General features: G+C 45.9%; 1 protein-coding gene across 1 annotated transcript; it reads right to left on the bottom strand.

Moving 5' to 3' along the window:
• Nucleotides 1-31,009: 31,009 nt before the first annotated feature.
• On the bottom strand, nucleotides 31,010-106,840 carry LOC147685060 (uncharacterized). Its single transcript, XM_086939753.1, has 4 exons — nucleotides 106,004-106,840; nucleotides 103,576-103,852; nucleotides 81,034-81,126; nucleotides 31,010-32,223 (listed from the first exon to the last, which is right to left on the bottom strand). Exons 1-4 carry the CDS (start codon nucleotides 106,838-106,840, stop codon nucleotides 31,217-31,219), a joined length of 2,214 nt encoding a protein of 737 aa, XP_086795879.1. The 3' UTR covers nucleotides 31,010-31,216.
• Between the last annotated feature and the right edge of the window lie 37,339 nt (nucleotides 106,841-144,179).

Below are 144,179 nucleotides of genomic sequence, written 5' to 3'. Positions count from 1 at the left end.
AAGAAAACCAAAGACATGCAGCACACAAAACGGTTCTCCTAGCCATGTACTAGAGTCCCAAACATCAATGACCAACATTGAAATAATTGAGGCCAGCTCCTCTCCCTATCCGCTGGGGACACAGCTATGAATCTAGTTAATATAAGGCCAATCACTGACCTCACCCTTCTAGTAGGTTTCTTCAACTTTAGCATTTGTCCCATGCAGTAGTGGCAGAGGTGACGGGCAAGTCTTCCACCTTGGCTGGTATAGGGTGGAAATGGAAGTTGGCAGAGAACCCCTAGGACCTTTAATTCTACATACGAGGGAGTCTACAAAAGTGCTCACAAGTGAAAACCCCTGCATAGACCAGGTCCTGATGGGGCAGGATACCATTAAGATCATATTAGATCTGAGGTCAGAGGTAGATTCTTTAAAAAGAGCTGTACAAGAGCTAACAGAGCAAATTAAAGCTTTAATTACTAAAGGTGCCTCTGATATACAATCATCCAAGCAAGCATCCACTAAACCACTGACTATGGTCAATAACTCCGACAGCCCAAATGTCCCTTCACCAGCTCTGGCTGTATATTCCACTTGTAGGATATTCTTTGACCCTCACTCTAGGAATCCCATATCCCACGCTAACATTTCTCCCCGTCCACCATTAGACCTTCGTCCAGCCAGTGTCTCTCCTCCCTTTCACTCCACTGATGAACACTCTCACTGGCATCTTAACGGTAGGTGAGCCAAACTCTGAGGGCCCACCAAGAGCTTCTACATGGTTAACGTACCAAAGGTGTCATCTTATAGTAGGGACGAAAAAGAGAACTTGCTAATTAATAAATGCATACATTGGATTCATCATGTGAGGGATTATCGTTCAGCAAATAGAGAGGATATCCTGGGGGCAAAAAGGATCATTTGAACCAACACCCAGATGGATTGCAATGAGCTGTCCTTAGCTGATGCAAACCTGGCCCATAATCTAATAGCACTAGAGGCCAGGACAAATTCATCAACTTATACTGGGGTATAGTTGAAATACAGACCATCTCTGCAACCTTTGCTGCTAGCCACCCACCATCTGGCACCCCAGCATGGCCTTGGTTCTAACCTTTATAAAAAAGATTGACTCGAACTCTAAACAACCTTGATTGGCTCTACAATGTAACCATGTAAATCTAATGATTTTCCAGCTAAGATTAGTCACCTTGTGACTGCAATATCACCTCCAGCCTCAATCCCTAGCCCTGTAGTGCCCCTGCAATCTATGTCCATGATTGATGGCTACAATGAGGGGGGTTCCCTCCAGCACCTCAGATAGAGACTCCTGTTGGTGACTTAGGAACAAACAGGTAGATGCATCAAGCATTTTTGCAAGCGCAAACGGTGCGAATCGCAAAATTTGTCCGTTTGCACCCGCAAAAATGGCATTTGAGATGCATCAAGGGTTCATGCACTCGCAATTTAAGAATTCGCAAATAATTGCGAGTTCTCAAATTGTGATTGCATTCCTTAAATGTAATGCATGAACCATTCCAAGATTCGCAATCTGGGGCCGCTATTTACCGCAAATTCAAACTACTTGGTAAATAGCAAAAACTTAGAAATATGGACTTTAGTGCATTTTTCTAAGTTGTATATTACACACACACATGTCCTTGGGACATGTGTGTGCACAACACCAGTGAACATTACCATTTCAGGGGTGCAATAGGGTGTCCTTTGGACACCCTGGCACCCTTGAAATTGCGGGACATTTGCGATTCGCTAATTGCTAATCGCAAATAAGGAATGAATGAGAAAGCCATTCCTTATTTGCGATTAGCAATTAGCAAATCGCAAATAAGGAACAGTAGGAATCGCAAATAACATTGCGATTCTTACATGCATCCCGTTTTGCGAGTCTTAATAGCGAATCCTTAAAATTCGCTATTAAGGACTCGCAAAACATAACTTTGATGCATCTGGGGGAAAGTTCCTCCCCCCAGAAAACTAAGTAGATTTGAAAAAGCTCACTACTATTTTGGAATGCGGCTGGGATGAATGCAAAAGTTACACTTGCAGACTGGTTACTATATGTATAAACGTATGATATTTGTATTTTCCAAGAAAAGTGATCCTTAACTCCCACTTTCATTCCTGGGTTTATTACTTTCTATTGACCTGCAATAAAGAACAAGTTAGGCCGTCCTGTGGGGGGTTTCCTGATTCTTATTAAAATAGAGATCCATTTCTCTGTCCTAGAGCTTAAGACCAATAGCTGAGACATATTAGTGGTCCAAATAAGGGGTGACAATGGGATTGAGGTGGACCTTTTAAATATCTATGCTAGAGGGACAAAAGCGGGCGTTACATTATCCACTCTCCCTGAACTAGAGAGCCTCCTTGACACGAGGGATACCAGGTCCACTCTAATACTTGCTGGTAATTTTAATGTCACTTTTGGACTTCTAGGGCAGGAGGATTTGTGTGAAAGCCAGGAGGAGGAGGAGCTGTGGCTCATCCCCCCTTTAAATCTTCCCCCATTGAAAAATGGTCCCAAATGGCATTGCAACTAAATGCACTAACTCTTGAATTTGGATTGAGGGCCACAAATACTCGTACCAATTTAGATAAGCAAATACCTTGAATCGGACCACAATTTTGAGTCGTAAAGACTATTTCTTACTAGACCTGAGACTATGGCCAAAAGTAATCAATATGGCTGTTGGGACCACTATATATAGCAACCACAACCCGCTCGAGCTTACTCTGATCTCATTATGGGCCAATCGCTCATATCCCCCAAACACCATTTTTATAACCAGGGAGATCCGTCCCTCCAACGACAACAGTCATCTTGAATGGGCACACATTGCCATGGATAAGGAGAAGCTAGAACTAATCAACACAGATCTGGAGTCTAGTACTAGTCAGATGCTTAGTCTGCTAGAACCCCAGGGGGACTTGTCTAAAATTGCCGACTGTCACACAAACTTTTTTAATCAGCTAGCCTCCTACTTTAAAATTTTACTTCAAACACTAGGAGGGGCCAAAATTGAGGGAAATTAGGAGCCTACGAGAGAGCCTTAACTTCAGCCAAGAAAGAGAGGGAAATTGGGCGCTGGGCGCTGCTCAGTGACGCTTGTCTCAAAAACAATATCCAATGTTTTTGGCTCACAATAACAGGGGGGGATGGTGAAAGGCCACCCACTCCTGACAATAATATTGCTATTGAAGCTTGGCACCCTGATTTTTCCTCATTATATATAGAAGAGCCTAATCAAGGTAGAGAAACCCCTAGAGATGATTATAGCAATATCCAGCCAGATGAGTTTTTACCCTAGTGGAAATAAGCTCCAGCATCAGTCTAAATGTTAGGGCCAAAGTCCCAAGTCCAGATACCTTTCCCGGCGATATATTCCTTAGCAATATAGAAAATTGGTCGACATATATCTTAGCCTTGGCTAACGGAATTGCCACTGGCTCCCCTATTCCAACTACCTGGAGGGAACCTGAGGTAATCCCGCTTTATAAGAAGGGCGATCGTTCACTGCCCTTGAACTATAGGCCCACTAGCCTGATGGACAGTGTTCAAAAGGTCTTTGCCCGTGCCCTTCTGAGGGAAATGCAAACTTGGATGGGTGACAATAACATAATGTCCCCCTTCCAGGCAGGCTTCAGACAGAAAATGAGCACTGTCTACCACATTTTCGGCGATCTACTTCTAGCATGGAAGACTGTGACCATATGTCAAGGCAACATATATGTATCTTTTATTGATTTAAGATCTGCTTTTGACCTGCTTCCCAGACATAAACGTTGGCAAATCCTGAAGGAAATGAGCCTCCCTGGCGAGATATTGGCATTGTTAGTATGCCTTCATGAGAATAACTATGCAAGGGTTTGATGGGGTAGCCAGGGCCAACTGACTGACCCGATTAGAGTCGACAGGGGAGTTCCACAGAATTGTGTACTGGCCTCCACTCTCTTCTCACTCTTCATTAATGGAGTTGTGCATTACCTCGCTGAGAGTCCAGTTGACGCGCCAACACTGGGGGGTCAAGGTAACAGCCTCACTTTTTTCTGACAACACCTTGCTAGTTTCCAAGAACCCAAGCAGTTTGCAACATCTTTTAAATTGCTTTGAGTCTTTTTGTGCACTCATATGACTTGAAATCAACACCACAAAGACCAAACTTTTAGTGTTGAATCCTCACAAATATTTTAAGGGAAAGCTATTCCTAGATGGGATTCCCCTTGAGAGAGTACACACCTTCAATTATCTGGGTGTTACCCTCTCGGATGAACTTACTTGGAAACACCACGTCAAGAAGCAGAATCTTCAACATGGGCATACCACAGGGGCCTTGATTAAAGAGCATAGGAACTCAGGAAGAAAATCAATGGCTGACCCTCTCTGCATATATGATCATAAAACGGTGGGAGCAGCTTTACATGGGGCGGAACTCTGGGGGGTTGAAAAATTAGATGCGCTACTTGCAACTGAAAACAAAATTTCGAAGATCAATATGTTCACTCCCCGGAGCGCCCCCTGCATCGGTTGCTACTGGATATTGGCAGAGCCTCTATTGTAGAACAGGCACAGATATGCTCCTTACTCTTTTGGCTTCGCTTGAAAACTACCCCCGAGCTACTACCCAACGCTGAGGCTCTGGATGAGGTTTAATTAAACAACAGGGAGTGGTGATGGACAGAGTTTCTGAATTAAGCAGAATACTCTCACCCAGTCAAGAGATCAGGGCTTAATCCAACACCGTTATTTAGCTCACTGCACCATCCCAGCTCAGAACCTGGCTATATGCAAATTAGTCTGTCCCTGGCCCAGTGCATCATGGGAACAGGGCAAACCAAACTACCAAGCCAATTCTTTCACTGGGAAGGAAACAAGCTTCCGGGGACCGGTTTCTGGCATTTCAGCCGCCTTCGGCCCGGCTTGCTTGAATCCTGATGGTGCAATGAGCAAGAGACTCACGTCTGTGTATACCCTTCCACGCTTATGGTGGACAAAATAATTAAACAACAGGGGGTGGTGATGGACAGAGTTTCTGAATTAAGCAGAATGATGAGGTTTATGCACTTGACCATCTTAAGAAAAATGGCTGGCTGATTAAGGTGAAGGCTATGATGGACTCTGTGGGACTGGAAGGTCTCTGGGACACCAACAACATAGAATCCCTACCCAGCAAAGCATTGATGAAGAAACAATACTGGGGATGGGTGACGCTGTCTGCCATTTCTCATCCATCCCTGGGTTGTTTGACTCCCAATTTATTGTATTTCAACCTAAAAGGAGTTTTTGAGCAGTATCTGGAGGTTATCACAAATCCACAACACTGGAAGCGGTAAATGTTTAGATTTGGATCCCTCCCTGTGCATTCCTTTACCGCCTCCTGGTGCCAGCCCTCTCCTGCTTCTCAGCTCTGTTCAAGCTGTGCTCTTGCTGTTGAGACAATTAGCAATATACTCTTTGTATGCCCAGGATGTAGTCATTTGAGTTCCAGGTGGATAGCCCCTGTGTGTAGAAAGTTTGGAACCCGTTGTTACAAAAACACCCTGCGCATTTTAAAGTCAGACTCAAGTACTCAAATAGTATGCGCAGTTGCTAAATTCCTGGGCGAACGGTGGATTTTCAGAAGGCACACAATGATCGCGTAGCAGATATAATTCCCTTAAAACTCTTTTTATGAATCCTATTATATACGCAGTTACTTATGTTCAGATGAGAGCCATTTTTAGATCTGTATCCGCATGGCGGGTCATGCTGTCCAACATCGACTGCATAGACATAGTTCCTATTGGTTTTCTTAGTTTTTAAACTGATTTAATAAACTGTTTTAATATCTTTTATTAATTTTATTCAAGTTGGCAACTGACGAATCAACTGTTTTAGCCACGTTCATGCTGTCATCGCCTCATTTGCTCCCTAGGTATTAGTACTTTGAGCGTCCCTCACACCATCACATAAGTTTATCATTCAAGTTAGACCTTATTTTTTTCTTTTATTCCTGATATTGGCTTTAACTAGTGAGGTAGAAAATATATGCATTGTATGCATTTTGCACTCTCTTGTTTTTATTCCTTCATACCTCTGCTACTCATTTATGATGTCTGATTTTCTTTATTATGCATTAATTGGCTATCCCATCTAGATACTATGGCCCTGTGGGACCTGCTGCACTGCTATTCATAAACGCTATCTATTTTGCCTTTGTAAAACTGGTATTGTTATCTTGCTTGTTTTATTCTGTTTATATGATCTGTATGCACTTGCCACTTTTATGATGTAATGACCGAAATTAAGTTACTGATTGATTGGAAGGGAAACAGGAGGTCAGGGAAGACAGATCATGAAAGAAAAAAAAAGTGCAAAAATGGCAGAAAAATACACTCAAAAATGTAAATACACACAGGGAAAATCAGAAAGTAATACAATAAATTAAGGAAAATGTGAGATTGAGAGAAATGGTGATCAGAAGGAGTGGATTGGATGTGATTTGTAAAGCAGGAGAAGAAACTAGCAGGTGCAAACTAAATCAAAATGGCAGTGATATTGCACACCATGTGGTGGTATTTTTTGCTGAGCTCAATTTTAGGGCAGAAAGCACTACTGGTGCTAAATCGAATAATTCAGTGGAAACTTGTGGAGTTTTTATGAAACTCCATGGAATTCTGCAGAGTGAATTTCCACAATTTCTGCCCAAGCGTCCATACAACACTATTGTCCTGCACAAGCAAGACAGATTACTCGCAACAGAGAAAGAGTAGGGAGCAAGCTGGGCTTAGCATTTTAAAGAAATCTTGAACAGACAAGTACCAATGAAGGAAAGTGGGTCTCCAAGAGGCAGTGAAAGACTTGCATGTGAATTGCATCAGACCACATAAAGAAGAAGTTATCACTGCCATCCAATCTCTAAAGAATGGAAAAGCTCTTGGCCAAGACAACCTTAATGCAGAAATGTTCAAGGCAGACCCTGAAACATAGGCCAATATCCTAGGACCACAGTTTACATAAATTAGGGAAGGGACATAAAGTACTAGATGACTGGAGCCAAGGAATCATAATCAAAATTCCAAAGAAGGGAATATTGAACAACTGATGTGGAATCATCATTCTACGAATTCAGAGTAAAATCCTGGTGGAAAATATTATACAATATATTTCTGATGCCATGCACCAGCAGTTAAGAAAAGAAAAGACTGGGGCTGCAAGGCCAGAGGCTGTATTGATCAGATCCTTACCCTGTGGATCACCAGAAAGCAGTGCAGAGTGGCTGCGACCAGTATACATAATGTTAATTAATTTCAAGAAAGCCTTTGTCGCATCATGACAGCCTCTGGTGCATGGATACCCTATGGAATACTGCAGCAGATGGTTCTCATCAAAAGCGTCTATGATAATTTTACTTGTAAGGTGGGAGATAGTGAGTATAGCTTTGAAGTCAAGAATGGGGTGAGACATGGATGCGTGATGTCAGCACTGGTCTTCAACCTAATCATTGACTAAGTGATGTGATGCACAACTGAAGACCTGCTGGAGCCATCAGATGGACCTTTTTCTCAACACCAGAGGACCCTAACTATACGAGTGACCTAGCCTTGCTTTCTCACGCACACCTGCATATGCATGAGAAGATATCACTCACTCCTTGACATTTAGGCACAGCAAGGAGGTCTGAAGATCAGCAAGAAGAAGTCAGAAGTCATTTCCCTCACAAGCCCAAACCATCCACCTTTCAAGGTGGATGGAAAGGACCTAGCCATAACTGAAGAATTAACCAGGCAGTGTTTTAGTTCAAAAATGATGTATTATCTAGATCATTATTGTTTTCTGTTATATATGTGCTAAGATATATGTATATACTCTGTCTGGGCCCTATAAGAATTTTGTTAAATGATTTAATGCCAACCTAAACGTCAACTCTGTAGACGTTTAGATCATCTTTTTTCGTTTGACTTATTTTTGTATATTGTTGTTTCCTGTGTTGCTAATAAAAAAAAAAAGGAGGGGCAGGCAGTGACATCAAGAACAGTCCAAACAAGACCAGGAATGCCTTTAGGATGTCGAACAGTGTTTTGAAGCCATCCAGTACAGCATCAACACCAAGCGGAGGCGTTACCTGAGCTGCATTCTGTCCACACCATGGATTAGAATGCTGGTGGAAGACGTAAAGGGGCATTACCAAAGTTTCAGTCATCAACACCAGTAACATAAGAAGAATCTTGCACATTTTTGGACTGCGAAATATCTCCAATCAGGAAATGAAAGAGAACAATGAAACCATTATTATGAGAAAAAGATGGAGATGGATAGGACACAGTATCATAGAAGAGCAAAATTTCATCACAAGAACAGCTCTCCACTAGTCCCTAGAAGGGAAACGGAAGACAGACAGGAAAAATTCAACCTAAATGCAAACTGTTTAAACAGGAATTGGTAGCCTGAACCACAGCTGGGGCACTGTACAGAAATTTCCAAACAACAAACAGAAGCAGAGGCCCTCTGATGTTCCTCTGATGTTGCTCTACAAGCGAGTCAGCATTCCGCGTAGTAAGAATTGTTGGACAGCACCTCCATGTCCTCCATTCTAAGGAGGTAATTCAGTGGATGTCAAATGGTCATCCATCATATTAAAAGGGTTATTAACTGAAGATTCTGGGTTCTATTTATATGTTTATATTTATTCATTTCACTAAAAAAATACAAGTTAAAGGAGAGATAAGGCAATAGCAGCTGCACTGCAAAGCCTCAATACATGAAAGTTCTAGCTTAATTTTAGCCCACCCACCCACCGGCCTCATTTAATCTGAATTCCAAGTCCAGGCTTATACCCTTCACTACATAGAAAGTACTGTGCTGCTGGCTGTTAAATCCCTTTTGCCCTTTTGCCCTTGAGTATATGGATCTGAATATGTTGTATATATTTGTGATATCGTACAACATGAATGGTAGTATTCTGTGTGTGAAATCATGTTCACAGGTGAAATAGGTGTTTGGTAGGAGCTTTGCTTAGTGTTAAATGAGCTTATGCAGCAGTGCTCCTTTGTGTTTTGTTTTGTTTGTCTGGGGCAAATTCAAGATTATTTTGGGACATTCATTGCTGCATCAAGACCTAGCTCCGCAGATTCATCTTTTAGACTTGAATTGTATCTTTGTTTTGGAAATGCTTCCTTCTGTACATTGAATCAGATGTTTGTAGTGTACTTTCAAATGAATCACATTTGTTCTCACTTGCTCTTTAGCTGGCAATGGAGACCTTAATGTGGGTCTTTCACAACCTTTCCAATTGAACTGTCAATCTTTTGGAAGCATTGACAACTGACTTTTGAACCAATCCATTCACCTTATACCATTGCCCATGAGGTTATAGTACAGACACCTCCAATGAGTATCTTGTAAGCTATTGGTAGCTATCCTGCTACAAGTAAGTAGATCTTCTGTATGCAACTCAACGTATTAAATTAAAATCATTTGCTTGATTGCATTATTTTTTGGATTCCAAAATTGAAAAGTGTGAACTTGGGGTGAAATGAGGTGTATATTTTAGAACCTACAACCTAATGTGTGAAGAAAAATAGTTGGGTTCCTAAAATATATTTAATGCTTACATTTAGTATAAACCGTAAGGAATTGGGGAGACCTATTACTTATATGTTTGCCTTTGTGACAGGGACATTGCAGCTTTGGCTGTCAAGTATTAATCATGTAGTGGCAGTCCAAATTGATGAAGCCTTTTTCACATTTCTGATGGCAACCATGCATGATGCACAGAGTTGATCACTGGGGATAATCTTGCGTGTAGTGTCCGCTAATATAATCTTATCTAACATGATCACTATTACCGCACTAAAAATATTAGCCGCTCCATAATATTTTCATTTAACATAAGTAGCTCTTGATGTTAGAGTGGTGTTGGAGGTGTCTCATATAGGACTAATAAAGAAAAGCTCTTAATAGCTCATTTTGTTTCAACATTCTGGTATGTCATCTTTCCACATTAATGAGTACATCTTTCCACCTGAAGTTGCCAATCATGTCTCCAGTTGTATTCCATTCCAAAATTGCTATATTTAATTCCACGTGTGGGGTTAGATAAAATGCTATTGACCAGATTTATCAAGGGATTGTGTTGCAAGGGCAATGCAATCCCTAAGTCAAATTTACCAAGCAATTCATGACCACCTTGCATGGTCCTACATTGCGTGGCAATTCTGGAGTAACTTAAGGCAGTGCATGCCTCTGACTTATGTTACTCTGCCCTGGGAAAGCATTCAATGGGTGGAGTGTGGTTGTTCTCACTCATCCATTAATTAATTTTGGCACATTCCTAAATTGACCAACATTGGTGAACCTGAGAATTTGTCAAAATGCTATGCCTTCTCTGGTGAAGTGCAACGATTAGATCTATCTTTATTTCTTCTCATAGTTTCCTCTTTCTAAGTCTACATATTTCCGCAACAGACTTAGAAAGAGATAAAATACACTCCAATCTGCCCCACTCCAAGCCAAAACAATCTGCCCCACTTCAATGTGCCCCACTGCAGTCCAGAATAATCTGCCCCACTCTATCTAAAGCACTATGCCCCACTCCAATCTAAACCAATCTGCCCACTCCAATCAAAAACAACCAGCCGACTCTAATGTGCCCCACTGTAATCCTTCCCACTCCAATCTGCCCCACTCCAATCCACATCACTCCAATCAAAACCAATCTGCCCCACTCAAACACATCCCATTCCAATCTGTCCCACTCCAATCTCCCACACACCAATCTGCCCTATTCAATTCTGACACTTACCAATCCACCCCACTCTAATCCAAAAACATCTGCCCAATCCAATCTGTCCCACTCCAATCGAAAACAACCTACCCCACTCCAATATGCCCCACTCTTATCTGCCCCACTACAATCCAAAACAATTTGCCCCACTCCAATGTGCCCCACTTCAATCCAAAATAATCTGTCCGACTCCAATCCACTCCACACCAGTCCACCCCACTCTAATCCTAAAACATCTGCCCAATCCAATCTGTCCCACTCCAATCCAAAACAATCTGCCCACTCCAATCCAAAACAACTTACCCCACTCCAATATGCCCCACTCTTATCTGCCCCACTACAATCCAAAACAATTTGCCCCACTCCAATATGCCCCACTTCAATCCAAAATAATCTGTCCCACGGCAATCCACCCCACACCAATCCACCCCACTCTTTTTTTCTTTTTTATTTGTTTATTTCGTCTGGTCAACATTTCAATACACACATACAGTGTAGCTTATTTGTTCACAAGTTACATGTCATGGCATATTTATAAAGCTGCATACATTAATAATTTCTGTCGTCGCGCGTGTCAAGAGCTGGTAGTTAACTCTTCGTTGCATCGCAGTGTGATGACAAACCCCCAGAATTATAGGTTTACAGCACAGCATTTGTCATTTGATATTACACTATGTTACACATGGAAATGATCTCTTAACCATACTCCCTTCACTTAGTGGCAAAGAAAAGGGTAACGTTATAATAGACCGCATGTTTTGTACATTTTCATCAATTAACATACATTAATCATTCTCCTGTGTTGTCAAAAGGTATTGTTTCAACGGTTCCCAAAAATCACGCGCCTCGATGGCAGCGGTAGCTCCTCCATGTACATCTCCATGGTTTCCCTACAATAGGACATGTCCATAAACCAGTCTTTGAATCTAGGGGGTCGTTTACTGCCCCATCAAAACTTTCCGCCGACTTGCTGGTGTCAACTTGTATATCCCAATAAGCACACAATAGTCATGTTCGGCACCAGTTCAGCTAGCATTGCAGCTATTCCCAATATTTGTGTATCGTTGGGCATGCCAACACCAAGTGTAGAATGTCTGCATTCATGGCGTCACACCAATGACACCTATCATGTAATCTAAGGCCATATCAGTGGAGCTGGGTCAGGGTATAATAAAATAGATATAGAAATTTAAAGTGTATGATCCGTAAATTACAGTTTGATATTAGCAATTGTAGTTGTGTGCAGCTATATTCCCAATCCCGCTTATCTATCTTGTCTCCTATCAGTGTTTCCCACCTAGTGAGTGATCTGTTGTCAGTCCCACTTTGTTCCAATGGTGACGCACTGTATAGGCGGGTAACTAATTTCTGGCGTGTTGGCACTATGAGTAGAGCTTGCAATGCGTGCAGTGTTGGTGGTTCCTCTGGGTAAGTGATATATAGTTCCCTAACCACCACTTGCAGCCGCTAGTGGGCAAACATCTACATTGGTGTGTTGTGTGTGCTTAATAACGGGTCGTCCTTTGTATGAATCTGCCATTTGGGAAGACATTCTTCATTGTGGTGATTTTCATATCTCCCAACTGCAACGTCATTTTTTTCTCCTGTGTTGCGGATAATTTTGGATGATTAGCAATGGGCAGTGCTGGGGCGTAGAAGGGCAACTTATTCGCCCTTCGCGCCAGCGCATGCCATGCGCTTGAAGTGCAGTGCACAGGCTGGATCGTGTCCCTGTGTATGTGGGGCCTCGGATCAGATACAAATGTGATCAGTGGAGTGGGTTGTGTGCTGTCCATTTCCACTGCTACGCATGGAATATACGCATGCAGTTGCGTCCATTAGTGGGCATGTTGCTCCTGTGCGCAATAGAAATATAGCTACAAATCTGGTTCTCCGAAGCCGCCCATATGATATGGCTTTGTCAGTACGGTCCAGCTGATCCTGGCCTGCTTACCTGCCCATGTTAGTCTCTGCATTGCCAATCGTAATTTTGTGAAGAATGCCTGCGTTAGCAAGATAGGGATATTGATAAATAGATATAAAAACTTGGGCAGAACAACCATCTTTTGTAGCGCAATCCTGTCGGACAGTGACAGAGGCATCTGTATCCATCTAGCTATTTGCTCGTCTAGTTTAGTCATTGCCCGTCCGTAATTTCCCCTTATGATTAGTTCTGGGTCCCTATGTATCCATTCCCCCAGATACTTCTCCAGGTCAGTTTGCCATTTTAGGGGGTAGTCTAGTGCCGGCCGGGTCGTGGCTAGCGTGAGAGGTATGATCACTGATTTGTCCCAATTTATTCGCAACCAAGCATATTGCTCAAAGCGAATATATTCTCTGATGAGGTTATTTAAATGTGCATTGGGGTGATGTGTAAAAAGTACCATGTCTTCGGCATATAATGAGATGCTAAGGGGCGCAGGTTAAACTGTAGAGCAACGTACTGGTGACACTGTCGGATCCTACAGGCGAGGGGCTCCAGAATCAGTGTAAACAATATTGGTGACAGCGGGCAGCCCTGTCTCGTCCTTCTGGCCACATCTATAGGGTCAGATAATTGTCTATTTAGCCTTATTCTAGCAGTCGGGCATGATACAAGATCTCTATCCATCTTAAAAACTGCCCCAGGAAAGCCCATCCTGCGTAATACCACGAACATAAACGTCCATTCCACCGAATCAAAAGCTTTTGCAGCGTCTAACAAAGCAGCCGCCGCTGGCAGCTCCGGATCTAGATGGTGGTACAGGGCACAGATGGTGCGTATGTATTGAGTAGTAGATCTGGTTGGCACAAATCCTGTTTGGTAAGATAATACTAGCTTCTCCTGTAGAAACTGTATCCTGGTAGCAAAAACCTTTGCTAAAAAAAAATCTCTTATATTTATTAATGACAAGGGGCGATATGAGTCACATTTGGACATGTCCTTGTCTGGTTTGGGGAGTGCCACTAAAAGTGCTTCCCTCAATGAGGTAGAGAGCCTACCCTCTTCATACGCCTCTTCATACATTTCAGCCAAGTGTGGTATCAGCAGGTCTTTGATTGTTTTAGAAACCCCCAGGTAGCCCGTCCAGAGTGTGAGTTAATCTTTAGTAATGTGGTGACTTAAAAATTTCTTTTAGGTGTCCGAGAGCCATGCAAGAGCTACTTCCTGAAGATAGTGGTTAATTTCTTCTGCTGTCGTGTTTGTTTGTTTGCCATAATGCTGTGAATAATAGCTCTTGAAACAGTTTGATATGGATGTTGTGTTGTATTGCATTTGGTCAGCATCATCCCTGATCTGCATTATGTATGATTTTTTAAGCGAAGGTCTAATCTTACTTGACAAAGCGCATCCCGGCCTACCGCATTCCCCGTAGTTTTGCGCTGTGTATCATCTTGATTTGTATTTTACCTCATCTGCAGTGTATTTCTGGTAGTCATCCATCCGCTCCCTGATTCTCCCCAGTAGAGTAGGATTGTGTGTTTGTGTATGTTCTGCTACTAGTGTGCCAATGTCCCTTTCTATCATATTTAATTGCTGTTGGCTATCCTTCAGGATCCCGGCATGCTTGCTAATACAGTGACCCCTGATTGTTACCTTGAAAGCCTCCCATAAGGTCCCAGCACTGTTCACCGATCCAGAGTTTAACTCAAAATAATCAACTATTGCCTGTCGGAGCTCACTTTGGAATACCTGGTCCAATCGGAACCCTGACTTAAAATGTTGGGGTATGTATGTGGGGATTTCCATCATGAGGCAAACCGGGGAGTGATCTGACAGTGTCTTAGTTAAGTGTTTGGCCATCCTCGTCCATGTACATGCCTCTGCCGTAAGCAGCCAGTAGTCTGTTCGGGACCATGTGTTGTGCGTCGTAGATGGGCATGTTCCCTCCCTACAGCCCTCATGTCTCATTCTCCATATATCAGTCATCCCCCATGTTGCCATACCGTCTTTTAGGGCCTTAGCTGTTTGTTTGGCATATCTTTCATTATCGGTCGATCTGTCAAGGGCTGGGTCCAGACATGTGTTGAAATCCTCACCCCATATTATCGGGAATTCCCTAAGTTTAGTCCATATCTCTGCATAAAAGCCAGGATTGTTTTGGACCATATGACGTGACTATCGTTAATACTGTGCCCCCCAAAATTTCCCAGCACTATGACATAATGGCCCTGGTCATCATTCATTGTGTGAATTAGTTTGAATGGGGTACTTCGTCTGATTAACAGTAAGACCCCTCTGGCATAGGTAGAGAATGAGGATGCCATGCGGTACGATGCCCATTGTGTGCCCAACCGCATTTCAGGTATAGAGGTGAGATGTGTTTCTTGTATTCATGCCACATCAATGCAGTGTCTGTCAAAGTATGCCAATACTTTATGGGGGGTTTGAAGCCCACGAACAATCCATGTTATAAATGTTAGTTTTTGAGTAGGCGGGCCATGTTCGCCTACCTCTACTTGGGTCTGCCATGTTCCCTGCATGCTACATGTGTAAAGCGATAATCGTGTGAATAGCTTCTTTTCATCGACCAGACATTTTCCACCTTCCCCTGCTCCCACCCACTCCGCCCTGCCCCTTGTGGTGGAGCCATTCCTACCTCAACGTTACATAAAGATACAAAAGGGAAATAATAAAAAAATTAAAATTAAAAAAACACCGTACAGTGAACTAGTGTTTTGAGCTCAGAAGGGCAAGGGCTGCCAGCCTGTTTCCTGTGGGCTGCCCCCACATGGGCAGATGCTCCGCAAAGCATATACATAAACAACTTTACATAGCCTATTGTATTGATTAAGTTGCACCAGGTGAGTCTCTGATAGCAGTACAATGTCTCTAAGAGTGGGTAAAATTCAAACCTATTCAATTTCAATTTGAAATTCTGCATTTTAGTGGAGTGCTTAGGGCGTATTGATATTCAAATTATCTGCGTTAGGCACATGTCCCTACAGGTCTCGCCTACTGTCTGTCAGCAAGCGCAGCGTCTCAGGGATTCCCCAGGATAACTTGTCATGCCTTTATCTGTAGTGGGTGTCTGGAAACCCAACATCGTCTGAGCACTGGAAATGAAACCTGCCTCTAGCAGCAGGCTCCATTGTTCATCTAATCCTGGCCACCAGGGCCGATCCATATCATTCAGGCGGGTGAGGGTGTCCATCAATCCTTGCAATGTCTTGTTACTCGACGTCTGATGTTGTAGACTGTTCTTCCTGGTCCCCTCGTGGGGATCTCCGTCGAGGTCTTGAGTGTCCTTTCTGTTGTACGAAGTTCAGCACATCTTTTGTTTTATTATATATTTTCACCTTCCCCTCGTCTGAGATCCTGAGCCTTGCCGGGCATAGCATTGCATATGGTATGTTTAGATCTCTCAGTTTTTGTTTTGGCGGACCAAACCTCTTTCTTAGCTCCTGCACAGACACAGTGAATTCGAGGTTTATTGATATGTCTATACCTTCATGATTCAACTTCCCCAACTCTCTGGCCTTCCGAAGCACTGCATCTCGGGCCCTGAAGGTAAATATCCACGCTATGATTGGCCTTGGTCTCGAGCCAGCCGGTAGTTTTGGTGCCAAGGATCTGTGCACTCTTTCCATGATAAATATCTCTAAGAAGGTTCCCCCCCCAGCATTGAGATGAGCAATTGTTCCACATACCGCTCCAATCGGCCTGTGTTTGTGGTCTCCGATATACCCGTCAGGTGGATGTTGTTTCTGCGGGATCTCGCTTCCAAATCTGCAGCTTTTGCTGACAGAGCTGCTATATGTTTGTCCATCTTCACCTGCTTCGCGTCCATCTGTACTTGAGCATCGTCGGCCTCCGAGATTCGGCCCTCGGCCATGTCAAGTCTTTCTGTGTGCTTGTCCAGGCGCTGCAACATCCTGTCAACCTGTTAAGTTAGAGAGTCAATTTTCCCATCTATATTGGTGAGAGCGGCCTTTATAGTGGTGAAAATGGCTTGCACTTCAAAATTTGTTACTCAGCCAGTGGCGCCCGATTCCTCCTGCTGTAGTGGCTGCTCTTCCGTTCCTCGGTCCGTTTGTTTTTTGGTGTTTTCAAAAGTTATTTTTTGCTGGGTCCTGTCCGTTTTGCCCATTTTCACTATCTCAGTCCGGCCTCCGCACCCTTTTCCTCAGGAATGTGCAATATCAGGTTTGGGTATGCCCTGCGCCACCGGGCCGACAGTTCTGAGTCGGTTATTTATTTAATGCGATTTTATATAGCACGAACATTACCCGATGGTGTCAAAGCGATTTACATAAGAACCAGTTTCGATACATAAGGACTTTGGATTACATGCGTTACTTAAAAGATACAAACAGAAAAAAATTGCAAATGTACAAGTTAAAAAGTCACACAAGGAAAATATATAAACTGAACAAAATTGCAAATGTAAAAGTAGTAAACTCACTCAAGGAAGGGATACCAATGGATTTACTTTAAGAGTCACATAGAAATGGTAGAGAGTACAAAGGTCTACTGCATATACTAGTGATTAGAGTTATCTCTATATACATATATATACAAATAGTAGATTTTCTCATGTCAAGACCCAAAAAAACAGGAGAGCAGAGTTCCATTAAGTGGGGTCGGAGGGGGCACGCAGTCACAGCACCGAGGGAAGGTGGGAGGGATACAAGGGTATGGAGAAAAGGCAAATCAGAAAGAGGAATAAACATTTATGGATCATCAAGGGGGAAACGAGGGGGAAACAAGGGAAAAGGGTAAAGGATGAGGGAATGGACAAGATGGCGGGTCAGGGTCCAGAGAAAAGCGGCCGAGAACAGGAGCAAAATGGCGGCCAGGACAAAAGAAAAAAAACGTCCATGAGAGTGACCCAGTGAGTATGAATTAGAGTGCCAGGAGAAGTCCGGGGGGAGTACATAGTTCAAAAATCAAAGTCAGGAAGGGGGAGGAGGCGTGTAGGCTCGGGTTATACCTCTGTATGTGGGATCTAGGGAACTGCGTTGCCAATGCGGTCCGCACTCGGGTTTTGTATGCAATGTTCTCTGGTCCAGGGTGTTTTAGAACTCTCCGTTTGCTGTTAAGTGTCCCAGTCTTTCCGCCATTCACACCACCCCCGGCTAAGACCGCTACTTACAGGACTCTGGTTGGTTGTAGGTATCCGGGCAGCCAGGCGTGATTTGACACCATTTAGTTCTCAACCAGAGGGCCTGAGGAGTCGGGCCTTCAATCACATGCGTATTAAAAAAGAAGCAGGTTTCTGAGGGCTAGCGTGAAAATCATGGCACTCTGTATGCTGTAGAACACCTAGGCCCAGGCTCTCCAGTCAGTCGGTGGTGGTAGACGCACCTCGCCTGCCCCGCTAATGCGGGCGAAGTTCCTTACGATCACAGCTCTGGGTGGGTTCCAGTGGAGGCTTCTTTTCTGTGAGGACCACGTTCCCCAGTTAGGCAAAAGCAAATGACGCTCTTCACTACACATCGCTGTATTGTGCAATATTACCGCTGTTATGGCACCTGTCGATTTCCAAATGAAAGCGCCTCTCTTCCGGCGGGGCTGCATTCCTTTCCGTCTATATTGGAAGTGCTTTCAGCCGCCCAGTGCCCCTCGTACTCCTCTATGCCGAAGGGCTGCACTCAGCGAGCAGCACCCAGGCCACCTCGCGTCTCGGGGACCCGCAGCCGGTGTCAGCAGTGATCCCTTCTCTGCTGCGTATCGAGGCGGTCTTATGCCTCCCTCAGCGGTGAACTCGGATTGGTGCCGGTCCCGCTTCCCGCCCGTCTCGAGTCTTACCTCTTCACCGCTGTATCGGCGCGCTCAGGTCGGGGCTTCAGATAGGTTGTCCTGGCCCCACCGGGTGGAGATCGCTACCCAGGCCGAGTTTCGTGCTGTGCATCATGGCTTTCTTTTGAACTGCAGGCTGCTGCTTCAGTTTCGGTTTCATGTTGCTGGGCCCAGGTATCTCGGACCACGTTGCAATCAGCAGAAAGTCTCTAGGATTGCCGACTTCAGGTGTGAGCAGGCATCTGGCGGTCCGCTGCTACAAAGCACACCTAGTAGAGTCGGTCAAGCCTTGATGTCTAGCATTTTAGAGGATTTATGTGGACATCAGAGAGGAGCTCGCCTAGAACGTGGCCATCTTGCTTCATGGCAAGCTCCACCCCCAATCCAACCCACTCTTATATAATCAATTTTACCCCAATCCAATCCACCCCATTACAATCCAATCCACCTTAATCCAGCCAAATCCAATCTACCCCACTCAAATCCACCCCACTACAATCCACCCACCTCCACCCCATTCCAATTCCCCTTCCCCAATCAAATCCATCTCAGTCTAATCCAATCCGCCCCACCCCAATACAGTTCATCCCACCCTAATCCAATCCACTCTACTCAATCCAATCAACATCAATCCAAACCACTCCACTCCACTCCACTCCACCCCACTGCAATTTAATCTACTCCACTCTAATCCACCTCATCCCATGCCAGTCTAATTCAACCCACTCAATTCTACCCACTCTATACCACCACACTCCAGTCCACCCTAATCCTGTCCAACCCACTCCAGTCCAATCAACGCCACTCCAATCCACCACACTTCAGTCCATCCCTCCCCAATCCAATCCAATCCATCCCACATCACCCCATTTCATCCCAGCCCACTCAATTGAATCCCCCCACCCCATGCCAAACTAATTCATCCCATTCTGTTCCACCCCACTCCCTTTTACCACACTTAATTATACCCTACTCCGCACACCCACTCCAGTCAAATACACCCACTCTAAAAAATCCCATCTACCCCAACCCATCCCACCCCATTTCAGGCCACCACACTCCGATCTAAGATACTCCATCTAGTCCACCCCACTCCAGTCCACCCCTTCCCAGTCCAGTCTAATCCATTCCCTCCACTCCACTCTAATTCACCCCACTCCAAACCACTGTTTTCAAAATGAATCCACCCCACCCCAATCAAATCCACAACACCCCCAACCATTCTATTCAACCCGCTCCAATCCACACTTATCCAATCCTACTCTCCCATGTCAATATACCCCTCTGGCCCGACTCCAATGCAATCCACACCAACTTGTCCACCTGCTCCAATTCACCTGCTTCAATGAACCCCACTCCATTCAATCAAACCCATGCTACTCCAATCCAACCCACTCCGATCTATTCAAATCTAATTCACCCCACAACCTCAATCCACTCCAACACACTCCACCAAATTCCAGCCCACTTCACTCTATACCACTTAACTCTATGACACTGCACTCTACAAAACTGCACTCTACAAAACTGCACTTTACGGTACTCTCTGCCACTTGAACATTGAACTCTACACCCCTGTAATACACTCTACTCCTCTTCTCTACTCTATGACACTCTAATTCCAACAAATCCAGTCTACACACTCTAATCTCCCCACTTCACTCTAGGACACTCCATGCCACTAACGTTTAGCCTTGCTGAACAGCAGCCAAACCGGTGAACAACATGACAAAACCACATTGCCAAAGCCTGTAGTTCTTTTATAAGCAAGATATATTGGCTTTTTCAAAGCTTGTTATTGAATACCGTTTACATGATTGAAATTTGCGAGGCTGTGATGATCATCTTTCATGCTGTAGATGATCAGTTTGGCACAGTAATCCAGCAGCCATTCATCATTAAAAAGATCTGTTCAGCAATCCATCAGCCTTCTCAGCACTTATTTAGGCCTGTCTGCTATCGTCGGTGTCCACTTTAAAGATTTACCTTCTTTATGTTTTTCTTTACTTCCACCCCTTTCTTTCCTTCTTATTCGTTCTTTTCTCAATCGTCTTCCATTCTCTTATTTGACTCCCACTTCCCCTTCTTTTGAATTATTTTTTCACTTTCTTCCATTTTCTCTCTAGCTACTCTGATCGGAGCATACTACAAAGTTTTGAGGGATGTTCTGCTAAGGGATGTCAATAGGTAGCTGCAAAAAAACAGTTCTAAAGAACTAGTTAATGGGGGCGTGGCCAAGATGGCGGGCTGAGCGGTCGCACTCGCTGTGAGCTCCGCCGGACCCGAGCCCTTAACCTCCTAATCTAGCACTGGTCTCCCCCCCGGACCTGTGCATTTGGCGAGATACAGGCGCTGGATATCGGTGTGAAGGCTGCGAAGGCGGAAATTGCCGGCATCGGACACGGAACGGACCCGGAGCCCCGGCTGGGTGCCGAGAGGGCCTTTGGTTCGAAGCGGAGGTGGAGCCGCGGGCTAGTCTAGGTGCCCGCCCGGACTGGTGATAGGGGAGGAACCGCCGCTGCCTCTCGTTGGACCCTGACCATCATTGTGGCATCCTAATCTGAGGCAAACTCCGAGGAGCAGAGCAGCTTGGTGTCCGGAGACGGAGCGTCCAATGGAGAAGCCACGGGGCTTGATGTTACGCAAGGCCGTGGCTTTGGCCTAGTCCCCCGGATGACGGAGGTGCCGGGAACCGAGTGGTGTTACATTTGCCCGGCGGCCCAGCGGAGTAGCCCTCTGGGTGCGGATCTGCATCACCACGCTTGCGATTACTGAAAGGAAGACTGGAGTCTCGATGCTGTGACCGAGGAGGATTCTACACGTGGCGCCGGAAATTGCGGCCTACCTCTCCGAGTATCCCGGAGGTACACTCCTGGGGAGGTTTGGCGGTGACCGGATTTCTGTAGTACGACCCCCCCCCCACGACAACCTCATCGGCTGCCACCGCTTCATCGCCTTTGAGAGACTAGGGTGGAAGGTGTATTCCCAGTACAAACTTGGAGGTACTGCTGTGACGCATTTGCACTATGCCCCGAGCAGTACTGTTTGAGGGGACTTTCTCGGCCCATTTGTAGCGGCCGTCTGCAAAGGAATCTATGACTCTGCCGGTGGTATAGGCGGTGGTGAGCAGGGGGACCCGGGTGGGAGGCCGGTCCCCGGGTAGACCGGATCGTGGTCGCCCCATTGCTTGATGCGGCCTGCAGGAGGGGCGGACTGAGGCCTACACGGAGATTAGCAGTGAGCACGTGACTGTTGCGGCCTACCGGAGGCTCCATTAGTGGCTCTGCACTGAACATTCCAGAAGACACCCCAGTAGCCTCGATGGCGAACAACAAGGGGTCCAAGAAAGGAGACCGCACTCCGCCGGACATGCTGGGCCGGAACGCCGCGAGGCAGGATAGGGGGCAACCGTCTCCGAGCCTTCCGGGCGGCTCCCAGGGAGCGAGTGGAGGGGAGCCCCCAGTCACAAGATCTTTCCTTGAGTCCTTTTTTGGCACCCTGCGGGACGACTTCCAGACCCTTAAACAGGAGGTAGCGGGTAAGGTCCGGGAGATTCGACGTGAGGTGGAAGGCCTGGGGGAGAGAGTGGCTGCGGTGGAGGGCGAAGGCCATGCCAGGGACGAGGAGATTACACAATTGCAGCAAGAGGTCATCCGGCTTCGAGAGCAGAATCTCGATCTTCAGTCCCATACCGAGGACCTTGAAAACCGCTCCCGGCGGAATAACATCCGAGCCCGGGGTGTTCCATCCTGTGAAGAGGGGGAAGATGTCACGGCATATCTGCGGGACCTATTCAGAGAAGTGCTGGGGGAATCGGATGACTTCCCTATCCGTATTGATAGAGCGCACACAGCGTAGGGCCTCGGCGCCCCCCCCCCGGATATCTTGGCCTTCCTACCGGACTATCCCGGAAAGGATACTCCGTGAAGCACGGAAGCGGTCATCTATGGACGTTAGGGGTCATCGTGTGGCGCTTTTCCAGGACCTTGCAGCATCCACTCTGCAAAAACGCAAGGCCTTTAAAATAGCGACGTATTTCCTTAGGGAGCACGGCACTCAGTACTCCTGGGGGCACCCTTTCCGTTCCATCTTTCGATGGAATGGGACCCTACATCGGCTGTGGTCCCTTCAAGATACGTGTGGGGTACTGGGTATCACTGCTACGGACGATGGAACATTCACTCCTCGCCAGCGCCGTATCACCAGGGATGGCTGGCAGACGATTCCGGGCCGGAGGTCGCCGGCCTCTTCAACGCAGCCGGGCTCGCCTGCTGCGGCCGCGGACCAAGACGACGCACCTCGAGCTGCGGTTACAGACGCTGCGCCAACTGATGTTGCGTTAACTGCCTGAATGAACTCCGGGGGGAGATTGACATCGCTATGTCCGTAACGCAGGTTTGAGGGTTCGGGGGGGCGGGGGGCTGGGGGAGTGCGTAGTGGCTGGACGTCCACTTTTTTTTTACTTTCCATAGGCCTGTCCGTCATGGACCGGACTTGGACACTAGTTTCTGATGGGGCGTTGGGGGATTCCGGTGGTGGAGTTGGGGTTGTTGGGACAGTTCCAGTTGTGGGTGGGGACTGGAGTTCGTTTGGGGGAAGGAGGGGGGGAAGCAGTTCTTGGGGGGTTCGGGATGGGGGTTGGGCACCGGGGAGGGATCCGGGTGTTGGCGGGAAGGGGGGGGGGGGGTCGTCCAGTGCACAACGGGGTTCCTTGTCGTTCAGATAATGTGTATGCTTTTTAATTTGCTTAGCTCTGCATGCCTCACTTACAGTTTTGATTTTCTGTTTGCATTGCTGCAGGGAGGGACGGAGAGGGGACGGGTTATCCAGTGCTTGTTGTTGAATATGGCTAGCTGGACATTGGCTGGGCCTCTGGTTCTGCTTGATCATTTCTACCCCACAAGTGATGGTGCTCTGTTCCCTATTGTGTCACCTTTTTCCACTAGTCAGCGCTTCCGCCCCTACTGTCCCGGTACTGTGGGGCCTCACTGCTCTTTCCTATTTCCCTTTGCATGCCTCCTGACACGTGCAAGGTGGTGACTCTGAATGTTCGGGGGCTGAATAACCCAGTCAAGAGGCGGGCTGTGCTCTCCCTTTTGGAGAACACCCAGGCGGACATCTGTCTCCTTCAGGAGACGCACCTCCTCTCACAAGACACACACAGACTCCGTTCACATAAGTTCCCTTCACAGTTTTTCTCCTCTTGCACCACTAAAACGGCGGGGGTGGTGATACTAGTGGCCAGGCACTTTCGGGGGGAGGTCCTCCACAAGTTTACTGAACAGAAAGGCAGGCTCCTTGCGTATTCGTTCAGGATTGGGGGCCTCCTGTTTACGATTGGCTCCTTATATAGCCCTAATGAAAGACAGGACCGCTTTTTGCAGACCGCGATCGAGGACATGACCTCCTCCCAGGACCGTTACATCATACTGGGAGGTGATTTTAACATGGTCTTTAACTCTGCTATAGATAGATCAGCGCAACGCTCCCCGCAGGTAGGGGAATTCTCTGCAGACCGTAAGGCCCAGCTAGATGAGGTTGACCTCCTAGATTTGTGGCGACACATGCACCCTACGAGTAGGGATTACTCATATTATTCCCATGCGCACAAGACGTACGCGAAGCTGGACCATCTTTTGGTCACCTCCCTTGTACTGGGCTAACGTCGGGGTCGGAGATGGGTGTGATCTCCCTTTCGGACCACGCCCCTGTGGAGGCTACGCTGTGTTTGCCGCCGGCCGCTTCTCGGCCCAGGATGTGGCGTCTACGCGATATGCTGCTACACAGGAAGGAGGTGGTGACCCATGTTGAGGAGGCGATCCGAGAATATCAGTCCCATAATGACAACACCGATACTAGCCGGGCTACGCAATGTGCGGCAATGAAGGCGGTGATTCGAGGGGAATTCTTGGCAATTTCTGCGGCTGATAACAAAGAACGGCAGGTTAAGAGGGATGAACTTACAGGTCGGGTTAGAGAATTGGAACAGATGCATCGTAGGACTGGGGCTCCCCAGATCTGGAGGCAACTCAAGGAAGCGAGGAAACTTCTAGCGGCCTTGGATCTTGATCGGGCGGAGTATGCGGCACTTAGGTTACATCACACCTTCTATACTGGAGGTGACCGCTGTGGCAAGTTGCTGGCCCACAAGCTTCGGGTGACGCGCCAGAATCAGCTAGTCAAAGAAATCTCGGACCCAGCAGGGAACGTGGAGACAGAGGATGCTCGGATTGCAGCCGTTTTCCGAGATTTTTATAGGGATCTTTATACTGGAGACCCCCCAGATGAGGCGGCTACGACTGCTTATCTAGATTCGGTTACGCTGCCTTCCCTGGCTCCCTCGCAGGCAGAGTATTTGGATAGAGACATCCGAATAGAAGAGGTGATCTCTGCTATTGCCAGACTTAAACATGGCAAGGCGCCTGGCCCAGATGGCTGCACGGCCCTTTATTATAAAACCTTCTGCACATCTCTGGCCCCGGTGCTCACACATCTTTTCAACTCCGTTGCTGACCCCGGAGCTATCCCACCTGACTTACTCCAGACTTCAGTCACAGTCATCCCTAAGCCCGGAAAAGATCCGAAATATTGTGGGTCCTACCGACCGATTTCTCTTTTGAACATCGATTTGAAGCTATACACGGGGATTTTGGCCGCGCGCCTTGCTCTTCACTTGCCCGGTCTCATTGACCCCGACCAGGCGGGGTTTGTCCCCGGGAGACAGACAGTGGACAATACGAAACGGATTGTCCACCTTTTGGAGAAAGCTTCCCGGATCCCGGGAGAACGCATGATGTTAGCGGTGGACGCCGAGAAGGCTTTTCATCGAGTCCACTGGCCCTTCCTAGAGCAAGTTTTGGTGAAAGCCGGGATAGGGGACAAGTTCAGATCCATGATTCTTAACTGTTACAAGCGATCTTCAGCGGTAGTTCTGGTCAATGGGTTTGCGTCTGCGACCTTTGACATTGAACGCGGTACCCGGCAGGGCTGCCCGCTCTCGCCGTTACTCTTTGCTCTATATATGGAGCCCTTCGCTCAATGGGTGCGTGATAATCCTGCGGTGACCGGAATCCGGATGGGGGGCTTCACACACGCTATTAGCCTCTATGCGGATGACGTCATCTTGTCCATTGATAATCCCCAGACGGCTCTGCCGGCATGTATAGCGGAATTGGACTCTTTCGGAGCGGTGGCGGGTTTAAAATGAATATGGGCAAGTCGGTGGCCTTGGATATCTCCCTCAGGCCGGCTACCAGAGCCTCCTTACAACTTAGGTTTCCTATGCTTTGGTCCTCGGGGGCGGTACCTTATCTGGGGATTCAGATTGCGCCCACTCTGCCAGCCATGGTTTCGGACAACTACCAGGCATTAGGAGCGAAGATTAGGGACGAATTAGGGCGGTGGAATCGAGGGACGCTCTCCTGGCTTGGCAGGATAGCTGCTGTCAAAATGACTATTTTGCCACAAGTACTTTATCTTTTCAAAGCCCTGCCGCTCCAACCACCGGTTGGGTGGATACCGCAACTACAGGCGGATGTTTCACGCTTTGTTTGGCAAGGCAAGAAGCCCAGAATGTGCAGAGCCCTCTCGCTGCTGGCCCCCGAGGCGGGCGGTCTGGGGATACCGGATTTCCGCAAATATTTTCAGGCTGCGCAGCTTCGTTATCTAGTGGAGTGGAGTAGGTGGGAGTCCGATAAACATTGGCTCTTCCAAGACCAAGCGGTGGCGGGGAGACCCCTGCAAGAGATTCCTTTCTTGCGCCGTCCTCATAGGCCTAAAAATCTCTACGCTTCTTTTATTACGAGAGTTCCCCTACGGGTTTGGGACGCTACTAACATCCTCTACGGTCTCACCACGTTCCCGTCCCCGCTCACGCCGCTAGTGGACAATCCAGATTTCACACCAGGGTTAGAGAGAGGGGCGTTCACGCATTGGCGACAGGCGGGGTGTCGAGCACTATGCCATTTGTACGGTCCGGAGGGAGTGGTCCCCTTCTCCCAATTCCATCAGGAGTTTTCGTTACCAGAGAGTGACAGATACCACTATATGCAGGCCCGCCACTGGGCCCTCCAGCCGCAAGTAAGGGAGTCGGCTGATAGGCTTTTCCTTCCCTACGAAAAATGGCTTTTATCCCGCACATCGGATGCTAAACTGATCACGGACCTTTATAAGCTGCTGCAACCACCTGCTACACACAGTTATCACCCTGGAGGGAGCGATGGGAAAGGGAATTGGGGAGGACCCTAAGCCCTAAGGAATGGGAACACATATCCTACAGAGCACGGCACTCGGCATACCACATGGGGCTCACTGACACTCTAACTAAGGTCTCCACCTACTGGTATTACACACCTGAACGAGTCCACAAATTTGATCATAATAAAGATGACACATGTTGGAGGGGGTCCGGGCACCGGGGGACTCTCACGCACATTTTGTGGGAATGTCCGCTGCTAGAGCCTTACTGGAAAGAGGTGCTGGATAATATTGACACACACTTTGACATCGAATTGCCACGCTTTCCTGCTTACACCTTGTTGGGGCTTCCGAACGGCTTGATGTACCCCCTCAGATCCAGTAAAGGCAGACAGATTGCGATAGCCCTAGGTTCTGCAGTCCAGAACATTTTAATACACTGGCACACGGCTACGATTCCGTCTATCACTGGTTGGCTTCATAGGCTGTGGCATGTGTTAGGGATGGAGAGGATGTCACTCACGGTAGCAGGGGATGTGAACCAATTCAGGGAGCTCTGGCAGCCATTTCATTCCCTATTGCTCACGGAATTTAGAGCACTCACCTGCCCTAGGTACCTCCGTCTTCTGCGGCTTCCGGGCCCAATGGAGCCTGCCTAACGCTCTGCTACTGGTCCCCCTTTTTCACATGAGGCATGGCCTGCTGTGTTTTCCTATTGCTCTAGGACGGTGCACTGGACGAGGGGTGGGAGGGGGGGAAGGGAGTTGGGGGGAGGTAATTGGGTAGTTGGGGTTTGGGGTGGGGTTGTGTGGGAACAGTCATTTCATATTGTGGCAGAACATGATGTATAATTCACGCGGGGCACGACCTGTTAGGATAATTTTGGCTGAAAATGCATTTGCACTTTGTGGGTCTTTTCCGCCCTACTGTCTTGCTCTCTTGAAGATATGTCTTGTCCCAATGTGTTATGTTGAATAAATACTTTAAACCTAAAGAACTAATTAATGAGAAATGTTCAGCCAGTTTAACCAGTTCAGAGTTTCTCACTCACCCTGCCTTAGATAGTTGTGCGATCAAGTAGTATCTGGTTTCAGTGAGCCAATGAAACCTATTAGAGCCTGCAAGCTATAGGTAACCCTGAGGCCTCCTCACTTGTAGTGTTTTTTAACCCCAAATCTCGCCCTCAGTTTTGCTTCCTGGGGTGCAATAGTGTCTTGTAGTTTAAAATGTACACCATGAACATACAACCCTGCCACTGGTGCCTCCAATATACCAATCTTGATGTTTTCTATGGTTAATGCAATAGATAAGATAATATATTCCTCCTATTAGCTACAAACAAGCAATCATTCACCGTCTCATTAAAACCTGTTCATGGACTCAGGGCTTCCCCTTCGGTCTCATATCATGATCCTCTTGTCATCTCCTTTCTGTTTCTCTTCCGACCTTTTCAATAACCTTCCCTTACCTTTTTTTTCTCACGTGTGAGCCCTCTTGTACTGTTAGACCTGTTTGTGGTCGTAGATGTCTTGACGTCTAGGTATCAGGTGCTCAATAAAGACTATAGATATTAGGTTAGTAGTATTCATTTGGTTCACCTGTATTTGCTTTACAAGACTGAACTGACCAAGTTAAAGTGGGCTTCTTCCAAAACTAACCACATCAACTGCGACTTGTCACAATAGTTGACGGCTTCTCCCTCACTCCTACCTGGCAGGTACTACCTCTGTTTTCCATCATTTACATGTATGACATCAACTTGTATATGTATGCTTATGACATGCTGCTTCATCTCTGCCAAAAAAGATCTGAAGCCCATTAAAAAGTAAGCATCATCATTACCAAAAGCCCAATGAAAATTGTCTGCACCTAAACTGCCTTTGCCTTAATGGTAAAAAAACACAAATCATGTCCTTTCCCTTTGCTTACCCATACCCATGTGGTACTCCTCTATCCATGCAAAATGTTCTGTGAACTTCACACAAGTAGGTGAAATGACCAGAGGGGTTCTCCAAATGTGTGGTACTATTCCACAGACTGTGGCCTAGATTTATCAAATATGCATGCAATGCAGCAAGGCACCTTGCTGCGATGCATGAAAGGGACAGTGCAGGAATGTGTTGTATTTAACATTATATGGCACATTCCTCTTCTCTACCAGCCTGGCACACAAACTGCTGCTTAGTGGCAATGTAGGCACCCTTGCACCATGGTGCAAATGTGCCTGCATTATAGGCTGCATTGTTTTTGGTGCAGAAAGGGACGCCTTCCTGCACAAAAACAACCCCCTGTTTTTCCCCTTTTACAGCACAAGCAGAAAGAGAAAAAACTAGGAGAAATAAAAATATTTCTCCAAGTTATGCCTCCCCTGGTGAGGCAAAGTTACATTTTGATGAACTCCCAGGTCTATCACTAATGGTGAACTTGGGAATGCACCAAATCCATAGGTGGATGCATGGGAACACCCACACTGCACTAATGGAATGCCTCCCTGAGGCAGAGTAAAGCAAGGCAGTGACTTGTGCTGCCTTCCCTAACTCAAGGTTTACTAAGCAAAGCAGGGGCATTCAAGGTGGCCTTGGTAAATCTGATCTAGTGATCATGCATTCATTTAGAAGTGTTTACATTGCAAGTTTTTATGTGTAGTTTGTATTATGTTACATAATTTTAATGAATTAACTGTAATATTTCTTCATAGTATTTAATGTATTGATTAAGTAGGTGCCCATTCTAAGTCTTCAAGTACTTATATCACACCAACAGTGGGGTGATGTGCACAAGTGTGGAGAAGTGAGGCTCAATGGTTAGAGCGGCAGACCCTGATGCAGAGGTCTAGCCCGGGACCAGGGTTCAATTCCCCGCCTTGGCGGGTCTTGGGCTCAAAGGTCCACGGACCTGATAATTCTTGCCTCGGTGCCTATTCCAATCATGGAGTCCCACTCTGCAACTCTGGGAAATAGCTTGCTTAATCTCCACAACGGCCTCCACAACGCTAAGGATGCCTGGCCTCCACCTTGGGGGTGCCCAGGAGTGGACGCCCCACAGGGAAAGCCAGGATGGGTTCCACAGCGGTATTCGTACAAGCGCCTTGAGACCCTTGCGGGTGAGTAGTGCGCTATACCAGTATCAATTTATTTATTAATTATTATAAGAGCTTTCTCAATGGTGTTGTCAAAGGTAATTGGTAATAACTGGTAAGTGGTTCTGAGTAAATGTCACTTCTTGATGGTCACTTGTAAAGGGGTGTCAACAAGCACTGGGGTTGCTTTTTGCGGCAAGGCCAGTATCTGCCACCTCTTGAAAGTTAAAGTGTCTTTAGAAAGACTAGTAAAACTCACCTTCCATTACAGCACAATTTAATATCTGTTTCTATTAACAGGATTACATCCAGGGACTGCACCCTACACAAAAATCTTTCTCCATGCAATATTCTTAGAACAGTGTGTGAAAAATTAAATTGACTTAAACTTTTTCTTTGCATATTTATTTTGAATGCCCCTCTCCTTCCATTCTACCTTCTGCATGCCTGTTGTGTATATAAACTTCTCTAAATTGCATACCTGTCTTAATCTCCTGCTTTGATTCTTTGAAACCATATCCCTGCAGCCTAACAATATCTATTTATTCCATCAATGTAAAACAAAGAAACTGGAGTAAATGCATGGAATAGTTTTGTTAGGAGCACAAGACTAATTCCAATAACCAGTGGCTAGACCACTAACTTTGGGCTTCCGAGTAACGTACTACTTGCCGTAAAGCACTCCAACGCCTTGTCAAGGGTAATAAGTGCTATATAAATTCAATTTCAATACAATTCAATACAGTGTGCAGTAGGATGCTCTTTTTTCCTGATATACTAATAAACCCAATATTTTCACAATTTATTTTACAAGCACTCTGTTCGTGATCTACAGCAGCCAATATATGCCATTCTGTATTACGCCTTTCCCAGGAGGCGCTCCGCTAGCTCACTGTCTTGATCTTGAGTCTCTTCTTGATACACATGCAGTTTGGACAGTCATGAGTTACACATACGTCCTAGTGAAGTTTGGAGCACTAGTCACTAGTTTTCAATTAAAAAAAAAGTCTGATAGAGAGCAAAATATTCTAAAATTAAGGTTTGCTTTTCATATTCTGCGTTCTCTAAAAACGTAGGGAATCAAAGACAAGCCAAAGTAAGCATTTTATACACATTGTAGGTGGTCCTTAAAGACGCCCAAATAGAGAACAGGCATGGGTATTTAAAGCTCCTCATCGAAACAACCACACAGACTAGTGATAGTTGGCAAGCCTGAGCGTTATTTTGTTAACGAATCATTAAAAACAGAAGGCAAGATTTCTTGAAATCATATATTTATATATTGGATGCAGTGATACTCATTAGGGACTTAGGGCGTTGATTTGATTACTGACACAATAACATGCAGTTTAGCTTGAATGAAACATTTTAGGCGTCAACTACTTAAATCGACTTATAATAAAACATACTAACACTATATTGACCATACCACAGTATTTTGCAATATTAACTCTATCTTAGTCTATCCCACAGATCAGCTTGAATTCTCTTCATGGAACTTTTGGTAGCAGCACGCCTGACATTTCTGATGTCTTGTCTACACTTTTCCTTTTCCTTTTCTAGAGCATGAATAAGTTGGTTACACAATCTATTTTTGATTTTCTCTAGTTTTGCCATTGTATCCTCATCTTTTTGATCTAAAATGTCTTTGTACTTCGAAGAGTTACACTTGATCACTTTTAGCATCCTATCAGTCTTTTCGTCCAACTTTTTCTGTAGCGTTTGTTTGTAGTCCTGCTCCAGTGTTTCCAGTTTCTTTTCAAACATGTCAATGTACTCTTTTATCAGCTCGGCCTCTCTCTCTTTCACTATCTTCTCTGCGTTGGCATACATCACATTGGTGTAGCATCGGCCATCATTCTGCTTCACCATGTTGTCAATCATCCTGATCAGATCATCTACTTGTTTTTGACTCGCTTCTCCTTCTAGCCTGTTGTTGAAGCCACAGTATCGGCCTCCACACATCCTGATCAGCTCCTTAAGATCTCTATTGCCCTCATTAACATACTGCTCCATTGTTCTATTATCACTCTCTATCCGATCCCTTCCGTTGAACAAGACTATCATGTATTCTGCCGCTTGCCTTCCAAATAAATCTTGAATCTTCTGGAAAGCCTTCTTTTCTTCTTCTGTGAAACGGCCGGTTTGTAGCACCAGCAGGATGGCGTGAGGTCCAGGCAAGGACTCTGTAATGCTGCGCCCAATCTCCCTGACAACGTTCTTGTCTGAGAGATCTGTGTCAAATAAACCTGGAGTATCTACAACCACAATGTTTCTGTTATTATATTTTCGTTCATGCCTTTCACATTTCTTGGTTTCTGAATTTGAAGAGTAGCTTGAAGCAAACTTTTTCTTGCCCAGGATTGTGTTCCCGGCTGCACTTTTGCCAGCTCCAGTTTTACCCAAAAGTATAATCCTGAGTTCCAATTTCGCGCTGTCATATTCTCCATCTATTTTACCTGTTGAAGACATGGAAAAATAAATATTTTTAATTTATTCGAATCAAACACAATTTTTCGTGTTTTTATTGCATTCTCTCTCTCTCTCTCTCTCTCTCTCTCTGTCTCATAGTTGTAGTGATGGAGCAGATTTCATCTGCAGTCAGGCATTGTTTATTTTTTTGTGCTTCAGACAGACTGCATTTAAATTGCCACGCACCTTTTGGTGCAAGTTAAAAACATGGCACATGAAAAATATGAAAGTGAGGCCTATTCACTCTGAAATGCTTTTGCTGAATTAACATGTGTTTTTGCAATGTAGAGAAAAGTGGCCTTTTAGCATTGAAGATTAATAGAATGTGTTTCTCTCTTCCCAGCTCATCCCATGCAACTAAAATTCACTATTTCTGTCTTAAAAGACTTTGACTTGTTGCATATTTTGATAAATATTTTCAGTTAAAAACACCTCTTTTTATAATGTGTGTGAATTAATAATGCACCGAACACTACACAGGGGACTAAATGCTTTTTGCATGAAAAGCTATCTAAAACACTAAAGCATGTTGCTGTGTGTGTTGTATTAACTGTGTGCGCTATATTAACTGTGTGTGCTTTTAAACTTTACACTAAAGCATAAAAATGCTATGTTGCACATTTATTTTGCATGTTGTCATAAATAATAGAAAAGCTGCTTTACACTAATAGCTTGGCTAGGTAAACATTTATAAGGGGTATTAGTATGGAGTTGGGAAACATAATGGGCTAATTTACATGAAATTAATATTCTATTCGTGTTTGTTTTATTTTTGGGCCTACCATTAAATGGCTGCCTGTGAAACCAGCAAGGCTATGGCTTACTTTGAAAGAGAAGAGAGCTTGCGCAGACACCAGCTTGACTCAAACCACGAGGGAGTCAAGGACATCTTGAACTGTACATTCTTGTGATTGTGCCAATGTACCAGTTTGATAAAGTATCCGTCCTGCTGCGCTATGGCAGGAAGGAAGGAAAACTATAGAAACATTTCCCTAGCAATTGTTGCAAACTTATAAAATGTTTTTATCATGTATGCTTCTTTTGTTAAAACTGGTAAAGTCAGGTTTTTAGAATGAGTCACGGTAGTGAGAACTCATGCCATCATGACTGACCAATCACATACAGGTTTTCCTGAAGATGAAACATTTTGTGTAGTCTGCCAAGGATTAGAGTATAAAAGCCTCTCTGGAGGGGCTTTGGCTTCTAGGCTCATTAGGGGGGTGTGTGAGCTCTTGAGAGAAGGAACAGATTAGACCAGACATTCTATGGGTTAGTTATGAGATTGTCACGGGATTCATCCTTGGGCGTCCGAGGAGAGTCAGGTGGGGGGTTCCCTGGTGATTTTTTTCCCGAATCTTGGCACGTCATATTTTGGCACTGCAGGCCACATTCCTTTGAGGTCTGGTGAAGGAGGGACTGTCTCGCTCCTTTTTGCTCTTTAGACACAGACAGATGCAGAAGAAGAGCAACAGAGAGAAAGGCTTTTTAGATTTAGATGCTAAACTTTAAGTTTATGCTTTGACTAATTAATTAGGTCTGAAAAGATTTATTTGTCTTATGCATTTATTTCTCTTTATGGGAGATTTTTGCAAACTATTTAATTATTGATTAGCTTTGCAAGACTATTTTTCTTAGAAACTCTTTAAGAATTTTGACTGATATTTTGAGCCACATTTTCTTTTCTACATGTGATGCTTATATCCAGACTATAATATGTTTTATATTAATGCTATTTTTCCTGTTTTCCAAATTCTGTAACCTGATTGATATTTTACTAATGAATAAAGGGTCAAAGAAAAACCTAACTTTTGACTAGAAAATAAAACCCTTTAAATACTCAACAACTCTCTTTATTGGCTTAAAATAATAATTGCATTTTTGACTGTTCATCTTTATTTAAAGTCTCCTGAAGGTAATACATGGTGTGAAGGGCCCAACACCTTTTGAGCGGTAAATTAGAGGTAGCATGAAGGTTTTGCATTGAGAAACTACCAGAAGAAATTACCGCTCCATCAGTAGAAGCCTGGATTGTTGAACTCTCCTGTGAAGACAATGATGCGGCCATGAACTCTAAACACTAGTGTAGGATCAGTGTTATCAAAATGTCGATATCCTAATCCACAACCTCTTTCTTTCTTCTGGCTCTAATCAGGATATAAGGGAATGTGAGAGGTAGATGGTGGTCGAGGAAAAACAGTGAGCCTTTCCCTTCCTCCTTCCAAGGGTCACAATGTCAGTGGTCAGCAGAAGTTGCACGAGCCATGAGAGGAGATGGGAATCCTCTTGAGATCATGTCTCCAGACATGGCAACATTTTCAAACTGAGAAATGGGAGATTTTGAAAAGAATCATGGAAGTGCATTTTCCCCACTGGTTATATTCAAGCAGAGGCCTTTTTAGATGAGAGATGCCTAAAATAAGGCAATTTTTGGCTTAGAAATCAAGAGTCTCCCACCTCAATCAGGTCTATTGGAATGTGTGTGTCTCTGACTGTGACATGCCAAATGAAGAGAGGTAACTTGGCATCTCCGAGGGAGATCCAGAAATTATGGAGGCTTCCCCTTCTCTTTACAGCTCCTGCTGTCTGTCTTTGTTAGTTTTTGCTGGAGCTATCAACATGGCTGTTACTGACAAACATGGAAACAACCAATAGTTCGAAGACCAGCCATGAATATTTTGAAACGTCCTGGGTCTTCTTCACAGCTTTTATTTCATTAGGACATGCTCTCCAGAGCCTTCTATATACCTGAAATTAATGTCCTGATTTGTTGCTAATGATGCTTGCTGCCAGCCTCGGCTAATCACACTGTAAATTTCTAGATTTCAAAAGCAGGAAGTTGTCAGAACCATGTTGGAATGCTATCACTGCTCCCTTGGACATGAAATTATATTTCCAGTTTTGGGTCGGCACCCTGCCCCTTAAAACATTCTCTCAAAAATGGATCTCAATTGGAGATTCTGTATTGCCAATTAGTACATTTCTACAGAGTCGATTGGTCTTGCCTGCCCAAGTTACATCATTCCCTTGTAAGAAATGGATTAAACCATTATGCAGTCAACTAAGGGCTTGTAGCAGTGGGGTTGCACTCAGAGTTTCTCAGTTCAGACCCAAAGCTCACTTATGCCTGTGCTATTGACCAATTTTTTGGGGTGGATTTGGGTAATTAGAGCCAGGGGAATAAGGGAGAACTAAATGAACTTAACTGTCTTTGATTACCTTGTTTGTATAATCGTGGAGTCCTATCTTTCTTATAAAGTTGTTCACTATGCAGCATTAGAATTGTAATATGTCATTGATGGAATTATATTCATATCATATAGTTATGCCATATAGGAATTGTAGAGATGTCAGTAGAATCTATGTTAGGATTCAAAGAGAGACTGAAGCAGTTGCTGACTTTACCTGCTTGTTGATGGATGGGATCCTCTAAGAAATAAACCTGACAAGAAGTTGTTACAAGTGTCTACTTTTATTTCTGGGAGTACTTCAATCATCTTTTCAAATGGCCATGATGAATGATATAGTCCAATTTTTGTCTATTCAAGAGCCGTTCCTTTAAAATCGATGTATTATGTAGTCGTCCTTCTCGTTTTTCTTGCAATTTACTTCGAGTCTACATTGGGGACTGAGAAGTTGAACTCTGGATTATTGTGTATGCTTTAGGAAGTTCCATTCCTCTATGGTGCGATGCTACGGTTCTCATACCTGAATGAATTCATATGTTGCCTACATATCTTATCTTGTTCATATTTTTATCTTTTAATTTTTTTTCTTTTGATTTCTAATTGCTTTTATGGCTAAAATGTCGAATAAAGCGTATTAGATCACTAATAGTATATTAAAAAGTAGGACATGTGTTTTTTTACATGTCCTGAAAGTACAAAACGATATTGGTTTTTTTCTCATAGAAAGGCTAGTAGCTCCTTTAGTTATTACAGAGTTACATACAGAAAGCTCATTTTTTCAATCTGTCTCATTATTGCCATGCTTCAAGTTATGAAACAAATTGTTGTATTGAACCTGACTTGACTAAAGGCGAATTGAATGTAAGTTTTGCACAAATGACAACTCCAGAAGTTTGCCACTATTGTCCAATGTATTTGAGGGACTGTTTACAGCTGCACACAAGTTTCTATACTTGAGACTACACCTGTGCTCCTTAGACAATTAAAAAGGGGACTGTGCCTGTGGTGCCCTACTTGAGAAAAAGTCATCCCTAAAAGAGTAACACTAACAATTAGTTCTCTTCCTATTGCAGCTTCAGGGCCACAAAAGCTGAAGAAGCCTGCTTTGGCAACTTGGTAGCCAAGAGTGCCAGACCAGAGCTGACTGCCAAAGTGCAGCCTGGGAGACCAAGTCCTGATCGTCAAATGTTGCACAGAGGAGTGGCCCCAGAAAGCCTACTTCACCTTATCGGCATCCTCAACATCCTTTAGCATCTTCAGCATGCTGCATCCTGTGCTTGAGGACCACTCCATAGAAGTCTATGGTGGTTAACCCACAGAACTCGGAAATGAAGTGGAGACCGCTTTGACTGCAAGTCTCATTGGCTCCTGTGACTAACCCCCTGCGGAAGTTCGCCACCATATCAGGCCAGAGTATTTCATTTACAACTTGAGAAAAAGTTTTCAAAGCACAAAAAACTGTAGTTGCCAATGATTGTTTGCCATTTGAATTAGAAGCAGTGAATAATTATTTACTTAATAATTTATATCTCAGGAACCCTCCTGTGGATATTGTTCATTTTGGTGTCTACATTTCATATAAATAAGTTCTGATTTTATAAACTGGTGTTGGATTTCCTTTGTGTCATGTTTTTTCATATTCAACTGTTTTGGTACTTCTAAATGCTTTGCACTTGTTTCTTTGACAAAGCCTGACAGCTCTTATCCACAGCTATCTAGGGTTGAGCTAAGGTTTTGTAAAGGAGCCTGGTGGAACCCAATATTGATTTGTAGGTTCATTACAAAGTGAGGTCGCACAACACACCATATAATATACCGCTGTGCTCAGGATATCATTTTGTACTTGCAGATTACATGCCTTTTAAGACATGGCAAAGCAGAATCTCTCTTTCTGATTCTGATAAAATGAGAACAATTGAGGAATATAACTAAAGCAATTGTTATTTAGAGTACAAACAGTGATGTAACTCACAGCTACTACTACCTCTAGTACTATTACTATCAGTACTTCAACTAGTGGTTCAGGTACTCTTTGAATATGAGTAACAATGCTGTTATTATTTGCAGTGAATATGATTGTTAGCCTTATTATGATATTAAATGCAATGGTCACTCATCTCCATCATTATTGTTCCTTTTGCCAATGAACCCGCACCTTATTAGAGATGTGGGGCAGTTGCACGAAAGAGTTTGAGATGCACACTGACAGTTTGGCACTAAGAAGTGGTCAACTGTCAGCGTGTCCCCTGAAGGCACCTCAAGGACAAAAGAGGTTCTAGAAAACCACAAGGAAAGGTTTATGCATGCATGTGGGTGCAGCCATAAACTGTAGCCACTTGCATGGGGATTCCAGCATGCCAGGTTTGTCACAAGCAAAGGTGGACCACCGGCTTGAAACAGTGGATTCACGTTTTACTAATGCTCTCTTCCAAATGCAGGCACAAGTGTGTGCTTGCAGTGGGGACACTGCATTTTCTGTAATAGTATGCACTGTTTCGATATGCATCAGGCATACCTTTGACCACTGCGCAAACATGAAACGTGTTCTCTATTTGTAATCAGGGGCTAGATGCTGTTTCATTCTTTTTTGCCAGCCTGTTAAAGTGGCCATTTTATTTACAGTTGTCAACCATATAGTTTAAAATTCAAACCTGATGCTATTTTGATAAGCCCAGTTCTCCTTTGGTTTCACTTCCTATGCCATTATTGGATTTTATTTTGTGGGGTGTCATGCCATGCAATCTTCATTGAGCCATGTTATGGGCTTTGATGGGTTATATTTGGGTATATTATGTTGTGCTAGTCAATGTACAAATACATGTAATGAATTGAATTAGATGGGGCTTGGCTGGCAACTCAACATGGCAGTTGTGCTGTGATTTGGACCCTGCCTATTGCTCACTCATCTAGATTAATCCCCGAGTGCTGGGTCATCCATTTGCCTCCATGCATCGACACTGCAGAATCCCAGAAACCCACCCAAGGCAAAAAAAGGAAGTGCCCCAACAAATGCGTGGAGAGCGTCAAAGTCGTAAAGGCCTCACCACCAGTTGCAGCAGGCAGTGGGCCATGGAGTGGGCCTTTGCTTAATGGGCCACTGGATTCAAGCTAGCCTGGCTGATGAGTGGTCAAGCCTCCAAAACCGATCCCAGGATACTTGTTTCTAGTCCAGGGAGGACCTGGCTTGGCAGTTCAGGCTGGTCTGTTCCCATGAGGAGCAGGATCAAGACTGAATTTTACTTGGCTGGGTCTGAACTGGGGTGGCATAGTGAGCAAAAGTAGGATGCATTAAACCCAGATCTATGACTGGGGATGAGCGGTTGAAAAGGTTCAGCACTCCATCCATCATCTTATTGTGTTTGGCATGTTTGCCCTAAGTGGCCATGGGTATGCCCATACCTGGGTACCTTGCTCGCTGGGCCACTGGATTAAAGCCAGCCTGGCTGCTGAGGGGTGAAACCCCAAAACCATTCCCAGGATGCTTCTTTATGGTCCAGGGAGGACCTGGCCAGGCAGTTTGGTCTGGTCTGTTCCCATGAGGAGCAGGGTCAAGACTAATTGGAGTGTCATAGTAAGCAAAATAATGATGGATCAAACTCAGATCTGTGGCTAGGAGTGAGCAGTTGAAAAGTTTTAGCACTCCATCCATTATACAATGTTTGTGGTGGGCCTAAGCAGCTCACAGAGAGCCCAGTGGATTCTTCACTAAACCAACATCTGGCCTGACTGGAAATGGCCAGTGCCTCTCCTGGTGAGCCTAATACCCTGGTGAGAAGCAGAGTGCCCTGAATGCTTTGGGGTACCGGGGCTCTTCAAGATGACAACACAGTGAGGGTGGGTTACGGCCCATTGTTTTGTCCCCTCCATCCTGCAGGGCTCACAAAGTGCTGGCGTGGCAGTGCCCAGTCTTCTATAGGCTCTGTGAAGGCAGCTGGTGCAATGGAGGGCCTAAATTCACTCAACTCTCCCTGCCTTCTGCTCTGGAGGTCTGCACTAACCTGCAAAGAGCCCAGATTTTGGAGCTTCTGGAATGGGATGCCCAGGGGGTATATCCCATGCTCTCCTGGGCAGGTAGACAGCCGCTTCTGGAAACTACTGTATTGGGCCTTTCAGAGAGAATTGTGATTCTCCACCAACCGTCACACCATAATTGCCTTCTCAAGCCTGGCCCCTGAGTCCCTGCTGATCCCTTTTTAGGGTATGCTGCCTGCATGCTTAACTGAACTAACAAAACAAGTGCCAGCACTGAAAACTAAATTGCCTAAATAATTTTTGTCACAGACTAGAAACGTCAATTTTTAGTCATGTAGTTGAATTAATCAGCATTTGGTTTTTATTTTTCAATTTTTGCAAAGGAATGTACAAGACTTTTTTATAAATATGTGCAGTCAACATAGACAAACGACGTCAGTAAACAAATACAAGTGCTCCACAACAAAGTTACATCCACCCTCTTTCACAATCACTCCCTCAATCACAACCAAATTCTCTTCCCACACTTTCAACATAAAGATGACAAAACATACATATATTTGTGCAGACAAAAACAATCATAAAAATTGTGATGGTGTCTACGTAAAACTTTTTATAGTAGTTCAACTTTGACAATCATATCTTGATAAATGGCTACGTGAAACCTTAATCACAAACAAAATAAGCCACTATATAATCATGACTTGTACACTTCTTGTTACAAGAATTTGATGAAATAAAGCTCACTTTACAACGTAGAATACACCAAAACAACAAGGCCCTTGTTGTTTTGGTGTATTCTAAGTGTACAAGTCATGACTATATAGTGGCTTATTTTGTTTGTGATTAAGGTTTCACGTAGCCATTTATCAAGATATGATTGTCAAAGTTGAACTACTATAAAAAGTTTTACGTAGACACCATCACAATTTTTATGATTGTTTTTGTCTGCACAAATATATGCATGTTTTGTCATCTTTATGTTGAAAGTGTGGGAAGAGAATTTGGTTGTGATTGAGGTAGAGATTGTGAAAGAGGGTGGATGTAACTTTGTTGTGGAGCACTTGTATTTGTTTACTGACGTCGTTTGTCTATGTTGACTGCACATATTTGTAAAAAAGTTTTGTACATTCCTTTGCAAAAATTGAAAAATAAAAACCAAATGCTGATTAATTCAACTACATGATTAAAAATTGACGTTTCTAGTCTGTGACAAAAATTATTTAGGAAATTTAGTTTTCAGTGCTGACACTTGTTTTGTTAGTTTGGTACATTGGACTCTGCCTCACTGAATAGAGTCAAAGCCCTTGGTTGTTTTGATATGCATGCTTAACTGGTCACAGGGCAGGGCCTGTGCAGTCACTGATACACCAGGGTAAAGAAACAGCAGATTGAACCCCATAAGCATAATTTATTTGCTGGGCCTGGTTCACACGGCTCATTCGGCCCCCACACCTGGCCTCATATGGGAAAGAGGGTCTGCAACCTCTTGCAGAACCTGGTGCACATTGACCCTCCTTGGAAGCCACCTATTCACTTCTGCTTTCCATCATCAGGGACCTCTGTTTCCTTTGTGGGTGCCCACTCTGCATTTGCCTGGCTCGGCTGTCCTTTCTCTTTGTTGTCCCCTGGTCCATGACCCCTTAGGTTCTGGCATCCACTGGCAGGTGCACGGTGCCTTGAGATAGTCCCTATTGTGAGTCTTGCCCCAATCCCCACTGAGACCATTGCAAACTTGACTGAATATTGAGTGCCACTGAAATTATGAAAACTTACTGGAATCTAAAGTTGACACTATTACTGTTGACAATAATCTCCTCTGTGATGACCAACCCAAGTTGACAGGTGGTGTCCAAATGGAGAATACGATCATAGAACTCCACATTGGACCTCCACTACTTGGTTCAGTCCCTTACAGATAGGATTCACCTCTTGAAGTGCAGAGCGATGTATGCCGAGGGGTGCTTGCAGCACAAAAAAGTCGGAATCACTGGTATGCTGGAAGCTGTAGAGGGCTCAAACTCTGGGAACTTCTTTGAGTCCTGGTTCCAAGAGTTTCACACCATTATCTACTTTCCTCCTTCTTGATTGAAAGAGCACACCAGATTCTAGGGTTCCATCATGCCTGCTGGAGGTCTGGAGCCTGCATTACTGAGACAAGGATGCAGGGGTGTGAGCGGCAGGTCAGGTGTGATACATTGAAAAAGACATCTGCTGAAAAATGCTGTTCCCTGACTTTACCATGGCACTGTAAATCCAGAATTTATTTCTGGGGGTTAAGAGGCACTTCAGAGAACACAGAGCCAAGTATTCATTATTCCCTGCTCATCTCAAGATTATCTATGGGCAGAATTTGAAATTGTATCTGACCCAGCAGTGGCCTGGAACTGGGTTGAAAATCAGGGTGTCCCCCTGAGGCCACCTATCCAGTCTGCAGGGTACTGGGTTTCGAGGTGAAGGAGCCTGCCACCTTTTTAGGGGAGCCCACAACATGAGTTGCCATGGAACCCACCCTCCTTCTTATGAACAGGTGGCCCTGCTGGTGGCAGCATACTTCCAAAAATCCCTTACCTCCATAATTTCATGCTCATTCACTTCCTTGATCATGAAGATCTATCACATACCCCATATTTTTCTTCTCCAGAGTCCCATCTGAGTGAGAACCCTCAATCTTCGGATGAACCTAGTTTAGTCACCCACAGTAGTTGTACCCGAAGCTGTCACTGACTTCTTTAAACTTTTGCTACCTGTCACTCTGTGTGGAATCAAGACAGAACACTTGGAAACATCATCCCTACTCTCAGTTTATGAGGGGCATCATGAGACAGTGTATTCTTCCTTTCACATCTCTGTTTATCACCTGTGTCACCAGAGTGGCTGGGTCACGGTAGCTCTCTAACTTCCATAATATGAAACATTGCATCCTCATATTGTCTCTGCAACTTCACCACTGCTCTAAGATGAGTGCAGGTCCTAATTGGTACTGTGCCAACACTCCCCCAAACAGAACATCCACGATGGCTATAGCTCTTCTGGTGGCTTGTCATTTACGGAGTGCTCCTTCTAGTTTATATTGTTCTGACACTGTTTTCTTTTGTTTGCTATTCTTATGTTTACCTCCTTACACCAGAGTCTCTATGTGATATTGAGGGGTGGCTGGGTGTGTTGAAATATCATAAAAGTGGATGCAAGGCAAGGCTCCTGACCTTTATTCTCCTTAAAGATTGCTCCTTACACTAATACTGTTGTGACATGAACATTTCGGGGCATGGTACACCTGACAAAAAGGACAAAATAGACTCCCTATTGCAATTCCTCAAAGTTCACATAGCACTTTTGTAGGAATCCCATATAGTAGGAGAGGTGGAGGATAGATTACAAAAGTGCTGGACTGGCCAGGTATTCAGCACAGAATACTCCTCTTTTGCCAGGGCCGTTTGATCTGCATATGAGCTGGGATCCTCTTAAGTGTCCATAGATCAATTCTCGGCCCTGAGGACGGGTTCAGATTCTTTGAAGGCAGATTAGTCCAGGTCCCTTTAGTTATAGGTAATATACCTGCACCCAAGGCCCTTAGCAAATTTTCCTCAGCAAATGGTCTGTGCACCCTGTGGCTGGGTAGATATCCTATGGTTGTTTGGGGTGATTTTAGTAGCACACTACATGTGCACCCACAGAGGTCCCATCCCACCCTTCCAGGGACACAGACAACATCTCACATCAAAGTATTGCAACAGTGTTGGCAACACTGGACTCTCTGTGATGTATGAAGGGTGCGTAACCAAGCCACTCATCTCTCATCTTTTTATTCTCCAATCCTTGATCTCTGTGTGAAGTTAAATAGCGTGATATTCTCCATGGATTTGTGCCCCCGCACATCACAAATGTAATAATTGAGGCAGTATATATTGGTTCATAGCCTGTTATGCCTGGGTCTTGAATAGGAGATGTTTGGACCGGCTTTTCTGGCCTGATGCCTCTCTGGGAAGATAGGTACCTTTGGGAAATCCTAGCTACACAATTGTCAGAATATTTCAAACAGAATACAGATACTGCATCATCAAGAGCTTTGGAATGGGAAAATATGAAGGTAGTAGTGTGCGACCACTGTACTAAAAGGGTGGTGGGCGAACTCAGACACATGCGCATTTCTCGCTAGAAATATGCATGAGCGGCGCCCCCGTATGCGCAGTTTTCACTGCGAACAAGATGAAGAGAGGAGGAGGCCAGACGGGGATGCCGCAGACGCCACAGATAAAGTAAGGTGCTTTAAAGTTATTTTTTAAAACTTCAGCAATTGTCAATAATAGGGCAGGCCAACTCCGCTCCGCTGCAAAGTGTGTGGGTTTTGCCTACTCTGCTTTCTTCGCAGAATGCAGAGTAGGCAAAACTCTGCACACTCCGCATGCAGAGCAGAGTTCTCCACCCACAGTTAGCAGTAGGCAACAGTCAAAATGTTACCTTCGGACTGAGAATCTTTTCTGGAGTTTTTTTCTGCAGAGGGCCACACAGAACTCCAGGTTCCGTGAGGGTTCACCAGCTTGACTTTCAGGGAGCTGCCAGTCAAACTCTGGCGGTCGGACCCCCAGAGCTCTTCCGCAGGACAACCCTGGAATCTGGGCCGAGTCTCTGTTGAAAGTGGCAAGCTTGGCTCTCACGGTCAGGTTGGTCAGCTCCTGGAACTTTTATCACAAAGTTTCCCAAACCATCCCAAACTTCTGGAGTGTCCAAAACACATATATCAAGGGCTTAGAATCTCCTCAATGGTCCTTGGCAGGTTTAGATGTCTCTTCTAACAATGCACTTGGTCAACCCATTAAAATGCCACTGGACACACTCCAGGAAGGGGACTCTGGCTGGTGAAGGGTCAGTGAAGCTCTGCTAATATTTAGCTGCAGGGCGTCCATCGTTACTTATTCTTGAAGCAAAGCAAAGTCCTCAGAGCTGTAGTGCCGGGAAGGGCAGCAGTCTTCACCAGGCAGGTCCTTGGGGGTGTACACCAGGATTCCTGCAGGATAATCCTCCTTCTTCTAGTAGTTGCTGGAAAAAGAACTGAGAGGCTCTGCACCTCTCATATATTTATCCAGTGATTTCTGGAGACACGCAGGGAAGCCCCCTTGTCCAATGAGGTGCAGGGCAACACCACAAAGCATGACAACTTCCTCCAAAGTGTGGATGAGTCTTGTCCCTGAAAGCACTATTTTCTCAAAATCCGTCATGGCTGAAATTTCATCAAAGCAGAGCTAACTAAACCAAACTCAGAGTATGGCTTATTTCCATAAACTCCCCCCACTCACATCTGTAAATTCCTTTCTTAAGCCTCCAATCTGGCAGGGAAAGGGGTGGTCCTAACTGACAAGCTTGCTTGGCCTGTTCCTTTGAAGCTGAAGCTTTATGGTCCAACCCCCTGCTCTGGCATTCCTTGGCTTACAGGTAAGAAAGTCTTATAACTTCTTTTTTGTACAAGTTAGGATAATTTCCACAAAAGTAATCTGTTGGATTTATCATTACCATTCTGTTAAATCTTTGAATTATATTTATTACTTTCCCAGCAATAGTTATTCATCCATAAAATATTGCCTTTGAAGCCAAGTATCTTCAATGGAGAAAATGATATGTGCAATTTCTTCCTCGCCAACATTTATAAAACCTCTTTTTTAAGCCCCCTGCTCATAACTACAGTACCCCCACACTGGAACATATAGGGAAGACCTGGAGTTGTTCAAATATGTAAAAACAATTTTGGTTATTGCTTCACAGTACCCACAACACCAAATTTGATTTTGTAGTGAATTTCTTTCACTGGGGAAAAATAAAATGGGCAGCTTTCACTCTTCAGGGTTTATAAAACATATTTTATAGGGACCCTGTTCATAGTTACATGACCCACAACCCCTTGAGCCTCTAGGGGAGACCTTTTGGGTATCCACAATGTACAAAACAAGGGTAATTGTTACTTTTAAAGGGGACTGAGAAAGTGTATTGAAGCGTAGAATCGGAAGTATGCATGGAAGAGTGGTAGCTGGGAACAACAGTGGCATTCGTGTTTGCGCCGTGCCGTGGATAGGCCCCGAAGACAAGCAGCTTGGTTAGCCAGCTATCTGTCCCGAGGCACCGGGGGTGGAGCAGCAGCAGAGTAATCATTATGGGCTCAAGTCAGTTTGCTCATTGTGCCTGCCTGGAACCTTCCACCATCTAATTTATGCTGTTAGTCAGCCTTCTGGAAGTCCATACGCCCCTGGCTGGCCGGCCATCCATCCGCAAGGTACTGGGAGGGGCCAGAGCGGCAGTGGAGAAGTCATCATGACCGAGGTCTGTGCATGCCTGGAGCACCACCTAGTTTCTGCTGCTAATCAGACCCCCCTGCAGCTCGCACTCCCCTGGCTGGTTGGGAAGAGTGGGGGGGGGGCTCGCTGCAACTGGCTTTGACCCTAAATAGATTTTGGGTGGGGCTGTGACACTGAGCTGGGAGTGAGAAAGGGGAGTAAGGAGCAGGGTAAAAACCTCCCTCTGCAGCGGCAGTTTGCAGCAGTTCACTCTATCACCTACATTCTCAGCCCACCGCCAGCCCCCAGGCTTCAGCCTTCAGCCTCAGCACCAATATTAGTACCAACAATGGCACCAGCAACTGCACTAATCAGGCATTACAAGCCATCATACATTGCAGACCACACACAGAGGCCTGGTTGACGGGCAGCAAACATTGAGTGGGGACGTTTATTTAGAATGCTGGCAAGGGGACTCGGTGTCCCAGAATACCCTGAAAGGAGGAAGGAGGAGGAGCCTGGGTGCACACCCACACCACTTGCTGAAAGCAGAGACCAGACGAGGGTGGCTGGGCCTTCCATCCTGGTCCCTCTCTTTCCACACTTGTTTAACAGCCATGGTATGCAGTGTCACTAGGAGGATCAAAAAGGACTGGGAAATCCGGTTACCCTGTTCAGCACGGAGCAGGTAGAGAAGGACGGTGTACCCTGTGCTATATTTTAACTGCTTATCTCCCACTGTTCTGTGACTGAGCGACCGGGTGACATTTTTGGGTTGAATTGGCAACACAGCATGTTGAGCCTTCCCATCCTGTTTCTTTGTGTGCTATCATCATAGCAGTCTCTGTTCTGGCTTTTCATGAGCTACCCCAGTCTCTAGCACGTACACTGTCTGTCTACAGCTGGAGAGTAAAGAGAAGACATCAATCCAGTCTGGGATTGCTATGGGGAAGAGTAAGGTGACTACGCTGCCTGTGAGGGACGCTACAGGCACAATAGACCATGGACTCTTTCCTACAAAGGGCGGCTGGAGTTCTTGATAAGTAGATATAGCTGGTGACTCGGTGCCTCTCCCGCTCCCCATCAACCATCTTCTTTCAAGTTCCCCTAGGATGCTGCTGATCCCTGAAACTGTTCCAGGACTGTTCAATAGATCTTTAACGCAAGAATAAAAGGATATGGCTAGCTGCGTGGTCGGTCATCATATACCACTCTCATCTACTATATTGGTCACCCACTCACACGGGGTTAAATTACCTACCACCCAGGAGCAAGCTATTCACCCCAACAACCAATCAGCTGCCATTATGTCAGCTCCACAAGGGAGGACAAGAGGAGGGGCAGCAGCCAGTATAGGCTTGCGCACAAAAAAGAAGGGCTTTTGTTGGGGGGAGGGGACAAAAGGCAGAGGGCTGAGGGGATGTTGTCAAAAGCACCGAATGAGCAAGTAATCTCAAAGGCAGACATGGTGGTCGTACTGGAATCCTTTCAGGGCTCTTTACAGGAATTATTGGACTGAAAATGTGATTAACTTTTTCAATGACTCACCTCAATGACCCTAAATAATGTATCACACCTAGGGAGGAGGCATTGAGGACCTCAACAGATGATCCACATGTAAAACATAGGAAGCAGCCACCGCCATCTTCAAAGCCTTTACTGGGGACAGCCACTAACTGCCCTCAGCATCTACAGCCCCTCCTCCTTCACAGAATCAACTAGGCTCAAGTTTAGGATCTGCGGAAAGGGCACCTACCTTGGAACAAATGTCTGACCGTGTTAAGGGTAGCTCTAATCAGAATTTAGTTAATTTACATTTCCCGTCAGAATCAACGCCGTATGTTGTGGTCTTGGAGAATGTGCCAGCTATTTCTCTACGTTTTAAGGATGACTTTTCTCAATTGAAGAATAAAGTAATTCATTGGTTGTCCGTGTAACACTGCTTTGGGTGCAAGGGTGGGAAAATATTTCAACATGGTGCATAGGGTCAACTGGGTCGGGAGGTCCAAAAAGGCCTACAAAGGAGACTTTGTTATCATCACCTTTAATAGACCACATGTTGCAGAAAGGATCTTAGCTTCATCTTCCAGCTGTAACTCCCTTGGCACCAAGTCGACCATCATGGCCCTTCCTCTCAGATTTTTTAAACCTGAGGCATCTGGTTGGAACAACATGATCAGTAACAGAGATGTCCTGCCTTGAAGGTAAATGTCTACCCTCCCTTCATCAATGCTTTCAAACATTTTAGCGCCCTGGAACAATAGTAACCACACTTTTTGAGCCCCTCAAGGTGGGCAGATGTTTGTACTGCCTCTCCTGGAGCTATCTAATAGCTTAGCACCTTTGAGCACCTTGGATGCTTGTGATTGACTGAGAGGGGTTGGTCCAGTGGAAATGGGGAAACCAAATATTCAACAGGACATTCCTCAGCAAGGCTGCAACATCATGGGTGGAAAGGATTGTAATTTCATCTCATGAAATGTTGCTGGATTGGCCAACAAGTTTCTTGACCCCTCATGGATCTGATTCATAAAAAAGGTTTCATTTGATTTGTCTGCAGAAAACATGGGCAATTACGAATAGTTTCCTGTTGGAGGGTTAGAAGTCCTTTTTTGTCCTGGCTACTCGAGTTCAGGAAGATCTAAGTGTGGGCTTGTGATCCATGTATCCCTAGCAATAGAGTGCCAAGTATCAATGCTGTTCATGATCAACCTCTGTTTACAGTTGTCGTTGCTGTGTAAGGGGTCCTGTAGGTTGGGTCTTTTGAATTTTAATAATGCATCCACTTGTCCCCAGGGTGAGGGTAATATATCTTTGAGGGGATCTTTTTTCAAGGAAACAGCTCAATGAAGATTTCAAAAATGTTATGATTGCCGGGGATTTTAACATCCACCAATGCAGAGACCCAAGGATAACTAGACTCATCGCTCTGGGTTGCACATGTGTGAAGGGAATTCACTTTATGCACACTGCACAAGTGATTCCTTTATTTACATACTACAGGAATGCTATTTATCCTCGTCTTTGTGTACATTAGAACCCTGCAGTAAGTGTCTTAATCTGTTGTTTGTTGGGTGGGGAAGAGTTTCATTTATTCATTGTATCCTTGTATCAATGCCTCTCCTTGAATGGATCTCAGGTTTTACCATTGAGACCAGCGTACATAGTGACCATAACCCCCTATGTGTTCAAATCAGCTGGAATATACTAGCACCCAGTTTGGGCATAGGGAGGAGTGGGGTACTAAAAACAACAGATGGAGGAAAAAGGGTAAAATGGGCCCAGATAATCCCGGAGTCATTCTACAAATCCTTAACCGCCCTGTGTGATAATTAGTTAGTATTGTGTACAGCCCCGTCAATGGTACCGGGCAACATTATAGAAGCTTTTAAGGTCATCGTCTCCACAATACAGACCTTCTCATAGCCCCTGCGCGGTGACCCTCTGTTTTAGTTACCAGATGGTTTGACTCTGATTGCTCCAGTGCTGCCAGGAAATTAAAGAAAGCACTAGGTAATAGCCCATGGAATATCTCGCTTTTGTCAGGACCTGTTGAAGGGTGTATGAAGCAGAACTGGCGGCCAGGCGCAAGGTAGGGCTGAAGGAGGAAACCTGTGAGGAGTAGATTGAGGCCAGCAGTTTGAAGAGCAGCAGCAAGTTTTGGATCATAATAAACAGCCCTTTTTTAAATGAGGATGCAAGTAATGCTGTGGGGGCCAACATTACGGAGGAGGAATGGGTGAAGCCTTTTGAGGTAATGTTTCAGTGTCCCCTCAACATAAATAGATCTCCCAGTTTAGTGGCAGAGAAATATGCCCTGACTTTCTCAGTAGAAGAGGTTAGGAAAGGTATTGGGGGCTGTCTAATAACAAAGCACCGGGTCCTGACGTTATTCCACCGGATCTTTATAAACCCAATTTGAATTTTCCGGTATCTGTCCTCACAGCTGTTCATAATTCTGTGTTAAAACTGCTCCTCTTTGCTCTTAGGCTATCTCCACTATAGTGCCAGTTTTCAAAGAGGGTAATCGAGATAGCACCCATTGGTATAGACCAATTTCTTTGTAGGACTTGGTGTTCAAGGTGGTGAGTCGTGTCCTCCTAGACAGGTTAACAGGCTGGGCCGAGGATAATGATATTCTAACCGATGTCTAGTATGTTTTTCATCCGGGACTGTCAACTGTTGCCCAGTGTCTTAATTTATATTTGATCCTTAACAAATACACGGTGGCCACTCTGGTACCATTTATCTGACCTTCATAGATCTGTCATCCGCTTTTGATCTCGTGAACAGAGCTAAGCTCAGGCAGGCTATGCTGGTTTTTTTAGAGGGCCTCCATAGCAACTCCAAGGCCGAGGTTCGATACTCATAAGACCCGCACCGCAAAGGGGAACGCGCACCGCAAAGGAGGCGACCATCTATCTTTACACCTTGACAACGGTAAAGCACATGGCCTCCTTTGGAAAGTTCATTCACCAGACACGATCCTTGCTGATGGTCCCGGAGGGCCTGCCCTTATAGTGACTTTGCAGACCCATGCCTCAATACAAACCTTACTCATCATAACCCCAGCCCCCAGAGCGGCACAAACTCCCTTGCTTTTAAATTTTGTAACTTTGTAACCTTGTATTCTGTTTTTAATGTAATGGTTTTAAGTAATCAAACAATAAAAAGAATTCATTCATTCATTCATTCATTCATTCATTACTCATAAGACCTCAAGGTCTCCTGTCAGTTCTCTATAAAAAGAAGAGTACGTCAAGGGTGTATCTTAGCCCCTTTTCTGCTTAACTCATACGTTAACAAAATGGAGAAGGTTTTATTGGAGACTGAGGTAGATTATCCTCAGGTTGGTCGACGTGGTCTGCTGGTTTTATTTTACACGGATGATGTGGTTCTCATGGCCCGCAACGCAAGAGTATTGCAGTTACTGCTTAACTCTTTCCTCATTTATCGCGAATTTGGACTTGTTAATAAATGATTACTAATCCGAAGTGATGCAGGTGGGACCTAGCACAAGATAGCATTGTATGTTTATGGTTGGATCTGCCCTGGTTCCCAACACACACACCTTTTCTTATCTTGGGGTCCTGATAGATGACAAGATGAAATGGGGGGCTACTAAAGTAGAGAAAGAGAGGAGATCTACTGTGTGCTAACATGGGCATTTATAACTTAATCTCAAGATTAGTCAAGAGACCGATTGTAGCACTCCTGCAAATATACCAGGCAAAATGTATTACTAAAGTCTCCCATGGCAGTGAAATCTGGAGCTATGTTGCCATGGTGAAACTACAAGTAGTTGAGAATAACTTCTTGAAATGTCATTTGTGCATTCCCCAGGGAACCTCAAACTTAGTGGCTCATGAAGAGCTGGGTGTGCCCTAGCTTTCCAATCTGTTGGCCATTCACCCGTTAATATTGTGGTTGAAGCTTTAGCTGAATCAAGGACCAACAGTAAGTAAACTGATCCTAAAGTTGATTATGGCTCTTGACTATGCCCATCACATCAAAGAGTTGCCATGGGAGGCTGGGAAGAGCTGACCTATTCTCCAACCCAGATTCAGTGAATAAGAAAGACCTGGGCTGGGTATGGGAGACCTTTTTAAGCCAGAGGACAACTGATAGGGAAGAGTGTGAGTTGAAGAAATCTAGTGTCCGCAGATATGTTATCTTGAAAACTGTGCAATCGACTGAGCCATATCTCCTAGGGCCTCTTAGTACTTAACAAAAGTTTTTTATTGTCAGGTTTTGGTTTGATCTCTTCCACCTCCTGTTGACACAGCCTTGTGGGTGTAGTAGAGGTCAGAGCCTAAGGTCCCATGTATGCAATGGTAAGTCTCCACAGGACATGCTTATTTTTTTTCTGTTTTGTAATTACTACAAGATTCCCTGGAAAAAAAATATTATTCAGATTTTGAAAAAATTGGAGTTTGGGCAGGTGCAACCAGATTTTATTGCTTTACAAATGTTATCTGGTAACACTGTAAGGTATTCCCTTAATTTTTTTAAATCAGCCATGAGGCTCAGAGCCTGGAATGATTAACTAATACTGGCTCACAATGTGATTGTACTGTGTATCAGTATGTATGGTTGGGGCCCATCCAACCCATTTGGGATCCCGGGCTTACTCCCCTCCTTTTTTAAAGATTTATTATATACCCACTTTTTTAATACACAATCTTTTTTACGTATCGTATATGAGTCTTTTAAGCAAGATTTGATAATCATGTCACTTTTCTGTATAATGCATTATTTTAGGCCTCCTTTTGTTTAACGTACTGTTTTAGATAATTTCATGGTTTTATAAAAAAAAAAAAAATTGTGAAAGTGAAGTGCCCATACCCCAAAGTTGAGTTTGCGGTGAATTCTACTTTTAAAAGCAGTGCTGCAACACAGGACTGCTTTTAAAGTGACCTCAGGCTCTCAGCAGTGCACACATGCAACTGCAAGAAAGGCTGCAGGCCTCTAAGCTGCCATACCCTGTTATATAATAGGGACTTATAGGTAATTTGTATCCCCTTCCCCCATTATCTATTAGGGATGTATAGGGTAGGTTGTGCCAATTATAAGTGTATCTCAATGTATGTGTTTAACATAGCACTGACCCTGGGGCCTGTCCAACTGTATTGCCAGATCTGGTTTGCATTCTCAGTCTGGCCCTGCATGTCACAGTTATATGAAAAGATTACTGTAGATATGGAAATTGGCACTCAGCACTGCACTTGCACTTTTGCCAGGACCAGGAGGAGTGGAGCGAGGGGACTCCATTCCCTAATAGGCCATCGCACACCAGTCTCATCATCAACTCGCCTGGAGGCGTATTTCAGCCTGCGGATTCTCCTGCAGTGTGGGGTGCACGCAGGCTTGCCCAGGCAAAGCCCGGGCAAAGAGCAGGCCCGTCTGCACCCATCAGAGCCCGAAGGAGGCTGTACTGGGCCCCACCTCGATAGGCATGAAAAGAATAAAAGAAGAATTCTCAGGACTCAATTGGGCGACTTCCAGTGATGGCTAAGAGAAAGACCATAAACGACCAAGGCGAGGGGACTACATCAACTGCCCTAGATGCCTTTCTATCTAGGACTGCAAATGTACTCTCATACGAGATCAAATTGACTGAACACCAGTTATCTCTGGAGGAGGGTAGGTGTGCTCCTGGGATACCCCAGGCTACTTCTCAGACACCTCCTGTTTCAACACTTGTATCTACGGCTAGGCAACCCCATGAGGCTTTGCCCCCTGTCCTAGCCCCTGTAGCTGTAACGTCTCATTGGTACAGTTGGATCAGTTCCCACAACCTGCTGCTAAGAGGAAAAGGTGGGTATAGTGCATTACCAACCTGTTACAAGAAGCTCCAAAGTGCCAAAACAGGGCCTACCATGGGATCTGAGAGGAAAAAAACTCATCCCCAGAGCTAAGAACTGCCATCAGCCAAAACTATGACTTTGACTGGAATAAGCTGGAAAATCTGGTCAAGGCTCTGCTTGGTTCATTCCTTGGTAGACTTGAGAAAATTGAGGAGAAACTGGATAACATTATATCTCCCATCATGAATTCCAAAACATCTATAGCCCCACCACCCCCTCGAAGGCCTGTTGGCCCCCCCAGTGGGCAATTGGAGCAGGCTGCAGTACCATATTTGCCCTCGCTCCAGTCTCTCCATGCCCAATGCCTTGCCTCATTTACTACCTTTATCCATCCAGAGGCAGTTTGTAAATCCTAGGGCAGCAAGATGCATTATCTCCCCTAGCATAGATCCTAATAGGGTCACAAGCAACAGAGGGGGTGGCAAGGACACGTTGAGGACAGCGGGTGAACTGCAGGCCGACTAGCACAGTCCCGGGACTCAAACTCGATACTGGACCTACCTCCCGCAGTGTCCCCTCTGGTTCTGGTTTTGACAAATGTTCCACTGGTTAGGGATGGCCAAAGGGAAGATACTGTGCAACAGATGGACACATCTTTCCACTGCCTGCACTCTCAAGCCACTATCGTTGATGGTTCTAGGGGCTTGGCCAGACACATCATTATGCTAAGGAGGGTGAGTTGTGTGGGCCCTTCTCCTAAAACAACCCAGGGGGATTGTGTGGTGGTAAATTTCAATAATAAACATGTCACTCGGTCCATATTACACTACTTTCAGACCAATCTCCTCTTTTTTCCCAGATTTCTGTATTACCGGTAGAGCATTTCTATAGCTTTCATTCAGTTCCACCAAAAAAGGCCATTGGTCTACCAACCAAGGGCGTAGCAGGCATCACCAAGTCAGGGCATTTAGAGAAAAATGGGTTGGTGTTAGCAAATAGATTTGAGCCCTTAACCCGGCTGGTAAATTCGGAATCCTCTGATTTACTGTCATGGGTAGCTACGACCCAGCTAAGGAAGTTAGCAAATACGGTATATACCCAGGACATAAAGCCTATTCAAACAGTCAAGACAGGAAGGCTGTAATAAATGGCTCCACACTCACTTTAAAAATACCCATATGGAATACTTCAGGTGTTTCCTCAAAGTTGAGCAATCCAGATTGGGGTGCCCACTGGCAAGATGCAGACCTTTTATGCTTTCAAGAAACATGGGCAACCAAGCCAATATTTTTAGACGGGTTTTTGTTCCAAACAGATGGGCTCCCATCAACCTCAGGTAGAGCAAGGAGGGGGCTACTGACTTGATGGTAAATACCTTCCCCCTCAAAATAAAAAGCTTTAGGCGCCCGAGTCCTTATATCCACATTCTTTTGATAGAAGGGAATAAGGAATGTGATTTGTTATTAGTAATTTTGGGGGTAATATGAAGGATGTGGTGGAGCTTTTAGATATTGAAATTCAGATTAGTATTAGCGCAACTCATGGAAAAGTCATGAACATCCTGTGGGTTGGAGATTTTAATACCCAGCTATGCAAGTTCAACAAAATAGGGTGTGTGGGCTTGAGGACACCTTGGGAGATCCCGTCCGCCATTTTACCCACTACGATTATGGCCATAGCCTAAATAAATTGTTAATTACTAGACACCTGTTAATTATCAATAAGGTAAACCTCACAACTGATAAGTTAGTTAAAATCCTTTTCAAGAAACGATTACGAATCAACACTTTATTTCGTAATAGTCTCAGCTTCACTTCAGCCTCATATTATGCAAGATGAAATTAAGCCATCCCCATTTAGCGATCATTAAATTCTCTTCACCTCATTGAAGACAGGTTTGATAAATGCTCTACCCTCCTAGAAAATCATGAAACCCATGTTGGGCAGGAAAAATAGTTTTCAAGTAAAGTGGAATCAAATAGATTAAAATAAATGTCCAGCTAATTTTAAACATCAGTATAGCACTAGTTATGAGATGCTTGGACCCTGAGAATTCTCCAGATCAAATCACCTCTGATTTTCGTATCTTTCTTGGTAAAGTAAAAAACGCAGTGACATGTCTAAAACATCCGACCTTCCCCGCCAATTCAATGGTTTGATCACTCTTGCACACAACCATTCAAATCTTTGCACAAAGCCCTGAATGCACGCCCGCAAAATAGTGCTATGATAGCATCTCTCTGGAAAAGTTATTCAAAAGCCAGGAAGTTAAGGGAGAGATCCAAGAGAGAAGAGCCGTGAAACAATTTAGAAAAAGCATTATTTAAGTCCAGAGGTGATTTCTGGAAAACAATTAACACTCCGTTTTTCAAAAATCACGATGCTCCCACATTAGATGTTCATGTGGGAGAAGACTGGGTGGCATATTTTGAGAGGGTCTTTGGTTCAGGAGAGAATGGTGCAGTAGAAGATCCACCTAGACCCCATCTGCCTGGAAAACATCTGGCATTCTCTCTGGAAGAAATACAAGCAGGTTGGGGTAAATGCTCAGGGGGGAAGGCACCAGGCCCAGATGGGGTCACAATCGATTTATTTCTAACACATCAGGACTTGTGAGCCCCCATCTCACGAATGTGCCAAACGCAATCGTAAAAGGATCCCCCCTTCCAACATGGTCGTCATGTATAATAATCCCGATCTTCAAAAAGGGAGATAAGAACAACCCCTGCAGGACACAACAGCAAAGTAATGGGGTGCTTATTGTTACACAGACTGGAAGAGTGGGCTAAAGAAAAAAACATACTGATGGAAGCGCAATACAGGTTCCAAGAAGGGAAAAGCACCATTGATCAGTGCCTTAACCTGAGCCTGACAATTGAAAAGTACATCAGAGCTAAGGGGGGGTCAAATCTGTTTGCCATTTATGGACCTTAGTACCGCATTTGAGTCTGTGTCCCACAGTAAATTTTGGGACCTAATGGATATCATGGGGATCGATGCTGCAATAATAACCTTTATCCACCAACTATATGCCAGTGCTAACGTATCAGTTCGGTTCTGTAAAAATGGAGAATGCACTTGCCCCTTTAAGATCAGCAGGGGAGTTAGACAAGGGTGTGTTCCCACCCCCTTCCTATTTTCTAATTATATCAATGGGGTTGGGAAAGCACTCAGGAAGTCTACCCCAGATATACCCATCTTTAGCGGACACAGCATTCCTATACTGGTATATGTGGACAACGCTGTCCTGATTGCCAGAAAAGGTTTGGCCCTCCAGCGTTTAATTAGAGATTACGTAGCCTTCATGGTCTCAGTGGATTTGCAGGTAAATGAGTCAAAATCCTTCATTCTTGTGCTGAGATCGTCGATGGAGAACAAAAACACCTTCCTTTCACTGCGGCATTCGAATTTTGGAAGAAGTAGACTCATTTCCCTACCTTGGGGTCATTTTTGACAAGTCTCTGTGCTGGGCAAAAATGGTCTATAGTAGGGCTCTAGTGATGAAGAGGAGTGTAGGGACAATCTCAACCTTTGCTAAAAGACTGGGACTAAAATCTTTTGAAACTATTAAAACAATTTACCAAGCTAAAACAGTGTCTGCCGCCTCTTATGGGGCAGGCATTTGGGTTATGGCAGCTCTCACCTCTCTTCAAAGCCTGGAAGATAGCTTTGTCAATGGTTTAGTCTCCCCCCCCAAGTCCTCTACAAACTATACATGTCATTTAGAGCTTAGAGTGCCCTACCTGACTAATAGCATTAAAATGGAGCCAGTCATGTTATGGCATTCGGTATGGGGTAGGGATACGGTGAGCCTTACACAACGGATCATAAAAGATTGCCTTAGACTAGATAACTGGCACAAAATAGCATGGCTACATTACGTGGAAAAGATCCTTACTGACATTGGGTACAAGATACTGTTTGAGGAGCCTAGTGCTTGCAAGAAAAATTATTTTTAAAAATGTTAATTATGTTTATTTTGCAAAGGATTCAAACTCAAAGTATCCATACAATAATGATAACCTGTTACATATTTTTTCATTTACATTTCATTTTTCTAGAGGAATGGTAGCTGTAAACAACACTTTATCAGCCAGATAATGGAAAATTAACTACATAATTAGCAGTGAAAAGGCAGACCATAAAGAAAATGTTTAGCCCCTAAATCCTGAATCATACCATGCCAAATAGCCTTAACATTGGAGTTAGAAAGTTTTTAAAGACTTTATAGAATTCAATCAGGATCTGATCATCCTCCGTAGCCTTCCCCGTCAGGAGAGACGCCAAAGCAGACCATATATCCTCTACCGATATCTCCTGTTGTAATTGGGCGGCCTCCTGGGCTGTTAATGATGCTGTTTGAGCTTTATCTAGATAGCCAGAGATCTCCCCTTGATCGACCACCTTTGAAGGAGCATATAAATCTTCATAAAAGCGACCAAATTGTTCCGAAATTGCCCCAGATCGCTTGTGAATCGCATTATCGGGCCCCTTAATCTCAGCAATCCTACTTTTAGCTTTTTATCAGCAATTATATAGGCTAGAACCCTCCTGACTTGGTCACTATATTCATATTACTCAGATCGGAGTTTATTCAAAATAACTGCAGCCTTTTACTTGATAACCCCTAATGCCTTTTCCTTTGCTTCTACTAATTTCATATAGATTGAACCTTGATCCTCATCCTGTCTTCTAACATCTTGAGCATGAGATAGTTCCAAGCCAGTTACGGTAACCAGGGCCACCTTAACAGCATCCTCTTCAGCTTTGTTCTTAGCTAGTATAAATTGCTGAGTAATACCTCTAGCGTAAGCCTTCATAGAATCCCAGCTCATATAAGAAGAGGCCGTACCGAGATTAAAACTAAAAAATTCAGCCAAGGGTTTCCCCATATATAGGATATATTCATCTTTAAATAGTGAATAGCGTGGAAAAGAAAAGGGACGGCTTATCTTAGCAGCCATTAATGCTTGGGCTGTTAATAGTATTGTGCTATTATCTGAAGTAATTTTGGGGCAAATCTCCATCTTTGTCATGTTCAAAACCACATTACTAACCTACGCCATATCCAATAAAATGTAAAATCCGTGGAATTTGGATAAAGAACTCTCCAAACATCTTATAAATCATGAAGCCTTGCCAATTCTAAAATTGAATTCTGCACTTTCGGCATCCTAGCAACTAATCATCGAGAGGTTGTATCTAACCTCTGAGCCATTATACAATTAAAATCTCCCTTAACTACTTATGTTTCCTGAAATTCAAGTAGATTAATCAGGAGCATATTGGAAACCGCAGGGTCATCTATATTAGGCCCATATATCACTACTAAAACGTATTTAATCCCGTAAACCACTAGTTGAGCAATAGTCCACCTTCCTATCGCATCGGCCATAACCCGTTCAATATTATACTGCAAAAATTTGCTAGCCAAGATAGCCACCCCTCTTATTGCCACTGTTTGAGATGAGCAAACAACAATGTTATACCCTAATTGGTTAAGCAGTGTCCGATCCTTAAATGCAATATGAGTTTCCGTTAGCAGGACAAAATGAGGGCGGTACATTTTTAACTCTTCCCGAACAAGTTGACAATTACGAGTAGCATTCAGTCCAGATACGTTCCAGCATAAGAATTTGCTCACTACCATTTTGTAACAACAAATTCAATATGTGCAGATTTCTTTAAAGCCCTTCAAAAAACACTCCTCGTAAGAAATAAAATGTCCTGCTTAAAACCCTTGCTTTTTCCCTGTGCCCAACAAACCCCTCCCCAAACCCACCCTTCTCAACCACCCTGTGTCTTAAGAAAGGAATCAGCCCCCTCATTACTGTCTAAAAGACAACATTTTATGATGAATAGCTGCAGAGTGTCCCAATAGAAAGAAAATAGTATGCAGAATAAACATTACCATCCCTAATCAATTATGCCAAAGAAAAAAATAAAAATAAACACATAAACGTTCCAGCTATTTCCCCGGTTCCTGTTGCCAAGACTTCAGGACTTCCTGAGCCTCTTGCTCTGAGAACACCAGCTTAGTGTGGCCATCTTTTATTATTTTTAGATGACCAGGCTTCTGAAGATAGACCTGTGCCCCAGCTGCTTTCAAAGGGACTATGAGCTGCCGAAGTCCCCATTTTATCCTTGCAAAAGTCAGATCTAACAAACATTGAGAAACCCTCCGTATGTACTGGGGTAGTCGATTAGGCTTCGAGTGATATTGATTGTCGTTAAAGAAACTTACCTAAGCATATGAGAATAGGTCTAGGAAAATGGCTAGGGGGTCTGTTAGTTACCAATGGGAGTCTATGAGCCCGTTGGATGTGACTATCCCAGTCCCAATCAGCCAGATGTGGAAAGTACTTCTGAAACAGATCGACAACATATAGTTAGTCCGTCCCTTCCGTTCCTTCTGGTACCCCAAATACTCGCAGATTATTGCGCCGTTGATTTTCAAAATCTTCAACCCTCATCTGCATCTATTTTATTTGAGTCTCGTGTACATCCGTACGTTTCAATACTTGGTTCATATGATCTTCAGTGCCAGATACCCTCTGTTGAAGCTCTGTGATATCGGAAGTAATAGAAGCTATCTGATCTTTCACCTCTGTCAGACCAGTTCTAAAAGAAGAGCTATCAGCTCTGGCTTTAGCATAGTATGCCTGAGCTTCTGCCCTTTGTGTTTGCAGTATCTTAAGAATTTCTTGCAGCGAGGTATGTTCAGCTGCCTGGCTAGACCCAGCAATCTGGTCAGTTGACTATTCCAAATTTTCTTGAGTAAGTAATGCATTTGGAGAATCGATGATCGTTTCTGGTTATTAATATCCCTAGTATCCTTACAGCCAGTTGCAGCCCCATTATTACTCTTCTCTGCCATTGAAGGAACTGAAAAAGCCTGAGTAGTTGGAGGGAGCAGTTCGGGACTTGATCCAGATAATCGTGAGATCAGTTTCTTCACCTCCCCCTTCTTTGTATCCCACTAGTTGTCACAGATTTGGAAGATTTAAGAGGAGTATCCCCTTGCTTATCCAGAATCTTTTTTTTATTCAGTCTCTGTTTAGCAAAGTTCCCTCCTCGCTGTGCTCAGTCATAGATTTGTCACATATAACAGATGTCCATTCATTAATAGTAGGAGTTGAGTCTTGCGGCTCTTAGTGAATCCCAGAGTTAGTTATTAGAAGAACATCCGCCCCTCCAACATATGAGCAGCTAGAGCTTTGTTCCAAAGTCTGAGAAGCTGGTTTCTTTTAATCCTTCCTTGCAGTAACAGTGCTATGATCCACGTCCTCAGACATTTCTTCTTGATTTTCAGAGTCCCCGCCATGGCTATCATTACAGAGAGATATTGACCTAGGTTGAATTTCCTGCAAAGTCTGGAGAGATTGTGGCAACTAAACAGCACAAGAAGTCTCTGAATTTAGGTAGGGAGTTGGAAGGGGGAAAATGCAGAAGCAGGTGCAGTTTACATCTCCCCTGAGACTGTTAGTACTGTTAATCCTTTCTCTTCCGTAGATTTACATTCTCTTGTATCCATCTGTATCTTTTGGCTCATAGGTTGTGACACTGCCTTAATTAATGCCCTCACCCTATCCGACTCTGGAGGATAGATAAGTTCAAGTTCAAGTTCAAAATTTGTATAGCGCACTACTCACCCAGAGGGGACTCATGTATACGTTGAAGAGGGTGGGACTTAGTGAAGATCCTTGTGGTACGCCGCAGATGACTTCAGTGGCCTCCGATCTGAAAGGGGGGAGGCGGACTCTCTGGGTTCTTCCGGCGAGGAACGAGATGATCCAGTCCAATGCTTTTCCTTGTTTTCCGACGTTGCTAAGGCGTTGTATGAGGGTGCTATGACAGACTGTGTCGAAGGCTGCGGAGAGGTCAAGTAGGATGAGGGCAACTGTTTCTCCATTGTCCAGTAGTGTTCGAATGTCGTCTGTTGCTGCGATGAGGGCGGAGAAGATAGCTGCACCCCCTGGAATAATCACAGACAAAGCCTTCCCAGATTGTAATACTTTTAGAGTAGACCGACCTACTAGTGAAGCAGATTGTGTTAAATCAGCCTTACCGCCTTTCTCTTCTCCTGCCCAATTTTCGTTTTCAGCAGCCCCTGTGCTTGCCAATACTGCTGCTGGCAGAGACACCGGCGCGCCCTCCCTTCACAAGATTCAATTTAGGTGGTCCCATAATCCAAACTTTGCAGCAGAGAAGGCTAATCGGCAGATTATAATCCATCTGAGGAAGGAGTTGGTTAGAACGCCCAGGACATCCAGATGCAAGCAGCAAAACCTACAGTGGAATCCGGCCAGCGAGAAAGATCATGCGAACAATTTGTAATATCACCAAATGCCAAATAAATATCAGGTACCAGCCCCCTTCACGATTTCTTCTTGTATATCTTCTTTTTATATTAGCCCACCAGTTCTACGATAATCCAATAAACCGCAATCGGTAAATCTAAGACCCCTGTCACGGCGTTTAGCCTTTCCCTTGACTCTCAGGAAAGAATTCAGCACGGAGCGGAGCAAGCTGAAGCAGACACCAGTAAAGTTCCTTAATCTTTGAAAGTCAAGTTATAAATTGTAAGGTCCTCACATGTTCCTACTCGTTTCTCTTATTGTTGAACTTTATCCGTAGTTGTCATTTGTCATTTCCACCGTCTGACTTGCTTTGCCAGTCTGATTTTTTTTTTATTTAGTCTTTATTGTTTAGTTAATTAAAACCATAACAAATTTCCATTACAATACTCAACAAATGTTTAAAGTAAGATCACATAAAAAGAGAAATCAAATAAGGATTACATTTCAATGAAGTGAAATCCTAATGATAATTATAATTATATGATGGTTGGAATCCTTCCATGCAGAAGTTGAATTTAATATGTTGCATCGCATGATCACTCATGAGTGTATGTTCAATATAAAAAATAATTAGTAAGGAGATTAACGAAACACTTATGATGGTGAAGTCCAATGTTGATTGGGCATGCGGGCCATAGTAAGTTTTTTTCGGCAGTAGATCTTCATCAGTCCTTCCGTTCAGGACACGCATGCCTAGATACTCTAGTTCAGTTACCAATTGTATGCCTAATCGATCCTTTCGAATCCTTGCCCCGCCTTGTATCTGTTGTGGAACACTCCAGTGCATATTGTCTGCTGTTAATATTTCGTCTTTCTCTGGTGAATGGATCAAGTTGGAATTGAAGTCACCAGTTATTATTATGTTCCACGATGGCTCTGTGCTGCGAAGGCCCGTTATTACATTGCATAATAAAGCATTTTTTATCTTTTTTACTCGAAATTTGGGTTGAGTGTAATAATTAATCAGGATTGTCGTCTTGTTATTGGTTACATTTTGTCCTGATAATTTGATTAATTGAATGCTTGGATCTGGAGATTTAAGCTGTTCCGAGTTAATTTTTAAAGCTGTTGACACATAGACTGAGAGGCCCCCAATGGCTCGACTGTAGATTTTACATTTTTCAGCGGCTACAGTATAGTGGATGAAGCCAGCCAACGCAATTTCTTCTTGCAACCATGTTTCTTGCAAGGCGATTATATCGCAGTTAGGCCATTCATCTAAGGCTAATCCGTCCTCCAACAATCTTTTAGCACCGGCAATATTCCTTGATAGTACATGTGTACCATCATTTGCTGCATGATTCGCCTTATCTCTGTTCGGTCAGTTCTTCTGCTTATCATTTAGCATGCTGGGAAGCCATTTCCAGTGATCCTTTGATAATAGTGATTCCCCTACTCTATCTGCTTCCATTCCTTCCTGGGTAAGAACTGCATCGCTTCTGCCTTTAGCATTGTATAAGATCGAGTAGACTGGCTTTTGGGGAACAAGTTCAGCCAATTTCCTAGTAAGTTGCAAACTACTAGGTTTCTTTAGAGGAAACGGATAACCTGGGGTGGTGGGCTGTGATAGTTGAATGCCCCTTGTTTGAAATAGGTCAGATCTCCCTGATATTAGTTGCACTATCCCTGGGGTTTTCCAAGTGGTCAGTGTTTGTTCATTTGTTATATCCTTGGACCCTCTTAGAAATTGAACCTGTTCAAGATTTGTGGATTTAATATCACGTAGTTCCTTGATTTCTGCCATAATTTTCAAGATGTTGCTCCTATTTAATATATCATGACAACCCTGTGTCTTATACTCCGGAGTCCAAATAATTTGATGACGGTCATCACCAGGCTTAAGAGAGTCTATCCTTGGCTCTTTATCATCCACCTGATTTGGTTGCATGATTTCCTTATTCGTTATGCAGAAGCTTAATTTACCCTGAAACAAATTGCTCTGAATTTCTAATGTCGGTCTTTGATAATGACGTTGGCGATTATCTGCAATATCTTGAACTCCCATTTCTAACGCTGTTTGTGATGAAGAAACAGTCATTACCTTTTCCCCTGCTTCTATGCGATGTTCCGCATGTAATTGACTGATTGTACGGTCTGGGACCCCATTTATACCAGCTGGGTAATTTGCAACTTGCGGGATTTGAGGTTTTAGTATTGTTATTGTGTCAGTTGGTTGTATGTGCCCCTCCGTGTTGTTATTTTCCAGGACTGGAGCAATACCTTGAGGTGGCATGCTCTTCCGAATAGCTTTTGACTGCGTGATCTGTTTAGAATAAGGATCGCTGTTTTTTCCCCAGTTCGCAGTTTTGTTGGGGTTTTTGTCAGAGCCAATGGTAGGCGAATAGTTCGCTCTTAGCGTCACATTCCGCTGATTTTTCATCATATGTGAGGGGCTTATCACGCTTCGTGATAGTTGGGAGCCCTTGGGTTCCTTTTTGGTCATCAGGTTTACATAAATGGACTTATCATCTCTTTCTGTTGCTTCCGAACAAATTTCCCTAATGCGATCCTCTTTTCTTATTCTTGCGTTTAGCTTTGAAAAAATGGGGTATATTCTAATGCCTGACTGTGGGTCTGCTTCGCATTTTTGTTTCTGGATTTCCGTTCTTTTTTCCTTTGTCTCTTAGTTAGTATTTCCTTAATTGGTTCTGAGATGATTGCCTCGGTCGTAACTATTTCATTGGTATCATCACTAATTGTAATGTTACCGGGCCTGAGGATTTCTTCTTTATTAAATTGCCCTAAGGAAGGCTCATTATCGGTTGGTAGTTGATGCTCAATTTTGAGAGTGCCCAGTCGATCTGACTCTGTGTCAGGGTTAATAAAGCGTTTGTTTAGAGTGAGTATCTGTTTTAGTACAATTGGTAGTGAACTCAATTTGTCGAGAACTGGTCCGCAAGTGCAGGTTGGTTGGAGTTGGGGAGTATTTGCTTGTGTTCTTTTAATTAGATTATTCAGATTACCTAATTTCGTATTTATCCCGGCTATATAAGATGCAATTACATTCAATAGGTCGATTTGAATGTCCAATTTATTGGATTGCATTATTAATGTTGTCGTAGATGTTTGTAGTGCTTGTAATAGGGGAGCAACAAAATCCGAAGGCCCTACATCCTTGCGGGAATTTGTCTTGGCCTCATTATTTGTTGATTTATTATGCCTCGCGTTTGCTGCTGGTAAATGGGTTCTGCTGAGGCCCGTTGGCCTGTGTTGATTCTCTTTGCAGCGTGAGCCGGCTGATTGTTGGTCCTCTTCGTTGCTTCTCTTTCCAGCTGCCGCGACTTCCTCCTCATAGACTGAATTTGGATCAGCCAGTGGATCATTCTCTTTGCTTTTGTCTGATGAATGGCTTGGGTTAGGCCAGAGATGGGAAATCTCGTCAAAGCTTGAATGCAAAGATTGTATATGATTTTGTTGAACTTTTCTCATTACTTCTGGACCTGGGCTTCGATTTGTTGAATTTATTGGAAGCTTTAGTTGTGTAGATATGGTATTAAAATCATCAAAAGCAGAGTGTACTATTGCTGATGTAATTAGATTGCTTTTTGTCTCAAATGGATTTTTTTTTGTAGTCTAAATTTTCCGATTGGTCTGGCCCTTTAGGTGAGTCGCAATTTTCGCTGGATTGGGGATTTAGATTCCCTGAAGTAGACATATGAATGGCATCATCCAGCCTCTGATCGTTCACTACAAAGTTTTTTACGGGGGCTATGGGAGTCGATAATCCCACAACTTCCCCTGTTGAGGAAAACGGTGCTGGCCCAAGGTCCTTCAAAAATTGAAATTGTAAGCTCTGTGAAGAGTTTTTGTTTGAGGCAGATTTTTCGAATAGAGAAGCAATTGGTGAAATTAGTGGGTTTTTCAAGGTGTTGTTTGCCTTGTTTGCGTTTGTTTTATCGATTCTTCTCCGTTTGGCTATTCCCCTTGGAGCAGTTGACTTTTCTCCCGGAGCCTTCCTCACTTTGCCAGACCTCATAATTGATCCGGATTCGGCTCGGCTCGGCTTATGCACCAAATGACCAGAGTTTATTTTGCGGGCAGCAAACTACCCACTGTGTCACTTTATCAGCCCCCTTTCTACCAGCGGATCACCTGCCGGGGGGGGGAGGCTCTTACTGCAACTCTAATTCCTCCTTAGGGCTTGGATTACCCTCTTGTCTGGTGCTGGGGCTGGTGCTAGGGCCCAAGGTTCTATAGTCAGGAGCACTGTTGGCTGCTTGCGGGGGGGGTAAGCAGCTGAAGAGAGACAGGGTGGCTATTCCAGGCTCCGGTCTGGTCCAATTGCCAGTCGCCCAAGGCCAAGACCCAAAGACCGATAGCCGCAAGAAAGCGTCACTCTGATCATCTGCACAGCCCCATCCCCAGGTCGCAAATCTCAGTGGCTTTCTCTCTGGAAGTTTCCCTGCGTCACCCCGCGTCTCACAAGCACTCCCAGGCATGAGGTAGCAACGCAGATCCCGCTATCAATCAGCGTGGATCCCGCTATTAATTCCGCTATAAATCAGCTTACCAGGTGCGCCTCTGTTTGATGTATTAGTGCTATTGTGCAGATAGCAGCCTGCTGGGGGCCCGCTGAGGCTGATGCCGGTTGTCACCACTCACCGGTTGATGCTAGACAGCTAGACTGCAGCTGCCGCCCTCTGCCAATGGGGGTCCGTAGCGGTTTGCCGAGATCACTCCCTCACTCTCACTCTCTCGGGAGCCGGGGGCCGGATGGAAGCGGAGCGTTACGATGCGTCAGTTGAACCCTGCTGGCTTCTCCACTGTCCCGTCTTGCCGAGCACCGGGAGCCTTTTATCGGGTTACGGGAGGCCGGTCTGGGCCGGGAGGGACCTTGAGGGAACTCTGGGCGAGAGTACTGCTTGCAGCTGCCGCTACTGCTTGCCGCACCGCTGAGTATGGCGACTGGCGTTCTGCTCGCTTCTGCAACTGCTCTCTGCTGGCCGCAATCACAAGCACACGTATGCGATGAGATTGAATTCCCCCTTTACCATTTTTCAACTGTCACTGTAGTCGTAGAATAAATCAGAAGAATCTTCATACTCCACAGCCCAAGAGCAAAAACTCCAGCTCTGGAATCATTTTAAACCATTATAAATTGTATTCCTCCGTTGGGTAAGTAGTTGCTGTTCCGTGAACGTTGAGTGTGAACTCTTGGGGCTGGTGGTCGCTGTAATCCTGGTTTCCAATCCTAACCCCTTTTATTAGGCCAAACATTGATAAAGACGTGAAAGTGTAGCCGATTGCGGTATTACAGTGGGCAGTGTGGAAGGTGGCAGCCTGTGGGCAGTCTCCGGCGAAACGCCCATTTAATGCAACCAAAGACAAATTCGTCAGCTCAGTTAGAAGGCCCGTCAAGATTTTGGATGACTTGCCCCATCTGCAGGCGTCCTGGTTAGGGATACCCCATTCTGCATGGCGTTCTGCTGCCGGACTGTCCAGGTCAGTCCCTCCAGTGAGGAACATATTAAAGTCCCCCGAGACGATATAATTTGAAGAAGGTTCCGCAGTGATGAGATTTGTCAGTTCAGTTACTAGAGTGTTTACACCGGTTCTTTTATTGAGGGGGTGAATATAGGAATTGATAATTGTTAAAACTTCTTTATTTCTGCGACGTAATATTTGAAACTGTATTGTTTTTATTCCATTTGTTGCGGTATTTATGCTTGGTAGCTCCTTCACTGAATTTGTCGATTTGATTGAAGCGTAGGTTGGAAGCCCGCCTTTCAAATGCCCACATTTTGAATTTTTAGTCCCTGAGAGATGGTATGGTTTGAAGCCTTGTAAGTGAAAAGGCTCTTCCAGCCATGTTTCCTGAAAAGAGTTGTGTAAGTGGTCTCCAGAACTGGTTTGGACCGGGCACAGAGCCCTGTGCCAGGGGGAGAACAAAGACACCTGTATAAATGTTGGGGCTGTGACCCCATGTTTGGTGGTATCTGCTTGGAGCTGTGTTGCTGGAGGACTGCTGGGCGCCAGGAGGAACCACCATGGAGAACACCCCTCTGCTAGAGGGCCCTGTGAGCTGGCTTGCCTGGGCCCAGCTCTGCCCCATGTCAATCTGAAGCTCAGCATAGGAGAAGCGTTTTCTGTGAGGGAGAAGCAACAAGCGCTGCCTGCTCCCTGTTCGGTCTTCATCTGGGAGACAGGCTGGGGGCTTCATATTTGTCTTATTTGCCCTGGACCTAGGCTTGGAGCACTGCTGCATGCTAGCAGTTGGGGCCCCTAAGGAGGTGTTCATCTGCGTCCCTGCGGCGTGGGGACCTTGATGTGTCCGCACACGAGAAGAGCAGTGGGGGCGCTTCCTGGGGTTTCCTGCTGAGCCCAAGGAGTTGGCTCAAACACTGAACAGGTAAAAACAACTGCAAGCACCAACAGGAAGTCAGGCTGAGGACGCCTGACTTTGGGCGGAGCTCCCGTGTGGAAAGTGATAGCACCGCGGATGTCGTCTGCCGTCATTGGGGGCGAGGCCAGCCACTAAGGAAGGCCCGCCTGAAGTCAGGCAGAGTCTACAGCTGATGGTGGGCAGGGCCCACTACAGTAAGAGTTAGGCCTCAAATCCCAAAGTCGGGCATGAGCCTACCTTGCGTTTGTGGGCTTCCGTGGCCACTGAAAGGAAGTCAGGCAGTTGCAGTCTGGTTGTGGGCGGGGCCGGAAGCGAGCACAAGTCTGAGCTTGCGGGCTCTCGGTGAAGTTCAGAGGAGGGCTCCTCACCGGCAAGAGACCAAGGAGACCCCGGTGAGGAGCCCTGTTGTCCTTTTTTGCCTTCATTGCTGATGTCTGTGGGGTGGCCAAGGGAGGTCACCCCGCCGGAGCAGACAGTGTGTGTCTCTCCCACCCTCAGGGGCCTGTATGTCCTCCATTTGTTGTTGGCAGTCCCCTGGCATGCCTGCTGGACTGTCAGGCCATTACTCCTGAAACCGGGCATTAGGGGCATTCTCCACTGAAGGAGACAAGGGTGAGTTGCACCCCCACACCCTTTGCATTGCATGCCTTGTTTCTGCTGCATCGGCAGCTGGGGCCAGTTTGGAGGCTTCGTGTCGGAAAGAGCATTTTTGGGGCATGCCCAGTATGAGGCCCTGGGTACCCTTGGGTGGCAGCTTGTACTGTTGTGGGGACTTTAGGAATATGTGCACTGTACAAGTGCTTACTTTGGTGCACTGCTTCTGCTGCTAAGGCATAAAGTGCAATGCTGAGCACCCATGTGTGCCCTGATTGCTGTGGTGCACTGTTGCTAATTATGATGTATGCATAATGCTTCTTACTAGGATGCATTGATGATTATGAAGTTAATGTCTAACTCATTCATGCTAAATGTACCCTCACCAGTAGTTACTGGTTGTTTTCACTAACTGTGAGTTATAATGGTTATGACAGTGGCCCGATTGGCCCTTTAGTGTATATAATCCCTGTAAGGTCATACCAAGTGCCTGGTGGCACAGTGTATAGATGTGATTACATTATAATGTGTTTTGTGAATAAAACAAAGGCTATTTTTGATATAACCTTGTGTGGAGTTTATTTTGTGGTTTGCCTAGTGTGTTGCTGCTGTGCGTTGTGCAAACGCTTTACACATTGTCTCTGGGATAAGCCTGGCTGCTCTGCCAAGCTATCAAGGGGGTGAGCAGGGGTTATCTTCAGGGTGTAATTCCCTTGCCCTTACTAGAGTGGTGGTTTCTGCCTAAAATAAGGCGCTTGCCCTAGCCAACCAGAAATCCCATTTCTAATAGTGAATTTCTGGGCCTCCTAGATATGGCAAGCTCTGTGTGCCACCAGAACGTCTAAAAGTGTGACATTCTGGAAGAGCAAGGCAAATGCATATAAGCCCCTGAGAGGCTTATTAATGAGAGGCTTGTTCCACCCGAGTGTCACTTTTTTTGATGCTCCGGCAGCACTAGCTTCTCAATCATATCTATGAGGTGACGCAAAGCAACTCTGCATGACTTAGCATGATCGTATATATATATATATATATATATATATATATATATATATATATATATATATATATATATATATATATATATATATATATATATATATATATATATTACCTACTGGCGGTCGCCAGTAGGTATATGTAGTTAGGATTTTTTCTCTATGGGATTTTGAAAATTCTATGTCTAATAACTTTGGCGTTTGTGGACGGAATTGGCTGAAATTTTCAGGAAAATTGAACATTTTGTTTCTGAGCAGCCCCTGACAATTTGGGGGGGTTTCATTAAGGGGGGGCCGAGAAAAAAGGGGGGTCCCAAAACACCTTTTTCCCATGTTAATTTCCATAGGGCGGTTGGCCTCACTTTTAGCTCGAACGGCTGAATGGATTTGCACGAAACTTGGCAAAATTGTAGGGACTGTTAGCCCGATGTGCCTTTGCTAGGTCTCAATATATGTGCTCCAGTGGATTTTGAGTAATTTAGGTTCAAAAAAATATATATATCTGGGCGGAGCCTAACCACACATCTGATCTGATTGGCTGTCAGCACTTCATCCAAGAAGTGTTGGTAGCCATCTTGGGACCAATATACATGATAGCACCTCATTAAAAAGCATTGTAGTTAATAGAGGGTTTTAGGACTTTAGTTACATTATAAATCATTTGTTGATGGTACCATACTCGTTTTAGGAATTGTGGTGGGTTCTAAGGTGATTTTACCATGTGAAAAAAACTTCTGCTGTGATATCATGAATATTGTTTGAAAGAAAACTAATATCTCATGATTTTCCCACAGTGGTTTGGAAGGGGATCTATAAGCTAAACTGAAAGCATATTTTCTGTAAATTCACATTATCTTTCTCAGTCATGTGAAAATGAAGTCTGACATTCTCAGTAAAACATGTACATCCAACAAGGACAGAGACTGTCAGTTGATTCCTTTGTGTTCTACTGCAGCCTCCTAGAGTGTTCTAAAGAACAACTAGAGCGCTAACAGTTCTACTTATTACAAAGGTATGGCACACCTGAAGCCATCTTGATTAGAATAAAGTGGTAACTCTTAAAACATTTAATTTAAAAAGAAACAACATGAGAGGGTATATTTTGCCATAGAAAGTATGATTAGTGCTGCAGAATGAAAAATTAGGGCACATTTTGAGTGACTTCTCAAATCCTTTTCTATTTCATTAAAACATTCTGACATGCAGTCTCCCAAAATGGCCACCAGAGACAAAAGAGCCCAAATGTAGCCCAAATATCACCCAGATGTAGCCCAAGTATAGCCCAATGACAGAATGTCCCAGAGTGTTCTAAAGAACAACTAGAGCGCTAACAGTCCTACTTATTACAAAGGTATGGCACACCTGAAGCCATCTTGATTGGAATAAAGTGGTAACTCTTAAAACATTTAATTTAAAAAGAAACAACATGAGGGGGTATATTTTGCCATAGAAAGTATGATTAGTGCTGCAGAATGAAAAATTAGGGCACATTTTGAGTGACTTCTCAAATCCTTTTCTATTTCATTAAAACATTCTGACATGCAGTCTCCCAAAATGGCCACCAGAGACAAAAGAGCCCAAATGTAGCCCAAATATCACCCAGATGTAGCCCAAGTATAGCCCAATGACAGAATGTCCCAGAGTGTTCTAAAGAACAACTAGAGCGCTAACAGTCCTACTTATTACAAAGGTATGGCACACCTGAAGCCATCTTGATTGGAATAAAGTGGTAACTCTTAAAACATTTAATTTAAAAAGGAACAAAATGAGGGGGTATATTTTGCCATATGAATTATGATTAGTGCTGCAGAAAGAAAAATTAGGGCACATTTTGAGTGACTTCTCAAACCCTCTTCAATTTCATTAAAAAATTCTGACATACAGTCTCCCAAGATGGCCACCAGGGTCAAAAGAGCCTAAACGTAGCCCAAATATCACCCAGATGTACCCCAAGTATATCCCAATGACAGAATGTCCCAGAGTGTTCTAAAGAGCAACTAGAGCGCTAACAGTCTTACTTATGACAAAAGTATGGCACACCAGAAGCCATCTTGATTGGAATGAAGTGGTAAGTCTGAAAACACTCAATTTAAAAAGGTACAACATGAGGGGGTTAATTTTGCCATAGAAAGTATGATTAGTGCTTCAGAAAGAAAAATTAGGGATCATTTTGAGTGACTTCTCAAATCCTCTTCTATTTCATTAAAAAAATTCTGACATGCAGACTGAAACATGCACTTTGAATACCAGCAGCAGACGTCCCTGGTGAGCAGTAGCTTTACTACAGTGATCTAATGTGCAACTAGAGTGCTAACATTCAGAATGTATGGCAAATGTGTGACACATCTGAATGCCTTCTTGATGGAACCAAAGTAAACAAGCATTGAAAATGCAATAGATCTCGCCCTCGTTTAAGTTAAAGCCATTCTGTTTGTAATGAGGTGGCTTTTTAGCTTTGCTTTTATTAGTGTTTTTTCAACTTTCATGTAAATAACATGCATCTGTATGCATATAAGTATATGTATGCATGCATTTATGTTTGTATTTATATAGGTATACAGATGATATATGTTTATATATGTATGTATATATATATATTCACTGAAAAAACCATAGGTTATAGACCATATATAGTTAGGAATTAGCATTTACAAAACCTTGAAAATACACTGAAAAAACCATAGGTTATAGACCATATATAGTTAGGAATTAGCATTTACAAAACCTTGAAAATTCACTGAAAAAACCATAGGTTATAGACCATATATAGTTACGAATTCGCATTTACAAAACCTTATTTTACTCACACAAAACCATTGAAATTCCATATATAGTTAGTTGCACTAACTATATATCGCGCACCCGCAATCCACTGCTGATGATGTCACATATTACATCATTCATGACATGGTCAGTGACATCACTGATGACATCACTGATGACATCTCAAATGACATCACTGATGACATCACTGATGACAACATCCAGTGACTGTATGTTTCTGTAAAGGTAAAATATGTCTTACATATTGAAGAATGAGTGGATGTATAAGTGTCTGGATGAAGGATTTAGTAGGTGCATGACTGACTGTATGAGTGAGTGATTAAATGTGTCTCACTGAGTGCATGGGTTAGTGACTAAACTGTCTTAATTTGTGCATCATTATGTCTGTTGTTCTGTAAACTGTTGCATATGTTGATAAGTAGCTATATGAGTAACTATATGGGTTATTGATTGGTTGCCCAAGTATTTGTATGGGAGACTGAGTGTGTGTGTGGGTGGCTGGGAGGTGTATGACTCTGTGCATAGATGTGTGAGCAGTTGATTCACTAGATGTATGGTTTCAAAAGTGCATGTGGAAACAGCTGTATGGGCGGTTGACTGTGTGCATGAGTGTATTGGTGAGTGAATGGATATCTCAGTGCTACATGTCAAAGTAAGTACATATGTAAAACACAGTACATGTGAGAGTTGACATATATAAATAACTGTGCATAAGAGCCAGTGAATGTGTGAGTGGCTGTATGGATCATTGTGAACTTGTATCAGGGATTGTATAAGAGAGTAAATATGTGTTAGTATATGTTTGAATAAGTAAAGTTTGTATAACTGTATAGTTGAGGAAATGGAGGTGTGATTGATTCTTTGCATGACTGACTAGGTGTGTGAGTAACTCCATGGATGAGTGACAGTCTGTGAGTGTCTGTTTACACTGATTGTATCTAAGGTTATATTAGAGTCTGAAGAGGTTCATCGTATTAGCACATGAATGATATCATCAGTGATGTGATCAGTAATGTCAAATGAGATGTCATCAGTGATGTCATCAGTGATGTCATTTGAGATGTCATCAGTGATGTCATTTGAGATGTCATCAGTGATGTCATCAGTGATGTCACTGACCATGTCATGAATGATGTAATATGTGACATCATCAGCAGTGGATTGCGGGTGCGCGATATATAGTTAGTGCAACTAACTATATATGGAATTTCAATGGTTTTGTGTGAGTAAAATAAGGTTTTGTAAATGCGAATTCCTAACTATATATGGTCTATAACCTATGGTTTTTTCAGTGAATATATATATTTACTTCATTTGCACTATCAATTAGCATATTTTATGGATTTTAGATACATATTTATTCTGATGAAGATTTTTTTAATCTGTTTTGTAACACCATCTTTTAGCAATGAAATTTACTGTGATGGTCATTTTAGATATACTTTAATTATAAATCAATTTTAGCCTTTATATACCATTTAAGGTTTTTATAGGTGTAATAATTAATTGATTTGCTTGTGTATATTTTGCTGTTGATGGTTTATAATGTACAGATTGAAATTCATTTATAGATATGAATTTCTAGATCCATATATGATATGCGTTGTTTTGCACATAAATTGTGGCCAGTCTTTTACCACTATGGTATTTCAATGGCACTACATCCTTTCACAATATAAGTGGCTCTTTCGGCGATTAACTTTTATGCCCGTTTGCACTTTATCTCCATCCCTTTGGGACCTGTAATTATTGGACATTTCAAGCGTATTGGGCTCCATACTGATCCACCCAAAAAAATACACCCAGGGATTTAAGGAAAACATGCTGCTATATTCTAAGTCTATTGATTTAGTACAATTATCAGGATTTAAGCCGCACTGAGATTTAACAATAATGAATTTATTTATTTTATTCACGTTTATTTACTTTTTCTCACCTTCACGAAAATCAGGCATTGTATGTTTTTATACTAGTACACAGGTTTGCATTTATTTTCAGTGGCCAAACTTACATACATAGTATCTTTGGTATTCAAAATGAACTGATAAAAGAAAAAGATTTTGTAGTTCACAAACCAAGATTTCTTCTATGTTTGTGTAACCTGTAGGCCAATACCTGTAACGTCAGCAATGTATTTAAACCAATGCCAAAAACTTACCTGTGTCATGTGATCAAGCGCTCTGTGTAGCGCGAAACGCGTCAAGATGGGTGGGAGCACTAACACCGAATAAACCACCTTGCACAAAACTTGGGTCCGTGTTTTCAGGACGAGCTGAGCCTGCCTTGCAGCCGGATTATCCTTGGAATATATATATATATATATATATATATATATATATATATATATATATATATATATATATATATATATATATATATTAAGTAAGATAAAGCAGCACAAGTCACTGCCTTGCCTTACTCTGCAGCAAGAAGGTGTTACATGGGCATTGCAGTGGGGTTTCCCATGCAGCCCCCTTGGATTTTGACACTGCCTCAGATTTGCTTAATCACATAACCCAGGGCAGCGCTAAAACATTAATCCTCTCCAAAGCAGGCATTACAAGGAGACATATTTGAAAACGTCTCTCTGGATTATGTTTGTGCAGGAAGGTGGCCCTTTTTTGCACAAAGACAATCTACCTGCAACAAAGGCACCCTTGCACCAGGGTGAAAGAGCGCCTATGATGGTGCTTGGCAGCAAAGTGTGCATCAGTTCCAGGGGAATGGACAGAAAAGCACCTTATTTCATAAATACAGGGCCTTCCACATTGGTGTAGGACAACTCAGCAAGAAGACTTGCAGTGCTGCCCCATGCCATTGCCCATAAATTAGGCCCTTACGAAACATCAATCAATCAGTAAACAATACTTTGTTAGATTAGAAATAATCATAAAAGTAAAACATACACAATAAAATACACAATAAAATGTAAAAAAACAAACTTCTGGCATTTCATAACAGATTTTAAAAATGAAGCTCACTACAAAACAAACTTCTTTTCTCTTTCCCCTTTAGTAGCTGTAAAAAGGACATGGATGATCTACACTGAATACAATTGTATGTTCTCAGCTTTTATCCCACCACTGTATTTTAGCCTGTCTTTGATAAATATTTGGCATCACAGTAGAGCTACTTTACGTAGACTATATACCTGATTTTGTCTAATTTTGAAAGTAAACATTGTCGATACAAAATAAAGGCCCCCGCTTCAGTGAGTTCCGTATGCTGACTATCAAAAGGAAAGTGCTTAGCTTGTATGGGCTCTTCGGTAAATGACAATATCTCTGTATCCATCAGCCAGGCCATGCACTGACAAAACACTATGGGGCAAATTTACAATAAACTAACGTAGTGCAGTGCAGCAAGTCAATTTGCTGCGCTGTTAGTTTGGAAGCACAAGGATGCAACCTATTTACAACAATATGTCTCATCTCTGTGCTTCCCCCTGTGCAGGCACACAAACTGCTGCCATGCGCCGACTCAGGCACCCTTGCACCATGCTGCAAGTATGCTGCAAGGACGTCACAGGGATGATTGTTTGTGTGCAGGAAGGGTTCCGTTCCTGCACATAAACAATCAGAAATGGTGTTTCAAACTTCTATATGTGCTCCATTAGCACATATGGAACTTGTAAAATGTATTTATTTAAAGGATTGTTTATGTGCAGGAAGGGACAACTTCCTGCAATCCTCAGAGGTGATTTCCTCTTTCTATGGGGAGTATTCTCAAGCACTTGTGATAATCATCTCAAATTTAGCTTATAGCAACTCTTCACATCCCAGTTCTTTGCGGGAAAATAACTCTGTGTCAACGTGGTATTCTCAACCCAGCGGTACAATGCGATAGCCCCACGATAACGTGCCAAATGACATTGATAAATTCAACGTGATGCAGCAAAAATGTGAAACAAGAACACAATAAAAGCTTGCGATGAGGCCAAAATGTGATACAAAAATCAGCGAGAACCAGCCACAGGCCTGCAATTCCCACACGTCATGCGAGAAAATGCGCCATAAAAGTCAAAGTAAAAAACACACTCAAAGGCCAAGCAACAGTGAAGCACAATGGAGGTAGCCAGAGCAAGTGCAGAGGACAACCAGAACCCCACAAGCCCACTGGACGATCAGCCTGGGACTTCAGGGGTCAGGGAAGGGCAAGGAGAAGAAGAGTAGGAAGAAGCGGTTCAGTCTGCAGGAAAACAGGTTTTTGATAACAAAGGTGATAGAACACCATCAACTACTGTTGGTCACCTCCACTGTGTCACTGGGAACTAAAAATGGAATATGGCAGACCATCATGGACAAGTTGAATGCAGTCGGAGTGGTGAAGAGGTCAATGGAAGAGGTCAAGAGGTGTTGGAATGATGTCAAGCGCAAAACCAAGCAGAAACTCGCAAACAACCGGAAGGCAGCAATGCAGACTAGAGGTGGGAGTCCAGCACCCCAGGAGGAGCTGGACGAGATGGAGGAAATCGCCTCCACGGTCATCAGTGGGGAGTCGGTTGTAGGAGTTGGGGGACCGGAAACTGCTCAAGTTGACCGGGCACAATAGCAACAGGGTGAGTAACGACCAGGGACTGGGGGGACAGGGGGAGATGGGCACAATGGCACAAACGCACAAGTAAGCATAGCAGATCTGCGGACAAACTATGCTCCAGACCCCCAACTCCCATCCGAGACCAATGCACCCAAGTATGTAACATCTCAGCATTGTATAAGCACCGAAGTCAGAAGCACACCGTATATAAGGGATAAGGGGCAGCCAAGTCAGAGCTGCAGGGGTGACTCCCCCAAAAAGGGGCACACACACACATCACATGCAAAGCACATCAACATTGACAACGATGTGGCAGAATCCACAACATGTCCGCAACAGAACAGAGGACACAACTGGTGCCGCTTGTGTGCAGAAAATTGTCAATCACATATGACATCACAGGGAAATGTGAGTTGACAATGTACAACTACATAAACACATCCGTTATGTTGTCAAAATGTCCACTGTCCTGCATCATATAGGCAGCTCCCCACAAACACGCACACTGTACAATGTCATTCAGTCTGAATGTAAACATGTATAATGCAATCGGCAACATGCATGTGAACATAATGTTAAACTGCATCTCCCCCTCTCTTCTATGATGATGAAGAGGACCACCACACCTTCAACACTGACGCCCTCCAACAGCTCGTGGAGTGCCTCTGTACCCCACCTCCAGGAGCAGGGCAGTCCTGCTGCTATGAGTAGAACCCTCCCCCTGCACAGAACACACAGCAGGCAGCACCCACCACCACGGCTGCCTCCCAGGACCCCCACAACAAACACATGGCCTTCTAACACTGTGTGTTAGGGTGCCAGGAGAAGCTGGCTGAATAGGTGCAGGTGGGGTTCGACCCCATGGCAGCCAAACTAGAGACCATACGTGGGTGTCTAAGTCCCATCAGGGACCACTCACAGTCCCTAACGGACACCAACAGTCTGCTCCATGCTCTCCAATGGCTGAGATTGCCAGAGTCCTGACTCTGCGACAAGAATGACTGTCCATTCAGAGTGCCTCCAGTGAACTTGTCGGGAGTTGGGACTCATGCGGAGGCTCATGCAGAACACAGAGCAGATGCAGGCGGGAAGATCCGCTGCTACGGCTACACACCAACAAGAGATAGCTGGGTCTCTCAATGCCCTAAAGACCTTCCTCATGGCATTGAAGGCCTGGCGCTGATGCATGCTGCTGCTACCACTCTATCCACATCTCCGGCCCCTGATGTCTCAGTGCCACACAGTGCGGCAGACATTCCACCTCTGGCCCCTGAGGTGTCACTGCCACACAGTGCTGGAGACAGCACACCACCACCCACATGTGAGGCACATGCAACAGCAGAGGACGAAGATGTGGATGAATCTGACTCTGTGGTCAGAAGGACGCAGTAGCATTCATCTCTGCCATATTGCCTATTTCTGCTTGGTTCTGCCCTCTGCATCATCACCTTCCACTGTCCCCCGATGCACTCGGTGACACTCACCTTGGACCTCGACATGGACTGCCATATTCTATTTGGTCACCAATGACAGCTATCAGACTACGGACTGAACTCCTCCTCTTCTGATGCACCTGTCATGCCCTGAAGGACTCTGGCTGGCCCTATACGGGCCACAAATGTGAAGTGGGGTTTACATGGCTCTGTACTCCTCAGGCTTCACAACTCCACTGATTGGGCAATAAACATTTGTGGTCACACCGATGTGTCATGCCTATTATCTTTCAAGTGTGGAAGTATGGATGTATGTAGGGTCAGTGATTCCCCCTTATGTCCATGTTGCTCATGTTGTGGGACTTTGGCACGAGTGGCCCAGACACTACAATGGGGACACACTAATAGTAACTTCCTTGTCCAGCCCAGGACGGAACCACACCCAGTGCCCCGGGGTCATTGTTCACACCCTTACACTGGACTGGCATACGACGGGGCAGCCCACTCAGCTTATGCTCACGGGGGGGGACAATGCTACATGTCCCAGCTCTTTCCTGTTGCGATCTGCTGCTACCAGGTCTAGTTGTCAGCATGCCACAGCCACTCCCTTACAGCTGGTTTACACCCACACCACACCCATCCAGCACAGCCGTCACAGGACATGTGACCCTGCCAATATAAAGGGTCTGGTGCACGTACTGGATGCCATTTCCACTCTGTAACTGGGTGTCTCCGTGTGATTCTCATTTCTGCATGAGGCCCTAGGGTCCTGCCACAGCACATTGCACCATGCCGCGGGTGACATGGTGGCGTCCGCACCACAATACTCAATCATAAAGGGTACATGGCTTGTGGTGCCCAGACTTGGTGGCACCAGATACACTACAGCAGGCACAGGCACACTGCCACGGGACAGTGTCTTTCGGTGCACTGAGGTAGGGGCACTTTAAGTGCTAAGCGGGTGTGCAGCCGACGATGATGCCCCGTCGTGGCGGTCCGGACTGGTGACAATTAGTGTGCGCCCTGCTGGACCACAGTGTAGGCCGGAGCCAGCGGGCAGTGCGGGACTCTCGACATGTGGCGCTGCCTAGGGGTTCACAGAGTTAGTGGCACCTATAAGGCTGAGCGGGTGTGCAGCCTGCGATGATGCCGTATGCACTGATATGGTCTCTGCCATTGCATAATCAAGAACCAGAATCAAGTGTTTGACCTTTTGGCCCATGGTGCGGTGCTGCATGATGTGGAGGGTGCCATGGCCGTGGACCCTGGGCTTGGTGCTTCCACCAGCACGTGTTGTGCCCTCTTGGAGTCACGACGTGTCAGAAGATGAGCAGTGAGGCCTGGTTGAGAAGGGGCGGGCAATCACCGCTGGGTGGCGGGAGGGGCTGGGGTGCGGCCCTCTCTGTGCGTAGGGGTGGGCAAGCGATGATGGCGTGTGCAACTGTTTGGACTCTGTTATTCATGTCTCTGTGAACTGTTGCAGATAGGGGACCTGGGGGACTACAGTGTATACCGGCACGTATACACTGTATACGTGCCGGTATACACTCTCCCTCTCTTTCTCTCTCCCTGTCTTTCTCTCTCCCTCTGTTTCGCTCTTCCTATCTTTCTCTCTCCCTCTCTTTCTCTCCCTCTCTCTTTCTTTCTCCCTCTCTTTCTTTCCCCCCCTCTCTCTCTCCCTCTCTTTCGCTCTCCCCCTCAATCTCTTTCGCGCGATCTCTCAGTACTTTGATGTGCGCATGACACACCTTCTTATCTGTATTTATGTCTTGCAGGCAGTGACTTATAGATTGCCCAGAAAAGATCTGCTGTGCCTCTTTAAAATTGTTGTTTTTTGTTTAATCTGTAATAAACGTTTTATTTGGTTCATATGATATGAATGTATGATTTCCCTTTTTCTGGCCACACCTGTATATTAGGTGTTGTGATTATGCGACTTCAGGCGATTTGTTTGGTTCATGGTTTTGTGAATTTGATGTCCATCATCTTTGTCCAAAGGCGGGGGGTCCTGGGGGTGGTGGTGGTGGGTGTTGTAGCCCTATTGGGGCTCCGGGCTGCATGTTCAGTTGCTCAGGGGCATCTGTTTTTCTTCATGCTTGGCTATGGGCTGTGCTCCCTTGGCTGCTGCCGGTTGTCGTCCGACTTTGCACCAGGTCAGAGCAGCTGTTAGTTTCCTGCTGCTAACGCACCTTATCGCCTGTTTTGTGATCTATTCGCAGATCTGGCTGGTCATTGAGAATGTTTCGGGTGGTGTTGTCACAACTTTTTGCTCAGGAACGCCTACTCTGCATCTCATTAGCGTTAGTTGCCGGGGTCATCCGCAGCAATGTCTTTTGCGGCTGCTATTGCAGGTAAACTTGTGTTATCGGCTGTTAGCACCAGCTTGTGAAGGGGCGATAACTTTATTGTGTCTTTGGCTACACTAAAGTACTGATAACTCGGCGATAGGTCTTTGAGAATATACCCTACGTGTGCTGCAGAATGCAGCATGCATAGAAAGAGGCGAAAAAACGAGGAGAAATGCATTTCTCCTTGTTGTGCCTCCCTACGCATCCCCCAGGGAGGCATAGCATTCAGGCAAATTTCCAAATTTACGTTTTCTTTTGAATCTGGAAGTGTGTCTGGTTCCATGGGTGTTGCATGGAAACAACCACAGCAACACCCATGGAACGCCTCTATCAAGCAAAGTTGTGTGTCTAAAGGGGCAGTATTTAAAAGGACAGGAAAAGCCAAGCAGGGTGGCAAAAAGCCATGCATGGTGGCTTTTCCTGTCCTTGTAAGCATGGGGCAGAACAATGCACTGCTGGTGGGTCAGAAAAAGTATTGCAATGGCAGGCAAGGGGGTGGAAAATCTGCCCCACGGTTAACTCTTATTAACACAAGGGATTTCAAAGCGTATGACCTTGAATGCTTTAAATGAAAGTTGAAAGGGCTTCTCTGTTATTGAAAACTGCTATAATTCAACATATTTTTCATCACTCACAAGTTTTGCTTAAAATAAATAGGCACACTCACATACCTAGATATGATGTTCCTCTTCCTTCGTCGTTAGTTTTGTGACGTTGTAACAGCTGATTTACATTTTGCTCGCACCATTCGAGTCTGTCTTTGACTGTAGTGGAAAAGAGAAATTTATCAACAACTTGTGTAATATTCACACACCACATAACTAAGCATCACAGATCTCCTTTTTAAGTCTCGCTAGAGTCAGCGCGCATGAGCTGCTCTTGTTAGGCCTCGCTAGAGTCAGCGCGCATGCGCTGTCTTGCGGGACAGTTAGTAGCTGCTTTGAAAAATGCTCCAGGCTGGCCACCAGCTTGCTAGAACGCGCATAGGCTCACGAGGTGCACAGCACTTTTTCACGTCGGAGCACACGCGCGCACCACTCGCGTCACCACTCATGTTTAAAAAAAAAAATTATTATTGTTTGAGTGCGCACACACACACAACTCCCGTCCGGGTCGCGCGGCCAATGCTTGTTGTTTCTTAACTTTGTCTAGTATTTATAAGAATAGAAGCAGGAAAGAGGCCCCTCCTAAAGATCGGGTGTCGTGCAGCAACCCTGCTCGCAACGTAAACATGAAAACTATGCACCGCTATGTATCTTTAAAACTGAAAGATCGAGCAACGTCACATAGGAATGTTGTTACGGTACCCGCACATTAACAGAGACATGGTACATAAAGTACCTTTGAGAGCACGCGCTGTGCCGCAGAACATCAGTGTTTGCGTATCTTTAAAAGACCCTGTTATCCTACAGAGAAGTAGTGATGTAACAGTTTCAGGCGCTGCGAGTTGTGACGCCACGCCAGTTCTCAAAACTGCCAGAATAGCGCAAGTGACGTCACATGTCTTTTCACAGCACCGGGGTGAAAGACGCATCAATTTATCTTCCACCAACAATGATGATTCCAAATCTCACGTCATCATATTGTTGCTACCCTGGTGTCATTGTATTAAGTGATTTCAGAAGCCAATGAAATTCACATTCCGCCATGTTTTTTTTATAGTACATTCGGTTGATTTGATTTTATTAGAGTGCAGGTTTTTTTTGTGGATAGATAACACGTGTACAATTGAAAGGCGCTGCAAATCTTGACAGTTGTATACATGTAAACAAGGAGTCGCTCAGTTAGTGCTTGCTGTCAGTTACTTTCAAAGGCTGCTTCTAATGGGAGTAACAAAGCAATGCTGGCCTGCTGTGTGAAAGGAGTCTGAGGCCCTAGACACCTCTCACATCGCATGAGCTCAAGCCCATGGCTAGAAATATATGTTTGGGGGCTTGGCCCCAAGTAATGACCTGACATTGAAGAAGAGCTTTAGGGGGTAGGCTCTTCCTAATATTTATAGGAAAAAAGGTATAATAGAGACAGACGCCTTGAAAGCACAAAATACCAGTGTAATCTTAAGGATTTTGGAGTCCACGGGCAAACCATATTTTTAGGGCTCCTATACAGAATAACTTTGAATTTTATTACACATTTTCTGCTAATTCAAGCCTGCATTAAAACAATCAGTGCTAAATTATGTTACTCTTTAACAGGTCATACAAAAACAGGTGACATATGTCTTGCCTGTGAAGCCAAAAATCCTTAAGATGACACAGAATAGACAGACACACTCAGAGGTAGAGGTGGATGGATAGAGAGAGCGGTTTACATAGAAAAATAGAATAGGCAGAGGCAAATAGAAAGATGGTTCACTTTCATAGGGGGCCATTGGAAGGAGGGGGCCCTGCGCAATTGCCCACTTTGCCTATGACTTAAAACGCCTCTGCGCAGTACTTTTTCTTTTTAAATAATTGGTACCAATATGTAAACCAGACAGTTTAGCTTTCAAGGCAGACATAAAAATCATAAAAGTTCACTAGTGCTTTGTGGAGACACTTGTGAGGGCTCAATTAAGAGCCTATTATTTCCTACATCAGAAACCCTGGCTCACACAATATTGAGTCCAAAGAGATGAGGGTTGATGTGTTGACGCTCAAGGAGTTATCTTGAAATGAAATCAGTCTTTAACGCAAGACACTCCCCTTTAGCAGCCTTTCAGTTCAATAGAAGTCTAGTTAGGGCAATTCAGATTCATAAAGCTGATATTTAGAGTATGTGCAGACCTCTGCAACAGGCACATTAACCCATCAAACCATCTTAACATGATTGGAATATGACTTCTGTACACAAAATAAATCTGTGGGGCAAGTATATTAACCCACCAGACTATATTCCACAACAGGCCAACCCGTTTTTTAGTATTCCATTGTTTTTGTGCATGTAACTTCAAGTACATCTGAAAATAGCTTGAGGTATGTGTGTAAGGCATTCTCAAGCTGTGAACTTGCCTTCCATTTACACCAGGGGAACATCACACCAAGGTGGCATACAATTTCACAAGTAAATTTGACTGGAACAAGTAGTGCACATTTGAGTATGAGGATGCTTCAGACATTGGGAGACACTTACCTGAGGACGTCTTTGTTGCCGCTGATATCGCCAGTCCCAGCAGTGCCGCAGTTGGTCTCCCTCTGCTGCCGCAGCTCCCTTCCACCAGAGCGCGGCCGCATTGAGGGGGGACCACAAGTGCCGGGAGCCTTTGTGGCCGGAAGCCGCCACCGCATATTCCGCGCCAGAAGGCGCATAAATTTGCTGACATCCCCTGTGAAGCGGGGGTGCTTCAGACATTGGGGACACTTCCCTGAGGTCGTCTTTGTTGCTGCTGATCCCGCCAGTCCCCGCAGTGCCGCAGTTGATCTCCCTCTGCCGCCGCAGCTCCCATCCACCAGAGCGCGGCCGCAGTGAGGGGGGGACCACAAGTGCCGGGAGCCTTTTGTGGCCGGAAGCCGCCACCGCGTATTCCACGCCAGGAGGCGCATACATCTGCGGACATCCTCCGCGTTGCGGTATCACGCGCTGGTCGCACCGGGTTAAGCCCCGGACAAGGGCGGGACCGTCTGAGGCCATTGTAGGCCGGAGGAGGCCGGGCTGGGCCACCCCCCATAACGTGTCCTCAATTCAAACGAGAGACTTTGCCTGTGAACTGGACTGTGAACTCTGCATCTTGATCCAACTGCAGGTATTTGCTTTGCTTTCACAAATTCAACTTACAAACAGTGACTATGGCACAACAAACTGGGTGGGAGAGGAAGATAGTGCCGAATACCATAGGGGGCAGTATTACTGGGACACTAGACAACTTTATCACCAGAGCAGCTGTTGTCTTAGAACGTGAGATAGCCCTTACAGAGAAACAGCTATATTTGGAATCCCTTGGCTCGAAGCGGTCATCATTGGGTAACATCAAGAATGTTGTAACCCCAGAACAACTTGGTAGCCTGAGGCATAGCGGGGCTAGTTCGCTAGAAGTGTGCACAGGATTAGCTGGGTGTAACACCATCTCCTCTGGGAACACTACTTTAGGCAGTAGTATATCATCTGCAGAGAGTGGGCCCGCTGAAATAAGCTCAATCAAGGACCTAGTTGACCCCACACCACAAATTCGAGTAACACGTTCCAAACAACCTGGGAAAAGAAAGAGGGGTGGGGGAAGACAAAAGGGCCGATGCCCAAAGGTAATTAAAACATCTAACATCGTGGCAAATTTAACTTCCCAAGTTAATCCCTCTTCATCTATTGCCCTCAATACTACGCAGAGCATACCCAAAATGACCAGCCATCCAAATGCCCTAAATCAGCATTACATATTCCTGATGGCCTCGTCGCACAAGTGGAACAGATACTTAAGTCATTTATGCTTCCACTGATAGAGAGCTTGAAGGTAATAAATGAGAACTTGGGAAAACTGCAAAAGGCCACCTCGGAAAACACACATACACCAGCAAGTCTGTCAGCCTGCATGCGAATTAGCAGCACTGTCACACGTCCCAAAAAAAACTCAGAGCCCAATAAATGTTTACTAACGATGTCACGTTTAATACCTACTACTGTAGCTGAGGAGCATCACAACCCAACTAATAGGGAGCACAACACAGAGGCTGAAAGAATTAAAATCATGGGAATTACGGAAAATGAATGCGCGGAGGGGGTAAACAGGAAAGACAGGAAAAACAGCACTGTACCATTAACACAGGTAGAGGGAAGTCTGAACTTAGAAAAGACAACTAGAAGTGTGGGAAACCTTCCTGTTATCGACCTACCCCCACAATCTACCCCATTGGTGATAGTACTGGGTAATGTACCACCTCTCCTTGAGGAAGTCAAAGAGGAGTACAGTCAACTTAAAAATAAAGTAACTCATTGGCTGTCCCGCAACACTGTAGAAGGACAAATGGCTGTGTATGATGTTATCATGGTTCGCAGAGTGTCCTGGCTGGGTAGTTCTAGAAAAGTTAGAAGGGGAGATTGTATAGTGATAAACTTTAACAGCCCCGCTCCAGTAGAAAAGATATTCAGAGAAGTGGAGATGGGAAAAGTTTCTAAGGGCCAAGGTATAGCGATACTGCCACTGGGCTTCTTTTACAGGAGGGAGACCCCAGGTTGGCTCGATAACTGGAATATGGGTCAACAAGATAGGCCACCCTACCCCAGAGATCAACCAAGGCTGGACCCTTCATTTTTGAGACCAAATGGGGTACACAATTGGGGTGGAAATGGCTATTTCCTGTTTCTAGTGGGCGCAAACAAATATGCTGTTCTCTCTGGTCTTAATGACTGTGACTGACTGCGTGGGAAACATACCATATCAGTCACCAGAGATAGCAGTAGCATACCCTCTGATTGGCATCTTCGAGACGATCGCCCAGCATCGGAGTCTCTGTCTGTGGAGCTATTCCCGGAAACCCCCGTTCCTTCCCCGGGAGCAGGGACTTGGGAAGTTAACCCCCCTGTAGAAATAATGGCTATTTCCCCTGGGGAGCAACAAATGATACTTTAGGTCCAAACGATCATAACGTATTCTCATGGAATATTGCGGGGTTGGTGGGCGAAAGTCTCAGACCCCGTTTGGGTACAGTTTGTCAGCCACTTCTCGATAATATGTCTTCAAGAGACGTGGCTTGTTAACTGTAATCTCTCGTTGGTGGGGTATAGAGCGTTTTTTGTCCCAGCAACTCCATCAAATAGTGGTAGAGCAAAGGGAGGTTTGGTAATCTTTACATCTTTGGCCTTGAGATGTAACATCAAGGTTGTCCCTATTGTAAACAGAAATACAGGCCATCTCCCTGGGGAAAAAAACAATAGTTTTTATGTGATAAACTTTTATAACGCCACCCATAAAGAAGAGAGTTGTGGGATTACCGAGCTGAATAATTTTGGCAGGTGATTGATAAACTGATGCCCAATGCCAGAGGAGGTAATCAGCAAACAATATTAAATCGTCTAGAATGCGAATGGATTTACCTGTGTAAAACAATAGAGAAAGGACTCAACTCCCTCGATGAATGGAATATGTGCACCTGAGTTGGACTCAATGGACACTACTATGCAACACTGTAATGTGAACCCATTGAAGCAATGTACACATACTATTGTACAATTACTTGCCAATGTGAAAAGTTTGTTCCACAAAACGAATACTGTTCTCAATACTGTGATTAATCTGTATTTATAACTTTTGTTCACTCCAATTTATTTATTTTTATTTCCTTGTTAACTCGTCCCTCGATAATCTCTGTGTTTAGATTGCTTAAAGAATTGCGCGATCTTCCATTCCACGCATACACCAAGCCACAACACTATTTAGAAGCGCATGCCCAGAGCAACCCTTTCCGCGCATGCTCAATCGAGACACGCTTCCGTGTCTGCGCGCGCACTGCCCCGGCACGCTCTTAATGGAGTCAGGACGCTCACCTAAGTTGTGAGCTGCCAGAAAGAGGTACTCGGACCCCCGGCTTGCCGCACCGACCTGCTAAAAACTAAGTAAGTGAATCTTCCCCCCCGTGGCCTTCTTTCGCCATGCTGGCGTTTTTAGAATCGTATTTAACGCGCCTTGACCGGTAACGCTCTTTTAGTTACAGGCGGACCCTTCTACAAAAGCGACGAATGCGCTGTCTGAATCCTCAGTAATTTCGTAAGTGCTTCGTCGATACAGTGGCCATTACCACCACCATCCCTACCTTAACCTAACCATTTACTGACCAGCAATATTTTTCAGTTGCAGATAAACCTTACCTACCATAGCGACGAATGCGCCTTGGCATCGATATTGATTATGTTTTAACCTAATTTTTCTGTAAGTAAGCCCCCCACCCCACAACCCCCCCTTCTCTCTTTTTTTAAAAATCGTAGTATGACTATTAACACTCAAAAATCCTAATAACTTTTATTCCTCTCATTCCATAAGCTCAAGTAATTTCCCCAAATTGAAGCAAACAGCCACCACCTGAATCCCCAGTTAAAGCCTGGAATCTAACCGAATTTTATGTGAGTCTTTGACTAATAAACAAGTTATGGTTAGCCCTTAGTCCCCCCTTTTTTGCTAATACCTAGTAACTGGTTACTGCTACTGAGCCAAACCTTTGCTTATTTAATCACCCACAGATCCCATGAAAAGCTGCGACATCCGCCCAGCTGTATTGTGCGAATGAACATCCTTGCCCTCTCCATAGGCAAGGTATATAATGATTTTTTAGATTATAGCAGTCAACCTTTTTTTGCATGCGCGCACCACCAAGCTTAAAAAAGCGCAGCGCACCTGGGTGTGATTAGCTCATCTGCCCCCTAACTATTACATTTCCGAAAAATTGCATGCATAGTAAATTCAATATGTGCATGTTTGGGAATTCATTTCTACTCTTATTTTTAATTTTATTCTCTCCGGGAGCACCAAAACAATGTCAGATCTAAACATGTAGGAACACTAAGTACATATAAGAAAGAGAGTATAATTGAATTTTCTGTAGTTTCAGGAGGCTCAACTGTCCTGATGAAGATCTAAAATAATATAGATCGAAACGCCGTCGACCTACCCAAGGAAATTTCACTTGTACCATTGTATATAATTGTTGTGTGTGTTTATCCTTGTTGTGTGTGACAGTTCGTTCACTTTGATCACCTATGTCACGTCCTGCACCGTAATATTCACTTGAGCACCTGAAATACAGTGTATATATATATATATTTAATTTTGTGTCTTGCTATGAGAAAAGAGTAACAAATAAAAAACTCAAATTTTATCCTACTACCAATGCTCCCTAGCGACGTATTAAATACTCGCTAATACCCTTGTTTTCCTTTAAGGACCACATAAGGCCTACTCCGAACCATTGTTCTATAAAATTATCATTCTACCCCAGGTTCTACTGTATGGGGTTTCCCTTGTATATAATAAACATTGTATGCGCAGTGGCTACACTGCAAGGGTATCACTCACTGAGTGGTTTTTTCTTTCCTTTATATAATAAAACCAAAAATACCTAGTCCCCTCCTAGATAATGTCTACAAACACAGCTGGTACATACACAGAAGAATATATTGCCTCAAAACTCACAGGTCCATCACTGTTTAAAGGTCCTGTAACCAACCCTAGGGCCCCCACAGACACAGCCAGTGAGAAACTAGCTCAACTAGAACATTTAAGGAAGAAACATATACGCACGGAACTCCATGCCCGTATGTTAACAGACTACCTAAGAGCAGAAGTTATCCCAATAGGGCTTCAGCGACGTAACGTACCAGCCATTTTTATCCAAGATCCCAAATTCAAATTAGGATTCTCACACATAGGAACAACGTGCTCACGCCATTGGATGGTGCTAGGCATTGACACCGCCCTTGAGCATAGCAAAAAAGAGCTAGAGGAAATTGCAGCTTTGGAACAAGCAATTCGAGACCTAGACTGTTTGGCTGACGCCAAATCAGCTTTAGAGAAAATAGACCGCACTATTAAGGATTTTGAGAGCTTCGAACACCACAAAAAAACAACTAAAGTCTCAAAGGACATCAATCAATATAACAAAGAAAAAACCTACCCATACCTTAGGGAAGATTTTTTCACTGCAGGCCCCCCAGACCAGCAAAAAGTTCCTACCGGTTCGTGGGGCAGGTTTAGAAACCGTGCACCAGTGACTTTTTCAGAGTCTTCAGCAGAATCAGAAGACTCAGAGGGCGCAGAAGGACCTGGTACCTCCGCTGGCACAAACCCCCATTTTTTAGGGAGAGGCCAGGTGAGGCCCCCAGACCCTCCCAGGGGGAGAGGGAGAGGGAGGACACGACCCAAACCCAGGTACAATTTCCCCCCGGGGGAACGCCAAACCAGGAACAGGTTCTACCAATGGGGCTACCAGTACTAGAAAGGGAAACAGAAATGAATACCAACACAGAAACAATACCGATATTCAATCTGTCCCAACACCAGCTCAATTCTACTGATATAGCCCTTTTAAGTAGAGGTCTCTCATTTGTGATAGCCGAAAAACCTAACTGGTTTAATATCCAAGCAGAAATTATGCAGTTTTTCAGAAAAGTAAGACTCCAGACTTTCTTTAAAAATCGAGATGGTCACAATAGGAATGACATGACAGGTCTACGCCCACCGTCCACTTTTCGTCCATCTAGTGGAACCATGCCACCAGAAGTAATCACTTTTGAACACCTAGTGCTACGTGATCTGGACAAAATAAAGGAGAACTATAGATTTACACCCTACAACATCAGTAAGGAAGAAAGGAACAGTCTGAATTCCCTTAAACAGAATCAAGACATCGTCATAAAACCATGTGACAAGGGCGGCGGTATAGCCATTCAAGACCGCGCCACTTATGACAACGAAATTTTTCGTCAGATCAACAATAAAGATCACTACGAGCAACTAAGAGGCAACCCCATTAAAAATATTAGTGAGACAATCCTTAATGTCACCCAAGAAGCACTTGAATCAGGTTTTCTGAGTAAGAACGAATTCCTATTCCTTAACAATAAGAACCCACGTACCCCTGTGCTTTACACACTGCCTAAAGTCCACAAGGATTCTGAACATCCCCCTGGGAGACCAATACTTTCAGGCTGCGGTTCTATTGTAGAACCCTTGGGTAAATATATTGATTTTTTCATTCGAGACATGGTCCAAGACACTATAACGTATGTTAAAGATACCACACACCTGATCAATCTCATCGAGGCACACTCATTCGACCCAGACAATGAAATCCTAGTGACTCTAGACATAGAGTCACTTTATACCAACATTCCCCAAGAAAAAGGCATCAACGTAATTAAAAAACACCTAGATAACCGCCCGGCTCCACACCAAGTCCCCACGGAATTCATAATCAAGCTTCTGGAAATAGCCTTGACCAAGAACTACTTCCTATTTAAAGACACATTTTACAGACAGTGTAAGGGCACCTCCATGGGAGCTGTTTTTGCTCCCAACTTTGCGATTCTTTTCGTTGATGACTTAGAAACTAACATTATCCTTAACAACACAAACCCATTCCGCAATCAAATAAAATCTTGGCATCGATACATCGATGACGTCCTCATGATCTGGAGGGGCACAGAAGAGTCACTAAATGATTTTTGTATTTGGCTGAATACCAACCAAACTGACCTCAAATTCACCTACTCATATAATAGACACCAAATTGACTACCTTGATGTAACCATTAAATGTGAAGAAAACCAACTGTACACCACATTGTTCCGAAAACCTACGGAACGCAATACCCTCCTGCAATACCATAGTGCACACCCCAGGGCTCTGAGGGATGGATTGCCCTATGGACAATTCTTGAGAATCAGGAGAAATTGTAAATACAAAGCAGACTTCTTCACTGAAGCGGAGATCCTCTGTAAAAAATTAACTACGAGGGGCTATCCACGCAAACTAGTAAGAAGGGCTATGAAAAGGGCCTGGTACACACACAGAGAATGTTTACTTGAACCTCAGCCAAAGAAAATCTCATCTAAGATCACATGTGTCACCACCTTTAACACGGCCAGCAACAAACTCACTAAAATGATTAAAAAACATTGGAATGTACTGGATCCCTTAGAATTGAATACAGGACTCCCTCTGTTTTCTTTCAAACGTGGTCGCAATCTAAAAGACCATCTGGTAAGAGCAGCCACCAACCCAACAGCTAATAATACAATTGAAACTAGGTTAAATCTTCCACCAGTACTAGGACATTCCAAGTGTAATAAGTGCATGGCATGCGAATTCACCACCAACACTAAAGTATTCGAGTATGGATGTATTAGGCACAATCTCAAATTTTTCACAAACTGCAATTCTAAGAATGTGATTTACTGTATTGAATGCCCATGCAAACTATTGTACATCGGACAAACTACCCAACAGATAAAAACCAGGATATCCCAACACAGAAGCAGGATCCGATGTAAAGTTACAACAGCCCCACTAGTGGAACACTACCTTGAACTAGGACACTCGGAAAATGAAATGAAGTGGCAGGTGATTGATAAACTGATGCCCAATGCCAGAGGAGGTAATCAGCAAACAATATTAAATCGTCTAGAATGCAAATGGATTTACCTGTGTAAAACAATAGAGAAAGGACTCAACTCCCTCGATGAATGGAATATGTGCACCTGAGTTGGACTCAATGGACACTACTATGCAACACTGTAACGTGAACCCATTGAAGCAATGTACACATACTATTGTACAATTACTTGCCAATGTGAAAAGTTTGTTCCACAAAACGAATACTGTTCTCAATACTGTGATTAATCTGTATTTATAACTTTTGTTCACTCCAATTTATTTATTTTTATTTCCTTGTTAACTCGTCCCTCGATAATCTCTGTGTTTAGATTGCTTAAAGAATTGCGCGATCTTCCATTCCACGCATACACCAAGCCACAACACTATTTAGAAGCGCATGCCCAGAGCAACCCTTTCCGCGCATGCTCAATCGAGACACGCTTCCGTGTCTGCGCGCGCACTGCCCCGGCACGCTCTTAATGGAGTCAGGACGCTCACCTAAGTTGTGAGCTGCCAGAAAGAGGTACTCGGACCCCCGGCTTGCCGCACCGACCTGCTAAAAACTAAGTAAGTGAATCTTCCCCCCCATGGCCTTCTTTCGCCATGCTGGCGTTTTTAGAATCGTATTTAACGCGCCTTGACCGGTAACGCTCTTTTAGTTACAGGCGGACCCTTCTACAAAAGCGACGAATGCGCTGTCTGAATCCTCAGTAATTTCGTAAGTGCTTCGTCGATACAGTGGCCATTACCACCACCATCCCTACCTTAACCTAACCATTTACTGACCAGCAATATTTTTCAGTTGCAGATAAACCTTACCTACCATAGCGACGAATGCGCCTTGGCATCGATATTGATTATGTTTTAACCTAATTTTTCTGTAAGTAAGCCCCCCACCCCACAACCCCCCCTTCTCTCTTTTTTTAAAAATCGTAGTATGACTATTAACACTCAAAAATCCTAATAACTTTTATTCCTCTCATTCCATAAGCTCAAGTAATTTCCCCAAATTGAAGCAAACAGCCACCACCTGAATCCCCAGTTAAAGCCTGGAATCTAACCGAATTTTATGTGAGTCTTTGACTAATAAACAAGTTATGGTTAGCCCTTAGTCCCCCCTTTTTTGCTAATACCTAGTAACTGGTTACAGCTACTGAGCCAAACCTTTGCTTATTTAATCACCCACAGATCCCATGAAAAGCTGCGACATCCGCCCAGCTGTATTGTGCGAATGAACATCCTTGCCCTCTCCATAGGCAAGGTATATAATGATTTTTTAGATTATAGCAGTCAACCTTTTTTTGCATGCGCGCACCACCAAGCTTAAAAAAGCGCAGCGCACCTGGGTGTGATTAGCTCATCTGCCCCCTAACTATTACATTTCCGAAAAATTGCATGCATAGTAAATTCAATATGTGCATGTTTGGGAAATCATTTCTACTCTTATTTTTAATTTTATTCTCTCCGGGAGCACCAAAACAATGTCAGATCTAAACATGTAGGAACACTAAGTACATATAAGAAAGAGAGTATAATTGAATTTTCTGTAGTTTCAGGAGGCTCAACTGTCCTGATGAAGATCTAAAATAATATAGATCGAAACGCCGTCGACCTACCCAAGGAAATTTCACTTGTACCATTGTATATAATTGTTGTGTGTGTTTATCCTTGTTGTGTGTGACAGTTCGTTCACTTTGATCACCTATGTCACGTCCTGCACCGTAATATTCACTTGAGCACCTGAAATACAGTGTATATATATATATATTTAATTTTGTGTCTTGCTATGAGAAAAGAGTAACAAATAAAAAACTCAAATTTTATCCTACTACCAATGCTCCCTAGCGACTTATTAAATACTCGCTAATACCCTTGTTTTCCTTTAAGGACCACATAAGGCCTACTCCGAACCATTGTTCTATAAAATTATCATTCTACCCCAGGTTCTACTGTATGGGGTTTCCCTTGTATATAATAAACACACGAATAATTTTGTTGAACAGTGCTGTGGCTTTTCTAGAAGTAACCTGATCATTGTAGGAGTCTTTAACATGCGCCCATGTGGTGATCCTAAATCTAATGACATAGGGACACTGGGTTGCCCGTTGATTTCGGGACTTCATTTTGAGCACTCTAAACAGGGTAATGCTCATATGATTAACAAGTTCAATTTGTCCTCCGCAATGAGTTACACTTCTCCGCTTAGTAAGCAAGGGGAACCGACCTATAAAGGCAGAGGAGGTGGATCCTTTATAGATCACATATTGCTCTCCAGAACCATCCTATCTCTTCTTCAGGGTTTTTTAATAGTACCAAGTGCATACAGTGATCATAACCCGGTCTGTGTCACTATAGGTGGGAGCATTATGAAGAAAAAGGGTCTAGTAAGGGTACTAATACTCTGCAACTAATCGATGGTGGGCGGCGGTTAAAATGGAACAATGTAATTCCGTCCCTTTTTCATGAAAGACTCAAAGATGTTTGCGCGGCAGAAATATCTTGTTGCCTCCACGACGAATCATCGGCTACCGGAATTCTTAAAGCCTTTGAAGGGATTGCTTCCAAAGTGGGGGATATGTTATCTGCCCCAGGGAAACTCAGGGTGTTTAGTGGTCCCAAATGGTTCTGTCCCCTATGTTCTAAAGCCGCAAAAGATCTTAAGGCGGGACTGAAAGAAACACCCAGGGTCAGAACCCAGATAGGTAGACTCCGGAAAAATTATAAAAAAGTGTTGGCCATTCGAAAAAGGGAAATGAAAGAAGCAATCTGGAGGGAGCTCCTAGATCCACTGGCTCTATCTAGCAGCTCCAGATTCTGTAACATCATTAATAGGTCGCCTTTTTTAGTGGAAGGGGCAAAAGATGTGGGCACCAACATAACGGAGGACGAATGGGTGTCCCATTTTGTCAACATTTTTAAAAGTACATCAATCCCACTGTACTTGCCGGATACGTCATCGGGCAAGGAAGGATGTAGTTGTGTTCTCTGTTAACGAAATGGAGGAGGGTATTAACAAACTTACAAACAAGAAGGCCCCAGGCCTGGACGGTATCCCTCTGGACCTTTTTAAATCAAATCCCTCCCTTTGGGCCTCGATCTTGGCCGCAGTGGGTAATGCCGCGGCTAAAGAAGGATGCCCAACATCTTGGGGAATCTCAACAATTGTGCCAGTATTTAAAAAGTATTTAAAAAGGGAGATCGCAATAGCACCATGAATTATAGGCCAATCTCCCTGCTTGACTCCATTGTAAAGGTTATAGGGGGAGCCATTTTGAAGAGATTTATTGCTTGGGCGGAGGAGAATAAGATCATCTCAGATATCCAGTATGGGTTCCGCCCAGGCTACTCGACTATGGCACAATGCCTAAATCTCTACCTGGTCCTAGGAAAGTACACCATCGCTCGCTCAGGAACTATCTACATGGCCTTCATGGATCTTTCGTCCGCTTTTGACTGCGTCAACCAGGGAAAGCTGTGGCAGTCCATGAGGACTATGGGAGTGGAGCCCAATTTGGTGGACTTTCCAATGGAACTGCATAGAGATACCAAGGCAAACATCAGATACACCATAGACCTCAAGGTTAATAGGAATTTTTTAGCACTGAAAGGGGTGTGCATCAAGGGTGTTTATTGGCACCTTTCCTTTTTAATCTTTATATCAATGACCTAGAGGGATCACTGTTAGAAACTGGGGCTGACTACCCGTATGTGGGCCGGCGGGGCCTGCCCGTCTTGCTATATGCAGACGACACAGTCCTCCTGGCACGTACCCCGAAAGGGTTACAAACGCTACTTGATGCTTTCCATGGGTTTATGGCAAAATGAGATCTGTCCATAAATAACTCCAAATCCTATGTGATGCAGGTAGGGTTGCGCCCAAAACGATAGTATCCTTTTCATGGTGAATGGCGATAGAGTGCCAATATGCACAACCTTTTCATATCTGGGTGTCCTTTTAGAAGACCGGCTTAACTGGGTCGCTCTCCATAAAAAGAAAAGCGGAGAGGTCACCAGGGCTAACGCTGCGCTATTTGGCTTTGCAGCCAAAATGGGCAACCGCCCTGTGGCTGCAATGTTAAAAATCTATTGAGCTAGAAATATATCTATAGCCAGCAACGGGAGTGACCTATGGGGATATTCCGGACTTGAGGGTCTACAGGTGACGGAAAACAATTTTTTTAAACAGCCAATGAGGACTGCGAACATAATAGTACACGAAGAAACCGGTACGCCTTATTTAAGTGACATCTTGGCTCTGCGTCTCTTAACTTTCTGGCTACAATGTTGGCTTAATAAACACCGTGATCTCACACAGAAACTTCATGAGCCTAGATCATATGATTAACATTCCATGGATGAAACATTAAAGATGTGTTTTAGCGAGCTGGGATGCTTGGACCTGTTTTTAACACCGGTTTGTATTATTAAAGAAGATGTAGCACTTGTAAAACACTCCTTTATCCTACGAAAAATAATGGAAAGAGAGGAGAAAGAACTGCTGAAACCAAGTTTTCATAAATATATGATGTTCAAAACATCAATAGACTTGGAACCATATTTATCTTGGCCGTTACCAGCCTACGAGAGATTTTTACTAATCAGGTTTAGAATGGACCTCTTCCATCTCTTACTGGCTGTTCCTAGGGGATGTCATAAAGGGAAAGTGCTAGCACCCTGTGGCTGCGAAAACCTGTCTCCACAGGACCTGCTGCACTTCATGTTTTTTTGCAAATTTTATGAAACGCCCGGGATCCTTTATTTAAAAACTCTTTTAAAAAAGTTAAATTTTGTGCAAGTACGTCCCGCTCTCTATTACCTGCAACTGTTAAAACCTGAATGTATTCCTTTTGTGGCCGGTTTTCTGAAACGTTCTCTGAAGTATAGAAAATGTCTGGAACTCTAAATGAAATGGTCAAAGTAGTTTATGATTTTATTAACTCGTTCTATTTATTGGATCTCTTATGATGCCCTCCCCATCGCGTTAACATTGAAGTTATATCATCACTACTGTTTTAGAAATCGGGAACGTGTACATCTAATGTGTTTGTACATTGTGTATTTTAACTTGTGACTTTATTGTATTTTGAAACTTGCAACTTTTATGGTTTCATATCAAGTAAACCGAATAAAGTACATTGAATTGAATTGAATTGAGTATGAGGATGCCCTGGAATGTTTTGAACACATAAGTTCAGAGTTGGTCAGGGAATGAAAATAGGCCTAGCCCAAAAAGAAAAGTGTCTACTGTTAATTAATTAGATACCTAAAAAAGTGGAAAATGTTTGCAAATTGAGACACTTTTGAACTTGTAAAGAAACTTTATAAGTGTTTTGCTATCAGTGGAAGACTTCATTAATTTGACCTTGCTGCAGACAATATTTGTTTCAATATCAGGGAAATCTACTGTAAAAACCGACCCAGAAGACTCTAAAGGACCCATAAACATGCAAAAACAAGCATTGGCATAGCCAATAGGTCTCGTCTTTGGACAATAAAAGTGTTTAGCCATGCAACAGTTTATGTTGTTGCACCAAAGATATTGTGCTGAATAACCAAACACTCATAAGGTCCCAAAGGTGAGACCTATCGGCTATGCCAATGCGTGTTAAATCAAGAAAGAGCTTCTACCGATATTGGAATTTGCTGATAAACAGGGTGAACTGGCCTACAGAGTATTTATTCTGGCAGCTCCAGCAGGAGTGGTCTTCAGAACTTTCAGGTTTTCTGCTGGCTCTTGTGTGATATTTAAATGATTTCAGTGTGCTTGTGTGTGACATTTTAGAATCAATCATATTTTATTGCATGGTAGAGAATCATTAAACACAGCTTAGCTTCCTACATCAAGGCGCCGGCAGAGCGTAATCTTATGGTCAATACACAGCGTTTAGGTCTACATCTCAGAGGGCGACCACAGCGTAAAGATAAGGCACCTGTCTAAGATACCACTTTTATAGGACAAAAGAATCACAGAAATAGACAAACAACTAAACCCTCCAACCCCCAAGCCCCCCCACCCCTCTCCGCATCAGTTCTTAACCATCATTTGTACCTTTCCCTAAAAGCCGGCCCCAGGCTAGTGTCGTTCAGACTAAGTTTTGGTGGCCCCTGATGGTTCCAGAAGAATGAGTTGTAGGATTTGCAGGTATTTCGGGCACGTAACTTCTCTTCCCATCAATGCTGAGCAAGAGGTGCTCCATTGCCGAAAGGTGCCAGAGCCTCTGCATCCAATCTCGAGGGTCAGGGGTTGTCGAGGAACCACCAGTGCACCAGTAGAACCTGCCTCACCGCAAGCAATGCTAGGGCTAATTGCTTAAACCTCAGCGACCGTAAAGGGAAGGACTTAGAATGGGGGAGTCCCAATATCGTGTGTTCAGGTGCTCGGGGAATGTAATCTGTAATGTTATGTTATGTTATGTTAATTTCGATTTATATAGCGCCAAATCATCGACAGGTCTCTTAGTGCTTGCTTTGGGAACCCGTCCGGGCTTTCCCTGCGAGATAACCCCTACTGGGCATCCCCAAGGTGAAGACCAGGCATCCCATCACGGTAGGGACGTAGTGGAGATTAAGCAAGCTATTGCCCAGAGTTGCAGAGTGTGAACCCATGATTCGAGTAGGCACCGAGGCGAGAATTATCGAGTCTGTGGACATTTTGAGCTCAAGACCCTGCCGTGTAGGGAATTGAACCCTGGTCCCAGGTCTGACCTCTGCATCAGGGTCTGCCTCCTCTAACCAGTGAGCCACACTTCTCCGCAGAGAATGCAGCATCGAGGACCGTTGTCCAATACAGTACATTGAGGCCACTGATTAGGGCGGCGCGCGCGGCGGGGATTGACTCTCTCCCACCGCATCATACCGCACCGTAACTGGGAGTTTACCGGCACCGAAGACTGCGCGAAACCACTTGGCATAGGGATCAAGGAATGATTTATGTGCCATGGTGATTTTCGGACAAACGGGCGTGTACGATAAAAAAACGACGACGCTCTGTGCTCGGCACTGATGTGTCAGGTCGTAGGTTTGGAACCTCCCCCCGCCTCGCTTCTGAGGTGGAGACAGGCAGCCGTGGAGCTACGGTGTGGCTTCAGGGCGGCGGCTCGCGGGCTTCTGAGAGCAGGAGGTGAGAGAGGAGAAGGACGGGTGAGGGTACACCCGATTTTAGCAAGTACCCGCTCGAGACAAATGGGACTAACGGAGTCTGAGGCTACAGGAGGAAAGCCCAAGCAGAGAGAAAAAGCGACCGAGATTGCCTGTGGATCCCACGCAGCGTCCAGCAACAATGTACTCTGCAGTAAGGAGGGGGGGCGGGCTGGTGACCTAAAGGATTTGGAGAGTTGTGAGGCAGCAGAGTGTCTGAAGCCCCCAAAAGTTGCCAACAGCACATTAGGGAGAAGAGGAGCTAAGGGTAGAATGTGGGGGAAGGCTTCCCGAAATATCCCCCGCATGGGGAGGCAAGGGGATGGCTGTAAGATACCCCCCCACTGTATCACAGATGGTGGCGCGGACGGAGGAAGTGTGGCAGAAGTAGAGGGGGAGGCCGGGACTGAGGCGGAGGCTGAGGTTGCGGTAGCGGCTGGTAACATCAGTGATAGACCAGGGGTGAAGCAAGGGACTCTTTTCAGTGGGGGAGAATCACACCCTAAAGCCAGTTCCGGTTCACAGTCAAAGGTAAAAAGTAAATCTAACCGGTCTATTGGCAGTGTTACGCTTATTACACCATCGCTGCGATCCAACTTCAAAGCGCTGCCCCAAGTACTGGATATCACACAAAGCACAGACGGCACCCCTCTGGGAATCATGAATTAGGATACAATTGCTCCGGTGGTCACAGCGACCGACTCTATTAGCCCAGCTGTCACAACACTGACCCTAGAACCAAAATTAGCAGTAGAGCTCGGGGAGCCTAACCCCAGTGAGGAGGTCATTGAGGGGGCCACGGGAGACCAGAGGGTCGGTGAGATGGGCGGAGAAAAGGGGGGTGGTGGCCCACTGGAGGTACTGTTGTATACCATGAGAGACGAGATAAGGAACGGTTTTGCAGAATCCAAGACAAACCAGAACGAGATCAGGGCAGTCTGTGATACTCTTGAGAGAAAGGTGGATGGGCTTTTTGAAAGAACAGAGAGTCTGGAAGGCACAGTTGGGGAACTAAAAGCGAGTCTGGAGTCAGCAGAGACTAAGATCCAATTCCTAAGGAGAGAGGGGGATGTGATGAAGTAAAGGGTTGAATCCCTGGAGAACTATTCCAGAAGGAATAACCTCTGACTCTTGAAGGTTCCGAAGGGGAAGGAGGGTGGAGACATCAAGGCTTATGTGGTGGCATTACTAAAGAACGCTCTCAACCTGGAGGAAACGGTGGAAACTTTGGAGAGAGATATCCAGAGAATCCACAGAGATTCCTTCCGCCTCAACCCCGGGAGAGTGAAACCTAGAAAGATCTTGCTGAATTTCTTAACATATAAACTTAAGGAGAAAATCATCAACCTGGCACTGAAGGCTAAGTCGCTAAAGGCCCCCGACTTCTCGTTCGAGGTTAGGTCCGATCTTTTCAAAACCACCTTAGACAGACAGTGAGAGCTCGGACAAAAAATGGAGACGTTTAGGGCTGCGAGGGCGACGGTACAGATGAGGTTTCCCGCTTTTCAGAGGGTGATGTACAATAATAAAATATATAACATCCGCTCCCCTCTGGAAGCCGATGAACTAATAGCATCTATCACGGCGCACTCACACTCACAGGGGGGTTCTAAGGTTCCAAAGTGACCAGGGTATCATGCCGCTTTTGTTCTTGAGGTTACCTGGGACCCAAGGAGGTAGATCTCCCCACATATTGAGTATAGATCTTTCCCTTCCAGGGAGGCATCTGAAGGTTAGCCGCATATATACTCTTGAAAACAGAGTAAATAACGGGAAAGATTAAATCTAAATAAGGATAACCTAAGTGGCTTAAATAAGGGAAAACAAAAAACATAGATAAAAAGACTTAAACATAGGTGTAATTCAAAGGCGAGGGGAGAAAGAAATGGAATGAAGGGGAAGGAGAAGGAAAGGGAAAGGGAAAAAATAAATAAATAAAAAATAATAATAAATAAATTAAAAATAAGGGTTTCCTTCTTTAATAAAAGTAGAACAAGGGAAAAGGAAAAAAAAAAACAACAATAAGAAATATAAAAAGGGGTGAGACACGAAATATATTTCCCTCTTGCCTTCCTCAAGCCCTTTCCACGTTTTGGGAGACAGTAACTCTTAATATGCTTGTATTTTAACCGGTTTTTGTACACAGTTGTGGTGGGGTGGGAGGGGGGGTCAGTCCAACGACACAAACCTGGGTACCCATCTGGCCAGTGTAAATGAGGTAGGGTTTTCTAGGGGAGGAGGGAGGGGGAGGGGCACGGAGGGGAGGGGGAAGAGTTAAAATGTCCTTATAAACCTGTCCTCGTCAACTTTACTTTTAGCAATGACCTTTCTAAACGTCACCTGAGCAATCTCCACCAGGTCAAGGGTTTTTTCTTCTTACATTCAAGAGGTCTTAATTTCATTGGCGGGTGGATGGGTGGGAGTAGGAAAGGGGTATGACCGTGGTTCAATTTTTATCCTGGAATGTCAATGGCCTGCGTGTGAGGGGAAGGTGGCATAGAATCTTACAGTACCTGAGAGATTCCCCGCGCAGGTCATCGTCATACAGGAGACATATTTGCTTAAGCATGAGGTGAATGAAATGTTGAAAAAGCAGAGGTGGGTGGACAAATTCATCTGTACGAACCACAATGCCAATATTCCAGGGATCCTCGTCATTTTTAAGAGGCTAGCTAAGGCACAGATCAAGGATTACGACGAGGATTTCAGTGGGAGATGTCTTTTGACTAGAATAGTCTTAGACGGCCACCCATGTACTTTAGTGGGCTACTATGGCCCGAACCACTACGACCCATCCTATTTAAACAAGATTCAGAGTTCCTTGATCACCTCTCATGACCCGATAATTTGGGCTGGAGATTTTAATATAGTTTTGAACCCCAGGCTTGACAAATCCCCAAACTCAAGAGCTTTGATGCCTTCCAAATCAAGGCTTATCCTTTTATCAATAATGTCAACCTTGGGTTTAGCGGATGTATGGAGGGAGAGGGCGGGCAGCTCACTGGGGGTCTCTTTTCAGAATTTCAAGTACAAACATAAGTCGAGGATTGACTATGCTCTCTTCAGCTATAATCTCAGAGAGACATTGAAGGAGTTGGTTTACCTCCCCTCCCACTTATCTGATCACTCAGCTATCCTCTTTACTCTGACACATTCCCAACAGATCAGACATAACTCTTGGTCTTTTGACCGGACGATCCTGCTTGAGGAGGTAGAGAAGAGCTTTCTGCTAGCTGAGTCTACTTCACTCCTGGAAACCAATCTAAACTCGGCTAGCATAGCAACGGTGTGGGATGCTCTCAAAGCTTATTTAAGAGGGTGCATAACCAACAGAGCCTCCCATAGAGGGAAGGTATACATGGAGGAAATCAAAAATCTAGAGCAGGAACTGCGTACTATAGATCAGAGGTGTGGCCCTGCTGGAGGATCCACAGAAGATCAAGAGAATCGGGCCAAACTAAAAAAAAATCTGGAAAGTGTATTACAGGGAAGGGTCGCAAAGAGGTGGGAGGCGAGTAAACTCTCAAATTTTGAATATGGAGAGGCGGCAGGTAAGGTTCTAGCCTGGAAAATTAAAATGGACCAAGCTAAAAAACACATCAGGGAAATAAGACAGGAAGGAGAATCAATAGCCCGGACCTCTAACTCGGAAATTGGAAGCGCTTTCCAGGAGTTCTTCCAGACCATCTATAGGGAGGAGATCACGGACGACCCCACGGCTAGGGACTCCTGGTCAGGAAAGGTTCAACTGCCTATGCTAACAAGTGATCAGAGCAACCGCCTTGACAAGGAAATTTCGGAAGCTGGAGTCAGTAAGGCTATTGGGCAACTGAAGCGAATTAAAGCGGCAGGCCCAGACGGCTTACCAGGGGAGTTGTCCCGGTAATAGGTCCTGCCATAGTTCCAACGCTGACTGCCCTCTTCAACTGAATCTTCTTAAATGGCTCAATACCACCTGAGTCATGGGGTGAGGCGACCATAGTGCTAATCCCTAAACCTGGCAAGGACCCGACGGACTGTGGGTCTTACCGGCCGATCTCGCTCCTAAATAATGACTATAAGATCTTTGCAGCCATTCTGTCGGCATGAATGGGGAGCGAGATCGGCTCAATAATCCATCAAGACCAGAAGGGATTTATAAGGGGGCGTCAGCTGGCAGACCTAACTCATGACCTGGTCGGGCCTATAGACATTGCCTCCACTTTTTCTCTCCCCTTGGCCACTTTTACCCTGGACGCTACTAAAGCGTTCGATAGGGTCAATTGGCCCTATCTGGCCGCAGTAATGAGAAAGTTTCAGCTGGGGGCCAACTTCTGTCGAACAATCGATCTTTTGTATAGGGACCCCAGGGCCAAACTGTTGGTCAATGGTACTCTAACAGGGCTCTTTAAAACAATGAGGGGAACCAGGTAGGGCTGCCCGCTTTCCCCCTTCCTATTCAATTTATATATTGAACCCTTTGCGCAAACTTTGAGAGAGGAGCACAACATCCCTTCTTTCGAGTTTGGAGGATGGGTTAAGCGGGTAGGACTGTACGCAGACGACATCCTTATCCATACCTCTGACCTTGTGCAAGCTTTTCCCACAATTGTTAAAAGTGCGGAAGAATTCGGGCAGATCTCTGGCTATGAGATCAATGCTGGGAAAACCGAGATAATGATATGGAACATTTGTAACACACAGCTGGCAACAACTCCTTCAACGCGCTATCTGGGAATAAAGATCACTCAGGAAATCGGTAACACTGCACAGATCAACTTGGATCAGGTCCTCCGGGAATGTTGGGCGCTTTTAAATCCTTGGACTTTTCTCCCATTGACCAGACTTAGGAGAATAAGCTTAATAAAAATGTCCATTCTCCCTAAGTTTACGTTTATTTTTAACACCATTCCACTAGCCTTTGACTCCAAACAACTCCAAAAATGCCAACAGGAAATTAATTCATTTGTCTGAAATTATAAGGCAACCAGGCTGGCCTGGAAGAAACTGAGAAGGAGGAGGGAAAAGGAAGGGCTTGCCCTACCAGATTTACAATAATACGCGTGGGCGTTTCGGCTGTCGCATTCTAGGATGCTGCTGAAATCCCCATCTAACTCATCCATTGGGAAAATGTTCAAGGCTATGCTGAATGGGGTAGACCTGCCACTTGATGGTTTTTTATTCAAATTTGGGGAGCAGAAGTTCTTCAAAAAGGTGAGGTTAAAGTTCCTACATTCATTCATCATCAAAATCTTCATTTCGGCTAGGTTGCCATAAAAGATAATACACAGCGGTGATACAGATAAAACAAACAATTGCATCTTGAACAATTAATCAAAAATAAATTTGTTATAAAAAACAGTAGCCTACATATATATACATACATGCATACACACATACATATCATCATGCAAGAAGCTAGAATTAGTCCATTGGAACATTAAAATTATTAAAAGGTAGTTACAAGTTGATGATGTTTAAAATTATTCAGTTAGTCTACAGTCATGGGTAACACATGTCTTCTCTTCAGCCAGAAGGTTTCCAGGTATTTGGCTACCGCAAAGACTATCATGCTAGAAAGGTCCGTTTTGAGAACCCTGTATGCCTGCAGGCAGTGAGGAAAGCCGAGATTTTTACAGACCGGAACTATCCACTTCCTTCTCGCCTGCCCGTAAGTTTGGCAGAAAAACAGTATGTGCAACTCGGTTTCCTGATCATGGTTGCACCCGGGGCAGTGACTCAGGGAGGGGCCAGTCCACTTGCTAGTGAAGGCTCGGATTGGTAGACTTCCGTACCTCCACTGTAGGTACAGTTTCCTAGTATTAGATGGAAATATAACATCTAGGATTCCCTCCAGCTTATAAGTGTCCTTGGTCTTTAGGAAGGAGTCAGTCAGAATACCTGACTGTATGCCCTGTCTCTGTTCCACAATTTTGCTTTCTCAGTAAAGTAAAAGTAACTGTCTCCTTGAAACCGGGGAGCAGGTTGTCGCAGGGTCAAATGACCAGTTAGATAGTCCCAAACCATGAACTCATTTTTTTATGTGCTGGAACCAGGAGATATTCCCTGCGATCGGATAGTTCACGATTTCCTGGAGCTCAGACCTATAGCTTACCAACTCCGGAGTGGTCCAGACTCTGCGCCAGAAGATTAGGGGCCTAACTCCCAGATCTTCATCAAGTGGCCTTAATCCCAAATCAAGCCTCATCGGTAAAAGGGGGTACTAGGGGGGAGAGATAAAAGCTGCCTGATAAATTTGTTCTCCGTTACCACTAGCTCGCGAGTACACGTGTGGCCCCATAGTTCACTACCATACATGACCGCTCCCCTAGCCTGCACTGTAGATCTCTAGCGGCGGACCAATTGTCTTGATGGAGGATTTGTTTTTATGTATGAGGGCTATAACTCCTCCCGCCATTTGGGCCAATTTGATTTGTGATTTTGTTTGGTGATGTCACCAAGACATATGCTCATTTAAAGTCACCCCTAGGTATTCGTAGGTTCGGACCCTCTCCAGCCTATTTCCACCAATGCATGGGTTAGGGCGTGTTTTTGATGGGGGATTGAAGATCATATATTTGGTCTTGAGGGCATTCATCTCAAGACCATAGATTCCACAGAATTCCTCGAAACCCTTGAGGACTCGTTGGATCCCCATGGGTGTCTTAGACAGAAGCAGGGTGTCATCAGCGAACATAATCGCCGGCACCCTGCTTCCTGCGAGTCTGGGGACATCACCATCCTCTACCCCATTTAAGTGAGAGATTACCCCGTTGACATAGAGGCAGAACAGGGTCGGTGCTAACACACAACCCTGTCTTACCCCCCTGTCAATGGGGAATCTGTGAGATAGAGAACCATCTCGACCGCATCTAACCTGCGCATAGTTATTTGTATGAAGGTGGATGATCATATTTAGGAGATGTTGTGGTACCGCCATGTTGGACAGAACAGACCAAAGTTTTCTATGGGGTACGAGATCAAATGCCGCCCGTAGATCTACGAAAACGGTATAGAGGATGCCACCCTCCATATTTACCGTTTTCTAATATAGAAGAGCAAAGCAGAAAATTTGGTCTATAGTCCTTTCTGAACCCCGCTTGGTAAGGGCTCAGGACTGAGTGTTCAAGCATCCACTCTAATAGGCGGTCCAGGATGAGCCTTGCAAAGACCTTTTGGGGAACATCTATGAGGCTAATAGGCCTGTAGTTGGCTGGGAGCAGAGGAGAGCCTTTCTTGAAGATCGGTACAATCTCTGCCCCCAGCCAAGTACTAGGTACCTTCATCCCACCCAAGATTGAGTTAAAGAGGACCTGTAAATATGGAGCCCATACAGTTGGTTCATGCTTGAACAAGTCTCCAGGGAGCCTGTCCAAGCCTGGAGCTTTCTCCGCTCTTAATTTATCAATTACAGCGCAAACCTCCACAACAGTAAATTCCTCCTGGGCCAATTCGAAGCTAAGGCCCCTCACCGGATTGCATGTATCATCTGGCTGGTCTATATTAGCCAGCGAATATAGGGTGCGGAAGTGAGTCTCCCAGACACTAGGAGCAATGTTAGCTTCTACTGCTGGTGCTGGGTCCACAGAACCATTTTTGACGATCTGCCAGAATTTCCGGGCATCTCTAAAGTTAAGAGCACCCACCATTTCAGTCCAATTTTCGTTATCCCGCTCAGTCTTGACAATCTGAATTTGGTGTCTATATTCTATCCTTTTTGCCCTAATCAACACGGTGCTAGCCCTTTGCTTCATAGCCTCAAGGAGTTCGGCTTTAGCCTTCCTGCAGGCTGTGTTATACCATGAGGCTTTTATTGATTTGCTAAGCCTTTTTGTTACTCGCGGGTTCAACACTTCTGCTATTGCGTTGGTGAGCTCCAAATGGAGATCACCAAGTGCATTGTGTTTCTCCGCAGACGGGCTTAATAAAATGAGCTCTGCTACACTTTCAAGGACCAGTAGGATTTTGGCATAAAGCCGGGAAATAGATGCTGGGTTCCCTATGACTTTTGCCCATCTTATTCTGCGTCTATCGCTAGAAACGATCACACTATGGTCCGGGGGGGTATTAAGCATCTGGTTGTCAATGATAGTACCAGGAACCTGGAAATTCAGGATCAATGCATTGTGATCGCTTTCATCACGTGGGGTTCCCTGAAAACTCCTTACCATAGCCCAGTTATGGATTTTCCCAAAAATGTAGTCTATGCGTGACTCAGACTCTGGTTTGTTATAGGTGTGTTTCGGGGGGATGTCCCCGCTGACCCGCCCATTGCAGGCCCTTATAGAGTTATTGAGAGTCAGGGCCATAATTTGGGTAGCGAACGGTGTCCAGGACTTAACTGGAGAACCCCCAACAGATGGTATGTCCCATTGATCATCCTCCTCCAGTGTGGTACCTTCCAGGAAGGATGGCAGTGGCTCGAATTGACAATTAAAGTCACCCCCTACCAGATGGATGTATGACGTTACAACGCATACTTTTTCAACGCACACCATTACAACGCATTTTTTACAACTCAGGATCCTTTACAACGAAAGCCTTTACAACGCATGACATTACATAGCAGATGCTATTACAACGCATGCCATTACAACGTAAGTCTAGGTAAGTATTTTATTTTTTTAACAAATGTAATCAATAAATATTTACTTAATTTTATTTATTAAATATTTTTTATTAATATAATTGTTAATATATTTATATATTTTTAAAAAATAGTGTAGGTGTTTAAAAATAATATACAAAATCCAGTTAGTGTAAAACCCAAACCCAGCCCTGAACCCTGAAAATACCCCTGTAACCCATAACCCAAACCTAGCCCTAAACCCTAAAAATACCCTGTACCCCATAACCCAAACCCAGCCCTGAACCCTAAAAATACCCCTGTACCCCATAACCCAAACCCAGCCCTGAACCCTAAAAATACCCCTGTACCGCATAACCCAAACCCAGCCCTGAACCCTAAAAATACCCCTGTACCCCATAACCCATACCTAGCCCTGAACCCTAAAAATACACCTGTACCCCATAACCCAAACCCAGCCCTGAACCTTAAAAATACCCCTCTACCCCATAACCCAAACCCAGCCCTGAACCCTAAAAATACCCCTGTACCCCATAACCCAAACCCAGCCCTGAACACTAAAAATACCCCTGTACCCCATAACCCAAACCCAGCCCTGAACCCTAAAAATACCCCTGTACCCCATAACCCAAACCCAGCCCTGAACACTAAAAATAGCCCTGTACCCCATAACCCAAAACTATATATATAAAATTACTTAAATTAATTTATTCAATTTATTTTGTTTAAAAAAATGATATACTCACCTATACTTATGTTTTTAATGGCAAGCGTTGTAATAGCATCTGCTATGTAATGTCTTGCGTTGTAAAGGCATTCGGTGTAAAGGATCCTGCGTTGTAATGGTGTGCATTGAAAACGTATGCGTTGTAAAAGTTGCGTTGAAACAGTTGCATACCCGCCCGTTGGTCTTAAATAGACATTGACTAATAGTAGTTTAGCCGCATTGGGCCATTCCAATGCCACACTTTGGATATCCGCGAAATTTGTCTCTAGTTTCCTTGCAGAATATCCCAAGTGTGAACCCACCCAGATAAGTAGTCCACCAGATGGGCGTCCCTTCCCACCCCATTTTGCCTCGATTGAAAATGAGGCGAAACCAGTGTGATGGTGGTCTTCCCTGGCCCAAATTTCCTGAAATAGGCAGACATCTTGTGAGTCGATAAATGACCCCCAGTCTGGCAGGTCAAGCTTGTTCGATATTCCTGCCAGATTCCAGGAAACAATTGACAGGGAACCAAGCTCCATGTTTACTCTTTTTCTAAGGTTCATAGCCCCGCTTACAGCCTGAGATGGTAGTGCCTGCATTGTAATTGGGCTACTGGGTCCATTTAAGTGTATCATATCCTCGCTATTAGTGTCAGTATCAGGGGGTGAAACCATTGGACCTATTTGGCTTTCAAATTCATTAGTCTCACCGTCTCATTTGGGGAGTCAGTCTACACCCTCCAGATCTTTTAGGGGATCAAACCTATTATAAAGTGGAAAAGGATGCACTAACCTATGGAATGGGTTTGCTCCATGAAATCCTCTCTGTCGAAAAATGGGAAAAGAATTTTGGCATCCATTGTTCATAACCCCTGCATAACCCCTGGGTAAAAATACTCAAGGCCCAGAGATTGGATATCGCCCTCTCGGCCAAATCTGGGTTCTCTCCGAATGTGTTCTACAACCCAATTATCTCTAAAATTCACTAGGATGCAATCCCCTTCAAGATCTTTAGGGTTGTTGCCCACCCAATGCACCCTTCTGACGCCCATAATCTCTGTAGTCGAGGATGGGGGAAGGGTCCTATTCCTATCTAGCCAAAAGACCGCCTTGTTCTTTAGTTCCCTTTTCGATTCTGAATTTCCTGCCCCCAGGGATCGCACCCCTACTAAAACTATTGTATAAGGTGCTGCCTCTGGCGGAAAGTTTAAGCTAGGGAGTTGGTCTTTACTAGCTTCCTTATCCTGCTGGGGTTGCCTATTTGGCCTTCTGTCTGCAGGTAAACCACTAAATAAGGGCTGGGATGCACGTACCAGATCCATTACCTTTCCACCCTGCCTTAATGTGCCTAGGTGTTTGTTCGAGTATGGTTTTGGGGTGGGTGTATTTAATTTTTTTTCCGATTTTTTGGGGGTTCCTCAGCTGCCGCCCCAGCAATTACAGTACTGGGGCCCGGATCCTTTGTAGTAGTCCCCGATGACCTAGTGTGAGCATTACCCTTGGCCAAATCAGCTAATAGGAGTGAATTTTCTCCAACCTGCTTTTCAATCTGATCTAACTTAGAGTTGATCATCCTGGTTCTCTCTAGGAGTGGCAACATGAGGGATTTCATCAGAATCTCAATTTTCCCCAGGAGATCTCCATCAGGGACTGTTAGGCAAGCAGAGGGGCTAGTGACTTCTGTACCGGGCCTAGGAGGGGTGGGAGGTTGGGGAACAGCTTTCGGGGCCAAATCTAGGAACAACTTTTGTTGCTTAGCAAGATGGCCCATCAGAGAGCTGCACCTTCTTTTCCTGCTATTAGTTTTCACCCTGTCTGGGGAGCCCTGGGACAAAGTGGGAACAGATTGGATAGCAGGGCCTGGGGAGTTATGCATGCCAGCAATGTCACTGCTGGGATCCGGGCTCAGGGAAGATAGATTTAGGCTCGAACTGTCTGATACATCCCCAACATCCACAGCCTGATTTAATCCCCGGCGATGTTAATTGGTGGCGCGGGGGAGACCGTCGTGCCTATACGACCTAAAGAAGACCGTTTCCCCGTTATTAAATCCAAGGAGAGGCGTTTTTCTGCAAAGGCAATCTCCTTTTCCAGTATGGTGGAGGCTCTCTTGAAGAAGTGGTCCAGAGTACCTGAGACCACCCCGCTAGAAGTGGAGATTGCAACATGGCGATTTTTCCCGGACCGCAGAGACATAATAATGATAGTCAAAACTAACCCACAGTTTTAAGTAGCAATCACAATCGTACCTGTGGTCCTTCAGAGTCTTTCATATGCTCAATTATCTACAGTTACCAGACACCAAAGTCAAACTTAAGGGGGGGGCCCAGCCCGGCCTGATTGTCCTTGGATGGTCTTAGACGGCCCGCCCTTTGCCCAGGCTTCGACCCGCGCGCGTCCCGCGGTAGCGTAATGTGTGCACCTCAAAAAGGAGGAGGAGGGGCGGGAAGTGGCACCAGGTGTGCAAGGTTGCAACAGTGCAGAGACCTCTGGGCCTCGCAGTCCCGCACCCCGGGAACGCCCCGGTGCAAAGATAGTTACAAAGAAAGCAACAGCAGCTCCAGGTCCCCCGATGCAATGACGGCTTGTGAGTCAGCAGTCCCGGTCCCAGCACGGACCCAGCATGAACGAGTGCTTTTAAAGATGAGAACACCAGTTTTAAAATACAGAGTCCACGACTGCGAGCGGCCCCCGCGGAGCGGGGGCCGCGAGTCTTATTTGAGCTTGGCAGGGAGGAGCGGCGGGAAGAGGCACCAGGTGCGCAAGGTTGCAACAGTGCAGAGACCTCTGGGCCTCTCAGTCCCGCACCCCGGAGAACGCCCCGTTAAAAAGATAGTTACGAAGAAAGCAACAGCAGCTCCAGGTCCCCCAATGCAATGACGGCTTGTGAGTCCGCAGTCCCGGTCCCAGCACGGACCCAGCATGAACAAGGGCTTTTAAAGATGAGAACACCAGTTTTAAAATACAGAGTCCACGACTGCGAGCCTACATTCATTAGCAAAAGCCTGGGTGCTGATTAAAGCAAGAATAGGGTTGGCCTACTTTCAAACCACGCTCAAATTTGGGATTCCCCGCGGCTTCCTCCCTGCTTTGAAGGTATTCTTTCAGTCCCCTTGAAAGAGGCAGGGATCCTAAGATGGGGCGAATTGCTAGCAGGAGGGGCATTGGTAGAATGGGATGAGTTATATGAGAGAGTAGGTCCAGCTTTATATAGGTTTAAATATATACAGCTTGTCAGCTGGTCCAGAGAGTTGCTTAGAAAAAAGGCCCATTTGGGGAGGAGTAGTAATTTGGAACATCAGCTAGTAGAAAGGCAATTTGGGGGCAAAGAAGTAGCCTTTTGGTATTGGACCATATTGGAGGAGGTAGATGGGGAGTTTACCCTCCCCGATGAGCAGTGGGCAGGTGACATGGGCCTTCAGTGTGAGGATTTGTAGATACGATCTTTCACTCTCCTGTACAAAACCGTTAAGCCCGCCTGGTTAAGGCGGAACCACCTGTTCACGGTACATCGTGCGCACCTATCCCCGCTAAGGTTATCCAAATTTCAATCTGGAAAATTCTGTAACAAATGCAACCTTCCCGGCGCCTCTGACGTCCATATGTTTTTGGAATGTCCCCCAATCAACCTATTTTGGGTCGAGGTAAAGGTCACTTTGGACTCAATCCTTAAAACATAATTATCTCTTACACTACCATTGATCATTTTTAGCTTGGATGACAATGTGATTGGACCGGCTAAAACCTTCCTGTTCTATGCAATCCTTCTTGCGAGACGGCAGATTTGTAAATTTTGGGTCGACTCTAAGGCACCATCACACTCAGGCTGGCTAACGTCCCTATATGATACTTCAAAGGTGGACTTGGCCAGACCCTGCAGTAAAGGTAACCTCACCTTTTGGATCCTGTTGGTTCAGTGGAGGTAGATCTGTAGAACTTCAGTCATCATTCCCGGGGTTTTTTGTTGTTGTTGTTTTTTTTGTTGTTTTTTTTCCCCGGGTCCGATGATTATGCCTATATTCTCCAGGGTTCAAGGGTGAGGTTTCCGTTCGAAAACATTTGGTCCCACAGGCCGAAATATGCCTTGATGGAGTTGGACGAGGGGATCGGCAGGCCGCCAACATCTTTCCCTTCTCGGTTATCCCAGAAAGCATCTCCCGCCAGCCTCAATTCCATGTCTGGGGGCGGTCGAGGAATATTATCTTACCTTTGGCCTTGTGACATGTACGGTGGTTGGCGTTCTTTTCTTGGTAATGAGGGTCAGGCAAATGAGGACAAAAAAAAAAATACAGTACTAGTTTCGGACAGTGCCACAGTAAATGTACCACGGTGCCAGTAAGACCACACCCTCGCCAGCAGAGGTCTGACTAAGTTCCATCCCATGATTTGATGCACCCTGGGGTATAGTACCAATAAGTGACTACTTTATAGGCAGATTTCACACCCGCCGAGTTGGAAGCAGTGTGGTGTGCCTGGTAAAGATGTGTTCCCATTCTTTGTGCATTAAAGGTCGCCCTAATTTAGTTTCCCAAAGGACTTGCGCCTTTGTATGTTGCTTCCTGGGGCATGCAATGTTCATCGCGTAAAGTTCAGATATGAGCTTATGGTCATCCTTTTTGCATTATACTTAACAAGGAAGGGAGGTAGAGTACAACGTAGGATTCCTACTCCACGGGCACTGATAAATAAACAAGGAGAATCCTACTACCAGTGTGAAAGGAAAAAGGAAAGAAGGGGGGACACACACTGTTGTGTAAAATACCCCTCACACACCAACAGGCCCCTTGGTGTCATGCTTCATCATCGGGGTCTTCGCACCCCGCTAAGGGGATGCGGCACGCTTCGACCTGCGACTACGCGGGAGCGTTGACAAATCAGACTATGTGTGGTGTGTGTTGAGTGCAAGTGAAAGGAATTAGATGTGAGTGGGAGGTGTAGTGAGAAATTAAAAAGTACCTGGCTAGTGGGTAAAATGAAAAAAAACTTTATTTCGTACCCCTGGCTGGTGCTGTTAAAAAATGTGCAAAGGAACGAGGCTTCTTGTCTTATTTAGGGACAAAACCTCTGGTGTGCGTCGACATGTTTCGGTACAGGTGTACCTTCTTCAGGACGGGGCACAACTCCCAACCCTACTCACGTTTTTCTAAGGAAAATAAGTTTTGTTTTACTTTTTCTGAAAAGTGATAACACTCATTAAAGGTGGCTACAATGTGCCTACAGCGGTTCTCTGGAACATGTATTTACATGTCCTGAAAAAAAGAAAAAACCATTAGGTTTGGTTACCATAAAGGGTTGGCTCAGACAGATGCAGTCACCTGGAGCCCCAAACAGTTCATTAAACCTGTAAAGGAAAAAAGACATACAAAACACACAACACACAACAACATGTAAGACACACTTAGAGTTTTTGTTTGTTTTTCGACATACTTATGGTCATAGTTGGCTATTGCCTCATGAGCAAGTCCTGAGCATCAAGGTAGGTAGGTGGATCCACAATCTATAAGAATAGAGGAGTGGATTCAGTGTTGTTGCTTTTACTCACTTTTCAACTCCGTCATGCACCTAGAGAGGCTGGACTTTGTTTGACAAATACTCACGAAATCCGCCTATATTGGCCTCCTTCTACCACCCTGTGCTGCTCCGCCGTGAATGGAGTACGGAAGAGCTAGGCGGTATATAAAGGAGGATGGGGTGTGTTTCCATAGGTTGATTAGCGGAAATGGCAAAAGACCATGTATGGACGATACCTGTGTTGCCGCCCCCTCCACGCATGTGGTCTAGTCACATGTAACATGTAACCCTCTGTTATTCGTTTATTACCGGGTTTTCGGTACGCCCAAATATGGGCTTTCCGCTCGTCAGCCATTCACTGGCTGTTGCGCTAAATGAGGGCCCATGTTGTGCCGCTGCCGCGCAGTTGACTCTTGTACGCGCATGTGCACTGCCGGTTCCTCGGTATTTTATTCCGCGCATGCGCGAAAGTCGGATGTCGACCGAGCATGCGCGATGGTGTAGTGTAGTTGGCGCTAGTCATTGAGGATGCATTGTCTCCATTTAGCCAACATATATCCACATTCTCTGGGCATCTGGTCGTTGTTTGCCAGATACTGGCATTGGTTTCAGTTTGAAATAACAATGTCTGTTTTCAAGGATTCAGTGCCATATCTTGATAGTTATAAGGAAGTTTTTACTCAGATGTATTCAGCACTGTAACCTCATGTTATCTGTACAGAGGGTAATACATGTAATAGCCCTATAATTAACGTTGATGGCCACTAGTGTGAGTTCCCAGGCTCACGTATGGTATTTCTCACGTATTCCGGGGGTGATCAGGAGATTTGGCTCCACGGAATATCATCATTGAGTCCTGTGATATGAGTCGCCAGGCGGAACACCCAACGTTGTTCCTTTTGGAACAAGCCTGTTTCTGAGGGTAATCGTTCGATGACAGTCCAGCGTAGATCGTTGATACAGTGCTGGTGTGATAAAAAATGTGATGCCATCTTGGTTGTTGTTTTTTTGCAGCGTATATTGCTTTTGTGTTCCCCTATCCTTATTTTGACGGGTCGAGTGGTCATGCCTACATATTCCAGGCCACATGGGCAAGTTATTATGTAAATCACATTTTTCGTATTACAGTTGGAAAACTGGCGTTGTTCCCACGTTGTGCCATTTCTGAAGGTTAAATTCTTGCTTTTCTGGGTCTGATGACCTTAGATACCTGGTTTGATATGGTGGAATAGGTTGTTACACAGATCGGCCGATCTGTGTAACAACCTATTCCACCATATCAAACCAGGTATCAAAGGTCATCAACAAGCACTGGGGCATATTGAACTGTGGAGACTTAAGTTTTGAAAAACCGATGCATGCACATCGGAGGGGCAAAAACATCAAGGACATCGTGGTCCATACTAGACCACAGGAAAACCAGACGTCAAGACTCAATGTAACTGGCATACAGGGTCACTTCCCATGCGGGGATTGCAGTTGCTGCCATCAGACCCAGAAAAGCAAGAATGTAACCTTCAGAAATGGCACAACGTGGGAACAACGCCAGTTTTCCAACTGTAATACGAAAAATGTGATTTACATAATAACTTGCCCATGTGGCCTGGAATATGTAGGCATGACCACTCGACCCGTCAAAATAAGGAATGTGGAACACAAAAGCAATATACGCTGCAAAAAAACAACAACCAAGATGGCATCACATTTTTTATCACACCAGCACTGTATCAACGATCTACGCTGGACTGTCATCGAACGATTACCCTCGGAAACAGGCTTGTTCCAAAAGGAACAACGTTGGGTGTTCCGCCTGGCGACTCATATCACAGGACTCAATGATGATATTCCGTGGAGCCAAATCTCCTGATCACCCCCGGAATACGTGAGAAATACCATACGTGAGCCTGGGAACTCACACTAGTGGCCATCAATGTTAATTATGGGGCTATTACATGTATTACCCTCTGTACAGATAACATGAGGTTACAGTGCTGAATACATCTGAGTAAAAACTTCCTTATAACTATCAAGATATGGCACTGAATCCTTGAAAACAGACATTGTTATTTCAAACTGAAACCAATGCCAGTATCTGGCAAACAACGACCAGATGCCCAGAGAATGTGGATATATGTTGGCTAAATGGAGACAATGCATCCTCAATGACTAGCGCCAACTACACTACACCATCGCGCATGCTCGGTCGACATCCGACTTTCGCGCATGCGTGGAATAAAATACCGAGGAACCGGCAGTGCACATGCGCGTACAAGAGTCAACTGCGCGGCAGCGGCACAACATGGGCCCTCGTTTAGCGCAACAGCCAGTGAATGGCTGACGAGCGGAAAGCCCATATTTGGGCGTACCGAAAACCCGGTAATAAACGAATAACAGAGGGTTACATGTTACATGTGACTAGACCACATGCGTGGAGGGGGCGGCAACACAGGTATCGTCCATACATGGTCTTTTGCCATTTCCGCTAATCAACCTATGGAAACACACCCCATCCTCCTTTATATACCGCCTAGCTCTTCCGTACTCCATTCACGGCGGAGCAGCACAGGGTGGTAGAAGGAGGCCAATATAGGCGGATTTCGTGAGTATTTGTCAAACAAAGTCCAGCCTCTCTAGGTGCATGACGGAGTTGAAAAGTGAGTAAAAGCAACAACACTGAATCCACTCCTCTATTCTTATAGATTGTGGATCCACCTACCTACCTTGATGCTCAGGACTTGCTCATGAGGCAATAGCCAACTATGACCATAAGTATGTCGAAAAACAAACAAAAACTCTAAGTGTGTCTTACATGTTGTTGTGTGTTGTGTGTTTTGTATGTCTTTTTTCCTTTACAGGTTTAATGAACTGTTTGGGGCTCCAGGTGACTGCATCTGTCTGAGCCAACCCTTTATGGTAACCAAACCTAATGGTTTTTTCTTTTTTTCAGGACATGTAAATACATGTTCCAGAGAACCGCTGTAGGCACATTGTAGCCACCTTTAATGAGTGTTATCACTTTTCAGAAAAAGTAAAACAAAACTTATTTTCCTTAGAAAAACGTGAGTAGGGTTGGGAGTTGTGCCCCGTCCTGAAGAAGGTACAACTGTACCGAAACATGTCGACGCACACCAGAGGTTTTGTCCCTAAATAAGACAAGAAGCCTCGTTCCTTTGCACATTTTTTAACAGCACCAGCCAGGGGTACGAAATAAAGTTTTTTTTCATTTTACCCACTAGCCAGGTACTTTTTAATTTCTCACTACACCTCCCACTCACATCTAATTCCTTTCACTTGCACTCAACACACACCACACATAGTCTGATTTGTCAACGCTCCCGCGTAGTCGCAGGTCGAAGCGTGCCGCATCCCCTTAGCGGGGTGCGAAGACCCCGATGATGAAGCATGACACCAAGGGGCCTGTTGGTGTGTGAGGGGTATTTTACACAACACTGTGTGTCCCCCCTTCTTTCCTTTTTCCTTTCACACTGGTAGTAGGATTCTCCTTGTTTATTCATCCTTTTTGCATACCAGCCACTTTTCAAAAGTAGTCAAGGGACGGGACATAAGAGCAATATTTGAGGGTTGGGTCACCCAGTGTGCAAGCTGTAAGTAATGGAAAGCGTCCGACTCTGGCAGATCATAATAATCCTTACGCAGTTGAGGGAAGGGGATCAAGCCGTCTAGATCAAAAAGGGAGCCCACCCTTTTACAACCCTCCTCTCTCCAATGGTGGAAGTCTGGGGATGTGCAATCAGGCAGAACGTCGGGGTTGTCCACAATAGGGGTCATAGGGGAGGGAAACGTAGTTTAACCCCTCTGGCCTGCTACCTGATCCCATACCTTAAGAGTCGGCAATATAACTGGAGAGAAGTGATGGCCCCATGCTCTGTGTTTCCGCAGAAGCCAGAGTTCATGCCAGATATTACAGCCATATTGAAGAGAAAATAGGAAGTGCCCACACCTCATGAAATAAACAATTATTCAAGGAAGCACGTGTAACTAAATGACACATGTGGAGGTACATTTATTTATACCAACGACTAATGTTTTTTTGAATTTTTTCAACAGAATATTTTTTGGAAAGCAGAAAAAGGGGGTAAATCCACACAATCAATACAATGATTACATACAAATACATACGATTATTCACAAAATAGACAACAACAATTAATGAAAAACGTAGGAACACAGAGCAAAAATATTAACACATTTGATGATTCATGGTTACATATAAATGCCTATTTTATAACCACCAAAGCGAAGTGAAAAAGGGGGGGCAAGAGCTTGTACAATGTTCATTAGCACAAATACATTTAATGTATTACTCCGCTCTTGCACGAGCGGAGTAATACATTAAATGTATTTGTGCTAATGAACATTGTGTTAATATTTTTGCTCTGTGTTCCTACGTTTTTGGTATAAATAAATGTACCTCCACATGTGTCATTTAGTTACACATGCTTCCTTGAATAATTGTTTATTTCATGAGGTGTGGGCACTTCCTATTTTCTCTTCAATATAGTATGGTCCAGCCCCCCTCAGTCCCGATCAGGACCTGACTCCTTCTTTTTGCAGATATTACAGCCAGGCACTGTTTGGTCCATAAAGTTCCAGTGTTTGCTGGACAAGGGCCTGTTCCACTCCGTGATGTAGCGGAGACAAGACGCTTGATAATAAGCTCCCACAAACGGGAAGCCCACCCCCCCACTAGCTTTCGAGGAAGTGACAAGTGATAATGCAAGCCGCAGTTTTTTATTATCCCACAAAAATTTGTTAAGGAACCCCTGCAAATTCCAAAGGATGCCTGGTGGTGGGCTTATATGGAGCATTTGAAACAAGTAAAGGATACGCGGGAACACAGTCATTTTCACTGCTGCTAATCTCCCATACCCTGCTAGGTTCCAATCAAACAATGCCTTGGTCGTTTGATCCACCAGTAATTTGTAATTGAGGGCAGTTGTTTTAGCGATGGACAAGGTCAGCCGAACGGCCAAATACGTGATGTCGGTGTGCACCCATTCGAAGGCGAAATCCTGCTGCAGGTCCTGGACCTCAACTTCAGGAATAGAGATGTTGAGAATTTGCTATTTTGAAAGTTAACTTTAAACCCCACAACACTTCCAAAAGCAAGAAGCTCTCTCAACAGGTGCCGCAATGTGGAATGGGGTTGTGTGAGCGACAGAATAACATTGTCCCCATACATACTAATTTTGTGTGTGTCAGCGCCAAATTTGATACCTACAATGTCAGGATTTGACCGAACGCGTTGGGCAAAAGGCTCCATATAGAGCGTGAAGAGCAGCAGGGACAAGGGACACCCCTGCCGTGTTCCTCTGGAAATGGGGAAGGGGGCCGATTTATACCCGTTCACTTGCACCGCCGCCTTAAAGGCTGCATAGAGACACTGGACCCAGTGGACAAAGTTATCCCCGAATCCAAAAGCACGTAAGACTGCGAATAGATATTACCAGTCAACGCGGTCAAAGGCCTTCTCCTCGTCGATTGAGAGCAAAAAGGCCTTGGTACGAGACCGGTGTATTAAGTCTATAAGGTGGAGGAGCTGTTTGGTATTGTCCCCTCCTTGCTGCGTCGGAACAAAGCCGGACTGGTCCGGGTCAATAAGGCCATCCATCAAGGGGCTAAGTCGCACTGCCAATATACTTGCGAAGAGCTTCGCGTTGATGTTAAGGAGTGAAATTGGCCGGTACGACCTGCATTCTTTCGGATCCTTTCCACGTTTAAGAATAATAGTAATTGCTTCCTCTGACATTGAGGGAGTCACCTCCCCAGTGTCGAGGAAGGAGTTAAAAGGTCTTGTTAAAAGAGGTACCAGCTCCACGCAAAAGGTTTTATAAAACAGAGCTGAGAAGCCGCCTGGACCCGGGGGTTTGGCCTCTTTCAAACGTGCTATCGCTGAGATGAAATCCTCTATGCGAATGGCGGCATCTAAAGTGTCAGCCGATGATTAAACAGAGGAATATTTTCGCAAGAATTTAAATGTTCCTCCATACCCTGCGGGCGAGTGTCCCCCCCAGTTAAAGGCATTGATAGAACTGGTGAAAGGTGTCGACAATAAGGGTGTCAGTGATATGCTCCACCGCTCTTAGGTCCCGGATGGATTGGATAGCTGACATCTGTGTTTGCGCCCGTAGGGTATGGGCCAACATCTTCCCTCCCTTATCCCTGCTGAGATAAAACTTATGTCGTAGACACAGGAGGACATGCTCTGCCCTGTCCAAGTCCAAGTGTTTCAGCATGCGTCACCTTGTTTCCAATTCCCTCCAAAACTCTCGGGGCTTCGACCCGCTTGTGCACTGCTTTTTGGGCTCCCACCTCCCTCTCCAACTCTGCACGCTTTTCTTTGTGTAACCACACAAAGGATGCCGCAATCGCAATGAACTCGCCCCACAGTACAAATTTCAAAGCTTCCCATACCGCCGCAAGAGGAGTGTACTCTTCGTTGTCTGCAAGGTAGTGTACTATAGTATTCCGATATCGAGTAGTGACTTCCACCGAGTACAGAAGAGAATCACGGAGACGCCAGCCCTTCAGTGGTGGACACCTGCCATGGGATATGAGATGCCCTGTTCCCATGATGCACTGAGCCAGGGACAGACTGATTTGCATATAGCCAGGTTCTGAGCTGGGATGGTGCAGTGAGATAAATAACGGTGATGGATCAAGCCCTGATCTTTGGACTGGGTAAGAGTGGTCTGCTTAATTCAGACACTCTGTTCATCACCACCCCCTTTTCTGAATCGTTTTTGGCCACTATAGGTGTGGCAGGGTATACTCAGACATGAGTCCCTTTCTCACTGCACCATCAGGATTCAAGCAAGCCGGGCCGAAGACAGCTGAAATGCCAGAAACCGGTCCCCGGTAGCTTGTCTCCTTTCTGGTGAAGAATTGGCTTGGTAGTTTAGTCTGCCCTGTTCCCATGATGCACTGGGCCAGGGACAGACTGATTTGCATATAGCCAGGTTCTGAGCTGGGATGGTGCAGTGAGATAAATAACGGTGATGGATCAAGCCCTGATCTTTGGACTGGGTAAGAGTGGTCTGCTTAATTCAGACACTCTGTTCATCACCACCCCCTTTTCTGAATCGTTTTTGGCCACTATAGGTGTGGCAGGGTATACTCAGACATGAGTCCCTTTCTCACTGCACCATCAGGATTCAAGCAAGCCGGGCCGAAGACGGCTGAAATGCCAGAAACCGGTCCCGGTAGCTTGTCTCCTTTCTGGTGAAGAATTGGCTTGGTAGTTTAGTCTGCCCTGTTCCCATGATGCACTGGGCCAGGGACAGACTGATTTGCATATAGCCAGGTTCTGAGCTGGGATGGTGCAGTGAGATAAATAACGGTGATGGATCAAGCCCTGATCTTTGGACTGGGTAAGAGTGGTCTGCTTAATTCAGACACTCTGTTCATCACCACACCCTTTTCTGAATCGTTTTTGGCCACTATAGGTGTGGCAGGGTATACTCAGACAAGAGTCCCTTTCTCACTGCACCATCAGGATTCAAGCAAGCCGGGCCGAAGACGGCTGAAATGCCAGAAACCGGTCCCCGGTAGCTTGTCTCCTTTCTGGTGAAGAATTGGCTTGGTAGTTTAGTCTGCCCTGTTCCCATGATGCACTGGGCCAGGGACAGACTGATTTGCATATAGCCAGGTTCTGAGCTGGGATGGTGCAGTGAGATAAATAACGGTGATGGATCAAGCCCTGATCTTTGGACTGGGTAAGAGTGGTCTGCTTAATTCAGACACTCTGTTCATCACCACCCCCTTTTCTGAATCGTTTTTGGCCACTATAGGTGTGGCAGGGTATACTCAGACATGAGTCCCTTTCTCACTGCACCATCAGGATTCAAGCAAGCTGGGCCAAAGACGGCTGAAATGCCAGAAACCGGTCCCCGGTAGCTTGTCTCCTTTCTGGTGAAGAATTGGCTTGGTAGTTTAGTCTGCCCTGTTCCCATGATGCACTGGGCCAGAGACAGACTGATTTGCATATAGCCAGGTTCTGAGCTGGGATGGTGCAGTGAGATAAATAACGGTGATGGATCAAGCCCTGATCTTTGGACTGGGTAAGAGTGGTCTGCTTAATTCAGACACTCTGTTCATCACCACCCCCTTTTCTGAATCGTTTTTGGCCACTATAGGTGTGGCAGGGTATACTCAGACATGAGTCCCTTTCTCACTGCACCATCAGGATTCAAGCAAGCCGGGCCGAAGACGGTTGAAATGCCAGAAACCGGTCCCCGGTAGCTTGTCTCCTTTCTGGTGAAGAATTGGCTTGGTAGTTTAGTCTGCCCTGCTCCCATGATGCACTGGGCCAGAGACAGACTGATTTGCATATAGCCAGGTTCTGAGCTGGGATGGTGCAGTGAGATAAATAACGGTGATGGATCAAGCCCTGATCTTTGGACTGGGTAAGAGTGGTCTGCTTAATTCAGACACTCTGTTCATCACCACCCCCTTTTCTGAATCAGCAATGAGATGAGGGCATGGTCCGACAGGGACCGGGGAGTTATATCTGCTGTGTGCAAGTGGGGGAGGAGAGAGGGGGTGGCTAAAAAGTGATCTAAGCGTGCATAGGTTTTGTGCACTGTGGAGTAGTAAGTGTAGTCGCGCTCATTAGGGTGCTGGGTGCGCCACACAGCGCTCAATCCACAATCAATCAACCATTGCTTCCCTCCCTGTGACAGAGCTCCTGCCTGATGTGATCGCTGCTCTGATCTACCCTTCCGTGGATCCATCACTACATTCAGGTCCCCACCCACTATTAGTGCCGCATCTGGAGAGGCAAGAACTTCAGAGAGGGCTAGGCGCAGGAAGGGCTCTTGTTGTTTGTTCAGGGCATATAATGACCCTACTGTCATTTGTGTGTCCCCCCCATTGTATGCGGACAGCCAGGAACCTGCCTTTGATATCTACCACAGTAGAGAGTTCTTTGCAGTGAGAGCGCGCGCTCAAAATGATTGCAACCCCATTTTTCTTAACCGAACCTGAGGACCACAGTTGCAGCGGAAAGCGTTTATCCTTCATCCGCTTAGTATCTTTGGATAACAGGTGGGTTTCCTGAAGCAGACATAATCACCCTCAGCATTTTCAAAGAGAGAAAGTATTGCAGAGCATTTAACTGGGTTGTTTAACCCTCTAACATTCAAGCTTACAATTTTTAAATCCCTACCCATTGCATCTAAGGGAGGAAAAAATAGACATCTAGCTGCCGAAATCCAACAGTACTAGGACCAGAATGAGTCAATTTCCGTGGGCCGGGTGCATGCCATGCCTGCCTGAAAACTGATGCGGAACCCCAAAAACAACCCCAAAAGTCCCACAGAACCCACTTTCATAACAATTAATGCAACAGAACATAAAAAAGAAGAAAACCTAGAAGTCGAATGCAGTGACAACAGTCTGTCTCATAAGTCAGATGTTTAGGGGGACATGGCGCCATCCTAGATACAGAGCAAGTCCACCGTAGAAAGGGGAGTGATGACACTGTTCCTCTCCAGACTACTGCCCTCGTCCGGCGCCGATAGATAAGCCCAACTGGATGCCAAACTTTTGAAAATCAAGGGACAACTGTATTATCCATCACCGGTGCCACTGATGTAAGGGCCGCCTCTCTCACCAGCATTCTAGTGGACATGTACGGCTTTGAAGGGGGGGTGATCTCCCAACACGCTGCCAATCGGAGGAGCACCTGCGCCGCCGCGAAGGAGACTCGTTGTTCCCAGACTGGGGGAGGGCCTCTCCAATCCCAATACGTCATAAGCGATATCCAGAGAGCGAATTTGTAGGAGCTTGCCATGGTGCTTGAAGATGTGGCAAAACATATGGTCCCAAGAGTAGGGGATACCTTAATCCCGAAGATGATTAGTGATGGGTTTAAAGTCCTACGTTTGACCAGCGTGGAGGCCGCCAAATCTTGGTAAAGAGTGGGCTGATGACCACGGAACTGCACTGGGTTGAGATCTCGAGCTTTACGAAGGATTCAGTCCTTAAGTTGGAAATCGTGAACACATACAAGTATGTCCAGTGGGGGAGCTTTAGCACCACATGGCAAGCCTACACGATGATACGATCCAACTGTATTTCCTGATCCCTGTACTCACCCAAGATCTGATGAAAGAGATCACAGACATAAGCACAGGGGTTATCGCTTTCTCCTTTCCAAGGAACAGACTGGATTCTGATGGTGTTATGCCTGGAACGGTTTTCCAAGTCCTCAGCGTGGGCCTGGAGATCAAGATTCTGTTCCTTAAGGTGAATCACATCTTGCTGGAGCTGAAGGTGCTTGTCTTCTCGTCCTGAGTCATGTTCTTCCAAGGTCGCCACCCGCTCTCCTATGGCGTCCACATCACGCCGAACTTCACTAAGGTCTGAAGAAAGCTGGGAGCGGAGCTCCAGAATGTCCTCCTTTATGGCCATGAACAGTTCGACCATAAAAGCTTTGTTTGCTGGCGCATCATCGTTGTCGAGTTGCGGCAATTTGGATTCCGACTGAGAAGCAGAGTGGCTCGATGATTTTTGCAGGAGATCTTTCAGGGGTTTGTCCTTTCTATTCCTGGAGGAAGACATGGCGCCACAGGCAGGGGTTTATGCGTGGCTGAGTGCAACCAAAGCAGGGCAGCAGTAAGAGATGTCGAAGGTGCTTAGTAGACCAACCCCCGCAGGGTAAGCCGGGCTGGAGCATAAGAGAGAGGGCGGACAATGCCGAACTCCGTGAGGCAATACAGTTTAAGCCTACCTGTGACAGGACCAGGTCAAGGCGTTTGTGAGCTCGTTTCTCACAGGGCACACCGGGCCATAGTACAAATAGGAGGGCGGGCGGTGGCAGCGCCCGTAGTGCAGTGCAGTATAGGGCCTAGTGGGGTGCTTCGAAATCGCGGGCCCCAGGCGGCAGACCGCAAGCCCTCAATTCCTTTCTCACCGGGAGCCCAGCACTGAAGGACAGGGACATAGTGCCATGTGCGTGGGCCACCGGGGGGGGGGATTTCAAGCCCAAGGGACTGCGACCCAGCTACTGGTGCTTAAAAAAGGTTCACAGTCGTCTCCTGACCAGCGGTGGTAGGGAGCTAGAGAGCCCACGTGGAGAGAGGATAGAGTCAATGAGCCCCACATGCAGGTCACACAGCGGCACCCTCAGCGGGACTTTCAGCTGTAAGATAGGGCTCCCCCAGGTCAATACCGAAGAGATCAATGCCCCACCGGGCCATGAGGCAGGGCACAACAGCAGTTACAGGGATCGCCACCCACCGAGCCACGGGCCGAGGGCAGGCCCCCCTCACTCCCAGCCACGAAATGCCAGAAACCGGTCCCCCGGAAGCTTGTTTTCTTCCCAGTGTAAGAATTGGCTTGGTAGTTTGGTTTGCCCTGTTCCCATCATGCACTGGGACGGGAACAGACTAATTTGCATATAGCCAGGTTCTGAGCTGGGATGGTGCAGTGAGCTAAAAAACGGTGTTGGATCTAGCCCTGATCTCTTGACTGGGTGAGAGTATTCTGCTTAATTCAGAAACTCTGTCCGTCACCACGCCTTGTTGTTAAACACTCCCAGCCACAGCACCACTAATCCACGAGGCCTTCAGAGCAGAGGTAAGGCCTCTGAGGGGACCCACAGGAGGGGGGTCTCCACACCCCACACCGCCCTACTCGCACTCTACCATCAACAGTTCACTGTGGGCGACGGTCACCACTCCTCTCCTCACAATCTCAGACAACAGCCCCAGGGCTAGCTGGAATCCGCCCTAAGGCACACGGCCCCCAAACCAGCAAGGAGGGACGGTCTGAGGAGTCAGGGAGCACTCACTATGTGCGCGGGGTAGGACCCCAGCGCCCGCCACAAGAGCCGCACCATCCACAGAGATGCGGAGCAGGATCCACAACCAGAGGCTGGGCGCCGTTCCACCGCCCCTCTGCTCTTCACCTCCTCACACCGGGAGAACGATCCTCCCAATTCAGGGCAGCCAGAGCAGAGATGCGGATGATCGCGGGGGCCTCTCTCATAGCTGCTGGGAGGATCGCTTAAGGGCTCCGACACGAGGCCCCCCGCCTCTAGGGTCTTGGATCATGGCAGGCAGGCAGCGTCCTCCGGTGCAGTAAAATGGCAGCCGCCACTTCTAGTTCGCCACTGCACAATCACCCGTGGTCACTGCCCTTCGCGACCACTTATGCTCGGCCTCACCGTGGCTTCAGCTGGCCCCTGGATTCCTCCCAGGCAGACGAGGCAGACTCAGGGTTCCAGGTCACTCCGGCAGCAGGGACCCGCCAGGCACACCGGGCTGCAGCAAGGCCGGGGCTGGGCTGCCCAGACGGACCACTAGAGCCGCAGCAAAATCGACAAAGGGGCTCCCCATCAATGTCAAGGCAGCAGCAGGTACCCCAACGTTCGGTGGCAAGCTCGGATGGGCAGCAGAAGGGCAGATATATCAAGGCTAATGACTGGCAGCGCCGGAGGATAGTGAAACCCGTCCTGTCCCAACGCCATCTTGGCCACGCCCGTATGTGACATTTTAAAGCCTTATGTGTGACACTAGAGTGACACATATTATAAAAAGGACAAAGCAGTCGTGTCCCTGCAATGAAATAAACCACAGAAACAACCACTTTCATGAAATGTAATTCTAGAGGAATTACCTTAAAAGAGATCAACATTCTTCAATTGATTAGGGATCCTACACCAGTTTTTTCTTCCATTAATATCAACATACATTTGTAAAGACAGGGTCTGAAGCAAAAAAATAAACAGTATAGTGTTGCTAAGTGATCAAGCTGGGTTTGGGGATCCCCTCCCCATTGAACATTCTAAAATAGCATATGCAGTGTGGTGACAAAAATTAGATGGATGCAATGTGAAGCAGGCAAGAGAAAGGCACTGTTGTCTTTCCGGCCAACGCAATCACTAAGGATCGGCTAATCTTGCCACTCAATGCTGTCCTAGCAGGGCAAGGGTGATGCTTCAAACCTTGGTACAGGGTAAAGGAACACTGCTTTAGATAGTACAACTCCAAATAAAGGAAACAAATGCCACAGTTGCTTACCAGGAAAGACTAGGTTTACCGAAGCTTGTCTAGTTCTCCCCACTCTTTCTTTCCACTTTCCCTCGTCCCATTCTCTCACCTCAACTCTCTTGCCTTGTTCTTCCCTTCACTTTCCTTTCTCAGGCTCCTCTCAGTGGCCACTTTTACTTCTTCACTTCCGTTCTCTCCCCTGCACTTTCCTTTCCTGCATTTCCATCCAGTATTATTCTCCATTCTTGCTTTGTCATCTCTGTCCACTTTTCCTCGTTCCTTTCATTCTCTCCCCTCCATGATCCTTTCACCTGCCCCCTCTCTGTCCTGTTTATCTCCTCCTCTCTTATGTTCTTAAAGAGGGTCGGCTGTAGTGCTGGTGGCACTTGTGCAACAATGTTTTTGTGGTGCCCCTCCAAGAACCTCCTTCTCCCAAGACATCCTCACTATCACCCTCCACCAATGCCCTTCGTCTCTCTATAGTCCCTCTCTCAAGCATTTCATGTTATTTTCATTTGTTTTATAAACCTACTCCTACCAGTGTCTATCATGCAAACTTTATAGAGACACAATGAATCAAACATGTGTAAATCAGTCTTTAGGAAATGGTACATAAACAATGAGAATTCCCAGATAAAAGAATCACATTTCATCCATAGTATTTTTTACGAGTGTTTGCTCAGGAGAAGTACAAACTCAGGATTGAAAACTACCACAGTGTTTGGGGTTAGCTTTACTAATAAGAATGTTTTTCTATCCAAACAAACCCTTTTCTTTCGACATGAGGATAATGTAAGACTGGGGAAAAAATAAACGCTAGAACCCATACAATGCAGTTTGCATGCAGCTCTTTGATGACAGTTCATAGGTCTCTATATTACGGTTGTAACTTAATGAACTGCAAGTAACAAATATACTTCTGTGACAATAGCAGTAGCTCATTGAGCTAACCACATGAAATCTCGTTCTTTGATCTCCATGGTGCACTTTCTTTTCAGCAGGCATATTACCTTCTGTGCTACTTTATGATGTGTTAAGACTGGCACTAGAGACAACTCGATGTTTCTCTGGCCGTTATATAAATCACCAGAGATATATTGACCTTTTTATTGTTGCCTGAAAACTGCTGGATATCTAAATAACTCTCTTGTGTGTGTTTTTAAACCCATACGTTATTTCTACATACATCCCCCCCACCTCTGATCCAGATGCGGCTGCAGAGGTCCAGTATCACTTGGTTTCCTTGTTTTCTGAATTCCACTCAATACTAGTGTTAGAAATGGGGATCTCTGATTTGCTAAGGCTTGCGCCAAAGCCATGCAGAGACCACCATTCTAGTCAGGGAAAGGGAGTTACATGCCAAAGATAACCCCTGCTCATCCCCTTGGTAGCTTGGCACGAGCAGTCAGGCTCATCCCGGTGGCGATCTGTAAAGCATTTGCACAACACACACAGCAACAACATACTAGGCACACCACAAAAGGAACTCCACACAAGGTTATACATAAAAATAGCCTTTGTATTATCATAAAACACATTAGATGGTAATCACAGAATATACACTGTGCCAACTGGCACTGGGCAATATTTTCAGGGGATTATTTACACATGACAGGGCCACATGGGCCACTGTCAGAATCATCACTTGCTAAAAATAGTAAAAGTAAGAATATATCATAAACGTAGACCACAACCAGTAATCACTGCCAGACACCATACTCAGCATCATCCTGTAACAAATCATATTACGCACAGTATTACATCAGGCAAAAAATATATTCTGCGCCAATCTCATAAGCCTAAACATAGTAGACCATAATCTCCTAAACATACCTCGCATTAGGAAATAAACTTACTAACATAAACCGCAGAAGGGAATAAATCATACCTAAACCACAGTAGAGAATAGCTCAAACATAAACACAATATGTAAAACCTCCTAATCATAAAATCATATCTTGAGGCATAAATCAGGGTGCATGAAACATTCTACATACATTACATTTCCTAGCACCCTATAATCACATTAGGGCCTGCCGCTCCATGAATCTAACAGTCCCCTTGGTCAACTGACCATCACTAAGGGGCTCAAACGCCCTCTTTCCAAAAGTCAGGACGCACTGCTAATGCAGCGAAAGTCAAGGGTGCGCAATCCGCGCAGGCCTAAACGTTGCAGCTGGCACTAAGTGCTGCGCACCTGTGAATGGATGGGGCGAAGGAATGCGTCTCACTCCTAACTTCAGACATACCTAAAACAAAGAAACACCTAAACAGTGCAGCTGCCCACTACTTGCTGGGCAGCTGGAAATGTTAAAATGAGGCATGGGCTCTCAATGGCGCTTTAAACAAATATGCCCCCCCTTGTTAGAGCCACACTGGGCTCTGGAAGCAATAGCCAAACTTTGGAGCCACCTAGGCTCTAAAAGCAAACCTGCCCCCAAGCACTGTGGCCCTCAGGTGCCCCTAAACTATGGGGCCCTCGGTGGAGCACATGCAGCTCTAAAATAATTATGCCAGACAGAACTTGCCCCCAACTGTTGGAGCCACGTAGGCTCTGGAACAAACATGGTCCACTTTGGAGCCTCCGGGGCTCTGACAACAACTACGCCCACTCGTGGGAGTGGCCCACTGCAAGACGGGGTCGCTCGAAATGCAGAAAATGGCACTGTGCATTGATCAGGCACCAACAACATCCCACACAGAGCCCCCCAACCCCTCTTTAACTCACCCTGCTGCTCTTTGGGGACTTGCTCCTTTCCTCGTGACTGACGCCACTTCTGTCTTGCAGCCCCCTTTGCCTCGATCTCCATGAGCTGCGGGGCTCTCCCTTCTTCACGGGAGCTCCGCCGAACCACTGTAGCACTTCCTCCTACTGCCGGGACCTCTCTCCTGGGGCCGTCCTGCAATTGGACGGCTCTCACAGCTTCCGGTTGGCCCGCCCCCAACCAGGCAACAGCGCCTGTCTTCTGGGTCGTGCTGATGGCGACCCGGAGAGGGAGCTTTTAAAGCGCTCGGGCCGCGGACGTGATTTTGTTTCTTCTCAAGGCAAATGAGGGTTAGTCTCCCTCTTAATTCAAAATATAAAGCAGGGTGGGCACCTGCTCAAAGTGGCAAAATGCAGGGTAGGCACCCGCGATAATTGCAGCGAAATGCGAGGTGGGCACCCGCCCCTAAATAAGGAAATAAACGGGGCGGGCACCCGCTAAGCTCACAAGGAGGGGGGAATCCCTACGCTGGGGATTCCCTCCAAAAGGGCTGCAGCAACAGTGCTGCACAGCCAACACGCTCTTCTGGGGGAAGTAAATCAAAGCGCGCCCAGTGCGCTGAAAGACTGCATACAGTCCTGAAGATCTTGGGATGAAAAGCAAAGCAGAATAGTCCAAATAACAGGTCTTCCACGTCCAGGGGCAAGGCAGGGCCCAGGGAGGCAAGCCTTAAGCATGGGCGAATTTTGCGAATTCGCAATTTGCAAATTTGCAAATTTGCGATCCGCAAAATCCGCGAATTTGCGGATTCGCGGATTTTGTGGATTGTGTGGGTAATGGCCGGGCGGAAAAACGGTGCACATCGCTAGTGTGAGGGGCAGGGCCAAACAGGTGAGGCTTATATGCGAGTTCACATGCCTCTTGTGTGCATAAAAGGACAGGCACGGATCAGAGAAGCTCGTGGTCACAGGAACTGCACAGGGATTGAGCTTGTGAAAGTCAATATGCTAAGGCCTCCATCAAGCATCATAGCTAATTTTCGACGATAGATATGGGGAAAACGCACACCTGCCCAGCCTCGACAAAAGTCACATTTTTGGGGGGGGCTGATTAACTTTGCCATCACACCAAAGAGCGCCGGCGTCCCTCGAGTGAGCTGTCCATCAAGTGGCTAAAGGGCGCGAAGACGGTGCACACACCACTAGTGTGTGGGGAGGGGCCAAATGGACGGGGCTTATATGCGAGTTCACATGCCTCTTATGTGTATAAAAGGACAGGCACGGATCAGAGAAGCTCGTGGTCACAGGAACTGCACAGGGATTGAGCTTTTGAAAGTCAGTTATGCAAAGGCCTCCATCAAGCATCATAGCTAATTTTCGACGATAGATATGGGGAGAACGCACACCTACCCAGCCTCGACAAAACACACATCAATTACATCATCCTGTAACTATTTTAGGATGGCGCCGGCAAGCTGCCAGCGCCATCCTAAAATAGTTACTAAATTAGCTACATCATCAGGAAGCACTAATAGATAAAATAAAGCAGGTGCTCGAGCACCTGCTTTATTTTATCTATTAGTGCTTCCTGTTGAAGCTAACTTAGTAACTATTTTAGGATGGCGCCGGCAGCTTACCGGCACCATCCTAAAATAGTTAAAAGTTCAACAGGCTTGAACTTTTGCCCCCCAAATCCGCCGCTCGCGAATCTCGTGGATTTTCAGTAAATTCGCGGGAGTTCGCGTATCGCGGATTTACCGAAAATCCGCGAAATCCGGTAGCGGAACGGATTTTCCGCTCATGGTTAGCAAGCCCTCATGGCAGCCCCCCCGGGCCCCAGCAGCAGCACGCCTGTAGGAAGGGGGAGGCTCTAGTTGGCGCAGTGCAACACTAGCGACAAGCAGGGACTCTCTCTTCCTCGTCAGGGCTGAGGGTTACCTTCCAGACAACCTCTTCTTACCCTCTAGGTAGTGTGGCTTAAGCAGTCGTAGGCTAATCTTTGGGGCACATAGGGTTAAACACTTGCAACAATACACCTTCACAACCAACCCACCACACAACGAGACCAGACTGTATTCTTGTAAAAATAGATATCTTTATATAGATTTTAGGCAGGCTTGGGAATACAGTCAATAACTTTACGGATACGGTTGCAGGATATTAGATTCAAGTTACCACAGTTCTTATCGTAGTTCTTTTGAGGCCCGTAGGCCGGCGTTAAACAAAGTTCTTTGTGGAGCCAGCGGCTTCCAGGGGATCTGTCCCACGTCGCGTTGCCTTCCCGGTGTCGCTGATCGTTGCGGCTCTTCGGCCGAGCAGGTCACTGGTCGTCCGGGGCAGCGGTGCTCTGTGGCGGCACGGTCCTTTCCTTGTTGCCCGCTCCGACCTCGGAGACGGCGGCTGTGCGGCGGTGACAAGTGGCAGTACGGTCCCCAAGTGCAGGACGTACCCAGCCAAATGTCGGTGCAGCTGTGGGCTCACAGCTGGGCTGTCGGGCAGACTACCGACCTTGTGGATTCTCGTAGGGCAACTGTCTGTCCTTGCAGGTGAGGGGCTGCTCGCTATGCAGTCCCCTCGATAGCTCGGACCGGACGGGTCCTCCTTTGCTTTGCTCTCGGGCTCCCGGTGCAGTGGCGGTCACTGTGTTCGGGCCAGCGGCTGCTGGTCCTCACTTTGCTTCCGCTGTCGCTTTGGGCCCCGGTCACGGTGGTCGGGAGGGTGTGGATGCCTTAGAGGAGATTCCTCTTTGTCGGTGCTGCGGCGATGGTCAGCACCCGCAGTCGCTTTCTTCCAAGGGGGGTAGCGTCCACTGGTCCTGGGACGCTGGTCAGGGGGCAAGTTCAGTTCCAAGCCCTTGGAGATCTCTTTGCAGAGTTTGGCACAAGTAGCACAAAAGTATTTTCGTAGTCGTTTTGTCTTCCTCTCCTTCAGCAGCAAGGCACCAGACACAGGCAAGAGTCAACACCCTTCCTTGTCTCTCACGGTCCTTCTCGTAGGGCAGAGTCGTTCTGTGGCCCAAACTGGATCTAACTTTCAAGGAGCAGGGCTCCATCTTTTATAGGCCAATTCTTTTGTTCTCGCAGGCCAGGGGGGCCTTTGCATAGCCACTCTCAGTTCTGGAGTACCCAGGCGGGTGTACTCCGGCTTCTGCTTTCAGTGTGAGGAGCAGGCGCATCAGACGCCCCACAGGAGGTGGAGCCAGCATTGTCCGGACAGGGGTGGCCAGAGTACCTTGTTGATGGGGCTTCGCCCTTCCTGGGCCAGGTGCCGGCAGAGTCATCCGCCGCTCCCCAGGAGGGTGGAGCCAGCATTGTGGTGGCCGAGCACAGTGACAGTTCGAGTCAAGAGGCACTCCTACCTCCCACTAAGGTGTAATCTGCGCATTCACCACCTGTCATCCCTCCAGCCCTGTCACTCACACATCCCAGACAGTCGGATACACATACTGGCAGAGGCAACTGAAATGGTTAAGCAAGCAAATGCTAACTTTCTAAAAGTAGCATTTGCAAACCCAGGATACTAAAATAAACTTGACTACAAGAAATATCTCATTATCCTGAGTTCAGGCATACTAAACATGACTCACTACCATGCTCCTTGAGCCTGCGGGGGTTATAGGTTGTAATAATCCTCGCAGCTCAGTCTGGCCTAATGGAGCCGGTAGCCTTCAGTAGTGAAATACGGTCTTCGTTGTAAGTCACTACCAGGACATGCCACGCACATCAGGGCTTGTCCTACCTTGTACCTACAATGCACCCTGCCCGCAGGCCTACCATAGGGGTGTCTAATATGTAGTCAAGGGAAGGGTCGGTGCTGGCAAGTGGGGACACTTGCCCAACTAGCGTGACAGTACGAGACCGCACGCGGGTTCTGCGGTCGCAGTTCCCAGACACATCTTTACGGCTGCTTGGGTGGGTGGCGCAACCAGCGCTGCAGGCCCACCAGCAGTATTGGCATCTACAAGCCCCGGCACTCTCTAGTGCACTTTACTAGGGACTAACAGTAAATCCAATGCACCAATCATGGATACCAATCGTATGTACAGTTTACAGTAGGGAGCACTTGCACTGCGGCACGGATCAGCCGTGGCGCAGTGCCCTGAGTATCGGAAAACCAGCAAAACATCGGAGGCACATCAGCAAAAAGTGGCAGGGAGACTCACGCCAAGGTGCCAGGTCTAACATGTGTCCCCTCCAGCTGAAATGTGGGGGGAACTACCCTTCCCCAGGGAGTTCCACATCACTAAGGCGGAAAAATCTGGACAGACCGTCAGCGTTGGCGTGATCGGTGCCAGGGCGGTGTTCCACCGTAAAGTCCATACTCTGTAGAGAAATGGACCACCTCAACAGTTTCGGGTTCTCACCCCTCATTTGCATCAACCATCTGAGGGGCCTGTGGTCCGTCTGAACTCGGAAGTGAGACCCAAACAAGTAGGGTCTTAGCTTCTTCAGCGCCCAGACCACAGCAAATGCTTCACGCTCTATTGCTCTCCACCTACTTTCCCGTGGAAGTAACCTCCGACTTATGAAGGCTACGGGTTGGTCAAAGCCCTCCTCAGTCATCTGTGAAAGAACAGCCCCTACACCATGCTCTGAAGCGTCTGTTTGCACAATGAACTCCTTGGAGAAATCTGGTGCCAGGAGCACGGGCGCCGTGCACATGGCAGTCTTCAGGGTGTCGAAAGCTTTCTGACAGGTGTCAGTCCAAATCACATTCCTGGGCTGCTTTTTCGAAGTCAGCTCTGTCAAGGGGGTCACAATCGTGCCATAGCCCTTGACAAACCTCCTGTAATACCCAGTGAGCCCCAGGAAGGCTCTCACTGCAGTCTGGGTCTTGGGGGGTTCCCAAGCCAGGATGGTTTCGATCTTGGGCTGCAAGGGGGCTACCTTGCCACTCCCAACTTGGTGTCCCAAGTACACCACGGAACCCTGCCCAATCTGGCACTTGCTTGCCTTGATTGTGAGGCCTGCTCTGCGCAGGGCCATCAACACTTCCCAGAGGTGTCGCAGGTGTTCGGGCCAGGTGCCGCTGAACACCGCGATGTCATCCAGGTAGGCGGCACTGAACTCGTCCAGTCCAGCCAACACCTGGTTGACCAATCTCTGAAAGGTGGCAGGGGCATTCTTCATTCCAAATGGCATGACCCGGAACTGGAAATGCCCATCTGGTGTAGAGAATGCCGACCTCTCCTTTGCCCCATCGGTCAAGGCGATCTGCCAGTACCCAGACGTTAAATCAAACGTGCTGAGGAACCGGGCAGCCCCTAGCCGATCAATGAGCTCGTCAGCTCGGGGGATGGGGTGCGCGTCAGTCTTCGTGACTGAATTGAGTCCTCTGTAGTCCACACAGAACCGGAGTTCGGGTGTGGCTCCCGGCGCAGCAGCCTTCGGAACCAAGACCACGGGGCTGGACCAAGGACTGCTGGAAGACTCAACCACCCCGAGGGCAAGCATCTTGGAGACCTCCTCCTTGATGCTGGCCCGTACCCTGTCAGTTACCCGGTAAGCCTTATGCTTCACCGGTAAGCTGTCTCCAGTGTCCACATCATGGACGCACCAATCCGTGACACTCGGAACCAGGGAAAACAGGTCTGGAAACTGCCCCAGCAACTGGCGGCAATCCTCCTGTTGTTCGGCGGTCAGGGAGGGTGAGAGGTTAACTCCATCCACTGACCCATCCTTCTCACAGGCCACCAAGAGGTCCGGGAGAGGCTCTGACTCCTCCTCCATTCCGTCATCGGTTGCCAACAACATGCCCACTTCGGACCTTCGTAAGTGGGGCTTGAGGCGGTTGACATGTAGGACCCGCAAAGGGTTCCTGGGCGTCTTCATGTCCACTAAGTATGTCACGGGGCTCTTCCGCTCCACAACCTCAAAGGGTCCTGTCCACTTATCTTGAAGGGCACAGGGCTCCACTGGGGCCAGGACATACACCTCTTGTCCAGGCTGAAGCTCGACCAGAGTGGCATTCTGATCGTACCACCGCTTCATTTCTTCCTGGCTCGCTTCCAGATTTGCCTCGGCAAGTTGTCTGAAGCGTCTGGTTTGATTTCTGAAGGCCAGCATGTAGCTATATACATTCTGGGGAGGTTTCCTGGGAGATTGCTCCCAGCCTTCCTTTATCAAACTCAGTGGTCCTCTCACGGGGTGACCGTACAGCAGTTCAAAGGGGCTGAACCCTAGGGACTTCTGTGGTACCTCGCGATATGCAAACAGCAGGCATGGTAAGAGGACGTCCCACTTACGCCTCATCGGACCGTCCAGGCCCATGATCATGCCTTTGAGGGTTCGGTTGAATCTTTCAACCAACCCGTTACCTTGGGGATGGTAGGGTGTGGTGAACTTGTACGTTACGCCACACTCCTGCCAAAGGGATTTCATATATTTCGATATGAAATTGGTCCCCCTGTCGCTCACTACCTCTAGAGGGAATCCTACTCGTGAGAAAATTCCCATCAGTGCACGCCCCACCACGGGAGCCGTCACTGTCCTCAGAGGAATGGCTTCAGGGTACCGGGTGGCATGGTCCACCAAGACCAGGATGAACCTGTTGCCCATGGCTGTCTTGGGGTCTAGAGGCCCAACGATGTCAATACCCACTCGCTGGAATGGCGTACCGACCACAGGGAAGGGTTGGAGGGGAGCCTTGTTCTTCCCTTCCGTCTTCCCACTTGCCTGGCAAGTCGGACAGGTTCTGCAATAAGCATCTGAACTCTTATGCATTTGGGGCCAGTAAAAGTGGGTGACAAGCCTGTCATAGGTCTTGTCCATCCCCAAATGTCCTGCTAAAGGCACATCATGAGCCAGACCCAGTAGGAAGGCTCTGAACTTCTGGGGTACCACCAGCACACGGGCTGACCCAGGTTCAGCAGCCTTAGGCTCCGAATACAGGAGGTCGTTCTCCCAGTACACGTAATGTGTTTTGGCCTGAACACCATTGGCCTGGTCTGCAGCCTGCTGCCGCATACCCACGAGAGAAGGGCATTCTTTCTGCTCCCTGCAGAATTCCTCCCTGGAGGGTCCTCCTTCTTGCTGCCAATGGGTCAGCTCAGGCAGGTCCCCCAGTTCGGCGATCTGTTCCCCCGTAGGCTCCAGGGCATCCCCCTCAAGGTCTGCCTCCTCCTGGGCCGTAGGAACTTCAGGGGCCGGCTTCCCGCGCCCCCTGCGCCTTCTCCCTAAGGCCGGTTCCTGGGCCTCTCCATCAGGCCCCAGGACCTCTCGATCACCCTTACTGGCTGCCATCGACCGGGTGGTCACGCACGCCCAGTCAGGCAGACCCACCATCCGCAGGTGAGTCGTTTTCTCCACCTTTTCCCAAGGGGAGTGCTCCAAGTCGTTCCCTAGCAAACAGTCAACAGGCATGGTTTTTCTCACACAGACCTACAGAGTACCAGAGACCCCCCCCCACTCGAAGGGAACTTGAGCCATCGGACACTTACTCTCAGAATTATCAGCGTTGATAACCCTACAGTAGGCATGGGGTACAACCTGCTCCTGAGACACCAGGTGCTGCCTCACTGCAGTCACACTGGCTCCTGTGTCTCTAAGAGCCTCAGCTTCCTTGCCATTGATGATCACCACCTGCCCATATTTCTTAGTGTTAGAGGGCAGGTAGTTCGTAGGGATCATCTCACTGTCTCCTAACGAGACCAGGGTCATGTGAACGGGATCTCCACCCCCCGGGACCATCATTTCTTCTCCCAGGTGAACGCTAGTCACCTGTCGGGGCGGAGCACCAGTGGGTGCGGGTTTTCCAAATAGGCGACACTTGGGGTCACTGGATATGTGCCCAGGCTCGCCACATTTGAAACAATTGAAGGGCCCCTTTGGAACAGGTTTACCTGTCGGGGCCCCATTCTGCTTCGGGGGTGGGGGAGGCTGAGAACCCTGCTGCGGATTCCCTTGGGAAATACTTTGGGGGCCTTTTTGGAACCCCTTCTGTTTTCCCCCCTTGTCCCCCCCACTCTTCTGCTGGGGACCCTGCCCACTCTTGGCGGAATCTCCCACGGGACCCTTGTGGACCCTGGTGCTGAGCCAGCGGTCCGCCTCCTCAGCAAGCTTCCTCGGGTTGGGCAGCTTGCTATCGATCAGGTGTTGGCGTAACTCAGGAAAACAGTGATCAGACAAGTGCTCCCATGCAATTAAATCAAAGAGACCTTGAAAATCATTCACTTTGTTACCTTTCACCCAACCATCCAGTGCTCTGCAAAAGTAAGTCACATACTCCACATACGTATTCCCAGGCCGCTTAGTACATCCCCTAAACTTCTGTCTATACATTTCAGGGGTAAGCCCGTACCTGTTCAACAAAGCTTCTTTCATGTGGGTATAGGACCTCTGATTCTCAACGGGCAAATCTAGCAAGGTATCTCTCCCTTCGCTAAGGAACCTTCCCCACAACCCCGCTCCCCAATCCTTGTCAGGGACCCGGTGGGAGGACATGGCTACCTCATATGCCCTAAACCATGGTCCTATGTCATCCCCCTTAAAGAACTCCTTGACTACGTCCTTCGGGATATGCACTCTTGACTCTACCTGCACTGGCGATGTGCTGCCACCAGAGGGAGGCCGATCCAAGTCTCTCTCCTTGAGACTTATCTCCCTCATCTTGATTTCGTAATTCATCTGGTGCTTTCGTTCTTCCAGCGCCATTCTTTTTGTTTCCAGCTCCAGCTGGATTTTCAATTCTGCCAACTTTCTTTCGTGATTCCGGGTTTCCTTCCTGTCCGCCAGCTCCTCTGGCGACAGGCCCTTTCCAAAGCTGTGCTCGCTGTCTCGTCGCTCGAGATCGATCAGATCTCCAAGCGCATTCTGCTCCTCCGTTGCATTCTGCTCCTCCGTTGCATTCTGCTCGGCGAGGACGTCTTGCTCTTCCGGGGTCTTTCGGGACTCTATCCAGGCTTTCAGGGCCTTGTAGAGCTCCGGCTTGTTCTTGCAGCCAGCGTGCGGAACTTTGAGTTTCCTACAGAAAAATTTCAGTTCCACTCTGGTGTATTTATCCAGCTTTGCGGCGTCCCACTCCACCTCCAACACCTCGGAGGTCGTGGACTCTGCTCCATCCAGGCTCTTGGTGCCCGGCATGGTTTCTGCACTCGGAATCTTTTTCCAAAAAGCAAAGCCTGTGGTTTAGTAACTGTACCGTAATCCTTGTGTAGCGGTCAGAAGCTCAGGTATAACTATCGCAAGTGTAAATTCGAAATCCTCACCGCTGCGTCCAATGTAGGAAGGGGGAGGCTCTAGTTGGCGCAGTGCAACACTAGCGACAAGCAGGGACTCTCTCTTCCTCGTCAGGGCTGAGGGTTACCTTCCAGACAACCTCTGCTTACCCTCTAGGTAGTGTGGCTTAAGCAGTCGTAGGCTAATCTTTGGGGCACATAGGGTTAAACACTTGCAACAGTACACCTTCACAACCAACCCACCACACAACGAGACCAGACTGTATTCTTGTAAAAATAGATATCTTTATATAGATTTTAGGCAGGCTTGGGAATACAGTCAATAACTTTACGGATACGGTTGCAGGATATTAGATTCAAGTTACCACAGTTCTTATCGTAGTTCTTTTGAGGCCCGTAGGCCGGCGTTAAACAAAGTTCTTTGTGGAGCAAGCGGCTTCCAGGGGATCTGTCCCACGTCGCGTTGCCTTCCCGGTGTCGCTGATCGTTGCGGCTCTTCGGCCGAGCAGGTCACTGGTCGTCCGGGGCAGCGGTGCTCTGTGGCGGCACGGTCCTTTCCTTGTTGCCCGCTCCGACCTCGGAGACGGCGGCTGTGCGGCGGTGACAAGTGGCAGTACGGTCCCCAAGTGCAGGACGTACCCAGCCAAATGTCGGTGCAGCTGTGGGCTCACAGCTGGGCTGTCGGGCAGACTACCGACCTTGTGGATTCTCGTAGGGCAACTGTCTGTCCTTGCAGGTGAGGGGCTGCTCGCTATGCAGTCCCCTCGATAGCTCGGACCGGACGGGTCCTCCTTTGCTTTGCTCTCGGGCTCCCGGTGCAGTGGCGGTCACGGTGTTCGGGCCAGCGGCTGCTGGTCCTCACTTTGCTTCCGCTGTCGCTTTGGGCCCCGGTCACGGTGGTCGGGAGGGTGTGGATGCCTTAGAGGAGATTCCTCTTTGTCGGTGCTGCGGCGATGGTCAGCACCCGCAGTCGCTTTCTTCCAAGGGGGGTAGCGTCCACTGGTCCTGGGACACTGGTCAGGGGGCAAGTTCAGTTCCAAGCCCTTGGAGATCTCTTTGCAGAGTTTGGCACAAGTAGCACAAAAGTATTTTCGTAGTCGTTTTGTCTTCCTCTCCTTCAGCAGCAAGGCACCAGACACAGGCAAGAGTCAACACCCTTCCTTGTCTCTCACGGTCCTTCTCGTAGGGCAGAGTCGTTCTGTGGCCCAAACTGGATCTAACTTTCAAGGAGCAGGGCTCCATCTTTTATAGGCCAATTCTTTTGTTCTCGCAGGCCAGGGGGGCCTTTGCATAGCCACTCTCAGTTCTGGAGTACCCCGGCGGGTGTACTCCGGCTTCTGCTTTCAGTGTGAGGAGCAGGCGCATCAGACGCCCCACAGGAGGTGGAGCCAGCATTGTCCGGACAGGGGTGGCCAGAGTACCTTGTTGATGGGGCTTCGCCCTTCCTGGGCCAGGTGCCGGCAGAGTCATCCGCCGCTCCCCAGGAGGGTGGAGCCAGCATTGTGGTGGCCGAGCACAGTGACAGTTCGAGTCAAGAGGCACTCCTACCTCCCACTAAGGTGTAATCTGCGCATTCACCACCTGTCATCCCTCCAGCCCTGTCACTCACACATCCCAGACAGTCGGATACACATACTGGCAGAGGCAACTGAAATGGTTAAGCAAGCAAATGCTAACTTTCTAAAAGTAGCATTTGCAAACCCAGGATACTAAAATAAACTTGACTACAAGAAATATCTCATTATCCTGAGTTCAGGCATACTAAACATGACTCACTACCATGCTCCTTGAGCCTGCGGGGGTTATAGGTTGTAATAATCCTCGCAGCTCAGTCTGGCCTAATGGAGCCGGTAGCCTTCAGTAGTGAAATACGGTCTTCGTTGTAAGTCACTACCAGGACATGCCACGCACATCAGGGCTTGTCCTACCTTGTACCTACAATGCACCCTGCCCGCAGGCCTACCATAGGGGTGTCTAATATGTAGTCAAGGGAAGGGTCGGTGCTGGCAAGTGGGGACACTTGCCCAGCTAGCGTGACAGTACGAGACCGCACGCGGGTTCTGCGGTCGCAGTTCCCAGACACATCTTTACGGCTGCTTGGGTGGGTGGCGCAACCAGCGCTGCAGGCCCACCAGCAGTATTGGCATCTACAAGCCCCGGCACTCTCTAGTGCACTTTACTAGGGACTAACAGTAAATCCAATGCACCAATCATGGATACCAATCGTATGTACAGTTTACAGTAGGGAGCACTTGCACTGCGGCACGGATCAGCCGTGGCGCAGTGCCCTGAGTATCGGAAAACCAGCAAAACATCGGAGGCACATCAGAAAAAAGTGGCAGGGAGACTCACGCCAAGGTGCCAGGTCTAACAACGCCCCTGGCAGATTCAAGTCCAAGAACAAGAACATTTTCATGGGGTCACAGCCCCATCTTTTATACACCATTTCCTTTGTCTAAAAGGTGAAGGGTTTGGGGGAACCAGAAACAACTGGTTCAGGGGACCTTTGGAGCACTTTGCTTTGCTCAGCTCCTCCCTTCTTTTCATAGGACAGGCCAGGGACATCAGACGCACCACAGGAGGTGGAGCCAGCATTGTGGAGTGAACTCACAGCCCTATTCAGGTCCCAGGTGCAACTCCTCCCTCCCATCTTCATGCAGATCTCCCTAATCACCACTGGGAAGACTCATCCTGACTCCTGGAGCCAACCACACCATCCAGCCCCTGTCAATCACAAGCCAGACATGCAATTCACATCATGTAGGCAGACACAGCACACAGAAATGTCAACTTCTAAAAGTGGCATTTCTAAAATAAACACAATAAATCTGCGCACACTATTGCGCAGCATTTATTCTCACAAGTTTGCATATACTAAATTTGACCCTGGACTCCCCTCATACCAGGAATTACCATGGACACACATATCCCCCATGCATTCCTATGGGAGGGCAGGCCAATCTCACCACAAGCACTCAAAGAGCGCACACACTTTACACTGGGCCACAGTACTAGAGTGCGCAGCGGCCTAAAATCACTACCACCATGTCAGAGCTTAAGGCAAACATTTTAGGGGTGAACCTGCCAAAAGGGCCAAGTCCAACAACTAGGTTTCACTTCTCTCTATTGGCCTCTTTTCTTCTCTCTCCTCCTTCACTGCTCTGCTCTCTCTGTTTCTTTCTGTTTCTCTCCTCCTTATTTTCTTCAAGCAAAGACACTCCTCAAAGCAGCAAGAAAGACGTATTACTTCACGCCAGCCTCACACCAACTGTCGCTCCTAGAACGCCGCAACATGAACATTCTAAACTACAGATGCAGGGACCGGATGCAGCTGAGTCCAAAAAGGAGAAGTCACATTACAACACCCCCCTCCCTTCACCTGAAAGGAAAGCAGAACAAAGACGGAGAAAAAGGTGAAGAAAAAGAGAAGGAAGAGGATGCATGAAACGAAAGACAAAAGAAATCATGTAAGTACATAGTCAGCCAAATAACAAGGGGGTCTAAGTCACGGCCGGGATGTAAAGACTCATCCCCCAAAGGGAGGGAAAAGGTACTGGGAAGGGTGTCTAGTGCCCCCCACTGATGTGAGCCCAGAACAACCGTCAACACACACAACAATGTCATTAACACAGTTTTCAACATCACTCAAAAGCCAGAAGTCAATGGAAATGTTCTTAAAATCAATAATGTCTTTACTGTCGGCTTTTTTCCATCTTCCTCTGTCTTTGTGAAACAATGCGACCTTGACTTTGTTCCACTTGTTACCATTATTGAGTACAACGTAATTTGTAAACACTTGCTTTAACCTCAATGGACCCCAAAACTTGGGCAGACATCTGACAGTCCTTCCGTACCTGATTTTAACTAAGTCACCGGCACAGATCATAGAAGCATTAGAGTTGGATGCAACCTCCTTCACATTAATAGAATTGGGTTCCACAAGCCATGCAGGTATGGGTTTAGTGCCGGACTTCCTCCCACGCATTTTCTCAAATGGAGAAGACTCAGTTACTCTGTGCACAGTAGTTTGATGCACCCACACCATCTCATCCACCATCACTCTCACATTCTTCCCACTCTGGATGGCCATGGAAATAGTATCCTTGACCAGACGTTAGCCCGTTCAACCATGCCATTAGCTTGGGGGTTGTACAAAGCTTTATGATGATGCGTGATCCCACACTTGTCCAGGAAATATCTCATTTCTTTTGAGACAAGTTTGGTCCCGTTATCAGTGACCAGGACATGTGGTATTCCCATCTCTTTGAAAACAGCTTTAAGTTGCTCAATGGTGCTGTGAGTAGTGACTTCAGGCATAACATGCACAGTGAGCCACCTGGTGTGGACGTCTACCATGATCAACGCATTTTTGATTTACTCACCAACGCCATACATGGGTCCAATGAAGTCTAACCAGACCGTACTCCAGGATAATCCTGGATCCTCAATGTGCCCAATGGCATACTTAGGACAAGTCTTAAGTCTTTTCCCGCTCCTCAAGCACACCTCACAATCAACCACCCACGCGTTAATTTCCTCGTCCATACTAGGCCACTAAAATTTTTCTCTCACACATTTCTTTGTCAAGGTTTGGCCGAGATGGCCCTCATGTGCAAGTGCGATTATCTTATGTCTCAACCCACTAGGTGGTACAAATTTGTCACCTCTCATTGACACCTTAGCCTCGCTCATGCTCAACTCATCCAATATCTTTATGTATGGTCTGACAGTGGGCAAAACAGTACTTTCTCTTCTTCCGCCTGCAATCAACATATGTTCTACCTCTCTGAGGGTGGAGTCAAGATCCATGTTCGACCTCCATTCCAATTTTTAAAAATGCACCTCCCCCACATTCAGCCGCATCGTCTAAAGAGGCAACAGCACCTTCTTGCTCCCACAAAGAGCTTCCATACACTACATCCTTATTTTTATTTACAGCAGTGACAAACAGTCTGCCTGTGCGTTTCTCCACCGTGGAATGCGTGTGACCTGATACCTGTACTCCTGCAGCCAAGATGCGAGTCTGGCTAATCTTGCTGACCCCTTACTAGCACCCCAAGGGCTCAGCACTTTCACCAGGGGCTTGTGGTCCATACGGATACAGAAATCAAGACCCCACAAGAAGGTCCTGAAGTGTTCGACCGACCTCTCTGCAGCCAATGCCTCCCGCTCTATAACGGAATAATTGCACTCGTACTCAGTCAAAGTACGGGATACAAACGTCACAGTGCGTTCACGCCCCTTATGGATTTGGGACAGGACAGCCCCCAGTCCACACGCACTTGTGTCAAGAGTAAGAAAGGTGCTAAATCGGGTGTCAAAAGGAGCGAGTACATGAGCATCACATATGTTTCTTTTAATTTGCTCTAAAGCTACCTGTTGCGCCTCACCCCATGAAAAGGAACATTCCTTTTTCAACAGTAGTCTTAAGGCTTCGGTTTTGGTGGCAAAGGAACTCACAAACTTAGCGTAATACTCGATTAAGCCCATAAAGGACCTAAGTTTATCTTTGTTGCTGGGAATGGGAGGATCGTGTATAGCTTCTATGAAATCAACTTTCAGATGAACACCCTGACCAGAGATAGTATGTCCCAGGTATTTAATTTTTTCCACCAAAAATTTGCATTTTTTGGCTGTCTGGAGAGCCGCTCTTTGGATTTTCCAAGTTCAAGTTGACCAGTTCATTACCCATATCTATGTCCGAGGGGTCCTGCAACAGAATCCACATCTGAGTACCAAGGTGCTGAGAACTTTGAGCTCTGAGCCTGGTTCACATTTAAAATTCTCCTGTATAGTATCCTTGTTCAAGGTGGGGGACAAAAAGGCCACTTTGGTGTTATTCGATCACTCATCATCCTGATGTCTAATGGACGCCCCTCTACTGCAGCACTCACTTGGGGACCTGAGAAAACAAAATTTCCTGGGGCTTATAGTGGTCTTAGGGGCA

This window comes from Lissotriton vulgaris, chromosome 10 (assembly GCF_964263255.1).
Source record: "Lissotriton vulgaris chromosome 10, aLisVul1.2, whole genome shotgun sequence".
NCBI classification, from domain to species: Eukaryota; Metazoa; Chordata; class Amphibia; order Caudata; family Salamandridae; genus Lissotriton; species Lissotriton vulgaris.
Note: the sequence above shows the minus strand (reverse complement) of the source record. Positions and strands in the feature narration are given on the sequence as shown.

Excerpts from the sequence above, each read along its gene's own strand:
- LOC147685060 (XM_086939753.1), bottom strand. The coding sequence starts at position 106,840 with ATGGCCCTGACTCTCAATAACTCTATAAGGGCCTGCAATGGGCGGGTC. Across the intron at positions 103,853-106,003 it reads CAGATGATACATGCAATCCG|ATGCAATTGTTTGTTTTATC; the intron begins GTGAGGGGCCTT and ends TAATTGTTCAAG. Across the intron at positions 32,224-81,033 it reads AAGAGGAACATCATATCTAG|GTAAAATAGATGGAGAATAT; the intron begins GTATGTGAGTGT and ends TGTCTTCAACAG.